General features: G+C 45.4%; 1 protein-coding gene across 3 annotated transcripts; it reads right to left on the reverse strand.

The window, feature by feature from the left end:
- Positions 1–26,097: 26,097 nt before the first annotated feature.
- Prag1 (PEAK1 related, kinase-activating pseudokinase 1) lies at positions 26,098–81,746 on the reverse strand. 3 transcript variants are annotated; one of them, XM_057752921.1, is made up of 6 exons: positions 81,492–81,746; positions 76,530–76,947; positions 72,051–73,855; positions 44,367–44,524; positions 33,674–34,431; positions 26,098–27,608 (listed from the first exon to the last, which is right to left on the reverse strand). In XM_057752921.1, the coding sequence occupies exons 2-6, from the start codon at positions 76,818–76,820 to the stop codon at positions 26,472–26,474; spliced, it is 4,149 nt and encodes a 1,382-aa protein (XP_057608904.1). In that variant the 5' UTR covers positions 76,821–76,947; positions 81,492–81,746; the 3' UTR covers positions 26,098–26,471. The 3 variants fall into 3 exon arrangements, with proteins under 3 accessions (XP_057608904.1, XP_057608905.1, XP_057608906.1); XM_057752922.1 differs by lacking the exon at positions 81,492–81,746 and adding an exon at positions 80,971–81,425; XM_057752923.1 differs by lacking the exon at positions 81,492–81,746 and adding an exon at positions 80,761–80,851.
- Between the last annotated feature and the right edge of the window lie 62,433 nt (positions 81,747–144,179).

The following is a 144,179-nucleotide window of genomic DNA, read 5'->3' on the forward strand; positions in this document are numbered from 1 at the left end:
GGCGGAAGCAGCCCTGGACAGGGAACTCTGAAGTTCCTCATCCCCTCCCTATACTCCCCGGGCTCCCTGCAGGGGCTCTACCCCCCCATACTGCCTCTCTCTTCTTGTCCCACCCAGCGTGCATCCAGAACCCTTCTTCCTTCTGTCCCCTTTCCTCTTTGGGCACATAACACCATCCAGCTCAGTCTGTCTGGCGCTGGGGGCAAACCCTCAGGGCAAGTAGGCAGGCGAGACCTCCTTTGTCTCACTGGCCCGCCTGCACCAACCAAGGTAGGCGCTTTGTTTAGGAACTACCCAACCTGCACGGAGATCTGATCTCGGCACCAGGAGAGACAGCAGGGCGGTGAGTTTGTGACCAGTGGCAGCGGAAGCAGCCCTGGACAGGGAACTCTGAAGTTCCTCATCCCCCTCCCTATACTCCCCGGGCTCCCTGCAGAGGCTCTACCCCCCCATACTGCCTCTCTCTTCTTGTCCCACCCAGCTTGCATCCAGAACCCTTCTTCCTTCTGTCCCCTTTCCTCTTTGGGCACATAACACCATCCAGCTCAGTCTGTCTGGCGCTGGGGGCAAATCCTCAGGGCAAGTAGGCAGGCGAGACCTCCTTTGTCTCACTGGCCCGCCTGCACCAACCAAGGTAGGCGCTTTGTTTACGAACTACCCAACCTGCACGGAGATCTGATCTCGGCACCAGGAGAGACAGCAGGGCGGTGAGTTTGTGACCAGTGGCGGCGGAAGCAGCCCTGGACAGGGAACTCTGAAGTCCCTCATCCCCCTCCCTATACTCCCCGGGCTCCCTGCAGGGGCTCTACCCCCCCATACTGCCTCTCTCTTCTTGTCCCACCCAGCTTGCATCCAGAACCCTTCTTCCTTCTGTCCCCTTTCCTCTTGGGGCACATAACACCATCCAGCTCAGTCTGTCTGGCGCTGGGGGCAAATCCTCAGGGCAAGTAGGCAGGCGAGACCTCCTTTGTCTCACTGGCCTGCCTGCAACAAGCAAGGAGAGACATCACTATAACACCAGGAGACTAGCACTGCAGAGAGCCATCACTGGGAAGGTACATCAGTAGGCAAGGAGACCTGATCCGGTAAAAGAAGATCCAGAGGGGAGCATTCAGAGAAAGAGATGGGCAGGCGCCAATGCAAGAATTCACCTAACAATCTGAAAAACTATATGAAACCACCAGAACCCAGCGACCTCCCAACAGGTGGACATGAACACCTTAATCATGAAGAAGTAGATAAAATTGACTTTATGAAAGTGATTGACGCCCTTAAACAACATGTAAAAAATGCCCTTATAGAAATGGATGAGAAGTATAACAGAAAGTTTGAAGAATTGAGTAAATCAGTGAATGATACCCTAGGAAACCAAGGAAAAACAATCAAACAGATAATGGAAACAGTTCAAGACTTAAAAACTGAAATGGAGGCAAAGAAGAAAACACAAACAGAAGGTCAGCTGGACAGGGAAAATCTAGGTAAACGAATAGAGACTACAGAAGCAAGCATAACCAACAGAATACAAGAGATAGAAGAAAGAATCTCAGATTCTGAAGATACCATAGAGAAAATAAACACGCTGATCAAAGAAAACAGCAAGGCCAACAAATTCTCATCACAAAACATTCAGGAAATATGGGACACAATAAAAAGACCAAACATAAGAATAATAGGAATAGAAGAAGGAGAAGAAGCGCAGCTCAACGGTCCAGAAAATATATTTAATAAAATTATAGAAGAAAACTTTCCCAACCTAAAGAAAGATATACCTATGAAGATTCAAGAAGCATACAGAACACCGAATAGGCTGGATCAAAAAAAAACATCCTCTCGCCATATAATAATCAAAACACAAAGCATACAGAATAAAGAAAGAATACTAAGAGCAGCAAAGGAAAAAGGCCAAGTTACTTATAAAGGTAAACCTATCAGACTTACACCTGACTTCTCTATGGAAACCATGAAAGCCAGAAGGTCCTGGATAGATGTACTGCAGAAACTAAGAGACCATGGATGCAAGCCCAGACTACTATACCCAGCCAAGCTTTCGTTCACTATAAATGGAGAAAACAAAATTTTCCAGGATAAAAACAAATTTAAACAATACGTAGCCACAAATCCAGCCTTACAGAAAGTAATAGAAGGAAAATCACTAACCAAGGAGTCCAACAATGACCACAATATCTCAGACAACTAGAGACCCTTCACCAGCGCAACACAAAGAAGGGGAACACACAAAATTTCCAACTTAAAAAATGACCGGAGTTAACAACCACTGGTCATTAATATCACTTAATGTCAATGGACTCAACTCTCCTATAAAAAGGCACAGACTAAGAGATTGGATACGAAAACAGGATCCAACATTCTGCTGTTTACAAGAAACACACCTCAACCACAAAGACAGGCACCTACTCAGAATAAAGGGTTGGGATAAGGCTTATCAAGTAAATGGACCTAAGAAACAAGCAGGGGTGGCCATACTAATTTCTAACAAAGTTGACTTCAAACTTAAATCAATCAGGAGAGATGGAGAGGGACATTTTCTACTCATAACAGGAACAATTCATCAGGATGAAGTCTCAATCCTGAATATCTATGCCCCTAATATAAAAGCACCCACGTACGTAAAAGAAACATTGTTAAAACTCAAGGCAGCCATCAAACCGCACACATTAATAGTAGGAGACTTTAATACTCCTCTCTCACCAATGGACAGGTCAAGTAGACAGAAACCTAACAGAGAAATAAGAGAATTAATGGAGGTAATGAATCAAATGGACTTAACAGACATCTATAGAATATTCCACCCAAATAGGAAAGAATATACCTTCTTCTCTGCAGCTCATGGAACCTTCTCAAAAATCGACCACATACTCGGTAACAAAGCAAACATCCACAGTTACAAAAAAATATTAATAACCACCTGTATCTTATCAGATCACCATGGATTAAAGCTAGAATTCTGCAACAATGCTACCCCCAGAAAGCCTACAAACTCATGGAAACTGAATAGTCAACTACTGAACCATTCCTGGATTAAGGAAGAAATAAAGAAAGAAATTAAACTCTTCCTTGAAGACAATGAAAATAAAGAAACAACATACTCAAACCTATGGGACACTATGAAAGCAGTTCTGAGAGGAAAGTTCATAGCACTAACTGCCCACTTAAAGAAAACAGAGAAAGCACACATTGGAGACTTAACAGCCCACCTGAAAGCTCTAGAAAAAAAAGAAGCAGACTCACCTAGAAGGGGTAGAAGACTGGAAATAATCAAACTGAGGGCTGAAATCAACAAAATAGAGACACAGAAAACAATTGAAAGAATCAATGAATCAAAAAGCTGGTTCCTGGAGAAAATCAACAAGATTGATAAACCCCTATCCAAACTAATCAAACGGCAGAGAGAGAATTTGCAAATTAATAAGATCAGAAATGAAAAGGGAGACATAACCACAGACACAGAGGAAATTCAGAGAATCATTAGATCTTACTACAAAGGCCTGTATGCCACAAAACTGGAAAATGTAAAAGAAATGGACGCTTTTTTAGATAAATACCATTTACCAAAGTTAAACCAGGACCAGGTGAACAACCTAAATAGACCGGTTAGTCGTGAAGAATTAGAAGCTGTTATCAAAAACCTCCCTTCCAAAAAAAGTCCAGGACCAGATGGTTTCAATGCAGAATTCTACCAGAACTTCCAAGAAGACCTAATACCTATTCTCCTTAATGTATTTCACAATATAGAAACAGAAGAGTCATTGCCAAATTCCTTTTATGAAGCTACAGTAACTCTGATACCAAAACCACACAAAGACACAACCAAGAAAGAGAATTACAGGCCAATCTCACTCATGAACATCGACGCAAAAATCCTCAACAAAATTCTGGCAAACCGAATCCAAGAACACATTAGAAAAATTATCCATTATGATCAAGTAGGCTTCATACCAGAGATGCAGGGCTGGTTTAACATACGCAAATCTATCAATGTAATCCATCATATAAATAAACTGAAAGAAAAAAACCATATGATCGTTTCATTAGATGCTGAAAAAGCATTTGACAAAATTCAACATCCCTTTATGATAAAAGTCTTGGAGAGATTAGGGATACAAGGGTCATACCTAAATATAATTAAAGCTATATACAGCAAGCCGACAGCTAATATCAAATTAAATGGAGAGAAACTTAAAGCCATCCCACTAAAATCAGGAACACGCCAAGGCTGTCCACTCTCTCCATACCTCTTCAATATAGTTCTCGAAATTTTAGCAATAGCAATAAGACAACATAAGGGGATAAAGGGGATTCAAATTGGAAAGGAAGAAGTTAAACTTGCATTATTTGCAGATGATATGATAGTGTACATGAGCGACCCCAAAAACTCCTCCAAAGAACTCCTACAGCTGATAAACGCCTTTAGTAATGTGGCAGGATACAAGATCAACTCCAAAAAATCAGTCGCCCTCTTATACACAAAGGATCTGGAAGCAGAGAGAGAAATAAGAGAATCATCACCTTTCACGATAGCCACAAACAGCATAAAATATCTTGGGGTAACTCTAACCAAGGAAGTGAAAGATCTATTTGACAAAAACTTTAAGGCATTGAAGAAAGAAATTGAAGAGGATACCAGAAAATGGAAGGATCTCCCTTGCTCTTGGATTGGGAGAATCAACATAGTAAAAATGGCAATTCTACCAAGGGCAATTTATAGATTCAATGCAATCCCCATTAAAATCCCATCAAAATTCTTCACAGATCTTGAAAGGACAATAATCAACTTTATATGGAGAAACAAAAAACCCAGGATAGCCAAAACAATCTTATACAATAAAGGAACTTCTGGAGGCATTACCATCCCTGACTTCAAACTCTATTACAGAGCTACAGTAATGAAAACAGCGTGGTACTGGCATAAAAACAGAGAAGTCGACCAATGGAATCGTATAGAAGACCCGGATTTTAACCCACAAACCTATGAACAACTGATTTTCGATAAAGGAGCTAAAAGTATACAATGGAAGAAAGAAAGCATCTTCAACAAATGGTGCTGGCACAATTGGATGTCAACCTGTAGAAGAATGAAAATAGACCCATATCTATCACCATGCACAAAACTCAAGTCCAAATGGATCAAAGACCTCAATATCAATCTGAACACACTGAACCTGATAGAAGAGAAAATGGGAAGTACCCTACAACATATGGGCACTGGAGATCGCTTCCTATGTATAACCCCAGCAGCACAGACATTAAGGACAACATTGAATAAATGGGACCTCCTGAAACTGAGAAGCTTCTGTAAAGCAAAGGACACTGTCATTAAGACAAAAAGGCAGCCTACTGACTGGGAGAAGATCTTCACCAACCCCGCAACAGACAAAGGTCTGATCTCCAAAATATATAAAGAACTCAAGAAACTAGACTTTAAAAGGATAATTAACCCAATTAAAAAATGGGGCACTGAACTGAACAGAGAATTCTCAACAGAAGAAGTTAAAATGGCCAAAAGATACTTAAGGTCATGCTCAACCTCCTTAGCGATCAGAGAAATGCAAATCAAAACAACTTTGAGATATCATCTTACACCTGTCAGAATGGCTAAAATCAAAAACACCAAGGATAGCCTTTGCTGGAGAGGTTGTGGAGAAAGGGGTACCCTCATCCATTGCTGGTGGGACTGCAAACTTGTGCAACCACTTTGGAAATCAGTGTGGCGGTTTCTCAGAAAAATTGGGATCAACCTACCCCTGGACCCAGCAATACCACTCTTGGGAATATACCCAAGAGATGCCCTATCATATGACAAAAGCATTTGTCCAACTATGTTCATAGCAGCATTATTTGTAATAGCCAGAACCTGGAAGCAACCTAGATGCCCTTCAATGGAAGAATGGATGAAGAAAGTGTGGAATATATACACATTAGAGTACTACTCTGCGGTAAAAAACAATGACTTCTCGAATTTTGCATGCAAATGGATGGAAATAGAAAATACGATCCTTAGTGAGGTAACCCAGACCCAAAAAGAAGAACATGGGATGTACTCACTCATAATTGGTTTCTAGCCATGGATAGGGGCCACTGAGTCTATAATTTGTGATCCTAAAGAAGCTAAACAAGAGGGTAAACCCAAGGGAAAACATATAGATATCCTCCCAGCTATGGGAAATAGTCATGACTGATGGGCAAAAAATTGGAATCTTGGGGGTGGGGTGGGATGGGGATGAGGGGTGATGGGGAGAGAAAAGTGTGAAGGAGAGGATGAGGGGAACTGGGGGAATCGGGGTGAATGGGGATAAAGAAAGGTTGGATAGGGGAGCAGGGAAACTCATACCTTAGGTAAGGGAGCCACCTAAGGGGTGACAAGAGACTTGAACTTGGAATGGCTACCAGATGCCCAGGGCAATGTCCCCAGTTAGTTCATTGGGGCACCTGAGGATAGGGAACCTGAAATGAACCTATCCTATAATCTTACTGATGAATATCTTGCATATCGCCATAGAACCTTCATCTAGCGATGGATGGAGATAGAGCCAGAGACCCACACTGGAGCACCGGACTGAGCTCCCAAGGTTATAATGAGGAGCAGAAGGAGAGAGAACATGAACAAGGAAGTCAGGACCATGAGGGGTGCACCCAACCACTGAGACAGTGGGGCCGATCTATTGGGAGCTCACCAAGGTCAGCTGGACTGCTACTGAAAAAAACATGGCATAAAACCGGACTCTCGGAATGTGGCGGACAATGAGAGCTGACGAGAGGCCAAGGAGAATGGCACAGGAACTTTCATCTGGCGATGGATCGAGAGAGAGACAGAGACCCAATTTGGATCAACCGTCTGAGCTCTTAAGGTCCAAATGAAGAGCAGAAGGAGGGAGAACATGAGCAAAGAAATCAGGACCACGAGGCGTGCACCCACCCACAGTGACAGTGGAACTGATCTATTGGGAGCTCTCCAAGGCCAGCTGGACTGGGACTGAATAAGCATGGGTTGAAACTGGACTCTCTGAACATGGCGGACAATGAAGGCTGATGAGAAGCCAAGGACAATGGCACTAGGTTTCGATCCTAATACATGAACTGGCTTTGTGGGAGCTTAGCCTGTTTTGATGCTCACCTTCCTGGGCCTGGATGGAAGTGGGAGGACCTTGGTCTTCCTGTAGGGCAGGGAATTTGGACTGCTCTTCAGTAGCGAGAGGGAGGGGGAATGGACTGGGGGGAGGAGAAGAGGAGTGGGGATAGGGGAGGGGAGAGGGGGGAGGGGGCAATGTGTGGGAGGAGGGGAGGGAAATGGGAAACGGGGAGCAGTTGGAAATTTTAATTAAAAAAGAATAAAAAAAAAAAAAAAAAAAAAAAGTCAGGCATATTCACGTAATTACAAATAAATGGTTTGTGTGACAAAAATACTCTGTTAACATCCACTCTGGAAGCCTCTTACTCTTACGTTTTTACCGGAATAAAAGAAAGCGTACGTCTAAAGTGTGTGTATGCGAGTACTCCCTATGAGTGCTCCTGGCCATTTTACCTGTTATAACACCACACTAGAAGCAATACAGTCTCATCAAAAGATGATGATGACTGTACCTGTTACTATCAATAACAGTCACATACCATATATTATTAAAAAATAAAACTACAAGAAATATTTTGAATGTTTTTCCATAGGGAAATATCAAGTGCTTAACAAGGTAAGCATTTCTTTAACCTTACTTGAACACTGCCCAATGTGCACATGTACCAGATAATCCATGGTATCCTAGTAATGGACACAATTTTGATGCCTTTTGTCTACGAGCTTAAAAAAGAAAAAGTTAAGGAACACTGCAAACTGTTTTGTATTCATAAAACAGAGATGCCACTCAACAACAGAAAGGAATAAGTTAGGAACACACACGTAATGTGGCTCCATCTCAGAATGTTTAATACTAGACGGAGGACCAGAAGATCCACATTCTATGATTCTATTGCATGGAACTCTCAAAAAAAAAAAAAAAAAAAAAAACCACAGATTACCTGTAGTCAGTGGGAGCAACTGCAAAGGGGTGGGTTATAGGGACCCATAGGAAACATTTCTAAGGGAATACATTTATTATTTCAATCATGGCATTAATCTCATGGGTATATGTATGTTTATATACAGATATATGTGGAAAGGTCTTTTGCATTATATATATATATACATATAAGTATATGTAATACCCCAAAATATATTAAAAATAAAACTTCCATCCCATCCTAGCCCAAATGATAGATTTCTAAGTATCCTCAGCATGTGCTTCCAGTATCACTTTATCTGTGATGCTTTTCATGCTTCTCTTCGCCCACCACATAAGGCAAATCTTTTTGCTCTTATACATTGTCCCTGCACACAGAAGCATCTCCATGTAGCGCATGTGTATGTTCATGTTTATAGTTCTTCTGCATGTCACTGTTTCTATTGTTATTTCCATCACCAGTAAGGTTCTAAAAAGGTTTGTGATATAAAGAGCACCCTGAAGATTGCCTGGCCAGCACCTTAAGGTGACTATGAAGTCAGCACACAAATGCTTCTAAAACATAGCAGATAACTTGGCAAACTCAGTCTTATAGAGAGAGAGATGAAAAGGGTCATATGGAAACTTATTACTATAGAAGCTTCTTAAAACACATACATAGATGAAAGAAATATAAATGAAATCACCAAATAATGGGGGAGACAATGCCCTAACTGGACATCTTTTGGCAACATCTTCTGGTGCCAGGAAGTTTAAACTCTAATTGAGTTGTTGGGCTAAGGAGCCCCATGGAAACCATCCCCCCCCCACTTTCAAACAACTCACGCTATTGCCAAGGCTCATTGTCCCCCAAGAACTGATGGTAAGGTCGTGATGCTGAAGACAATACTAACATACCTCACTGAACACAGAGAAGTCATGCTAGTGCTTGACTGGAGCCTTCACCCCTGCTGACTAACATTCATGCTCTTGAAAGGCACTCTTCATGCTACCAGAAGGGAAAGGTTAACACCAAGCCAACTACAAACATTTTGATCCACAGTGGTGTCCTGTCTGTATAATACGCTGGTGCCATAGTGGTACAAACCCTGCCGGAGTAATCAACCACTATCGGATTAGATTTAAGGACCACTCCTAATGACATGCTGCTATTTCCATGATTAGTGTATTGTTCAGGCACCATCAGAGAAGCTTCTGCTTGCAGTAACAAATACAAAGGCCCACACTGGACAATGCACAGAGAGTAAGAGATCTTGGAACACCTAATCCTAAAGAGAATGTCCTCACCAAAATGCTCCCCTCGGAGATTAGAGAGCTATGGGAAAGAAGAGGCAGAAAGACTGAGATAAGAGACAGAGGGGAGGGCAGGAAGCAGTGTCTTCCAGGCATGAGCTCACAGAGACTGTGGCAGCTTGCATAGGGCCTGCACAGGATCAAGCCAGACGAGGAGGGAGGAGCCCAATGCTAAGAGGGAAAAATGAACATGATCTCCCACCCTTAACCAAGAAGCTATCTCCAATTGACAAAAGCTTGGAAAGGAAAAATTATTTTTCTTTAATGACATCTCATTGGGTATATAAATCACTTAGGGACAGGTTCTCCCATGCCCAGCAGTACTTGGCCAACACACACATACACAATCACAATGGTGTTTTTTAAATTTTTGTTTCATATTGCTTTGTAAGAGCATCTTTTATCTTAGTGATCTTTTGCCTAAATATTACTTTTTTTGATTTTGTATTTTCATGGGTTCTGTTTTTATGTGTTTCCTGTGCTCTTTCATTGTCTTTTCCTTCCTTCCTTCCATCTGTCTTTTTTATTTTTTTGGTTCATTTGTTTGTTTTTTTGTTCATTTGTTTGTTTTCTAAAAAGAGAGAGAGAAGATGTGGAGTAAATGGTTGGAGAGATGGGGAGGATTTAGAAGGAGATGGAAAAGGGAAAACCATGATAAGACATACTGTATGGATTTTCGATAAAAGTAACAATAAAATATGACACGTAAATGTGCTCAGCAATTGTAATCATTTTGCCAAATCCAAATATTCACCAGCTGGTGGGTAGCCAATGCATTTTCTACTAAAAATGTTGAAGTCATACTGTACACAACTGAAAGTATCTTATAGGGGTCAAAGGGATTTGAGATAACTTACCAAGATTTTTATAAAGTAACATAGCTTCAATTTCTATCCACCAAAAAAGCGGTGGCTGCTAAGACCTCAGAGAATATAAAACAATGATTTCATCACAGTGCTTGGATTGACAAAGGAAAGACATGACATACTCCTGGATTTCAATTTATGACATGTTCCACAAATGTTTGAGTGGAGATAAATTTCCTTGGGAGACTTCTGATGCAAGAACTAGTTAAATTGTTAAGATTTGCATTTTTTATCTCTTGAGTGTCTTTTTTTCTTTTGAAATAATTTCAGGGTTGGGGAGATGGCCTATATACCAGAGTTCAGTCCTTACAACCTACCTAAAAGGTTGGCTGTAATGGCAGGTGTCTGTTATCCCATTCCTCCTACATCCATAAGGGAGGTGCAAACAAGAGACTTACCCAGAGGCTTTTGAACCAGCCAGGAGAACCCTGCTGCATGGCAGACACAAGACCTTGCCTTGGAAAAGTAGGCAAGCATGGGCTCCTCACAAATTAGCCTCTGACCTCCAGATGTGTGCCCTGGAACAAATGCGCCTGTGTGCACACACATTGATATGTCTATTCTAATTAAAAGATAATGTAGATCTCTATCAAGACCTCAGAGTTTGCCAAGCTTTGGGTGTTGCTAATTACATTCCAGAGATAAATTCTGAGGCCTTCTCACTCAGTGGGTTCTGATTGCTGGTCTCCAGTTCCTGGTGGTGTATGCGTGTATGCCTCTCTCTCTCTCTCTCTCTCTCTCTCTCTCTCTCTCTCTCTCTCTCTCTCTCTCTCTCTTTCTCTCGTGTGTGTGTGTGTGTGTGTGTGTGTGTGTGTGTGTATAAGCTGGGGAAGCCTGCCTTTTATTGTCTTCACTTCCTCTGGCCTTTCTGGATGGTGGCAGCTGGGAGGAGCCAGTAGCTGCAAGCTTACTCTGCCATAGCCAGCAAGCATCATTGCAGCCAGCCCCCACCCCCAGCCCCCACTCCGGATGCAGAGAAAATTGTCATTCTCAGCCAAAACAAACACTTTCCCATCTGGGAAGCCCACTGAGTGACAAGTTGCTTTTGATGTAGACATCACTGCCCCAGAGAGCTATTTATTTGGAAGCAGGAAAAGGAGGAAGGAGCTTGTGTGCAGGGACCTGAGCTATCATATCCACGCTTCCGATCTTCAGGGCCCCGGACTGGAGGAGATTAATTCCCCTGGCACCTCCAAAAGTAGTTTCTGAAGCCACGTTCTTCCTGCCATAGCTCTGACATGGCTTCAGGAGGACCCGTGACATTATTTGCTTGGGGTTTAGCTTATTTTGACAGACCTTCAGACCAGAAATGGGAGCAGAATCAGGCAAAGTCTGAATCTACCAAGCGCAGTGCAAGGGTACTGGGGCAGCTTCATCAGATTCCTGAGTCCCAGAAGGCCAGGGATTTACTTAGGAAAACCAAATTCCTGTTGTAAAAACAGAACAGTGGGAGGCAGCTCCGAATGAAAGCACCACGAGCCACTGCCAAGAAACAGAAGTGTATCTTTTAATGCAAATCCACATTTGGGGAAATTCATCAATGGATTTTTTTTTTCCTTTCTGGAATTGGGACAGTATTCCTTTATAATGACAATATTTAAAGGTTTTATCTCTGTGACTCTAAGCATAGAGTTGTGTATTCTGAGCCCACTTAAGGCTTAGTGGCACCGGAATAGTTTTATTTAGGAGTGGCTGGGACAGTCTTAGTTAACATAAAATGATCACCAAACATGTTGGCCTTGTAATAACACAAAGATTTCTAAACAGATCATAACAACACAAAGATTTCTAGAGCACAAAGGAGGCAGCTAAGGAAACCCAAAGACTCTTGCTCCCTCTCTGTCCAGGTAGCCCATTTGGTAGGCAAGAAAACTAGGGATTTCATACATGCCTGGCAAAGACACCACATGGTCTCTCATCAAGTTGGAGTTGAACACTTGAGAAATCTGATGGGCAGAAATACCTCGGGAACTTGACCATAACATCCCAGTAGTTCTAATGCAGGTTTGCTGCCAGGGGTGTGAGAAATATAGAAGCCAGGTGCAGCAGGTTGGTATGGGCTGAACTAGGTAGGTGCCTCACCCATCTCACAAGGACATACAAGGTCTCAGGACAAGAAGCTGGCATTTGGAGCAGAGCATGGGCTTAGATGGAAGAGTTGATCCAAGAGAGAATTGCCTTCCTTCAAGATACGAGAGGGAACGTCACCAACGCAATTAGGATCATTCAACGGAAAATGGTTCTAATAACAGTAGCGTGTGGACTGGGCATGGTAGAGCATTTCTGTGTTCTCATTGCGTAGGAGCCGAGGCAGGAGATGATAGGTCCCAGGCTAGCCTGGGCTGTATAGCAAGACTTTGTCCTTCAAAATGAAGCTTTCCCTGATATGTTATCTCTCTCTTCCTCTTGTTGCTACCCACTCCAGAAAGGCAGACAATATTGCATGACATGTCTAACAAAGCACAAAATGCTTGCTTGAGCTTAATAGTTTGTTGTCGCTTTGAGATAGGATATGGTCTAGACTGGCTTTGAACTCATGGTAACCCTCCTGCCTCAACTCTCCAAATGCTAGATTACAGGTGTGTGCCATCATACCTGGCTGACTTTAATGCTAATGGTGTACTAGGCTGTCACCTTAGGCTAATGGCTGCCTAAGACAAGAAAAAAGAATTAACAGCTTTAGCATGAAGGGCAGAGAGGTCTGTGGGTTTTTGGGCAGTGGCCTGTCTGCCTTTTCCAGAAACAAGGATGACACTATACCGTGAGGAAAAGAACACTGGCTCTGAAGATAGAAAACCTCCACTCTGGCCGTGCCCTGCCTCTTCTGAGGCATGGGCCCCTCCGGCAATTCAGTCTCTCTGAGGCTCATTGTCCCACTGCCCTATAGGGATGCTGTGTGACCCTAGAGAGCTGTAGGGAGAAAGAGCAGGTGAAAGCATTCTCTCCACTATGAACCTGGTGCAGCTCGCGGGGAATCATTGGTTTGCCAATCATCACCTGTAGCCAAGCAACCATCAGAGATGTCATAACGTATTTGTTACGGTTTGAATCTGAATGTCCTTCTCAGGCTCAAGTTTTGAGTTCTTGGTCCTCAACTGTTGTTACACATTTGAGGACTGTGGGGTTTTGGAAGGTACAACCGAGCTGGCGGAAGTGAGTCACTAGCGGGCCTTTGAAGGTTGTACCTGACGTTGTTTCTGGGGCTGGAGGATTCTGCAGCTATGGCAGGAGCGGCGGCAGTCCCCATGCCTCTCTCTTTCATGACATGCTGAGACTTCTAGGAAACAGTGAACCAAAAGAAATCTTTTCCCCCTCTAAATCATTTCTGTCACAGTAGTGAAAAAAGTGGCATTGACTTAATACTTACTGTATACAATACAAGAGACTAGGGAGATGGGAAGGTGTCTGGGACATTGTCAGTGTTGTCAAATGGCTTACGAGGTCTACTTAATGAAAAAGAATGTGCTTATGATGGAACAAAAGGATAGATCTCCCAGATCAAGAATGATCTGGAAGTGAAATGGGTTCAGAGAGAAAAAGAAACATTACTGTGTTGAGCCAGGATGACTTGAACTGAATGTTGAAGGAACGCCAAAATGCTGAAGACTCTCTCTCTCTCTCTCTCTCTCTCTCTCTCTCTCTCTCTCTCTCTCTCTCTGTAGTAAACATTTAATAACCCATACGGTACATAGGTGCTTAGCTTAGCAGAGAGAGCAAGGCACCTTGGTCAGACTCTAGCTATCGATTCGCCCTTCTTTCATGTATATAAACATTAAGCTTCTGTTAAACTCTGGCGTATCTGTCCAGATCTCCCCTATAAAGCAGAGAAATGTTGTAAGAAGGTAGACTAATATTTCAAATATCAAGACTCGCGTAAGTTTTCTGGAATAGAGAAGGCAGGTATACAAAGAGACCATTATTACACCATTCATAATTTTCCAGTATTTACAGCAGACACTACACTAAACCCTCTTCTCATGCAACCATAATAGATTACCGGTATTAACGAATAACTGTCTTGCCCCACAGACCACAGGGGTATTGAGTGAAAGCTAGACAGAAGACCTGAATGTCCGGCCAGTTTCTCGTTCACCAAAGGGACGCAGAGACACCACACAGAGCCCAGTCGTGGCATTCTTTCCCAGGGCTCCCTGCATGCTCTCAGCAACATCACTCTCTCGGAATATTAAGTGGTTTTTTTTTTTGTTTTTTTTTTTTTGCCCCTTCAGAGAATTGTCCACAAAAGAGAAATTCCAGACCTCACAGGGCCTGTCCCCTGGAATGTGATAATACCCCCCCCAGCGGAGCAACACCCACCCCTAGGTCTGAGCCCCAGTATAAAGCTCCTTTGTAGGGACACTTACGAGCTGGGTGTTGCTTAGAAATGGTTATCCTACCAAAAGGACACAAATGGCCTCCGTCTCCGCGGAACAATGCCCTTGGTTTTTGTCATTCCAATGCTGTCCCCAGTGGGCTATTATTGCCTTTTCAGAATTGAAACAAAAGGGACTGTGGGGTGATAAGCCAGAACCCAGCAGCTGGCCCGGGTCTTGGCTGCTATCAAATGTGTGATTCATAGCTGGGAGGAGCCTGCCAAGCCCAGCTGCAGGGGCTCAGAGAATGCCACTGCCGCTCTGTGCCCTTTGCTGTGGGTGCCCTCACGTCCCTCTCTGAAGCTTGTCCCCACAGGGAACAGTTCCCATTGGTTCACACCCAGCCAGCTTCCTTCTGTCCATGTTCCATCAGGTGCTCGAAACACTCTGTGACTCACAGATGGGGTCAACCAAAACTAATGACACCAGGCTTTTTTTTTTTTGGTCCAAGTTCCATAAATGATTTTGATGAGTGGAGCCCTTGTTGCTGTGTACATTGAAGCACTATAAAGTCATGGAAAGAGATGACCACAGTGGAGTCACCAAAAAGCCAGGGCACAGGGCCACACAGCCTCATTCTTCCTTAGACACCCGTCTGGAAGTTTATGCTCAAGTGCTTTCCCCTGAGAACTGGCCTCACTCATCAGGCTGGGTTTGCTGTGAAAGATCAAAGCCATGTTTTTGAAGTCGAGGTTCAAATGCAAACACTAGCAGTGTTGCTCAGGGCACTAACATGGACGACTGGTTGAATTTTATTATTGAATTTAGGAGTTTGCTGCCAATGCCAACTGTGGGTTAGGGTACACCGGAAGATTTCCATATGGGAAGAAATCAATCTTTAATTTCCTGAGGTAACTGAACCCAAGAGGCAAGACCAGATACTTAAATTTGCTGAGTTGGAACTGTCCAAGCCTGCAAAAATGGGAGAGATGGCAGACAGGACTTATTCTGACAGAATGGCGAGATGGCAAGGCTTGATTTTTCAGGACTATGCCTATTGAGGTACTGTGATGGGAGGAAAGTCAAATGCATTCACCTGTCTACTGTGTTAATTCAGCCTAAGAAAGAAGCATACGATTATCCCTCCACGGTCCTGAGGACCCCCCACCCCACCCCGGCCTATGAACACCCAGCACCTTGGATACTCAAGCCCTTTATATAATAAAGCAGAATCGTATTTGCATATAGCTTATGCAATCCTCCTTTATACTTTAAATAGTATTAGACTGCTTATGATGCCTAATACAATGTTGTTACACAGTACTGCTTAGGGAATAATGAGAAGAAAAAATGTCTGTGTGTTCAGTACAGGTGCAAGTTTTTTCATGAATATTCATAATCTCTGGTTGGGTGATTCTACATGCACAGAAGCCATTGGTGTCTGGCTTGGCTGTGCAAATGAAACACAGGGAGGCTAATGCAGGGACTGGGGCAGTTTGGCTACTCTAGAAAGTGGCTAAGGAGCAGAAGGGAGAAGGGAGGAATAAGAACAGGCTGGCAACATGGGGGAAAGTTATTTCTCTGGGTTTACTGCTTGGAAAATCTTTAACTTTTCATTGCCATCTATTATTTAGTTAACAAACAAACAAAAACCCAATGAGGTGAGGAGGAAAGAGGAGAGAATCCCATTGCTCATTTAGGAGAGCGGTCTTGTTTACATCATCACGGTGACAGGAAGTGTCTGTCAGTTGTGGACACAACACAAGTGACACCACCTCTAGGCTGAGGGGTAGCGCGGGGCTAGCGGAGCGTGCCCAATCCTGAATTCCACTTTCTGTGCCACAGAGGGGCAGACTCTTAGTCTTTTAATCTTTAAGGAATCTAGGACTGCCAGTTTGGAAACTGAACTCCCCACAATCTAGAAAAGGGAAAACAGGCACAGCTTCCTCCTTCCTGCAGATGTGTAAGAAGAACACAGACAAACAAGTGTCTTTATGATCCCAGTAAATGGCAGGCAGACACAAATGGACTTCTAGGGTTGCTGGGACAGTCACAGTGTTGGATGTAAGCATGTGGGAATGCGGGCGGCCTGTCTTGTCATCTTGTGCTCTCATTTTATTCTTTCTCCTCCATGTTCAACTTTTCCACCTATCTCTATCCCTGGTTATCATTGAGAAGGCAGAACAGTGTCTAGGAAGGGCCTTTTAAGAAATGACTATAGGCTGAGCCAGCCCCACCAGTCACTGGCCTGGAATGGCTGGTCCTGTTCCTCACTGGATATTGCAGCAGGGAGTTGGCCCAACCCCTCAGGAGAGAGTTTGCCCCCTCTCCATAGGCATGCATGTTACCAGGCAGGCACAGTAGAGCTGATCCTGTGGTCCAGGACACAGGTGAATGGACCCTGAGGGCATGAGAGCCGGAGAGTTGACCCTGCCCCCTTGTCTGCCATGTGGTAGCATTGGTAAAGGAAAAATGTCCCCCATCTATTACCACCTTCTATGGGTGAGGGAGCTGACCCTGGGGTCACAAGAGTAGGAGATCTGGGCCCTGACCTTCACTGGCTGCGGTGCATGAGAAAGCAACCTTTGCTTCCTGCCTGGGCAGCACACTAGAACTGCCCCTGTTGTCTGTGATGCCAGCGAGACAGTCCTGAGGGTGTGAGAACAACAGAGTTTAACTGTCCTCTTAATCTGCTATTCGGTGGCATGGGCAAGGGAAAGACGACCTCCCCCTCTATCACTTGCTACCTGTGGCAAGCAAGAGAGCTGGCCCAGAGGTCAAAAGGGTGAGAACTAGCCCTGCAGGAGAGAGCGTGTTGGGAGCAGTGAGACCCCAGATCCTGAATTTCTTGTAATCCCCTGATCTGAGTGCCTACAGCTGCTCTGAGCACGAGACCTTCAGGAGTTCCTGATGGCAGGAGAGTGGTTTCTGGTGGGTTTGGCTGGGGCATGGCTATCTCTATATAATCTGCCCTGAACACAATAAAGGGGGCATTCTTGGGGAAAAAAAAAAGAAAAAAAAGAAATGACTATAGGGTTGGCAGTGGTGGTGCACACCTTTAATCCCAGCACTTGGGAGGCAGAGGCAGGCAGATCTCTGTGAGTTCAAGGCCAGCCTGGTCTACAGAGCTAGTTCCAAGACAGTCAGGGCTTCACAGAGTAACCCTGGTGATATGGATATCCTTCTGTATATGTGTTACTCTTATTGGTTAATGAATAAAGCTTCTTTGGCCTATGGCAGGGCAGAATATAACCAAGCTAGAAGAGATATGGTGAGAGAGTAGGCAGAGTCAGGGAGATGTCATGTCGTTACAGAAGGAAACACACCCAGAACCTTACGGGGTAAACCATAGCCTCATGACAATACACAAATTAACAGAAATGGGTTAAGATACAAGAGCGAATTAGAAATATGCTTGAGCCATTGACCAAACAGTGTTTGTAACATTAGGGCCTGCTTTGTTGGGGGTTTCTGTCCTCCTACCACGTCCCACAGCCGACAAACCCCAAAGAAATTACACAGAGATTCTGTATTAGATATAAACTGATTGGTTTTTTTTTTTTGTTTGTTTGTTTTTTTTTTTTTTGGTTTTTCGAGACAGGGTTTCTCTGTGGCTTTGGAGCCTGTCCTGGAACTAGCTCTTGTAGACCAGGCTGGTCTCGAACTCACAGAGATCCGCCTGCCTCTGCCTCCCGAGTGCTGGGATTAAAGGCGTGCGCCACCACCGCCCGGCACTGATTGGTTTCTTATTAGCTCTTGTAGCTTATATTAACCCATTAGTCTTATCTATGTTAGCCACATGGCTCAGTACCTCTTTCAGCGAGACAGGCCACGTCTTGCTTCTTCGGTGATCTGGGCAGGAGTTGAGGGAATGGGCTTCCTCCTTCCTAGAATTCTCCTGTTCTCATCGCTTTGCCTCTACTTCCTGTCTGGTTGACCCGCCTATACTTCCTGCCTGGCCAATCAGTGTTTATTTAAAACATGATTGACAGAATACAGACAATTCTCCCACACCGAGTGTTGTAATTGATATAGTTTCTGTGTGATTTTTTTGGGGTCAAGGTGACTGGGAAATGAACGAGCAGCCTCCACTTACATAATAGCACTCAACATGGGGAAACTATATCCACATAAAACCTGAGAGAGCTTGGGAAGGAATTTTAGACATAAAAGAACAAAGTTAAGTACAGCTTCTTGATAGCAGCATTTCCTTGGGTAGGCTCTGTTTGTTAGAGGCAAGCAGAGGCACAATTCCTTTAAGAGAAGGCTTCCTGACTCAGCATTAGCAGCAAAAACTGTGTGGCTTCTTTAAGATCCAGCTTCCTGGTTCGTACTGATCCTGTTCCTGAGCCCTTAAATGAGGTCTGTGAGCAGTATTTTACAAATTGTTTAATGGCAACATAGACCCTGCTGCATTCCTGGAGCCAGGACGGCGAGCATGTCTTTCAGAGTCAGTGAATATGTCTCCACCACGTTGGACAAAGCGGAGCCAACAGACAGGACTGCAGAGTTGGCCCTAGTCATGCCTGCTTAACATTTTAAAAGAAAAAAAAAGGTGCTTTTAGTCAGAAATGATTATAGATATTCAATAAAGACAGATTCAGACAAAAATAAACCTCTGAATGTGTTTAAAAACACAGTGTGTTTTAAAAGTGTACATAGGCTTAGGTGGGAGAAGAAAAAGAGTTTAGACAGTTATAAAAAGAGATAGTTTTAAAAAATAAAACAAAGTCTTTATAAAAGACAGAGTAATATAATAGAGCACAGAGAGTCACAGATGAAAGGAGTAAAGAAAAATAAGCCATATAAAGATGAAATATACACAGAGAGTCTGGATTATGTATATTATTGCGTTTTTTTTTTTTTTTTGAATTTTTTGGCTGCAAAGAGACATTTGATTCTGGGGGGTGCTAAGTTAAAGCAACATAAAGATATCTTGACTTCAAAATTTGGGTCTAAGTTACACCCTGGTTCCAAAAGCAAAACTAATAAACAAACCAGAAAAGAAATGACCATAATTATTTTCCAGGGTAAAGAGCTGGTATCTTCATGTCTTCACACCAGCATTAAGATATGTAACCAGTATATATTCTCAAGTTCTCATTGTCATAGAATGGAAAGAACCAAAGTTGATTTGACTTTGGTCCCCTGAATCCTTCAAGTTGGGATAAATACGGTTCTGGGAGTTGGGGACAGAGAAGGCTGAATCCCCAGTTCTGGTAAGGATTCATTGAGTAATGGCCCAATCTCATTTTTACCTGAATTGATGAGATCATTCATAATTTAATGTGGACATGTTTTCCTGGAACCATGAAACCCAGCAAGCTACCTCCCCTTTTCTGGGATGTAAGTTCTGTTTCTAGGACAATCATTTGTTGCACACTGGTTGCCCCTTTCCTGTATTAATTTGTACTGGAACAAAGGAGAGAAGCTTGGCTTGGCATTCATCCTCAGAACCTAAAAAAAATATTTTATTTTTTTAAAGCAATAACATAAACTAGGTTGCAATTTAAGTTTTTATGAGTGTGTGCATGTGAGCATGTGTGAGTATGTGTACCTGTTAGAGTAAGTAGAAGCCAGAGGTCAACTTAAGTTGTTATTCCTCTATTCTACCTACCTTGTAAACTTGAGACACAGCTTCTTGTTAGCCTGGAATTTATCAAGTTGTGCAGAAAGCTTCAAGGATCTGTATGTCTCTATAGCCCTTGCACTGCGATTACAAAGCATACCATCATGTCTGGCTTTTAGTTTTTTGCAATAATATTTTTATTAATTGAGAATCTTCTGTAATGCATTTTATCATATTTATTCTTCTCCCCCAATTCTTTCCAGATTCATTACCACCTCTTGAGTCACTGGATGAGCTCTCTCTCTCTCTCTCTCTGTCACTCTCTCCCCATTAGTGAGTTTAATTTGTGTTGCTCTGATATTCTCGGATGTGGGGACTACCCTGGAATGTTGATGACTTACCAGGGGTCATTACCTTAAAGAAAGCTGTCTCTCTGTAAACAGAGGCTGTGCATTGGTTTCCCAGCTGCCCAGACCCGAATGCCACAGAAACTATATTAATTACAACACTGTTTGGCCATTAGCTTAGGCATATTTCTAGCTAGCTCTTACATCTTAAATTAACCCATTTCTATTAATCTGTGTATTCTCACAATGCTGTGGCCTTCCGGTAAGGTTCTAGCGTCCTTCTCCTTTGGCAGCTACATGGCATCTCACTGACTCTGCCTTCTTCCTATATCTTTGTTTGGACTTTCCACCTAGCTATATTCTGCCCCACCATAGTCCAAAGCAGCTTCTTTATTCATGGCATACAGAGGGGATTCCCAACCACCTCTCCTTCTTCCAGCAGGTATCAAATGGCAGTACCTCCTCGGCTTAGAGTGGGACTTCCATTCTTTATGCTGGGATTTTGCCAGGTTTGAGCTTCCATAGGTCACAACTGCTGTGAGTTCATATATACAACTCTCTGGGGAGTCTAGAAAGCATCATTCTTTGTAGCTCTGACTCTTCTCACTTACCACTTCATCTTCTATGATGATTCCTGGAGCTTGGGAGGAGGAGGTATGATGAAGATGTCTCACTTAGGGCTAAGCACTTTGCAGTCTCTTATTCTCTGCATGCTGACCAATTGTGGGTCTCTGAATTAATTACTATCTACTGCAAGTAGAAGTTTCTCTGGTTATATCCAGAGATGTACTAATCGATGGGTGAAGCAATAAGTCATTAGGAGTTGTTTCAATATTAAGCCCATTTAGCAGAATAAATTCTAGGGTTCGCCCCTAGGTCTCATGGTCCATCTAGTCTCAGGTTCTTGGCCTTGAAAACGGTGCCAGCTATTGGTTCCATATTGTGGAGCAGGCCTTAAGCCCAATCAGACACTGGTTGGTTACCACCAACTAATTCCATGATTGCGCCGGTGGGTGACTACAAAGAACGATTTTTTTTTTTTTTGATTTTCGAGACAGGGTTTCTCCGTAGCTTTTGGTTCCTGTCCTGGAACTAGCTGGAACTAGACCAGGCTGGCCTCGAACTCACAGAGATCCACCTGCCTCTGCCACCCGAGTGCTGGGATTAAAGGCGTGCGCCACCACCGCCCAGCTAAGAATGATGTTTTCTAGACTCTCCAGGCAGTTGTATATATGAACTCATCGCGGTTGTGACCTATATGAGTTCAAACCTGACTAAATACTTGCCAGGACAGTCATCATTGTAGCTCATAGGGCTTCTAGCTGGCTAAGACTGGTGAGTACTTTTCTTCTCTCATTCCATAACAGCATCTTCTGGCATCATGAAAGCTAGTCACTAGGGATGAAACTCCCAGATCAGTATTCACCTAATTTCTATATGGTTTGTAATTCAAGGTGTGGTTTCTTCAGCAATAAAGTCTTACTGCTAGTTCTGGATGATAACCAAGATCAATGACAACCACCTATATTGGTTGTTGTTGTTGGTGGTGTTTTTGTCTTTGGGACCATTACTGTCCAACAGCTGAAAAAGGGATAATTCCTGGTACTTGGGTTTTTATGTGCTAGTATGTAGTGTCAATATGGGGAGGAAGAGCTAACACTAAAGACTTTTGTGAAAACCACATGGAAATTTACTACTGTAGAAGCTCCCTAAGAAATACATATACATGATACACATATATAAAAAGATTTAAAATGACGGTACCCTTTCAAGGGGAAAGGTTCCTCAGTGTGCCGGCTTTTTCTTTTGGTCTTTTATAAGATGGATTCTGGGGAATCAAACTCAAATTCTCATGCTTGCACTTGTCAGGTGGCAAGCACTTTACCAATTGACTGATTCTCCACGGCCCCACATTTGGGGCTCTGCTGAATCAATTTTATTCCCATCACCCTTTACTAAAAACAGCAAGAAAGCCAGGTGTTGGTGATGCACACCTTTAATCCCAGCACTCGGGAGGCAGAGACAGGCGGATCTCTGTGAGTTTGAGGCCAGATTGGTCTACAAGAGCTAGTTCCAGGACAGCCAGAAAGAAAATCAGAAACCTACTGCTTTTAGTGAGTTGTACCAGGTTTATCTTTAGATCTTGAAAGATTCTTAGATGGCAGCAGAGGAGCCGGGCGGTGGTGGCGCACGCCTTTAATCCCAGCACTCGGGAGGCAGAGGCAGGCGGATCTCTGTGAGTTCGAGGCCAGCCTGGTCTACAAGAGCTAGTTCCAGGACCGGAACCAGAAGCTACAGAGAAACCCTGTCTCGAAAACTCCAAAAAAAAAAAAAAAAAAAAAAAGATGGCAGCAGAGGGAAGAGGGTTTGGCTAGCTTACTGTCTTGTAAGTGTATGTTTTGGTATGTGTATTGGGGGGGGTGCTCATCTGTGGACATATGTGAGGAGGATAGATCTAGGTTGACATTTGCTGTCTTCTCCTAAGGATTATTGCTTCAAGGAATCTGTAGCTTACCATTTTATCTAGACCGGTTGGCAAGCGAGTCCTTGGGATTGGCTTATTTCGCCCCACCAAACACTGGGGTTAGCAATGTGTGCTGGCCTGGCTGGCTTTTACTCTGTTGGTAGAGACCCAAATTCAGGTTTTAATGTTCTTCTAGTGAGTACTGCACCCACTGAGCCACCTCCCCCGCTCCATTGGCAAAGCTGTTAAAGCACAGATTTCAGAGAAGTCATTGAAGTAACATGTATGTGCGCTCTTCCAAATGTTCACAATATTTTGTGTGCATGTGTACATCACACGAGTTGTCTCCAACCCTTGGCTCTTGGAAACCAATAAGTGTTATATAAAGTGGTAACTGGAGCTCTCTACAGAGCTGGGCTTTTTAGAGCTGAGCCATGTGTTATGATAAACAAACAACCCCCCAAGTGTCTGTCTTGCTTTTGGCAGGGGTGTTCGGGATTCAGCTGTGAGGCAGCGGAACTCCTACAGAAAGAATTTGGGTAAAGAGAAAACGATTCCACGCCTTAGCACAAAACTAGGAAAGGCCCACAAACAACAAAAATTACATATGTGCAAAGGATATGGGGGTGACCTGACTCAGAACTCGAGAAGAAAAATACCAGTAGTTTTCAGGCCAAGAGGAAAGAGGGAGGTGAGCTCACAGAAGAAGTGTTTTTAAAATCTGTGGTTCGTTGTATTTTAAAAAATAATTTATGATGAACCAAGGACCTCATAATACTTAAGCTCGTCCTCTTGCATTAAGCACCAAACTGCACCCTTAGCCCTAGAGGAAGTGTTAACCAGCCAGGTGCTGTACCAAGTCCTCATACCCTGAGTATTTCTGTTCTATAGCCCTACGACAAAAAACTGTTGCTTCTGGTTGGGTTTAGAGCAGGAGCTTCAGGCAAGACGAAGCAGCACATCCAGGTGAATTCAGAATAAACAAGACCATTTTTATTTTTATTTATCGACCCTCTGAATGTAGCATGCCTGAAGCTATTCACCAAACTGCTCTTTGTAGCTGGATGTCACAACGACTCCAGGGACTTGCCTTGATGGGAAGAGGCTTGAACCCCACACACTTAGGCTTTGTCCATGGTGGTTATAAGAAATTGCCCTGTTTTAGAAAAATGCCTTTTCTTTCTTTCCCTTTCAAAACAGCTACTAGGATATTAATTATTCCATGTCTTCAAATGAAGGATCCTAGACAAATTCCCTCTAGAACTAAGGGCTGGGCAAAGGTTCACTCCCCCTGGTGAATAGTTCCTTAAAATTACACGAGACAGAATTCTGCCAGAGGGGGCTTTCTTCTTCTAGGCGAGGCTGGTGAGCAGTCCAAAAGTAAGTTTAATTGGTCTCATTCCTCTCAAGTAGAATTTGTTGCCACTGTTTCTTTCACATCCTCCCCTTCCCTCTTTATTTGGTTACTAAAATCATTTTCACAAATTCAACTCTTTTCTTTGCCTAAGGTGGGTGGCACATTAAAAAGGTCCAATTAACTCATAGATTAGAAACATGCCTCCAGAAACATTTGTGCTTCCAGCTGACCCTATAGCTCCCGGGCAGAATGCTCCTTTCTTCCTTCTCCATTGATTACTTATTTCAAGAGAGAAAGGACCAGAAAACAAAAGACAGCATCAAGGACCAAGGTTTTGCCTGAAAAATTCCCAGCAACAAATCATAGCAGGCAAACATGGCTCCATCCGTTTAGACAGATCCTGCAGAGAATCAGTCCTAAGTTCCAAGACCTTCCATGGACATAGTGAGAGCTGGTTTGAGCCAGTTCTTTCCTCAATGAAAAATATAAAGATGCCCCGTGCTTCTTCCATCGCTGATGGGAGGGGAAAATGGATGTGTTTACATGGTGTCAGAGGATGGAGCTGCCAAGGCAGCGAAGTAAAAGTGTAAAAAGGGACAGGCTGCTGGGCTGCTAAGCACACCCCCAGATCTCCCAGACATCTGTACTATTACGGTCTTTATGTGTACTTAAAAACTGTCAGAGTCATTAACAAGAAACGAAAAACCAGTGGGTTTGGTAGCTGGGAGATGATCCTCAGGCAGAAACACAAGGGCCTGGGAGATACTTCTCTTGAAGTCATCAGTGTGTGCATCTGGTTTTAGGAAAGACCTAACTCTCCTAATTAGATTCTAATTCTCTTAATTAGATCCACTGCCTCTTAACTCTGTGCATTAAAAGAAAAGATATACCAATAATATTAGCTTCAGTACATAACAAGCACTGATGTAAATTAAATGAGTTTGCTGAGTTTTGTAGACAGGCCTTCACTAGGTAGCCCAGGCTTACCTGGAATTTGCTATGTAGATCAGACTGGCCTCCAGCTCAGGGAGATCCAATTATCTCTGCCTCTCAAGTTCTGGGATTACTGTGGTCAGCTGTTCAATGAATTTTTTTTCTTCTAAAGCAAAATATTCACAAGTGGGTTTAGAATGGAGATCTCCCACTGGCAGCTAGACCCCAGATTACATCCTTGCACTGGTCTTGTCTGGCAGAGAAGTGTGCTGCTTGCTCCTTGGCACCCCTTCCTTCTTCCTGCCTGGGGAGACAGGCGCTGTTAGTGGCATCATCCAAGCTCCCTGGCGGTCAGATGAGCCTGGGGATGGCAGGTAGGAAACAGATGCACCAGGAAATTCTACCCTTCCATCTCTGCTTGCAGAAGCCCCACAGCAAACACCTCCAGTGCACATCCTGTGTCCTGTGCTTGCTTTTGTTTCTTTTAATGACCCACACACTTTCTAAGAAGACTATAAGAGTCTTTCCTTTGAACTCGGCTGGTGGATTTTGTTTGCAGCCAGGTCTCTCAGAGATACAATGGTGACAGATTTGGCAAACGGGCGATGTGTTTGGAGCAGCAGTAGGGTTAAATTTCAAACACCTGGGATCCCACCCAAGTTTTCTTCCTTGCAGCCTGCTGGGTGGGAAGAGAAACAAGAAACATTGACCCACACTAACACACCCAGATTTCTGTGGATTGCGCTATACCTGGTGAGAGATGCAAGACAGGGGCGGTGCCAGCCAGTTCACTCCTCTGCTGCCTCTGCAGTGAATAAGAGATTCTACTCATCAATGAGTATAGTGCACGGAGGTAAAAGGGCTTTGCTTGTGACTCAATCTAAAATACTAATAATACCAATACTAAGAATAATAATTCTGTAAGACTTTTTCTTTCTTTCTTTTTTATTGTGGAGGTTGTTTTTTAAATAACAATTTGCAAAAGGGAGAGGAGACTCCATAATGGGATATTGAGGCAGGAATCTAAGCTTCATTCTGTCAGGGAAACTGTCCTCAAGACCTTGGGCAAAGCTAGGACTGTACATAATTACAGAGGTGGTGACGGTGGAGGGATGGGGGCTCTGTGAGGAGAGGGGGCTGGCGTATGTGAAATGACATCCTCGATCTTTCATATTTATATTATATATGTATATGTATATAAAAATATTACATCCAAGGGCGACAGTCATTTGTACCATTTCCCAGGGTTACCCGGATGCAGGCAAGGAAAGGGCATGGGGCGGGTGTGGAAAGTGGCGGTGGAAGCACCTGACTGGAGGCTCAGAGAAGCTGCAGGAGCTTCAGGGACTGTAGGAGGGCCCCCGGCTCTGCCGAGGCCAGGTACTGGCAGCAGAGCCAGTCCTCCAGCTCCACACCCCGCCTCCGGTCCACTGCCTTCTCTGCAAACTTCATCATCATCAGGGCTCGCTTCATGTCGATCCAGTTGTGCAGAGTGCTACACAACACCTCCTCCGAGGTGCACGGCTGTTCCACCAGCTCCCGCCGGGGCCCCCACAGCAGACACTGCAGCACCCGTTTAGCCTCACCTATGCGGATGCGCTTGATGGGGTCGGCCTCGAGCAGCAGGTGAGCCAGCTGCTGTAGGCCTGGAGAGTAGAGAGACAGTGTGGGTAGCGGGGGTAGGTCCTCCCGCCGGTAATCGCGCTCCCGCAGCTGGGCCCGCACCTCGAATGGGTTGGGCTGGTGGAGCAGCTCATAGATGAGGATGCCCGTCTGGAACTCATCAAACTTGCGGTACTGGGAGGCAGACACGATCTCGGGGGCCAGCCGGGCCTGGCTCTTCTTCTGTTGCAGGTTGGTGGTGCCTCCTGGCTTCTGCTTGGCCTTCAGGAAGTTGCTGATGATGAGTCGGGGCAGGTGCTTCTCACCAGGTCCTCCCTGGCATGCAGTGGTGGCTGTTGGCGTGGCTGAGGGGTACCGGGATGTGGTGGTTGTGGTGGTGGTGGTGGTGGTGGGCGCGGTGGGAGTGGCAGAGGGTCCCGGGGAACCCTGCGGGCTGCAGTGCGCCAGCAGCAGGTTCTCCAAACACAGGTCCCGGTGGATGATCCCGTGCTCCTTCAGATGCTCCAGCCCATTGCAGAGCTGCAGAAGCAGGAAGCACACCCGTCGCTCGTAAACCTCAGGCTCTGCCCGATGGCTGGCCGTAGAGTCCCGCACGAAGTCGGAGGCCGTCTGGTGCGGCACCTCCCGGGTGATGACAACCACGCAGTCCTGTTCCTGGGCAGGGGAATGCGAGGGTGCAGCAACAGCAGGGTCCTTGCTGGATGTGTCGGGGGAAGCGAGCATGCTGGAGGGCACAGAGGCCACAAAGTGGCCGCAGTCTTGTTGGATGTTGAAGTGCACGGGCACAGACGGGCTACAGTATGATGCTGATTTGGGTTCCGGGGTTTTGCAGATCTGTGGAGAGATGGAAAAATGAGGTGAGGAATGGGATCCGTGGTTCTCTGAAACAAATGCCAGGCTATTCAGTATCATACCAAGAGGTGGACAACTCGTTACGTCACATCATACATTTAAAAAAAAATCACTCAAAGGGCTCACCAAGACTTAAGAGTTAGTTCAAAAGCATTCAAATTTTAGAAAAATATGGAAGAAATATATGACAGTATTTCTGAGACTTCAATTTAAGCAGCATTTTCTCTTATCTCTCTCTTCCCCCTCCTTTTCTCCCTCCCCCCCTCCCTTCCTCTTTCCTCTATTTCTTTCTGCCACACTGGAAGTGTGGTCCACAGAAGAAAATAATCCAACCCCGTGTTGCTTCAGCAGCACTGTGGAACAAGAGAAAGATGGCTCTCGTCCACCGAGTGGCCAGGATGGAGCCTCAACAAAGCAGAGCAGTTTCCACATACTCAGGCTGACTCCCCATCCTTTCGTGTGAAAGCAGGGTGGGGCTGTAGGGGATTTCAGCAACCAGGGTATTCCCGCACCTTTAGGACTTGGCCACGTTCTCCAAATCGCCTTGCTTCCTAGATCTAGGTAGATATGTAAAGCCTGCTCTCTGAAAGGACTTAAGGGCTGACTGGGTAGCTGCTGTGCAGGAAGCTGTACTCTGCCCCAAGCCAGAGCCAGAAGACGAGGGCTGATCACAATGGTGTTTATGAACTGACACAGGACTTCCTGAAGTTCCGTTGCATAGACCTCTCATGCCATTTATTTCTATTGCAGCCATATAAACCATACAGCATGGAATTCTGAATCAAAGAGTTCATTCAGTCTCTGAATAAAGTTTTTTTTTTTCTTTAACAAAGCTAACCAGGGAGTGGGTAACACATTAATGCACTAATCTCTTCATTGTGGAGGAAGACTTGCAATAAAAGGGAAGTATGTCTACCCAGACATTGTTCCCTATTATACTAATAAAATCGATTTGGAATTCACGTAAAGGAGCTTGCCTCGGGATCTTATTGCAACATACCCAGCCATACCGCTTTTAAATGACATTCCCCTGGAATCCTTTTATTTATTAAGTGCAACACTATTTATCATTTTTATTATGAAGATGATATGTGTGTGTAAGGAGAGGGGGACGCTGTGCGTGAACATGAGCCGTGGAGTGTGGGAGAGGTGGAGGGTATCAAGGGACAACTTCTCCTGATTGGTTCCTACCACAGTGAGTTCTGGGACTCAGACTCACGTTGAGGCTTGCACAGCAAATGGTTCCACTGGCTGAGTCAGCTCTTTGGCCTTGGAACGCTTTTAAAAGAACAGAAATTTGTGGGGACAGGTCCCTGAGAAAGCCTTGCCTATAACACTCAGTGACTGCCCAGCCACTGTCTGTCAAGCTCTCGGAGGACAGGTAGAGGATGTCACTCTGCGTCCACAGCACATACACATTGGACCCTTGCATGTGTTGGGCACCGCGTCACCCATGCGGCTCTCACGAGATGGCTCCTTAAATCCCACAAGTAGGTGCTCGAACAGAGGGGAAACTGTGGCTTTGGGAGTTGAAACTACCTGACCAGGCCCCTGGGAAGCGTTCTCTAAGCCAAATGCCCAAGCTTTGGGAAGAAGGAGAGGTGGGTTTAAATGTCAACTCAGCAACCTTCGACAAGTCACAGGCGATTCTTTTCTAAAGCGGTTGTGGATCTCTTGAGAAGCTTCAAATACGGAATCGAAAAATATGGAACAATGCAGGCTCCAATAAATACAGGGCAAGGTTTCAATGGTTCTTGTCACCGTATTTTTCAATAACTGATGGCTGTTATAACACAATAACTGATGTGTGACTCTTGTGCACATATCTGCTTAGAGTGGCCTTATTTAATCTATATTGTCAACAGTGAACGCACAGCTAACACACTACGTAACCCCTATATTCTCAGTAAGTCCCATCACGGGCTCCCTGTGTAGGAACACTTAACAATCCCCTAGCACTACACTCGAGGAGGAGGGGGTTAAATATCAAACTCATGAACAAACCCAACAATGCAAAGTATAAAAATAGTGAAAAAGGGAGGTGCGGAGTATCCTCAAAAAAGAACACATGTTTTCGGTTGGAGCAGTGAGCAGATGCTGAGTGTGTTCTAAAGCCCCATCTGCTGGAAACACGCACACTGGGCCATCCCCCATTGTCTTCTGCCCTGCATATGTCCGCAAAGGATGGGAAAATGGTTGGAGTATTGATCTGTGGGTTACAAAATGAATTTCAACGGGCAGATTATGCTACATGTATGGAAGCGACGATGCTGAGAATCGGCGACATTTATCTCTCATTCTGTTTTCTTTGTGCTTTTAACTGGGACAGTGGAGGCTCCTGAGGATTAGCTTAAATGATACAGGTATGGCTTTGGGCACTAAGCCTGGCCCATGGTGAGCCTGCAATGAAAGGGTTGCTATGGTGACCGCTCCTGCCATTATATCTGTAGCCATGTGGTAGGGCAGAGCTATCCAGAGCTGGTTTGCAAGTTCTCTACAACCCTTAATGGAGCAGCTGCCAAGGCCTGGGATGGGCTTCCAAAGCTTTCTTTCCTTCAGGGTATAAAAGGCTCCAGTCCAGCACACACGGGGGCCTGGAGCCCCAGCTGAGCCACTGACATTTTGCACAGAGATGTAAATGAAGGAGCATGGTAAATAGTAACTGGCTGGATGCCTTACAAAATCAGTGAGCAGGGCCTCAAGAAAGGCCCACACCACAACCACCCCCTCCACTGGAGTGAGTTGCTCTAGGAAGAGATAACCAGTGCAACCTCCCAGCATCCTACAGCGTGAGATGAAGGCTGAAAAATGGAGAAGTGACAGCAATCTTCATCCCTTCCTCTGCCACCCAACTCATCCAGGGGACCCTGTCCTTAGCTCTGGAACTTTCCAAAGACCTTGGGATCGGCTCAGATTGCAAACTTTGTTGTGCCTTAAGCTTTGAGCCTCATTGATGGGTGAAAATCCAGACTAGGTCATGTCTGTTAAGCAATATATAAATAAATAAAGAGAAATAAAAGATAAAAGATCCACAGCCTCATTGGTCCCTAATGATGAACTGTATCTCTACATGGCTGAGAAACAGTTTCAACCCCCAACTCTGAAGAACTTGTGATTTTTCTTCTTCTCTCCGCCACATATTCAGGGAGTCAAGCTCAAAGAGCCGGTTTATGTCTTGATGTTGCAGGTCAATGAGCCTGTGATTGGAGGTTCCAGAGTCAGGTGCAAGCAGGTGCCTGTCTGCCATTGTTCACGGGGATTCAGGAGCAATGCTGCATTTGATTTCAATGTCAGCTCCCTGCTTAACATGCATAGATGAACTGAGCTCAGGGACGCGCGCGCGCATGTGCGCGCGCGCGCGCACACACACACACACACAGGCGGCTGGGAAGGAGCCCAGCTCCCCCTCCCCTGGGCTCTCAGATGACTGTATTCCGTCTAGACTGCAGAGCTAATGAAGTGGAACAGCTGCACGTGCCAAATGATGCTTGCAGCTCCCTGCCCCCCACCGCCACACCAGGCACACTTACAAAGTCATAATGCCTTTCCCAATTACAGGATCGTCTCATGCGTATGTGATACTGTTCTCCAAACTTTGTTTTACAGGTAGTTCAATGAACAACCACTTCTCCAGGAGAGTCAAAATAGGAACCCTCTGGGATCCTATCCCCATTGGAGATCAAGGATAATCTTTAAGATTCCTTCAGGTTTAAACTCCTAATGCAATAAGGGGTAACACTTGCTTCTGCCATCCTCTGGGGAGGCTGAACTTTTTGCTATGTATTGGGGAACATTGGCTGTAGATTTCAAGCTACTTGGCACAATCACTTATAGGTAGGGAAAGAGTCTCTGCCCAAGGTTTGAACTTGGTGCTAGCCTCTCCCTTGGTTCTTGCCGTGTAATCCCATCACTTTCTTTGAATTAAAGACTTTCTTCAAGACTGCATGAGACTGATGTGGGATTCCCTTCTGTATGCTATGAATATGTTTTATTACCATCGGTTAATAAAGAATCTGCTTTGGCCTGTGACAGGGCAGAATACAGCTAGGCAGAAAACTAAACTGAATGCAGGGAGAAAGAAGGTAGAGTCAGCAGATGCCATGTAGCTGCCGAAGGAGAAGGACATCAGAACCTTACTGGTAAGCCACAGCCTCGTGGCGATTCACAGATGAATAGAAATGCATTAATTTAAGAAGCAAGAGCTAGCTAGGAATAGGCCTGAGCCACTGGCCAAACAGTGTTGTAATTAATGTAGTTTCTATGTGATTATTGAGGTCTAGGCGGCCAGGAAACCAATGCACAGTCTCCGTTTACATGACACTTCCAGGTTCAGCATGAGGAAGCGAGGTGACAGTAACGGAAGCTCATGAGCACAAGACAGGATCACGGTCTGGAGGACATGTCACATACCAAGTTCTCACATTCATGGACCTTTAAACGTCTGTCCAACCTCTCCACTCAGGGAGCCCGCATGGCAACATAGGGGCATTCAGTTCATCTTGCTCAGATCTCTTCCCAGTCACCCTTTTCCCTTCAGATGCTCCCCAATTGCAAATAGTTACAAATATGACTGTCTGCTCTACTTTGCGATGGTGCCCAGGCAGAAAGACAAATTCAGTAGCAATTGTGCTTCACGGTTGTGAATTGTGCTTTCCCTCGGTTGGCAAGATGCAGGGAGACTCTTCCTTGGGTTGGGGCAGTGGCAGGAAGAAACATTTCTCGTCACAGTAGGAAACAATGGTGACACCATGCTGGCTGAGCTGCTGAGCCAGACATTAGATTGCATTTTCAACTTCCCACATCTTGCAACTTATAAGCTCTTGGGGACAGAGCTTCAGCGTAAGTCAAGAAGTAAATTTACTGGATACAGCTATCCTAACAGAAAAAGAAACTATGGGCCCTTTTCTTTTAACTTCAGTTGGGGCGTGGGGGTGGGACATGAAATTAAGTTTACCAAGAAGGCAGCTTCTAGGTTCAGACATGAAGTGCCAATGAAGTCCAAGAACTAATACCATAGAAGCTCCCTTGGGACAGTTACCTTCTTCCTCCCCTTCCCTCCCTCCTCTCTCTTCATTTCCTGTGGGCTCGGTGATTAAGCAGTGCCCCTACATACACTAAGCAAGCACTTTACTACTGAATTATACCCTCAAACTCCTTTTTTATCGTAAGACAGTCTGGTTGACTTATGCAGATTGGCCTTGAGCCCAGGCCGTGGGCTCTGTGTAGCCCAGGCAGGCTGTGAACTTTAAATCCTCCTACTTCAGCCTCCTGAGTAGATAGGATCACCAGGCCTGGCAGTATTTTCTCGCTATCAGTGCTTACTCTCTTAGCCACGATCTGATTCATGTCTTCTGTGACCCTGTTAACTGTATAACTACCAGGAGCTTTCTAGTAGCTGTCCCTGTACCCTCTTTATAGAGGGGTGGCTTCTAAGTGTGCAGAACCCCCCAGAACTTACTCGCCAGGGCTCTCGATCTGTCTTTTCTGGTGGTATCACAAGTTTCTCCAAAGAAAAATCTTAAGATTCACTCCAGTGGCATTGGTAACTAATCCACCAGTCAAGAGTCTAACTGTAACAGTAAATACTGAGCAAATGTTACCATCACTTACACGGTTCAGGACAATGTCTAAGTCTAATGCTCCTGTCTCCAACGCTCGAGAGCAGGCACCTTAACGATTCATTTCTTTTACCGGATTATAAACTCCACAAGGAATCTCATGTCCACACCTCTATCTTCAGATCTTTGGGAAATACCTAGCAGAGAGTAAAAACCCGCAGAATATTTGACTTTGCTGCACTAAAAGCTCTTTTCTTATTGCAACTGGATCACAACCCTAAGAGCACTGTCCACATCTTATACTCATGCTAAGAATCTCACGGCGCTGCTTCCCAGGGCCAGGAGGGCCAGGCTGGCAGCGAAAGCACCAAGTACCAAGTACAAAAGGCAGCTTGCTTATCTACACTTCCAAGACCTTGGAGAGGTGGAATGACGGGCCTGGATCGGCTAGTCAGAGCACAGAATGGGAGGGGCGGGGGTGGTACCTACTTTCACAGCATAGGTGCTGCCAGGGTCCTCAGAGCAGGTGGCGCAGTAGTAAATCGCATCCCCCGAGTCACAACAAGGCTTGTTGCACGTCAGCTTGAAGAGCGACCAGTTATTCTCATTGAAGCGCAGTTCTTTCTTCTGGCCACCCATGAAGAGGTCTTCACACTTGGTCACTAAGCGGGCCAGCGACTGTGTGTAGAGACCCCCCAGCTTGGCGTAGGTGCCCTCCTTGCTGCTGATGCTACTCAGGAGGCTGTGCAGCTGGAGCTGGGTGCTGCCGGAGGAGGCCTGGCTGGACACGCTGAGCTGGGAAGAGGAAGTGGAGGTGGCCGCTCGGCATGGGAGACTGGGGCTCCCACAGTTCCCTTTGCTGCCTGCCAGCCCCAGAGCTGGACCCCAGGGGGCACTGCCTTTGAAAGCTTTCTCCAGAGGCTCAGAAGAGGAGAAGACAGGGTGGGGATGGTCTCCAGAGTTTAAGGAATAGCTAAAAGGAGGTTCATCGTGGACACAAACATTGGTATCCGAGTGGCTTAGGTTCAGCTTGGGGCTTGCCATTCGTGGCTTAGGGGAGCCCTGGGTCCAGAAGAAGCCATCAGGGGATGAGGCTGCACGGCTTACTATCCTTTTCTGGGGCAGAGGAGGAGGCTGTGCGGGACCACTGGGGGACACATCCTCGGTGGAGCCGGACGGAAAAGGGACAGGAGCAAAGAGTTTTTTCCCACTGATGGTGGGTGAGTGGGCGGGCTCATATGATGGACCTAAAAAAAGAACAAGAAGAAAAATCATCAGGTTAGAGACCAATGCCACTGACCCAGGTGCTGTAGGATTTTTTTCTTAATTGGTCAAAGCAATCATTTTATTGTACTCCTTTTCTATTTCTTCGAACGGTGGATGCACAGTGGGCAAAATGCAAACACCACGAATGGTACAGACTGACAGTTAAGTCTCCCTCGTGCTTTTTCCCTTAGCACCAAGTACCTTTGATCAGAGGCCTTCTCTGTCAGCAATTTCTCACGCATTGTTCTAAAAACCCAAATAAATCTGCATGCGTGGGTGCAAACAGCATCCGTTTGTTGGAACACTGCTTTTCTTTCCTTGGGTAGAGTTCACCTACTTCATTCTTCTGAATAGTGGTGTCATAATGTATTATTGGCAGTAAGTATCATGATCTAACTAGCAGTTTCTTGATAGACACTCAGGTGATTGTAAAGCTTTGCCCACCACGCTGCTACAGCAACAGTAAACCTGAATGCACGTGACTTTCGTGACTTGAGTCCACTTCCTGAAAAGTCAGGTTTAAGGACATATTATCTACGGGAGTAAACGTGGCTCTTCCCCATCTTTGATGTATGTGTTTCTGTGATGTGCGCATGTGTGTTTATACATGTATGCACAAATACACGTGTGTGTATGAATGTGGAATCCAGAGGTCAACCTTGGATGTCATTTCTCAGGTGCCATCCAACCTGTTCTTTGAGAAAGGGTCTCTGGTTGGCAGGAGGCTTACCCATGAGGCCAGCAAGCTGGGCAACAAGCCCTAGGGATGACACTATATCTGTTTCCCCGGTACCGGAATCATAGGTGGTGTGTTGTCACACCTGATACACACACACACATACACACACACACATTTTAACATGGGCTCTGGAAGCCAGGTCTCCAGGCTTACACAGCATAGCAAACACTTAAAGATCTCTTTGGGATTTCACAAATACCTTCCTGGTGTCAAAGAATGGCAAGTCTGCAGAAAGTTTAGACATCAGAAAGATCAGAAATTCAAAATCATTTTTAATTGCATATTGAGTTCAATCAAGGCTAGCCAGGGCTACACAAGGCCCTATCTCAAGACAAAAAAAGAAAACCAAACAGCAAGACACGGGGGGTGGCACACGGCCCTCCTTGTCCTCTTCCAGCCTGAAGTGGCTTTTGCTCTTGGTTCCTGGTTGGTCATACACACACACAGCTTATCAGGGTCACAGCAGCTGTCCTTCCCACCTGGCCCTGCTCAGCTAACGACAGGCAGGTTCAGTTAGGGAGGGAGCGTTGGGTGTTCCTGCCAGCAAGGCCAAGTGAATGATTTATGTTTCTTCCAGGAGTCTCAGGTTAATAACAAGTGAGAGAGGCACAGTGAGGACCAGCAGGCCTTCCGTGTCTGGGAATTCTCCCCTTGTAGTCTCAGCAGACAGTGATCCAGAACCAGCCAGCTCTGCAAACCTGATGTCCTTGGGTCTCCTGTCCCAGGCTCCCCAGGAAAGTGCCTCTGCTCCCATGGACTGGGTCAGGAATGGGGACAAAGTTTACAGATGATTCATTTCCTCTCAGCGCTAGCAGGAGAAGTGGAGGGCGGAGGAGGGTTGTTTCCTCATATCCTGGATTAAAAAAGCCAGGGACATGATACCTGCCTATGAGGCTCCCTGAGCCCAGAAAGCCTCTGCTAGTGAGTGGATCCTTGGGCTCAGGAGCAAGAAGGCAAGTGCTTTTAGATACATCTATGTCCTCATCTCTTTGCCTCTTGGGTACCAGAAAACAGCCAGTGTATTACCACCGGGACAAGGGCTGGAAGTGGAGGGAAATCTGAACACTCGGTTAGGGCCCAAATCAGTGCCTCCAGGGTCAGAGGCCCAGAGACAGGGTTCCTTTTCCATCCCAAGTTCAAGATGCCAGCGGGACTGCCCCCAAGGCATTGTCTATGGCCATCTGCTCCTTAAGCTCTGTTCTAATTTCCCAAGCTTGACTGCTTTTGTCCTCATCTTTAATGTCAACTGTCTGGATGTTACCAACATGTCCCTTTACTTGCTTCTACTTGGGATTGAGGGCAAATGGCAGGAATAAACTAGTCATATCCAGCTGAGTCACCCCCATTTAAAAAGAAGAAGGAGGAGGAGGAAGAGAAGGAGAAGAAGGTGAAGAAGAAGGAAGATAGATAGATAGATAGATAGATAGATAGATAGATAGATAGATAGATAGAATTGTGCCATTTGGAATTCTACCAGTAATGATCTGTAATTTCAACCTTCCTGAACATGCATTTTGTCTGAAAGTCACCCCAGAAACCCCAAAACAATCTCTAGGCAGATGGCTCTCTTGCTTCCGTCATTCCTCTCTCCATTTCTAGTCCCTACACTGGAGGCTGGTCACCTTTCCAATGAGGAACAATGGGGGCACCCTAGTCCATCCCACACACCTTCCTAGATGGCCAAGGAGAATCAAAATGTCAGTTACAGGTCCCATGCACCATTTTCAGGCCGCTGAGAGGAAGAATGACCAACCCTGTTCTGTGTTCCCATGGCAATCCTGTAGGAACTGCGTTGGTGGGAAGTTTTGATCTGATCCAAAGTCTATAGTTGCTTGGGGAACCCTGGTAAGGAGTCTGGGTATTCAGAAGCAGCTCCAAGGATTAGCATATAGACTGGTCAAATGCATTTAATTTCTTAGATGCTGTGAATGTTTACCATGATGTTCCAGCTAATAGAGGGAGGCAATGCAGAAATGCTCCTGCATCGGACACCTGCCCAGCAGAGGGAAAAGCATGAAGTCACACAAAGCTTATCAGTGATGATTGACTCACTTGAAGTGTAGACTTCATGTATCCAACTGAGCATTATATACACAGGTAAAGATTTTCATTTTTTTAAAAACATATGCATCTGGAGAGACAGCGTAGGTGGTAAAGAGACCTGCCTTTGAGCTCCTGAACCCGTGTAAAAAGAAAGGCACAGTGGTACAAGTTTGAAATTCCTCTTGAGGAGGGGAGACAGGCAGACTCTCCAGGGCTTGTCCATCTAGACTATTTGGTCAATTTCAGGTCAATGAGACTATGCCTTAAACCTTCAAACAACAACAACGAAATGTGGATGACACTTGAGTCTGTCCTCTGATCTTTACACATATGCACACACATATGCACATGCCTGTACCTCTGCAGCCAGGAATATGAACCCACAGGGCAGTGAGAAGGCAGCTGTAGACACCCCAAGCTCCTATCGTATCTCCAGTGTGGATAGACTCGAGCTACCTGGAAACGGATGCCAAACTGTGACCTTCTACGCAGAACCGACTTTTCTAGCATTTGATGGCGCTGTCACTCCGGGGTGACTCTGACATTTTCCTGATTCTTTCTTAGAGAACCATTCTTCAGCACTGCCCTGGAGCGAACAGCCTTCGATGCTGTGTTGGACTAAGTTTCTATTTACAGCAGCCGCTACAGGCTGCACTTAGCAAAGCCCGAAGAAGACATGCCTCTCCTGACACCCAAAATGCTTTCGTAATTCACAGGTAAGCCATTGGTCCAGGCCTAAAAAGACAACCTGAATGACTTTGGCCAATGGCCAGAAAGAATTCTACTATAGCCTACTACTATATATGTGGCATTAGGCAGCTGTCTCCAAATTTTGACTACAGTGAACAGCAGGAAAGGCTAAGAAAGATTTCTCGGAACTAGGCAAATGCTCTAATGTTGAGCTAAATTCCCAGCTGAGTAACTTTGCATGTGAACTAAGACTAAGGGTTCTGAATACCATTTCTCAAGTTTTCCTTCCAGTCTCCAGTGCCACACACAGCATACCCAGTTAGAGAGGAACACCTAGCACCCTTTCAGTGTGCATGCTTCTGACGAGAGAAGGCTCCAGCACCACCTGTGGCATGCTGGGTGGGTCTCCCGAAGGCAGACGGAGGATGTATACGGGTTTGATATCTTTATATTTAGAAGCAAAGAGGAGTCAGGATTTCAACGGTTGGGAAAAACAGGTTAGTCCCCACTCAGAAGGCAGGGCAAAAGTTCAAATGTGGCAGCGTGAGGTCTACCTTATGATAGTCCTCTCTTCTTGCTGGGTTTAATAGGTACTTCCACTGTCTCTACAGCCAAAACAGAGCTGGGCTTACGGAGGAAGTGGTCAGCCCTGTTTGAAGCCACAAGTGAGCATCATTCAGCTCTTCTCTGCACCATTCTCTGCCTGTAGCCAGGCTGGAGCAAGCATTGAGGCAGAGGCACAGTCCCTCCCAAGATCTCCAAGCTCTGCACATGTATGTTAGTCTCTATCCTAAACATGGTTGAGAAAAAGCCAACTGAATGAGTGTGTGGGTGCGTGTGTGCGTGTGAGCGCATGCGCATGCTTGCGTGCAAAACTTGAAATATTCTACAGATTGACCCTTGACAACCAAGTATAGCCAGGCAAACAGCCATAGAAATTTCTCGCTCATCAGTTAATGTGTTGGGAGCAGTGAGACCCCAGATCCTGAATTTCTTGTAATCCCCTGATCTGAGTGCCTATAGCCACTCTGAGCACGAGACCTTCAGGAGTTCCTGATGGCAGGAGAGTGGTTTCTGGTGGGTTTGGCTGGGGCGTGGCTATCTCTATATAATCTGCCCCTGAACACAATAAAGGGGGCATTCTTGGGGAATTCAAGGATGACCCATGTCGCTGTCTCTCTGTCTGTGTTTGTGTATTTTAACCTCCAGCCCCCTTGCCCGAAGCTCGCGAACTGGGTGCCAGCGCACAGAGCACAGACACAGGGGCGCGGTGCGGGGCAACTGTTTCTTAAGCATCTACTAAATGTGAGACATTAAAAACGAATTCAAGTGGGAAAAACTCTGCCCAGACCCTGGGGCAGTTTGATCCCTCATTAGAGATGAGGAAGGTACAGCCAAACCACCTGTGTTGGCACCTTGGCAGGCACGAAGAAGCAGTCAGGGAGGTTTCTGCCAAACAATGGGTAAGGTAGGGGCTCAGGGGTTCTCTAGCCTCGCAGTTTTCCAAAGGGAAGTTGTAAAACTTCTCATTTGGTTCCAGAATCTGAAGAGGCTCCTCATTACATGTCAAAGTAAAGGGACAAAGCAGAGCCGTCCTTTCAGAGGAACGCCTGGCTTTTCCAGGAAGATAAACGTGGCTCGAGTTGGAAGCATGTTATTAGCGTTCTGCAGCTGGATGGAAAATGTGGCATTTGGGAGGAATCTCTCCGGACTGTCCGATCATCCCTGCAAGCGACAATATGATCTGCAGGGAGTGAAAGGTCTCAGTTTGGAAGACAGTTCCCAAGTCTCCTATGCCAGCCAGTGCCCCGCTGGGGCTCTGGAGTCGGGGGGCCTTTTGCCTCTTGCCGTGACACAGCCAATGAGGCTTTCTCCTTGGGTAGTTAAACTGAAATTTCATTCAAATCACTTTTCATTGTTCGGAGAAAGGTAAGCTGACATTTTCAGAGGACAAGCTGAGGATGACTACTCGAAGTACATCCACATGTTAACGCATCAACTCCATTTCTTCTAAGAATTAATCTCAGATATTCTAACCAAATCTCCCCAAGATCCCAATTTAGTTTTCTAACAGAACAGCTTGAACAAGTATTTGTAAGTGAGGGGTTTAAATGAAGGTCACAATGAAATATATATATATATATATATATATATATATATATCGACTTTAAAAACTGAGTTACACTAAAGGTTCTGACTGAAAGACTTCAAATACAAGGATGTATACATGTGAATTTTAGGACACCCGAGAGATTCATAATGAAGTAGAAAACGGGATGGGGTGTCGGGAGAGAGAACTTTCACCGCTTATTTCCCTGCCTTGGTTGATATTTAATCATAGACACTTACATACGAGCTTATTAAAGTAATAGTTTAAGACTCAATTTAAAGAAAACCATTTAAGATAAAGCCTCTTTCCTGACAGGGTAGCTCAGGATACTGAAAGAGAGTATTTAAACAGAATATATTTTCCTCGGGGACAAACCCCTGCCCTTCAGTAACATCTTCAAGGACAGAGTGCCCGACTCAGTTCCTGATGGGTTGGGGGTATATACGGTGTTAGGACAGTTACTTATATAATATATTGCACTGAATCTATGGATTTAAGATCAAGTGATCTAATAAGCCTATCTACTCTAATAGAGCATACCATACATTCAGTTTAGGTAGACAGTTGCCAGAGGATCTTTTTGAAAAACGTGACCTCTTCTGCAGAGCTGGAGGAGACTGTCGGGAGGGGGTCAAGGGCCTGCTGAAGGTCACGCTGTCACTCTTTCTGACTACAGTCTAATCTTTGTGGACTTCCTGTCTCTTGCCTTGACAGGCATTCCTACCCCTCCCCACCCCCTTCCTGGCTTGTTCTTTTGCCACAGCGCTTACTGCATGTGTGGAACTAGCCACGTGCCCTCTGAAGAAAGGGACTGGCAGTCATTTCTGGGTCTTCAGCATCTGGAGTCATACCCAGCCCATAGCTGGTGAGAAACAGCTGCCAAACGAATGACAGGGCATGTACACAAACACCCCCACCCCACACATATGCACGCATTATTTTAAAACCTATCGGCATTGCTGAGGAGGAAAACAAACTGATTGATGCTACGGTGTTTAGTTACGTTGCTCTAGCTCTGGCTTGCTAGCTATAAAATAAGAATCAGCAGTGCATCTGGCTCTTGTATCGGGTGAGGTTCTACCGTCCCCTGCATGGGTAGAGCTCTCTGCCCTGTTCTGTTGCCGATGCTGGCTGCCTCTTTTCAACAGCAAATTCTAACCTTCGTCTGTTGAATCACTCAGTTAAAAGAGGGAAGTGATCATAATATGACAGTAAGTCTGTGTTTATTTGGGGTTTTGTCGTTGTTTTGAGTCAGCCTCTCTTTACAGGAGGCTGGCCTGGATTCCAATCACATTGCAAAGGATGACTTGGCGCGCCCAGCCACTTCGAGCATAAGCTGGCCATTTTAGCTGATGATGTCCCCCTCACGGCCACCCACCGGCTCTCCACAACAGACCCCACTACAACCGCATTTGTCCTTCCAGCTGCTGAGACCACTCTGTCCTACTCAGGTGTCTGCTTAGCACACTGCCCACACAGACAAAATGTCCTAACAGATGTACTAGGAGGGATACAAGATCTGATAAAGGTAGAAAGTGGAAAATTTTACAATGATATAAAAATACCATTTTGTTACTTTAGAATTTAGACAATCTCCTACTTAAAAAAATTTAACGGGTTTGAAATATATATATGGGGAGGGGTTGGTTTTTTTCTAGAAAGGGTCTCTCTGTGTGTCCCTGACTGCTTGGAACTCACTCTGTAGACCAGGCTGGCCTTCAACTCAAAGATCCACCAGCCTCTGCCTTCAAACGCTGAGATTAGAGGTGTGTGCCACCACCAGGCACATTTATATTCTTATAAAATTTAAATTAAAATATTTCTTTTGCTATGGAACCTGGACAGAAGATCTCTAATTTTGGCCACCAACTGTGACAAATTCCTAACAACTTTCCATAAGCTACTGCTGTGATGGAATAGTCTCGAATGACTTTTTCCTTAACACAGGCCACATCATGGATGCAAAAGCCCAGCGAGATGCATTGCTTCGCCAGCGAGTTCTTGCTGCAGAGAAACGCAGAACCCAATGATTTCTTTTGACTGTCCTTAAGACTCCAGAGAGGCTGACACTAATTCTCATTTCACACAACTTCAGCTTGAACAGATGCCTCGTCCCTTCTGATTGGCTGCCTCGCTGTCTGTTCTAAATGTCAAGAAGTTACGACACACAAGTGTTCCCGTTGTGAGATAAACGCAGATAAGAACCTGAGGGCAAGCTGGCAGTGTTGGCCCAATCCTTCAATCCCAGCACTCGGGAGGTAGAGGCAGGTGGATCTCTGGGTCTGAGGCCAATCTGATCTACCAGTGAGTCCCAGGACAGCCAGGGCTACACAAAGAAATCTTATATCAAAAACAAAACAAACAAACAAAACAAAAGGATTTGAAAGCGAGTGGACCTGAGCTGTGGTGAGAGGCAGAATGAAGGGTTTCTCTTGTCAGTTTCAAAACTCAGCCCTGATGCAGACCCATATGAAAGAGCAGAACCCACTACAGGAAGGGCCAGCACACCTGGCTGGGGAGGAACCTACGTTTGAAGGGTCTTGCGCACTGAATATCTCACTTGTGCTAAAGCAATGACCATGGGAATAAATGCATTTTGACTCCTGCTATTCAGAAATTAACTTGAGAAAAATGCCTTTACTGGGTGCCACCCCTGTCCTCACAAGTTGCAGGTGGCTCTCTGTGCCCTACTCTACAGCTTCTGAATGCGCTGCACTCAGCTCCCGCAGCACAGTTCCCCTTACCTGCACCCAGAATAGCACATCAAGCTGTTCTGCTTTCCCAGCATGCTCAGAATAGCACATCAAGTTGCTCTCCTTTTCCCAGGATGCAATGCTCCCCTGAGCCATTAGCTCCTCTTGACTGGTTTAGCACCCTGGAAAATCCTTGTTCCTCCTCTCCTACGTCCTCTTATCTAACCATACCCGTCTTTTCAAAAAAGGCTTTTCTGAAACCCTCCCTCCATACTCATTCTAGAAGCTCTAGTGTTCAGGTGCAACCTGACTTCCTGTATTAGCCCATCCACCCATGTGTCATGCATATTTTAATCTTATCTTTCCCAGCTCTGGGAACAGACATCAGGATTTAGGATGAAGCACCTCAGTCCAGTTCTCATGGACCAGTCATGTGGTGGCTGAGGGCAGGGTGCATTGTGGATAACCCTCTTAGAACTCATTTCAAGAGAGTGAAGGGGAACTGGCTGGCATGGGAGCAGGGCTCAGACACCCAGGCCTTTAGGGAATAATCTGCCTCATTGAAATTTTGCACAGTGGGATGGGAAAAGGAAGGAGATATGAGTCCAGAACAGCTACAGAAAAAATAAAAGACAATCTTGCTTCTGCTAAATTTCCCCCAAATCCAGATGAATACATTTCCTGTTTGTGAGTGAGAGCTAGCAGAACTTTTTCACTAGAAAAGTTATAATACACATTTGCTGACAGAAATGTGCCATAGGGTTCTCTACCCCAAGAAGTACTTTCATAGAATGAGGACATCACACCAGCTGAGGTATAACCTTAACATGCTAAGGCAGCCTAGGAGAAGAGCAGGAGAGGATGCACACAGAGCATGCCCAAGGGGTGAAAGGTCGTAAACACTACCATGACATCCTCAAGGGCAAAAAACCTCAATCTCCTTTTTGGGAACATGCTTAACAGGACACATCCACATATTATACTTCAACGGTTAATATGGAATAGGGGCGGGCAATGACCGCCTTCCTTCATGTTTTAATTAGTAAACATTTGTGTAAACATCTACTGTGTACGTGTATGCATACATGTATATGCATGTTAATGAGACACCAAGATATCTGATGTTCCAGAGTCCTCAGTGGAGAGGAAGAATATAAATATCTGACTTGTGACTCATTACTCAAAGCCTTCCAACATGCTTTGTGTGTGTGTGTGTGTGTGTGTGTGTCTGTGTTCACACACGTGTTAGCTGAATCATCTGTACTGGCTAGCTAGTAAGCCTCAGAGATCTGATCTTTGCCTCCTTAGTGACCAGGATTGAAACCCAAGCCTTTATGCTTGTTCAGCAAGTACTTCATGAGTAGAGCCATCTGGTCAACCCTCAACATATGTTTGAATGTAGCCTCTTTCTACCCTGTCACCAAGCCAGTGCACTTCTAACTGCGGAGGGTGCTACAAGGAGGTAGCTTTTCTTGTTCATAAGGGACGAACTTCCCCAGCTCCTGGGAAGGATCTACTTCTTGCACAAAGCCCACCAGGACTAAGGGCTTGCTTGAGCCTTTCAGATCCTGGCAACTGACTCGGGTCTGGTTTGCAGACTCTGTAGATCGCAAGCCCGTCTGTCGAGGACTGCTTTGTTACCTCCATCGCTGCAGGTCCTGGAGTCAGAGGCGAGGCTGTCCGTGGAGCCCGTGGTGAAGCTGACGTGGGCCCCCCTGAAGGATGGGCTGAAGCTTTCTGAAGAACTCTGGCTCACTTTTTCCAAGTCAGAGCTGCTCTTGTTCATTTTTAACAGGTGCCTGGAGAGGGAACAAACAATGGACGTGAGGAGGACGTGAGGACGCGAGGACGTGATTCACCTGGTTTCCAATGAGAGAGCCTGCTGATGGGTCACAGGTTTCCCATGCTCTCAAAAACTGCCCAGCACCAGGAAGTTATACACAAAATAATCTGGGGGGAGCAAGAACAGGGGTTCTTATGAAATATTATGCACAGGAATACTGTTTGCTGAGACCGTCTGGGAGAAGAGTAAATGAATTCAGACAAGCCCCATCTTGGCAGGGACTTTCCATCTGATTTCGTCTGCCATCGATGCCATCTAATATATTCTGGGAAATGTGGATTTAAAAAGAAAAACTGGGGGCAGCGGCACCCAGTCCACTTCAGAGTGACGCATGGAGATTGTATAGAGAGTTGCAGAAACTGGATGCCTTTGCAAGCCCTGGACTGAACTGCAAACTAGGCCTAAAACCGTGGGCAACCTTTGTGCTCTTCTGCGGCAGCTTCGGGGGTCTGCTCCTTGGACCCAAGGAAAAGCTTCTTTAAATTGTAACCAGACTTCCCGTGAAACACTTAAACGGAATCAAACTACCCCTTAAGCCCAAACTGCCCTTTGGCTTCCTATGAGATGGTTTGTTCTATGACTTAGATAGCATTACCGACATATAAGAAATGGGAATTCCAACTGTAAGAACAAAGCCCTTGCCTCAAAACAAGCAGCACCAGGTCGAGTGTTCAGGTCACTGAACCCTCCTTCCTTCCTTAAGAGCCACATGACAAGTCACTTGTCACCTGACAGTTGCACTGTGAAGTGAGACAGACCCACCATCAGTCCAGTTCTTCCCCACTTGCCTAAAGGAGGATACGCCTTGACGGCCTCTCTGTCTTACTATGGTAGACCCACACTGCAGTATCTGCTGTAGGAAACATTCAGTGCGGTATTGATTAGGCAGCAGAACTAACTGCCCTACTTAATATCCACAACCTTATAGTCAGGCATTGAGAGATGCTTTTTTTTTTTTTTTTTTGTGGCGGGATTGTCTTGCTTTTTATTCGGAAGGTTTAGAGAAAGCTTGTACATGATCATAGCAAATGCTCACTGGAAATCATGTAGCTCCCAACCTCGAGACCTGTATTAACATTTGTTTTAAAGCCTTCAAATATTGTTACCATGACAGTAATGGAAAGAGTAGATCTTAACATTTTAGAACCATATCAAGATCTGGAAAACAAGACAAGACCAACCAAGAAATAAAAGAAAACAAAAACAGCAAAATAACAATGACGTCTTCATGCTATGGGAGTAATGGTCTTTATTTAAGCTTCAGCAAGATTAATAATATGTTTTCCTCATCAGATACTTCAGCAGCAACATCATAGTTTATTGAGCATAAGCAGCCTCCAAAGCTTGTCTGTTGAAGGCTTTGGCCCTTTGTGTAGCAGAGTGTGAAAGTGGAGACTTTGGGAGGTGACTGGTGGCTTTGGGTCTCTGACATCATGGATGGATTTAATACATTTATAAATTCAGATCCTAATGGGGTTTGGCGAGACACTTAGGAGATGAAGCCTAGCTGAAGGAAGAAGGCCATAAGGGACATGTCCTTGAAAGGTATGCGTTATAGCCAGCCCTTTCTCCTTCTAGCCTTCTGCCCCCATGCCGCCATGAAGCGAAGTGTCACTCTGCCTCCCCTCCTGGTACCAACCAAAACGTACTGCCTTGCCCTGGACCCAGAAACAATGGATCCAAGTCATCAGGGACTAAAACCTTTCCTCCTTCAAGTTGGTTTTCTCAAGTATTTAGTCACTGTGATGGGATGCGAACAGAAATGGTTTTCTCAGAAGTCACAAGATGAAGCTTTGACAAGGACAGCTTGGTGAAGGATTTGCCCAGTCCCCAGACCTAGACAATCAGGGACGAGGGAGATGGCTCAGTGGATAAGAGTAATTGATCTGTAAGGATGAGGACTTAAGTTTGAATTCTTATCACCTCCATAAAAGGCAGGTATCACTGCGGAAGGCAGAGAGAGGGATCCTGTAAGCTTGCTGGTTATATAGCCCAGTGAAAGTGGGAGCTTCTGTTTTAGTGAGAGACTCTGTTGATGTAGGAGGTCCTTCTGTTTGTGTGTTGCTTTCATTGGTTAATGAATAAAGAAACTGCTTCAGCCTAGTTGATAGGGCAGAACTTAGGTAGGTGGAGAAAACAGAACTGAATGCTGGGAGGAAGAAGGGCAGAGTCAGAGAAGCCATGGATCCTCCGCTAGAGATGGATACTGGTTAGGTTAACATCTCCAGTAAGCCACTGCCACGTGGTGATACACAGATTAATGGAGATGGGGTAAACTAACAATTAGCCAATAAGAAGTTAGAGCTAATGGCCAAGCAGTGTTTTAATTAATACAATTTCTGTGTGGTTATTTTGGGTGTAAGCTAGCCGGGCAGACAGGACCAACAAGGGGCCCCTCCTCTTACAACACTCTGTCTTGGGGAGTAAGGCAGAAAGCAACAGAAGAAGAAACCTGGCTTCCTCGGGCCTGTGCATGACTAAGTGGGCACTTGTACATACACACACACACACACATACACACACAGAGAGAGAGAGAGAGAGAGAGAGAGAGAGAGAGAGAGAGAGAGAGAGAGATCAACAAACAGCGAGAGAGCAGGGCCGTGGTGGTGCACATCTTTAATCCTAGCACTCGGGAGACAGAGGCAGGTGGATCTCTGTGACCTTGAGGCTAGCCTGGTCCATAAAGCAAGTTCCAGGACAGTCGGGGCTACACAGAGAGATCCTGTCTCGAAAAAGCAAAAAAGAGAGGTGGGGGAGAGAGAGAAGGAGAAAGGGAGAGAGAATCACTAAGGCAGAAACTAGAGCACCCTGATTCCTGAGCTGGCACTGTGCCTACTCCACACACTGAGGAAACACTTGTGTATAAATAAACAAATTTAAGAGACTCACAAGTTTACCTATATGTGAACACACACACATGCAGGTGTGCCAAATTTGAAAGAAAAGGGAGCACTTAGGTACTGGATGCCAATCTTCTTACGAAAGCAGGACCAAGAATGATGCTTCTACACAAAGCAGGACAAAGGATGCTTCTATACAAAGCAGAACAAAGGATGCTTCTATACAAAGCAGGACTAATGATGCTTATTAGAAATCAGGACCAAGAATGCTTCAACACGAAACATGAGCTTGTTGTGGGCTCTGGCAGATACTTTTTATTTACAATTTATCACCCATTGCTGAATTTTATTGACATGAAATTTAGGGGTTTCATATTTATATTCATTTAGAGGCCAGCCCACAATTTTCTCTCTCTCTCTCTCTCTTTTTTTTTTTTTGTCTTTTTTGTAAAGGTTAAATCAAAAGTACAGAATGAACTGAGTCATTTTTTTTTCTTTTTCAATTATCTGGTGTCATTTTTATAAGGCTTAAGCGATTCTTGAAAGGTCACTGGAACTTCCCATACAGTCATTGAGGCCTTACAGTGTAAATGACATCTGTAAAGAGTGCGCTCTGGTGATCACAGGACCAACATATGACGTGAGCCTCACAGGTGTCAGAACTCGCTGTGTGTGACACACTGTGATTTTTTTGGGGTGGTTAAAAATAAAACGGGGTATCTTTAAATCTATAAGCGGAAGCTATCAAGAAAAACGTTTCTGACCTTAGGTAAGAAAGTATGACTTAAATAGGAAAGGAAAGAGAAAGAAATGTAGACAAATGGTTAGATAATTTTCCGGGCTTTGAAATTCCAAACTTCTGGGTGATGGAAGTGAAAAGCCGAGCCTTGGGGTGAACAAGCTACAAATCTGCCCCCCCCACACGTTGTAACTTGGTTCCGGAATATCCAAAGAAGGCCTAAAGAAGATGGCCAATGACTCCCTTGTAGTAGAGGGCAGCAGGATGGCTCAGAGGGTAGGGGTGAGTGCAACCAAGCCTTCCTGGAACTCACAAGGCAGAAGGAGAAAACTGGCTTCCCAAAGCTGTCCTGTGACCTCCACATGCACGCCATGGCAGGCACAGGCCCATACACATGTACTCAGTAAGTTTCAATTTTATTTTGAGACAATAGAAATGAACAAACAGTTCATCAAACAAGACTCAAGAAGTCAGCCAATGCACAGAAAGATGGTCAGCCTCACTGGGTAAAAAGTCTGTAAGCCAAAGAAGCTCTCACTTCATCCAGTAGGATTAGCAATCACAGGTATTGTTTGAAGATGTAGGAGAAGGTGGGACCATAGATATACAGACATACACACACACACATACACACACACACACATATATGTGTGTGTGTGTGTATGTACATATATACAGACATACACCACCACCGTCACCGCCACTGCCACCACCAGTTTAATGAATCCTGAAAATTAATCCAATGTAACCCTATGTCCACCTTGAGGCCCACATAAGAATAACCTTGAGCGAAGTTATTAAAATCGCTAGCAGAAAATGGGTGGCTAAATCATTCTAGTGGTCACAAAAGTTTATTACCCAACAGTTCATTTCAACTAAGTAGAAATAACCAGAAAATATTTACAGGGAGCTTTTGTGAAAAATCTGTTTTGTAAAACTTTTGTTTCAGGTGCATGTTTATGTGTGTTGGATAAAATACTAAATGGTCCCTATGTGGTCCTCATCTTTTACAAAAGCTACTCTAGAATTCAGATCAACGAACAGTTTTCCTTGGACAGCCACGCAGTGAGTGCCAGAGGCTCGAGGACCATAGGGACGAGAACTGCTCAACTCTGCTGGCATGGCAGGACAACTGCCTCAGCCACTGAAGACGAGTGGGGATGCTTTCTAATAAAACTTTCTTCCCAGGAGGCTGTAGATATGCAACAGTCACCAACTCCTGTTCTAGAGGAGCCTTCTCCAGAAGAAATATAATGCGAATTATACACGTGACTTAAAATTTCCAAGTAGTTACATTTAAAAATATAGAAGATCAGTGCTACTGATTCCAGTCTTGTATTTTAGTATAACAAACCAAAGGACTGTCATTTCAACAGGTAATCAATTTCTTTTTCTTTTTCTTTTGACAAGGTTTTTATATAATAGCTTGGCTGCCCTGGCACTTGCTATATGGCCCACACAAGCATCAGACTCTTGGCAATCCTCCTACCTCATCCTCCGAGGGCTGAAATTACAAGCATGCAACCACCATACCCAGCGAATACAAAAAGAGAAAATTAATGAGTCGCTTTAAGTTCTTTTTTCATTCTAAGTCTTCAAAATCCTCCATATTTCATATTTATAGCCCAGTGAAAGTGCTAACCACACTTTAAGCCAGGAGCCACCATGTTACTGAGTGAACACTCAGAGACACTCTCATTCATGTCCAAGGATGTTGAGGACAGACGGAACTCTCCATCAGGAAAGGAACACAAAACTGTGGTCCAGTCTTCTAGTGGAGTAAAATACGGCTGTCAAAAACAAGCGAACAGGCTTATGTGCAAACATATAAAATTCTCACAATGCTAAAGGATGGAGAGCAGTTTGGACAAAGGCACAAGTGCAGTGTGATACCATCCGCAGACTTTCAAAACATTTAACGATGGGCTTATTCTTTAAACCATCTAATAAAATGTAAATGATGTTTGTCGGCTTTAAGGCAGTAACTGTGCTCGGTGGGAACAGGGTTGAAGTGGGAACTGAACGGGGAGGACTCTTCCATGGTAACAATCAAGTTTTACTAAAATAAACCTAGGACGAAGGGAGCAGGTCAGTGGTATAGAGTGTGCTTCATGCACTTCCGAAACCACACAAGTATACAAAACAAATGAAAAGCAGTCAATACTTGAAAAATCCTAGGGGAAGACACCTGAGTATCAGTTAAATTGCTACTTGAATTTCACTGTATGCTTCCTTTCGGTGTGTATGGGGGACAGGACCCACTGGAGCCTGAATGGAAGGCAAGGACCTGGTATGACCTGGAGAAGCATCCATCCAACTCCCTAAGGAAACCACAGACTCAGAGATTGTTGGTTCCCCCTCAAGAGAGTCTGTGGATGGAAAGTGGTGTTTCTCAGATCTTATTCCTTGTGGATCTGTGCCATCTCTGTAGAGTCTCACCCAGTGGACACAGAGCACACCTTTTCTTGTCTGTGCTTTTGGGATAAACTCTAAGTGTATGTGTGTAGGCACACTTGGGGAAGGACAGAGGTACCCAACTGGAGACTGGGCAAGTATTCACATCTGAGGCACAAGCAGAATTCGTGACTTCTGAAGATCAGAATATTGTTTCCTACTGGTAAATCTCATCTCATGCAGTTGGATTCCCATAAATAATTCAAGAGGCCTTGGGAGTGCTTGGATATACATAAGGACATACTTTCTGATATACACTGGGGCGGGGTGGGGATTCATTAAAAAAAAACAAAACAGTAAAATGTTAGGAAGGGTCAGGAACGCACAGGTAAAGCACTTGCCTATGTGCACGAGGCCCTGAGTTTCATCCTCACTGCTGCCAATCATAAAACCAGCAGCTGAATCCCAGAAGCGAAGATTCTCTCGGAACAAAATCCACAACCTTCCACCCTGGAAACCTGGGCCATCTGCCCTCTTTGAGGATTGCCACTTCAATCAGGGAACAAGCCAAAACCACATCAAATTTTAAAATGAAAGGCAAGCTTGCCATCAAAGCCCAGACTTACAATCAAGATGGTTTTGATTCTCCAGTCTGTGTGTGCAACAGATTTCTTAAGACTCCCTGAGAAGGGCTTAAAATCTCAAAGGCGGCCTCTAAACCTCAGTGGAGTGCTCTGTCAGATGTAAGGCCAAGCGACAACGGGAGAAATCTAACGATGTATCACAAGGCTATACTTATAACGACAAGTCAATTTGTTTTGTTTCTCACGGAGCCCGTGCAAACCCTCTATAAAATGAAATCTGACATCCTATGCCTTAAGGAAGTTACTTCAATGGACAAAACCCCCATACATTTAGCCTCTTCTCTTCGGTGGGTAAACAGATCCCATGATGTCTGCTCCATCCTGTGACACACGACCTATTCTTGCTTAGACTTCCTTTCCTGCCGCCCACTGCTGATTGTGTGCAGGGTCACAGGAGATCTGTGTGAAACACACAACTCGGTGACACAGCGTCTTTCCACACCTCGCTCTGCAGCTGCTACCAGGTGCTTTTAGAATGGCTTTTCCCTCCATTGTCCTGAGAGAGTGAAGTTTCGCAAGAGTGGTCTCTATGCTACACTGGAAGCAGGCTGGGGGGTGGGGTGGGGGGGGAGGATCAACCGGAAGTGCCATCTGCCAGACTTCCTCATTCATAGGAAGAAGCCTCATCTAAAAATACCCCCCAGAACCTCCAGAATGAGAGCTTTCCAACGGCGGCAATCCTTCATGGAGGCCATGTGCCCGTGTGCGGCTTGAGGCCACATCTCCCGTTGCACAGGGCTGCGGGAACCGGCTGCTGACAGCTGCAGTTAACAGTGTGATGGAAGCACACTGTCATTCTCTCGGCTGGATTTAGTTCAGCCCCGAGACACTTACAGAAGAGCTTCCTGCCTCTGCAGCTAAAGATCCGAAAAAACAAACACCTGCATCGGAGTTTGAAGCGAACTCTTTCAATTTTGATAAACACACCACCGAGTGTCGGAACCCATCACATCTAATAATAAGTTTAGTGATGATGCGAAGACGACCGAGAGTGAAAACTTCAGAACTAACATTCACGCTCCAGAAGTGGCAACCCACTGAACACTTCTCCACACCTTTTGAGATCACTAAGCCGAGGTCAAGCACTGCTTTCAGATTCGAACAGTCAGCCCCTAGGAACAACAATCAGCTCTTACCATCCTAGCCTCCTGCTCAAGGTGTTGTCCTCGTCACGGTGGCCTCTTGAGCTCCTTGACTGGCCAGCCAGTGATTTCGGGGTTGCATGGAGCAAACCGAGGTGAAGGGCCAGCTCCAGAGGCGGTCCAGCGTGCTTCCTTACACCCCAGCTCCGGGCTCTGTGCCTCCCTCAGTTCCTCTCTGACTTTTCTATAAAATGCACTTCCTGCAGGAGCACAGGAAAGCAGGGACAGCACTGCCTCTGACTCGCGCCTTTAATCACCAATTGTCTCATTTGGGCCGGCTCTAAAAATACATCACATTTTTCTCCTTACTTTCTAGTACCGAGCCTCTCTCTGAAAGTTCATTAAGAGATTCATATTGGCTGGATGACTAGGGCAAACACTCTTTGAACTTTCTCCCCATGTCCGTATGTCCGTATTCTTTGCAACCTGTCCTCCTTGCTGTCTAGCTGCAGTAGCTGTCCTAGGATCCCTGACGCTACACACACATTGTCTGCTCTGTGCTGAACATCGTGTTAGGGGCTGGAGGATGTAATGGTGAGAGGAACTGACACAATCCCTGGGCTTCAAACCTGCAAATGGGTAGGGAAATATTAAAGCACTTTTAGGGAGAATGCAAGCCACGTCTTCAGAAAGTCTTGCAATCCTGGCTCAAACTCCTTTTATGGATCGATGCTATCTTCGCGACAGCTGAATGCAGGATCCGACACACAGTGCCCACAGGGCTCCTTTATCTTGTTTGCCATATTTTTGTCGCTTGTTTGTGACAGAAAAACAAATCACACACTTTCTTTGATAATCTCATTTTGAAATATTCTCCACTAGTATCTGCATACACACTGAAAAAAAAACCCACTAGAAGGGAGAACGGGGCAGGCTGGCACATATCTGCAACCACGGTGCTGGGCAGTGGGGTAAAGTGGATCCCAGAGCTGAAGGCATCTAGACCAGTCCTCAACCTTCCTAACACTGTGACCCTTTAATATATAGCTCCTCACGTTGTGGTCACCCTCAACCATAAAATTGTTTCACTGTTACTTCATAACTGTAATTTTGCTACTGTTATGAATTGTAATGTAAATACCTGACTTGCAGAATATCTTATATGGGACCCCGTTGAGAACTGGTGATCTAGCTGAAGGGATAAAGTGATTTGAAGTCAAAATGTTCCCTGACCTGCTCATCCTTCTTTTAAATCCTTTTAAATCCTTGATCCTCGGGTGGCAAAGATGTCGGGGAAGGTTTAGAAGGTGTGGGCTGGTTTGAAGAAGTACATCACCAGAAGCAGGCTTTGAGAGTTTAAAGACTCAAACCCTTTCCAGTTAGCTTTCTCTGGCTACATGTTTGTGGTTCACGATGAGAGCCCTTGACTGCCTGCTCCTGCCACCAAGCCTGCTGCTTCTGCTTCCACACCTGCCATGATAGACTCTAACCCTCTGGAACCATAAGCTAAAATAAACTTTTCTTTTTCTTTTTTTTAACTCTTTTTTTTGTTTTCCTATAAGTTGCCTTGATCATGGTGTTTTAACATGGCAGCAGAAAAGTACCAAATATAGTAAGTTCTAGGTTCAGGGATAAACTGTCTCAAAATAATAATAACAATAATAATAATAATAATAATAAAGTGGAGAGTGGAAGAAGACTCCTAGTATTAACCCCTGGCCTCCTGCAGATATACACATATACACACTGTCCCTATATACATACACACACACACACACTTTCTCCCCCTCCCCAACACACATACAAATGTTTTGGGATATTTGTAACTCCTGACCAGCTATTGGTCATTCACCTTTTTATTACACTAAGGCGGGAGGGATAGGCAGGATTTCCAGGGAGAAAAAGGAAGAGGAGGAAGAATCTAGGCGTGTCAGAGAAGCCAGGAGACCTGGAGAGGACACAGGAGATGCAAGATGGAAGCGACATAAAGTGATAGAACATAGATGAATAGAAATGGGTTAATTTAAGTTATTAAAAACTGCTTAAGAACAAGCCTAAGCAATAGGCTGAACTTTCATAATTAACAAGTCTCCATGTTGTTATTGGTGAGCTGGTGGCCCAAAGAAATATCCGACTACATTTGGCACGCCAACCTGTGGCCCAGCCACAAGGACAGAGACGAGGTACCAGCAGGCTCCACACACAGCAGTTGCACTCACAAGAATTGGCTGCTGCTCGTGGGGACTCTGCAAAGTAGACTCAGCAACTTCCCAGAGCTGGGGCGGTAAAACGTGGCTCTCACACATACCCACCAGAATAAAATAATAAAGTCTTTAAAGAAAGAGTAAAGCAGTTTTTTTAAAAAAAGCCACATAAACATGGGAAATGCACAGGGAGTCTGGATCATGTAGGCTGCTTTGTTGACTTTGAACTTTTTGAGTGCTGGTAAGTGACCAACAGCTGTTGAAAGACACTGGATTAGAGAAGGGACTGCTGAATTCAACCAGCCTAGATACTTTAGAGATATCTTGGCTTCAAAATGGAAGTCGAAACATGTGTTGCACTGGAGGAGAGGTTATGCCTTTACTTCCACAGGAAACAAAAAGCTTTGGATTCCTTCAAAGTTCATAGAGATCAGATTTGACCAGCAGAGACCGTCTGAGAATCTTGGCTGCAGACACGAGAGAGGAAGTTAGAAAAAACTACCAGACGGGTGATGTGTATGCTGACCCTTCTGCATGGGAACAGCTCTGAGACTGGATGAGACAGGATAAATCTTGTCGACAGGGTCCTCATGACTTATTATTACCTGCCATCTTTTCATGACATGGATGGAAATTTATGGTTTGGTTATACAATCCAAAATGATTTATAAAATTAACAGATGCCCTTTATCTGCTGAAACATACAACAGCAACAACAAAAATCTTTAGCCGACTTATATACACTGTATATTCCATACTTACGTTAATGCAGATAAATGCTACCTTTAAAAGTTTATGTATTTTTCAGAACAAAAGAACAAGACATCAATGCAGACAAGTAGCCTCTCAGAATGCCTCTGTTGCAGTTTCCTCAAAATTCTGCATCTAGAACAACTTCAAATATGCTAGCTGAGATGGTCCAGCCCCACAGACTATCCAGCCCATGCTTGAGATAAGCCCTATACTTTCCTATTACACAGAGACTAAACAACCGTTGTGGAGGGAGCGGTCCCTTTGGTCGTCCCGGCTAGCTTAATCCCTGAAATAACCACACAGAAATTGTATTGCTTGGCCCATAACCTCTAGCCTCTTATTGGCTAACTCTCACATCTTCATTCAACCCATTTCTAATAATCTGTATGTCACCACAAGGTTGTGGCTTATCGGAAAAGATTCAGCATCTCTGACCTGGCAGCTTCATGGCGGCTTGGCTCGATCTGCTGCTTTCTTCCTCCCAGAATACAGTTCTGTCTTTTCCGCCTATCTAAGTTCTGCCCTAACAGGCCAAGCAGTTTCTTTATTGATTAACCAATAAAAGCAACACAAATACTGAAAGACCTCCTACACCAAACAACAACAACAACAACAAAATAATACAACCAGCTCTTCTAGTATTTGACCATTATCCCAATTTTCTCAGGGTTACCTAAAGATGCCATCACCCCCAGGAAACAGGAAGCAGTCTAGAGAACACAATGTCCACATTGGATGTTTTGGGGTGGATGTTTTTTAGGCGTTCAATGTATTATGGATGTCAAAAAGTCTCAAATATTTAATACAGGCATGATTGCAGAGCTGTGCTGTCGGCAGGGCATGCTGGGACAGAGTGATTAGGAAGCACTTCTTGACTCAGTTTTTCTGCCTCTGTTTCAATATCTCCCCAACATCCGGGAGAAGAATGTTTTCCTTAAGAAAGAATTACCCTCGCTTAACAAAACATGCACGGGGCAGGAATGCTGAGCAACTTTTGTTTGAATGAAACTGTTATCTACAAAATACAATGGTCTTAAAATAACTTATATTTCAATATATTGTATAATCTTTTTGGAGAATATGGAATTAGGATGGAAACAAACCTAACAAGAATTTATTATTATTATTATTACTGTCTTTGGTGATTGTTTAAATTTTTTTCTTGTTTGTTTGCTTTGTTTGCTTTTCTGAGACAGGGTTTCTCTGTGTAGCCTTGGCTGTCTTAAAACAGGTCTCTGTAGACCAGGCTGGCCTAGAACTCAGAGATCCACCTGCTTCTCCATTTGCTTCTGGGATGAAAGGCATGAGGCATTAATCCCAGGCTTCTTTATTTATTTATTGTTTAAAGACAGGGTCTGGTGTGTTCCTAGCTGACTTTCAGGTTGTAATGACCCTGAACTTGCCCTATTGGCATTGTTTGGTGAAGATGTTCTAAGAGCTATTTTGCAAGGTCACCAGTGCCAGCTGAACAGACTAAAAGGAACAGACTGCTCTGTGGTACTTTCCCCACTCGTTTGTTTGCGCGAATAAGTATAGAAAAACCAGTTTCCTCTGCGGTCAGATGACCTCTCTGGTCCCCACCATGCAGGCTTATTTGTTTGCATGTACCACCAATGCCTCTCCATTCTGATCAGATTTTACAGCCTTAAAAGGCCCTTTGGGCTCAATTTTGCATTTAGTGCAAACCATTTAAAAGTAAGAATACATCTTTTAAATAAAATAAAAATGGAAACAAAGCCATAATTAATTCAAGAGAAACTGTGGTAATGTTAAATGTCTATTTAATCATTGCCCTAGTTTCTTTGACACACAACTCCGGAAGTTCTTAGGCTCTCTAAAACTCTAAGGATCTTTTTATATACCAATAAGTTTTTAAATAGCTGATAGCATCTAGAGGAGTCCTAGGGTGGAAGATGGTCACAGGAAGGAAGACCATGGCAGGATCAGAGGGTTGGGACTTTTAACCCCATTTCCTAAGCTCCCAGGAATGGAGAGGGCTGAAGGTTAAATTGATCACTAATAGGAAATGCTTTAATCAATCATGGCTGCGTCATAAATCCAAAGGCTGGGGCTTAAGGAGCTTCCGGGGAACTGAACACATCTGTTTCCTGGGAGTGGCGACCAGAAAGGACACGGAAGCTCCACACCCCGGCCATGCACCTTGACCTATTATCACTGCAGCTGGTATTCATCAGAAGCCTTCGGGAGATCTTTATAATAAACCTGCAAATAGACCTATTTCCTGAGTTGTTCTAGCAAATCCATCAAGTCTAGGGAAGGAATTATGGGAGCCCGATGCACAGCTCAGTCAGAAGCACAGGTAAAAAACAACCCGGGACTTGTCATCAGGATCTGAAAGAGGGCAGATTAACCAGGGACTAAAACCTTAAACCACGGAAGCCGATACTGTCTCCAGGCAAGAAAGTGACACAACAGGGCTGAATTAGAAGATGCCTTGCTCCAGTTCTCTGCATAACTAACTGCTTGGTGTGTGCAAAAAGGCCCATGTAATTGATTATAGAAGCCTTCTGTGTTTATCGCTGAGTGAGCGTATTAGACCAAGCGAGACTGGTTTTTCCTGTTGCTATTCTTTGCATCTGGAATCTCACCCACAGACTCGATGTCCCCCATAAACTCATATGCTGAGTCCCCAGCACAACCATGCCCAGAGATGGCACCTAGAAGAAGAGACTGGCTTGTAGTGCTAATCCACTCGCGTGGGGGAGGGGCAGGGGGCTTCACCTGAGCATTACTGTGAGACAATGGAAAGATTAGCAGAGGTAGCGAAAGGGTATGCTTGTTCGCAGCCCCTTCCTCACTATATCACCTTGCTTCCTGCTTCCTGGCTATTCTGCCGGGACATTCTGAATTACCTCAGGCCCAAAGCAAAGAAGCTAGCTGACCATCTTCAAAATCTTCTGAAGCATGAGCAAAAATAAATCCTCCTACCCTCCCTCCACTGAGTTCTTTTCTGAGGTATTTTGTCATTAACAGTAAGCTGGCTAGCATACTGATAGTCTCTGAGGAACACACACACACACACAGTGTTCGGGTTACTAGTTGCGTTCAGCCAATGATCAAAATGCTGAAATTGGTCAACAGAAATTCACAGGTATCTGCCCTGACTCTACACTCCGCTGCTAAAAGACACAGCATTAGTTAAAGATGGATCATTTGGGTTTCTAAGAGGCAGTCTTGTGTTTACGCCACAAGTGTGTGCTTTCTCATAGATGTGTTGGGCTGCCAGGTACCTGGAGCCTCCGAGATAAGATTTCAGGGAAGACGAAAGATGGAGGCGTGGAGTTGAGACGCAAGCGGTGAGTGCTGAAAAATTCAACTCCACTAAGAACACGTGTTCCAGCCCACAGTCTGGAAAGTTTGTAAGAAAGAAGGAGGCTTCACCCTTCTGTTCACACAAGAGGGGTGGCTGGGGAGAGGAGATGAAGGCCATTAAAAACAAGCAACTGCCAGTCACAGAGGGTACTCCCATGAGCTGCCCTGTGCATAGGCTGGGCCTTCGGGAGCCTGTGGGAGAACAGCCATGCAAGCAATTGATTAACCTCCTGAATGAGTTTCCGGGTCACCTCAGAGGCCACCCGTGTGGTAGCTTAGCCCGAACATGGGGATTTCCCAACATTACTAGCTATGGCTTAGGGGGAAAAAAAAGAAGTACCTAGTTTCTCTGCTTTATCTTCCCATTTATAATGTAAAAAAATGAACATTTGTCTTTAAGGATGCTGGGAAGGTTCTAGGGTTAGTATTTACAAAGTTCTACGAATAATCCGTGCATACAGAAAGTGCTAGTTGGACAGATGGACAGACAGAGGAATAGAAGACAGGACGGACAAATGGAGAGATAACCGAGTGATGACATCGGCGGTCTCCAGTAAATCAAGCCGTGTCTTTGCCACTACAAAATCAGAAGGGTGACCAGCTTCACTCCACCTTCCTGCTTCTGTTCTGCCTTATGGCATTTCAGGGAGTCTAGAGGGGAAAGGATAACCAAGTCGACACATTTAATTTTAAATGAACCACAAAGAGCTGATTTGTTCAGACCTCGTTTGAATCTATGTGTTAAACATTTGGATCATTTAGAGCATAGCTCCAGATGGAGACATCAAGACAGCTCCCAGCCAATCAAGTTACTCAACTCATTGTCCCCAGCCAATCAAGTTACACAACTCACTGGCCCCAGCCAACCAAGTTACTCAACTCATTGCTCCCCCGACCCCTGCCAGTCAAGCTACTCAACTCATTGCCCTCAGCCAACCAGATAACTTAACTCATTGTCCCCAGCCAATCAGGTTACTCGGCTCATTGCCTGGCTTTCAGCATAGGAATCTGTAGGAAAAGAGCAGCCCTTATTGTATTACCCTATTGTTTGCAGACGAGAAGCTCCTTTGAATACCTCAGGCTCCCTAGGACAAAAATCATCCTCTGCACATCACGTCCTCATGAGCCAGCAAATCCTTCTAGTGGCTGACTCAACCTCCTGTCACTATGTGAGTCACTTTGGTTGGCGCATTAATCATCTACCCACCTGCGAAGATTCCCTAGGCCTGGTGGTAATATTTTCCTAAGCTATTGGTTTTGGTGAGTCTGGTTTCAGAACTCTCACACTCTTGTCTTTGGATGACAAATAGTTCAAGTCCACTCTCCTGATGATGCACCTGTACCCAACTATCGGTCTTAAGAAACCAATGTCTGTTTATAGCAGACCCCATTTCTACTGTCCTTGCTTGGAAGGCTGCTTGGAACAAAGCTGATAGGATGAACTCTTCCCCTTCTTCATGCTGCTCCAGGCTGCGATCCAAGAAGGGTCAGAACTACTCACAGGCTCTTTTGACACCCCCTAGTCAGTTCCTCAATAGCTCCATTTCCCTACCTTCAGCCTTGGCTACAACTGCCTCAGTGTGGATTACTCCAAACACCTGCCATCTCTGCTTCTGCCAAGTACTTTTCTAGAAAAATGTAGCAATCATCTAGGGCCACAATTGATTCATGATAGGTCCCCCCCAGGAACTGAGATTTCACCCCAAGGTTGATATGAATTCTTGAGTCACAACAAATAGATGAAATAATGTTGTTAAGGCTGGAAATCTCAGGTTTTTTTTTTTTAAATTTAAAAAGTTATTAGAAAATGGTGGTGATTGAGACTATGGAACTTATTTGAACACATATGTTCAGAAAATATTCACCAAGGCGGCAAGACCATTTGATGGAAAAGGATAGCCATTCCAGTAAGTGGTGTTAGATTAGAATACTGAATAGATTTGGATTATAATCAATGAAAACTAAACCAATACGGATCAATGACCCAACCACATTGCTAGAAGGAAATGGGACCAAAGCTTCATGACATTGCATTTGGCATTGACTTCTGGGAATTGAACCAAGGGATGCACAGGGGAAAACAATAAGTTGGACTGCACCAAAATGAAAAGCTTTCATACATTAGTGGGCACACTCTACATAGGGAGAGAGGATAAATACGCTTGCAAACACCACATCTAATAAGGATTCAACACACAGTGCACATGGGCTTCTACAGCTCAGTACCTGCGACAATAGTAACAACAATGGAAGTTTGACAAGGGAAAAGACCTCAAACAGACACTCCTCCAAAGTTTAGAATAGCCAGAAAACACATGGGAAGATTTTTTAAAAAACATCAGTAATCATGAATCATGAAAGAAATGGCAATCAAAATCACGATGAAGGGTTACTTCATGCTCATAAGAAGAGCTAATATGATATATATATATATATATCACAAACAATCCCCAGGAAGTAACACATTTTAGAGAGAATGTGAGGGAAATCTGAGCCCTTGTTTACCACCGGTGAAAATAATGATGGCTCAACAATTGTAAGACAACACTGGGTGGCAGCTCCTCCAAAATTTTTTTAAATCAGATATAAAATGATTCAGTTAGGATTAAAGGCGTGCGCCACCACCGCTCGGGAGGAAGAGGCAGGCGGATCTCTGTGAGTTCGAGGCCAGCCTGGTCTAGAAGAGCTAGTTCCAGGACAGGAACCAAAAGCTATGGAGAAACCCTGTCTCGAAAATCAAAAAAAAAAAAAAAAAAAGATTCAGCTATTCTAACTCCTGGCTATATACTCTCTCCCAGCCAACCCCCCAAATCAAAGGCAGGACACAGGAGGCTATGAACGAAGGAACATTATTCACAACCGCTATAAAAGTGGAAGCCACCCAAGCGTCCATTAACAGACAAATGGACAAGGTACCAGACACAGCAGAATATTAAGCCTTAAGAGGAAATTCTGTCCAAGCATGACACGGACGAAACTTGAAGATGTTGTGCCAAGGGCAACAGCCAGTCCCAAAAAGACATCTAGCACGTGACCCCACTTACATGAAATATCGAACGCAGAATCAGAAGCAGGAAATTGAATGGTTGCTGTCAGGCCAGGGGTAAGGGAAAGTGGTGGGTTATTGTTTGATGTGCAGTTTCAGCTTTGCAAGATGAAAAGAATTCTGGAGATCCACTGTACAGCTATGTGAATGTAGAGTCAATTCTCAAGCCACGGGTTCCGTTTCTGCAGGCCTAGCCAGCCATGGGGAGCCGGTATTCAAGAAACCGTGGTTTCTGTTGAGAATATTCACAACTTTGTTTCTTACCTCTACCATTGTTTTCCACACACTCCAGTATAACAACTATTGACAAACCATTTACACTGTGTGGGTTGTTCAGATAACACTACTGATGATTTAGGGTAACTGAGCGTGGGGGTGGAGGTAGGTCATAAGTAAATGCTAAGGTGTGTGACAAGAGGCCTGAGCATTCAGGGAGGTTGGGATCCTTGGGTAGAATCCATTTCCTACAGATATGGAGACGTATTGACTACTCACCTTTACATGTAAAATTGGTTTAGGACTGTAATCTCTGAGCTAGGTGTAATTCACTGCAGCTTAAAAAAAATCACCTAAAAAGGTAAGAAAATTTTGGGAAGGGAAGCTGGGCCTGGAGGTGCAGACCTGTAATCCCAGCAAGCTTTAAGAAAGGCCTGGGCGTGTGGTTCAGTGGTAGAGCACTGGTTTAGTAGGTGCCAGGCTCTGGGTTCCCTTGCTGGAAACCTTCCCACAGCCCAGAGAGATATGGCCTGTTACACTGCTACTTTGTGCCTGCATTAATGTATATTAACTGCATTCTGCAATGCATCCTTGGTCCTTCGATAGGTCCATCTAAGTGTCTGGACACATTTTTCCTTCACTATTTTGGGCTTTCATTAAACAGTTCTATTTTATACTCCATGACATTTCACTTACCTGTTTCTCGAGAGATGCCTATCTGAGATTGTTCAAACTTCCTGCTATTATAAACAATACTGCAATGGTTTTCCTTGTATACGTCCCTTTACTGACCCCTAAGTGTACTTTCTCAGGAATGAAGATTGTGTGGATATGCTATATGCTAATAGTTAATTTTATGAGATAACATCATACTATTTGCGAAAATAAAAGTCACTTCAGCCTCAACTTTTACCACCAGGACATAGACAGCTTTATTCCCCTTTACTAAAATTTGGTAATACCGGATGTATAAATCTGGTGTGTGGCAAGCTTGTTGTTTCTTAATTTCGCTTCTCTTTATTGCTATTGCCATACTTTTCCATCTTTGTGTGTACGTGTGTGTCTGTGTGCGTGCACACGTGTGCCTCTGTGGTGCAGGTATGCTGTGGTGTGCAAGTTGAGGTTTGGGTACAACCTCGGGTCTCAATCCTGGACTTCTATTTTCACTGAGACAGTCTCCTGTCCATGGCACACAGCAGCAGGCTAGCCATCCCCCAAGCTTCTAGGGATTTCCCTATGTCTGCCTCCCATCTCATCATAGGAATTACACATGCGTACTATAGCATCTGACTTTCCGTGGTTCTAAGGATCTGAACTCAAGACCTCATACCTGTGCAGCAAACACTTTACCCACTGAGCCAACTCCCCACCGTCCTTTGAAGTATCAGTAAGATGAAAGAACTCCCCCGCCCCTATGCAGTTTGTTTTCCCCCATGGTCTACCCACGTCTCTCGCCCCCTTAGCTACTGGTTTCCTCATTTGTCCCAGGTGCACTGTGACCATCTGACACCCTCTGTATCTATCTTTTGTCACCTTTCCATCTCCTACTCAGTAGCTCCCTGCATGTGGTACCCTCATTCAATAGAAACCTCCCAATTGTGCTACAGCTTGTATGTTAGGGCGAAGATTTTCCAGTCCTCCTTTTGGTTTTCTTTCTCGCACCGTCATTATCCCTGTGCAATCCATCTTTATACGTGATGATATAAAAACTTTCAGTATGGTTTTAGCTTCATTTTTTCCCTTATGATAAACTAGTTTGCTAAAATCATCTAAGAAACGATCCCATGCTTTCCCCCACTAGTGAATAGTCCAGGTTCTACTCAGACCTGATCCTCACTATATAGGGATGAAATAAACATCATCATAAAAGAAGTCACCAACCCTGAACTACAAGGGCCTGGTCTACTCCACATAGAAAGCACACAAGAACTTTCTTTACACTTTTGGAGAAAACGAGGACAAGCTTTGAGAGCAGTATCAGCAGAGGATGGAGGGTGTATGTCTAGAATTTACAGAAAATTTCTCTATTGTAAAATTTGGGGGTAATGTACATAGATAAAGGACATTTTAAAAAAGTAATAACTGGACCTGAGGGAATAGCTCAGTTAGTGCTTCCATGCAAACATAGAGGCCTGGGTTTGATCCCTAACATCCACACCAAAAGTTAGGACTAAAGGTGATTAATAACCCCAGAACTGGGGAGATGGGGGCAAGGGGCTTAGTGGTCAGCTGGCCTGGATCAATTGGCAAGCCGTAGGTACTGGTGGAAAATTCTGTCTCTGTGGCAGCAGAAGCATGAGGCAGCTGGTTACATCGATGGTCCACCAGGAGCAGAGGAGACAGGAAATTGAATGGGTCTATAAATCTCAAGGCTCAGTCCCTAGTTGCTATGAGACAATGCTCTTGTCCATTGTAAAGATTTGTCACTGGTATTGGTTAAATAAAACTCTGATTGGTCAAAGGCTAGGCAGGAAGTATAGGCGGGGCAACCAGACTAGGAGATTTCTGGGAAGAGGAAAGGCAGAGACACAGTCACAAGTCAGACACAGAGGAAGCAAGATAAGGATGTCTTACCTTACTGAGAAAAGGTATCAAGCCATGTGGCTAAACATGAATGAGAATTATGGGTTAATTTAAGTTGTAAGAGCTAGTTAATAATAAGTTTGACATGATAGGCCAAACCATTCATAATTAATATGAACCTCTGTGTATTTATTTGGAAGTGAATGGCTGTGGGATCGGGTGGGACAGAAACTTTTGTCTACACTTGGTGATCCACTTCCTTCAGTTAGACATCTCTCTCCTCCTAAATGTTGCCCCTACAGAAATGACCAGGGACAAAGTATTCACATACATGGGGACATTCTAGACCCAAGCCATGACACCAAGTAAACGTAACACATCGGCACATTGACTCTTAGAGATGGGCCCTGTCCTCAGAAAACATCTTTATATAAAAGATGATCTTTTAATCAGCATGTGTTAGGAAAATCAGCTTTGTTCTGTTTGTCTAATTCAAATTCAGAACATTTCATTTCCACATCCAGACTCACCGTACTCAGGTGACACATTTCCCATATCCACCCAAGGGACAAGCCAAAAAGGAAAGGATTGAACACACTCTGCTTAACAGGTTTAAAGACTGAAAAAATTAGTTTAAGGTTTATAAAAAATAAGTTCCCCCTTAAGGGATAGGTAGTCACTTAGTGATGATTCATGGATCATCTAAATCACTCATTGAAAGGGAACAAGACTTTTTGGCTTGCCAGTCAGAAATCAAAGGTTACATTTTTTACTTATACTCAATTTAGGAACTCTAGGCTAGACAGAATAAAGATCCCCATCCCCAAAATAAAGGCACCACTGAATTACTAAGTTACCATAGAGAATGGCTATGGAGCAGCAGCCTTTTTTTGCATCTTAGATGGGAAATTTTAGGTTTTTACGCTGATTTTACAAATAGCTACCACATGTGTCAGGACTTCCATCTCTGCACACCCTGCAGACAGCACTAATCAATTGCAGCAAACTTTCTCACTTGCTAGGTTCTCATGGAGAGTTCCAGGGAAGTATTCTAACGGATCTGAGCTGGCAGAGATGATTCAAGGACACTGGGCTACAAAGGCTTACTTGTGCTCTGACTTACACATTTGAGGAAGAATTATATTAAGTGATGATTTATTTTAAAATTCCAGACTCTTCTCTCTGACCTGTCTTCAAGTTTAAGTTACTTACTGCTATGTCCACTGATCTCAACGATTCTTGTATTTATGCAGCGTGTTTTTATTCCCGTTCATCTTGACTACTGACATGGAACTCCCAAAGCACAACAGCCGTCCTGATGAGTTTCCGACAGTTTGAGAGCATACTGTGACACCTGATGGTCTAGCTTGGTTCTAGACTTTTAGAGAGGTTTTGAAAACGCGTCGGTAAATGAGTAATGAGATGGCTGTTAGCCAAACTCCAGGTAAGTCAGGGTCATCTAATAGTGTCACAAACAACACCTGAGTAACAAGAAAGCCCATTGGACTGAGGTGATAGCTCGCTGGGTAACGTTTGTGGACCAAGAATGAAGTCCTGGGTTGGGATCCCCAGCACCCACCTAAAACACTGGACAAGGATGACGCAGGGCTGTGACTCTAATGCTGGGGGAAGGACGGTGTATGTGGGGGCAGAGGAGCTTGCTGGCCAATCTAGTAGAAATGGTGGGCTTCAGGTTCAGTGAGAGAGTTTGTCTCCAAAACTGAGGTGCACCCTCACAGAGCTACATACCTGCACGCATACATGCACATGCATTTATTATACATGTAAGATAGAGAGAAAGAAAGGGGAGAGAGGAGGGGGGGAAGGGAGAGAGGGGGAGAGAGAGAGAGAGAGAGAGAGAGAGAGAGAGAGAGAGAGAGAGAGAGAGAGAGAGAGAATAAATAATCTAGGACACTGGGCATAAGCTAGGTGAAGCAGGGAATTTGACAACTGCATGGGAAGAGTATGAACATGCTGAACACCTAACATTTCCTGGGATCTGCCCACAGTCCTTAGAACGATTTCAAACACACAGACGAAAGATGTTTAACATCAGAAACGCGCTTGCTACCTGCACGAAGGGCAGCCAGGCCGCTCTGCCGTGCATCTACTAATCACGAAAGAAGGACTTAGCGCTCATCAAATTCACTATCCCCACGTAACAAAACAAGCTTTAGGGCACCAACGAGAAAACAGTTGGTTACTTCCATGTCTCCAAAGCCGTCAGGTCACCCCAGCAATCAAGTCCCTTTGGTTACTAGATGCAGACAGAGAGGTCCCTGTCACACAGAGACCTTAATCTGTGTTTCCTAACCAACCTCACTCAGAAAGGACGACAAAGTCATGCTCAGAGAAGCAACTTCACCCTAGAATTCTTATAATTCACTGCTGGGGAAATAAGATTCTAGGTGATTACTACTTGAAAGAAACATTCTCATGGCAAGAGGGGACTGGCTCCATACACCTGTTTGACTTAAAAAAATACAACAACAACAACAACAACAAAAAACCAGCAACAACAAAAAACAAAGCCAAGTAGCAGAGGCCACTTGCAAGATTAAAACGGACAATTGCTGGAGAGTGATTAATCCATGAAAGAATGCTTTGTCCCCCACCGTCTTTGCCCACCTTGAAGCACGGACAATGATTAACCTCGGCTTATTTAACCCGAGGTGTCAACATTCTACTGAGCAGAGACAGCCACGGAATTACAATGGGCATCCGTTGAAAAGTCAGATGAGAAGTTGTTTAACCCGTAGTGTGCTATGGCCTCCTTAAAAATTCAAAGTTCTGGGCGGGTGAGATGGCTCAGCAGGTAAGGGCATCTGAGCAGGCCTGGTGCCCTGAGTTCGATCCCCAGAACCCTCACAAAGGTGCAACAGGCTCCACAACGTTGTTCTCTGACCTTTACACACATCGCATGGCACATATGCCCACACACACCACACACAGCAATAACTGTTTAATGTCTACTTATGTAATTTTATGCGTATCTATGCGGGCCTGCATATATTATGTACAGTATGTGTGTGGAGGTCAGAGGAAGTGCTGAATCAAAGCAGGGTGGGCCTTCGGTGGTCAGACTGCAGGCCTGCTCATTTAATTTGCACTGATGAATCCTCAGACCCTAAGAGAAGAAAATCCCTATAGCTCTTCACACTGATGAAATCCTGAGAACCTAAGAGGAAAACCCCTTATGACTGGACTCTACGGATCTTGCACACAGTCCAATAAAAAAGCAGGTCATTAGTAGATGTCCAATGATTCAAAGATTATCTAACTTCTAGGCAGTCAAGGACATGCTCAAAATTGCATAGAAGTTCCTTAAAGATTATATATATATATATACACATATATATATATCTCCAATGATGGATGGATATATATGTGTGTGTGTGTGTATCTCCACCAAGTCAAAAATTGTTTAAAAAATTATAGAACAAGAGAACAAGAAGACAGAAATTAACTTTAATACTTCCTACTTTGAGGATGTATGAGATGCCCTGTTTCCAGATTCTGCCTACAAGCTCATGGGAAGGGGCCAACTGCTGGCTTGCCTATGACATAGCGGAGTATAACCTTCATTGTTGACACATGTACCTTGCTCCATTTGCTAAACTGTGTGTGGAGGACATGGAGTTTCTCCCACGGACTGTGCCCAGTATGCATTCTCCCTCACCCCATTCCACCTCTTACTTAAACATGATCAGAAAGGATACACACAGTCAGAAAAGGTTCTCTATAACAATGCTCCCTAACAAAAACTGGTTTTTCAAATCGCCACCCAGGTGAGCCCATGAAGTCTTGAGACTACCTAGGCACTGGTGTCACCCCTATAATTCACTACAGTATGAAATGGGGCTGAAATCAAGCGTTAAAACCTTTAATCAGATTGGGTATGGAGGCTGAGCACAAATGGCCATTTTACTCACGTTCTTCCTGTCCTTGGGGCCATACTGTGTGACCATGTTTCGGGGGAGACCACACAATGAAGATGTGTCACTTCCTCCTGCTAGCAAAGTGGCTGCCTTTGCGGACAGAAAAGAACTCTACTGGGGACGTTGTCCCTCTGACACAGGAGGGACCTGAACAAGGAAGAGCATTGCCTCCCAGCATCCTCCAAACAGAAAGAATAACACAGCATAGAGTGGATTAAATAGAAAACTGGTAACACTGAAACAAAAAACAAAAAACAAAAAAAAAAAAATCCTTGCCTTCCATGGGAAACTTTTCTCTGAATTAGCCTGACCTGGACCCACCCAGACTGTACAGAAACACGAACCCACCTGTGTTCTCGTTCCACTATCAAGGCCACCTCTGAGCCCAGACCTACCCTTCTAACTTGGGTCCCTCTGTGAACTGCTCGCCTGCTGGTCCTAATCAGAAGAATCGCCTCCCGCTGACCTTGTCTCCCAAAAGCCTTAAGTCAAGTCACACTAGATTTGCGTCCACCCAGAAACAAAAGGCAGAAAGAAATGGGATTCTTGTGCATCTTAATAGTTTTCCCAGGTGCTGCTGCGCTCATTGAACTGCCTCGAGACTTGAAGGGGAAGCAGGCATGCATGCGCCCATGCACAGCCCACACTTCTTGCCTGCAGTTTTCTGTTTCCTAGCCAACAACCAACAGTACTTGTCAATCCTTATCTTATACTCCTGCCCTGAACTGGGACAAGGTGACCCAGAAACCTGGTAAGGTCCGTCATCCTAAGCCGTAGCCCTGTGAGTTTGTAGGCAGTTGTGAGGATGTAGGCAGTTGTCTTGGCAGCAGTCAGTAAGAAAGAGTCCAGACTCAGCCAAGAAAGGCATATTAAATAGGCTTGCAGAGTTGTCTTGCAAAACATTACAGCAAGAGGTTAAGTACCTCAAAGACAGATAAGCAACTCCACATTCACCATAGGGCCAGAGAAAGCCAAGCCACTCCCTTCAAGATATGGGTCAGGAAGCAGGTGAATCTGTTTCTGTTTCTCCACACTATGTAAGTAGAACATAACTCAGCCCTTGCAAGAAGCAACCTTTGTCCGGGTCCATATACATAACACACCTAACAAAGCTGATGGTTAGAAACAAAGCCTAGCCCTCTGCATGGAAATCAGATTAACCGTCCACATTGCCTTGAAGACGCTCCACAATTTCCATCTTGGAAAACTGATATCATCTTCCCTAATTACCGACGTGCCCCGTGATTAGTATTGACTCAGCTGGGGCTGTGTGGCTCCTAATGGTCTCATTTGCCTACACCTTGATTTCTGAGATCAGAATACTTTGCGGTCCCTTTGCTGGCTTCCCTTAAAAGAATTCAATGCATACTGAGTTCCAGATTTCAAAGACAGCTTATAGTCTCAAACCTGCCGTCTACCTACTCACAGGAGAGATGCAAAGACTCCAAAGACGATGCCGGCAGCACAGGAAAATGAGAATGCTTTGCAAACGATCTAGTTTGACTTACTCCAAACTGAATGCCATTTGAGGTTTTTGTTTGTTTGTTTGTTCTTGAAAAAAAATGGAACCCAGAACCTCTGAGGTTCCTACCTTATTTGAGCTACATATAATCCAAAGATTTCGTCAAAGCATATTGGACCTAGAGTGTCTCAACTCACCCTAGATGCTAATTAAAACTCTTCCTGAGTCATGTTGCTATGGTGACCAGGACTCCTCCAAGTCCTATGACTCTTAAGCGAGAAGTCTGAGTTACTTTTCTAAGACTTGGTTGGTATTTCCGGGACTGGGTCAGGCTGATTCCTCCAAGATAGGGACGCCACTGCCACACCTGAAACCCTGTGGCACCTTTTACCTGAGTAATAACTACCATCCTCAGTGAAGTCTGTCCATTTCATTTCAAAAACGGGGTAAGAGTCCGAGCTGGTTCAGCTGGTAACGGAGTTCAGTGCAGAGCCCGACCCCACAGAAACGGATATGGTAGAAGGAGAGAACTGACATATGCAAATTGTCCTCTGGCCACAGCACATGTCACGTGGGCATGGGCACATACACAGAAATAAGTGTAGAAAATGATTGAGAGAAAGTGTGTCAGACAAGTACAGCATCCCATTTTGGAGACTCTGGGAGACAGCGTGTGGCTTGCTCAACCGATAAACGTGACGTGAGACAACAGAGGTTGGCATTGAGATGTTGAATCTGGTCTTTCTCCGCACCCAGGACTGTTCTGCTCCCACATCCTGCTCTGGTTCTATATGCTTGGATGTGTACTGTAAGGTTAGGAGCTGAGCTACAAGTTACAGTGAGGCTGCCAGGGACTGATTTCTTCAGCTCTCAATCCATTTTGTGATCTGTAGACTGACTGGTAATTCATGTCTCGGGGGTCTAATCCAAGAATTAAATGAGTTATTATGTTTCATGTCTGAAAAACAAAATCCATGCCACCCCCACTGTAAGTGTCCTATAATGCGAACTCAGTTACTGAACCATTCATCCCTTCAGGGAGTTAAAAGCGTAGCTGAGGTCTACAATCACCTAAGACTCTAGAAGGTGTCAATACCATGTGGTGGGTAGCCAATGGAATACCAGCACAGAGCAGCAGCCATGAGGGCAAGCCCATGTTAGATCACATCACAGGCTAAAACGCCTTGATGTTCAAAGCCAAATGTCACAGCGGCTTCTGTTGGTGCTCAAACCTAGAGGTCGCTGCTCAAACGGAACCCCGGCAGCCACAGATCTTGAGGGACCGTTTGGAAAGCCTGGCTTTTGTAACAGCAGGTTGTTCCTTCCGCCATCAAAATCAGTCTTGCTTGCTTTCACTAGAAGGGGAGGAAAATTCCCCAGAATTTAAATTCCATTCACAGTTCAATAGTTTAGAGAAGACATTTATCTCCCTGGAGCTTTTGAAAAGCATGTTAAACTAGCAGATGAAGAGAAAGGCGATGGAGAGAGCTGTGGGTTGCAGCATGCCGACCCCAAACTGTACTCTTTTTTTTCCCCTTTGAAAAACCCACATCAGGGGTGTTTAACCATGTGCAAAGCTTCCTTTAAAAAAAAAAAAAAGTTCCCCGAGGCACAATATAGCTATAATAGTTTATTGACCACATTCTTGACTTCACCTACCTAATAATTCCTGTAGTGTGAGCCCCATTAGCCCGCTTTTCTATGTTGCAACAGATGAAGTTTCCCAGCTTTTCAAGAAAATACTATGGAAGATACTTAGAGATTGGAAGAGGAGGGTCGGCTTTTTAAAAAGTAGCAAAAGGAGCAACAACTTAGTAGCATTATTTTGTTTGGTTTTGTGATGTTGGTGAGCCAACCCCAGGCCTCACTGGGCTAAGCAAGGGCTCTGTCATTGAGCTTGCCCACACTGCAGCCCCAAGCATTTTTTTTTTACAGTGCTAAAGATCAAATGCGCACAGTCTCGCATCTGCTACAAGCGCTCTGCCACCAAACTATATCCCCAGCCCCCTGGTGCTTCTTTGCTCTGTAAGATTCATTATAAATAGCCAGTCCACACACGGCTTCTTGGCTTGTTTGCCGAGCACACACACACCAAGCAAGAGTTCCTGCTTTCTCGAGGCTGAGCTGGGGCTCTGAGAAATTTACATAATGCACAATGGCCTTTGGGCAGACACTAGCGCTGGCAGGCAGCACTCCAAAATGGACCCTAGGCTTTCCAGAGAGGCGGCAAAAGCAAAGACTTCTGGGAAAGGCCCTACAGACCTGTGCCTTTTCTTAGGACTGTTACCACACAGGCAGTGGTACTCACCTTGACTTTGGAGGCGGGGGAGGTGGCGAGAAGGCCTCCATCCTGCTTCTGTCCTTGGGGAACTCAAAGGCGAAGGAAGCTGATTTGCTCATCCCGGTGCTAGATTTGCTGTAATGGCCAGAGGAGCCGTCCGTGGGATGGAGCCGGTGCCAGGTAGAAGAGTTTGAATGGTCTGTGGTACCATTTCCCACTTCTTTCCCCCAACTTTGACTCAACAATTCCTGCCCGACCTCCTTCTCTTCCTCTATCCGACACTGGCGGCTCCAAGCACCAGCCTGGTATCTTGGCCGTCTCTGGTCCAAGGCTGATGAGGAGGAGGTTGGTGGGGGACACTTGGCCGGGTCTCCAGTGGCAACACCATTGGTCTGGCAGGAAGAAGTTCGGTTAGTAGGAACTCTAGACAAAAGCTGGGGTCCAACGCTGCCGCAACCAGTGTTCCCCTCACTGTGGTCAGTCAGAGGGGAGGCTGCCGGTGATGCTGGGGACCCTCCCGGGCTGCTTTTGGACAGCTTGGGAGGAATGGCGGGTTTCTCTTTGGGCATGTTCTCAGTCACATCATGTAGATGGCTCTCCCTTGAGCTTAGCCCCTGCACAACCGAGGGTTCCTCTTCGCCAGCCTGTATGTCCTGGGTCAAAGATACCCCCCACTGTACCCCCACGGCAGAATCAGGACTGCTCAGGTAGATCGTTCTATGGTCCTCTTCTGAGTGAGCAGCAATGACAGTGATGGTGGTTGCCACCTGAGGAGCCATACTTGCCCCTTCCTTGTCCTGGCTCCAGCCAGAGGATGTCTTCTGAGCCCAGGTGTCGCCTGTCCATACTTGGCCCTGGCTGTGGTCAGCGGCGACCTGCTCCACCTTGGTCTCGGACCTCGAGGGCACCGGCACTGCCTTCTTCCTCTTCGTACTTTCCGCGTAGATGGGTTCAGGTTGCACAGCCTCCCGAGGCTGGGCTGGCGGCTGGAGCTCCCCAGCTTGCCCCACACATTTACCAGAGGTGCCAGAGGTGATGACATGGCAGCCAGAGTCCGGCTGCTTCCCCGGGCCTGGTTCCTTCACAAGGGAGCAGTAGTCATTCTCAGAGTGGGGAGCAAAGGGGCTACTGGCCCCGCTGCTGCGGCTGCCACAGGACAGGCCGTCTGAAGAGCTAGCAGCCTCCGAGTTAAGGGATGGCTTCTTGGGGCCCAGACGGGGTGGGTTCGCCGTGGATCCCTGGCCACAATACTCTCTGGGCAAGTTCAGAACCCGCTTTTCCTCTTCTGTCGGTCTTGTACATGTCCTCTGCTCCCAGCACACGGGTGAGCAGTCCCCTCCCCGTCTGCCAGGGCTCTCAGTGCTGTGCACAGCATCCTTGGCTTCTGGACAACAGTCCAGGATGGAGCAGTACTCGCCACCTTCGCTGTCTCCAGAGGGTGAGCACCTCTGGTCGCTGTCATCCTCTGAGGGCAGGGACTCCCGCAGGGGCTGTGGAGAAGGGCAAGGCCTGGGGCCCTTGGGACAGCTGGATGTCAGCCCTGCAAAGGCAGCTAGCTTCTGGCGGAAGCTCTCCTGAGCCGAGGGCAGCTCTTCCCTCCCAGCCTTCTCTTCCTGGAAGTTTACTGGTTGGAAAGCCGTGTTCTTCTCCACTCGGGCCTCTAGGCTGTGCAAGCCGACCATGGCGTAGGCCGGGGGACAACAGGAATTACCATCTGTGCAGGCCACGGTGCCCGCAGGCTTTTGCATTCCTCGGAAGCTGCCTAGGTAAACTATGGGACCATCTTCCTGTTTCTGGAGTGGGAGCTTGCCTGGGGCTCTTCTCCAGTTGACCTGCACAACCCCCGGGTGAAAAAAAAAAGAAAAAGAAAGAAAGAAACATATTACCCTTTATCAGAGAAGAGAGAAGAGAAAAAGTTAAAAGCAAGTAATTTCGTTGTCACCTGCCCGTGTTTGACCTTTGACCTCCCCAGTGGAATGATCATTAGGGCACCCAGTGAGCCATCTGTCTTTCTAGATACTGAGTTATGCATCCCACCCAGGAATTATAATGTTTTTGCCTCATGTCTGCTAGGTAAGAAAGATCAAAACCCGAAACTGAAAAAGAGTGAAAATTCACAATGACTAGGGGAAAGAATTCCACGGGATTGGAAATGTTTGAAATTTCACTTAGTGTTTCCTTCTGCTGACTGGTCACTGGATAAGTCCAGCTATGGAACATTCCTGAAGAAATAAGCCATAATGATTGCTTTCCTTTCTCTTCTTTAAAAAAAAAAAATTCTATTATTCTGGGTGTATGGGTGTTTTGGCTGCATGTATGTCTGAGCACCACATGTAAGTGCCCGGTGCCCAAGGAGGACAGAAGAGGGCACCGGATTTCCTGGAATTGGAGTCAAAGACTATTGTAAGTACACATGTGGGCGCTGGGAATTAAGCCTGGGTTCCCCCGGAAGAGCAGTCATCTCTCCAGGTTCCCTATGATTTTTGTTTGTTTGTTTTGTTTTAAGACAAGGGATTCTCTGTGTAATAGCTCTGGCTACCTGGAACTCACTTTGTAGACCAGGCCTTGAACTCAGAGATCTGCCTGTGTCTGCTTCCCAAGTACTGGGATTAAGTGCACAGCACCACTGCCCGGCTCCTGAATTGGGTCCAGGCTTCCCTTTGGGCCATACCACACGGCTGCCCTTTCTGCCAGCTTATAGCCATGTAAGCTCCACTTCCACCGGCTTAAGCGGCCGGACGAGTTGGACAACAAGACAGAGATGTGTGTGACCTGATCATGCCCATCAATGAAGTTACTGTCCCTTTTCCTTCCCTTCTTCACCACCCCCATCTGTACAGATAGCCTCAAAGCAGGGCTTGTCTGGGCCCCTCACCGACGGTATTCGGACTCCAGAGTCACTGGCTTATGTAGGTGAAAGTTGAAGGTGTCAAGACTGGCTGGGTGAATGGGTAGAGCCAGCTCACGGAAAACGGAACAGCTCTAAAAGGGACACGGGGCTGGCTGCCACCACAGGAAATGCCTCTCTTCACAGAAACCACTCTAGAACTAAAACTGACCTTTGCTTTCACAGACACTCACACACCCTTCCTGATCTGTGTACCACACGGGCTGAAGGAACCCGGACAGTAGAAGTGGTCATTGTGGAACAGGACTTCTTAGACTGTCTTAGGCATATCATCTCAGAGACACGTCCACAGACAGCAGCCTCCAGAGCCCTGGCCCACACCCTCTCCATAATTACACCTTTCGAAAGGTTCCTTTCAGGAGACGAAGAAAGGTCTAACCTCTAGCGATATAAATGTTTAGTGGTCCTAAATAGAGCTGACTAAACCTATACTTCCAAACTGGAAGTATGAAGGTCAGGGAGAAGGCTCGATGGGTAAAGAAAGCACTTGCTATGCAAAGATGCATCTCTGATACAGATGCCCAGAACTCTCCTAAGAGGCTGGGTGTGGTGTTACAAACCGCTAACACCAGGGCTGGGGGAGTGGGCAGAGACAGGCAGATGCTGCGGGGGGGGGGGGGGGGCGCTCAGTGGCCAGTCAATTCAGCCTAGAAATGTTGAGGGGGCAAAAGGGACAGCTCAGAGGTTAAGAGTACTCGCTGCTCTTCCAGAGGACCTAGGTTTTGATGGTTCCCCGCACCCACAGAGCAGCCAACAACCATCTGCAATTCCATTTTCAGAAGATCTGAAAGCTTTTTCTGGCCTCTGCAGGCACCGGGCATGTACATGGTATAACACATATGCAAGCAAAATATTCATACACATAAAACAAACAAATAAATAAGTGAAAGCTTTGAAACTAAACAAACAAATGAATAAGAAGGGAAAGAGAGACCAAGGAAGAAACCTTAGTGGACTTCTGGCACACACACAGGTACTTACATATACACACCCCACATACATGTGCCTACACATACACATACAGTTTCAAAAGAAAAACTATAAGCATGAACAACGGCTGAATAGCAAATAATTCTAAGGAATTAATTTGCTATTTTAGAGGTGATTGTGCATTGTGGTTGTATCTTTTAAGGCTTTATCTTTTAAATATATGTAGTGATGATTCCTCTGCAATGCACAGGGAAGGGAAGTGGGAGGAGACAGTGGTGACAATGACAGTGGGCAGAAGCTCACTGGGGAAGGGTACTGGGTGCATGGCAGGCACTGAGGAACGGCTGCAGCTTCTGTAATACCTAAAGTTACACCCAGTATGCCAAGCTTCTGTTTTTCTTTGTTTTGCTTTTTGTTTATAAGTTTCCAAATCGACAGAAAATCCTACAGTACTGGACTAATGGATATTAGCCTAAAGGAAGAACTAGAAAGACAGATGGGAATAGCCAAAGAGCAGCTGTAGGGAGGCGGTAACCTCAGGGCAAGCTAATAGGCAACTATCCTGCAGAATTCTTGCTCCAACAGCCCTCCCTGGCTAGCAGCCAGCCACCATGTGTTAGATGAGGAACAGCCCCTGTAAAAATACCAGCGGGGTTAGTCAGCCTCACCTTAGGGACTTCAGCGCTCAGGCTGGCCTCAGTCCACAAGTCAGAGGTCTCAGAACTCATCATGGTGGGCTTGACAGCAATGGTGGGCTTTGAGTAGGCCAAGCCATTCACACCTTCATCTTCCAGGCGGCAGTTCTCAGGCCTGGCAGGCAGGCGACTTACAGCGGGGAGGCTACTTGCTCTAGCCTTGGGAAGGCCAGTTGCTAGCTGGTGGTCGCTCCGCAGGCAGAAGCAGTTCTTGCAAGATCCAGGTTTCCAGATGTGCTCCACAAAATCACTGCACGCAGACATCTTTGGGCTCTCGGGGGTTCAATCGAATGGTTTGGAGCACTGTGAGCCGAGAGGATGCGGGTTCATCTTGGGCCCGGCTCTCTGATGTAGCCTTGTTGTAGGCAGAGATGGGCTCCAGATCAGCTCCCTGGAAGGCAGATCATTGCCTGATTAGGAGTGTACCCCACCAGAAGATGCGTGGAGCAATAAAGAGACTACTATGGACTGGAAATGAGGAAGGAGAAAGTGAAGGAGTAATGACAACCAAAGGGAATCAACCTGGTTTTCTGGGGCCTGGGCTCAGCTTTCACAAGCTCTTTAATATTCCTTAGTCCGGCAGATATATCTGAAACTATACAAATTATCATTGCCCCTTTTCTGAAATAGACAACACAGAAGACATTCTGGGCCCTGTGAAGACGACTCAGTAGGTAAAATGCTTGCTGTGCAAGCACGAGGATCTGGGTTCAGATACCCGGCACCCACTAAAAAGCTGGGCATGATGGCACATTACATATGTGTAATTCCAGAACTGGGCAGTAGAAACAGGAAGACCCCAGGCTCTTGATGGCCAAGCAGTATAGGCAATCAGCGAGCTCCAGGTTTAATGAGTAATCCTGTCTCAAAATAAAAAGTGTACAACCATAGATGAAGACACCAAATGTCAATGTCTGGCCTCCACATACATATGTATAGGCGCACGTGCGTGTATACACGTATGTACACACAAATGCATGCATGCATGAATGCAGGCACACATACGCGCAATAATTCAGTTCCTCAAACACTGGGTGTTTTAGGGTTTGATTATAAGAAGCCTGTACCTAGTCCCTACATTCTTCCAGAAATTGAGGTGTTCAAAGTCTGAGGCACAGCCCAAGAACAAAACCACAAAGTAGTACCAGATATAAAATCTAGGGTTTATAGGTAATAATAAAGGTTTTGAACAAGAACTAAACGGGAACAGAACAGAAGCAGGCAGGGACTCTGAAATGGAAGCGGTTATCCACACTTCTGACAAGTTGTGAAAAGGGAGAGCGGTGTGGTGCTATCCTGTCCCTAGGGGCACCTCGTCAGGATGTTTGGCATCACATGAGTTCTGCCCCCCTCCCCCCCCCCCGCCTTGCTTACTCTACATCACTGTATTCTGTGCTGAGGAAAACAAAACAGGGTGCTACGTGCCAAGTTGGAAACAGAAGACAGAAATGCCTAACTCCGCAGTCCTGGCCTAAGAGAGACTGGACAGAATATGAGAGAAGGGGTTATTATACAATAGGTTTTCTCTATCGTATCCGTGGGAAGAGGTGGTCACCTTGTCGAAACAGTTTGTTGGTTCTGAAAATAAATATAACAGCTCAATTTCTCCCATAGTCCTCAGGAAATTCACTCCTCAAGAAGAGCTCAAAGGGCTGTGGCCTTTTGGATGATGATCTGAAACCATCACCCAGATGATCCAAATAGCATCCTATAAGGTAGCTGTGAATCCTATTCTACAGGTGCAGATCTTACAGCAACGACAAAGCCTGGAACCTGGCCATCGGCGCTAAGTGTGCAGGTCTAGGAAGATAAAGCAACTGCCTGGACCGCCCCACCTCACCTTCACCTGGTTCAGGATGCCAGGTAGCTTGCCATTATCTGCTTGTTGCTCATGGCTCATTTTTTTTTTACTAAGGATAAACCAGCATCCTTGAGGGAACCGCTCCCGATGGAAAATCTTGTGGCCATTCCTGTGATGAACAGATTCTCCTTAAACAGGGAAAGCACTGCCCTTGGGGGTTAGACTCCACTTCAGCTGGTGAGAATTTGCCTGAGGTTAATTCTCTCTAAACAATCAACAGCCAGACTAGCCAGATAAAATCACCCGGGAGCTCCAAAGATCGTTCCAGATTCCTTGTGGGAAGAACTCCTTCTCTCCTCTCCCACACTCATGGACAAGGTGCTTATCCAAGGAGTATAGGAGCCAGATGTACCCCTATTCCAGCCAATTAATGAGGAAGCAGCTTCATCATTGAGCTAAATGAACACTCTGAAATCTAAATGTTTCTGCTGTCACTGTAAGGGCTTTAGGGAAGCAAGCTAGGCTCTTCTCCTCCCAATACACCCCAAACAGCAGGTTCTTTCCTTATCAAATCTCCCCAGAAGAGGTCACAGGCTTTCAGCAAAGCAGAGCAATCATGACCACATTGTGTCTCTCCCCTACAGTCACCAGCCCCAGAGAGCTGCAGGCTTGCTGCTAAATTTTCTAAGGGGTTCAGGGGCAGGGGTGGCAGAGCGTGGGAAGAGGAAAATTTTTGGTCCTTCAGAGAAGTTCAGTTTGATATTCTAGGAACTCTGATGCCGACTAGACCTGCCAAGTCACAGGAAAGCCATGTCCAGGCCCGTGTCCACTGTAGACAAGATTCTAGTGCCCCTCAGAGGACTTTGGGAAGAGAGCATGAACATTAACTCCACGGGGCTCCTCTGCTTCTCGATCAGGCTGGGGGAGCTGAGGAGGTTGGCATTCAACCACTTCCTCAGAGGCTGCCACACATTCAGACAGAAGCAGTATGGGTGACCACGGCTCATTTCCTCTTCAACAGTCAATCCAGGACACCGAGACCCCACTTTCTAATGTCTCCCCTCCTTTTCTTGGTAGCCATTAGCCTCTGATAGCCCAGAGAGTTCAGGGGGCTCCTGATTACCATAATCTTGCCAGAAGCTACCTTGAGACCCTTCACTAAATTCTGAGCACTCCTTTGCTCTCTTCCACAAATCTGAATTTTTCTGCAGGCTGATCACAGCATGGACCATACAACAGCCCAGAAACACAGAGGATTTTAAGGGGACATCACGGAATAAAATAAACAAAGGAAATTCTGGGCTCCCCACCATCACTGACTCACTATGAGGGGCGGTTTCTTAGTCTCTGCACGCAGAAATTCCCACCTTGTCTATGGAGCTAGCTAGAAGAGCCTCTTCCAGCTGCACTTCTACGCCTGGAACTGCCTCCTGTTTGCTTTCAGTAAAATGATGGTGAAACATGCAAGTGACACTTACAAAGCAGGGGCAGAGCGCCCCCGGGTAGTGCCCGTTCTCCAAAGCCTGGGAATGGTACCTTTCTGGCTCACATTCCTACCTCAGAGGGTAGGCGGGCCCCCAGAATTATGCAAATTCTCCCATTTCTCAGTGGGAGGCTGCTGGTGTAAGATTAGAAAAAGGTCTCAGCATTCTTTGTGATCCAAGTCATGATAAAATTGCTTTGCCTCTGCAAACTTCTGCACTAGCTTTGCGGCTACAGTTTACAAGGCTGAGCTGTCAGATACACTCCCACCCCATCTCTAAAAGAATCTGAAGAATCAGGGTGGCCAAACCCATTAAACTAAGTATTTTGGTTCCAAATACTCCTCATATTTGCATCCAAATTTGCTTATGCCTTACCCCGATAGAATTCCAGAAAATTCTCATCTTAATAATTCTATTATATTTTCGCAAAGAAATGAACATTAATTAATGTAAATTTTAAGAATTAAATTAATGCAACACCCAAAAAGGTATGCATGAAAAGTATCTAGATTGCATTATGTTCCATTGGCCAGAGTGGTTCAGGCAGAAAGCAGAAGGTGACCACCCTATAACACTCCACCCCCAGGCACTGAGGGTAAATTATGATATTTACATAACTTTATTTTTTTGCTTTCTCCACTGCTAAGCAATCTAATTCAGCAGGAGGAACATAGACTTGCAGCCTCTACAGTCTGAACCAATAAGGGAAGCAAAATTCTGAAGGACCCCACGAAAGCCAATTTGCTTTCCTCGGGTCTTCCTGTCAAATGTTTTCAGAAAGAGCTATAAGAGATAGTTGAGAGCTGCAGATCGGTTAAACCTTCGCAGCCTGAAGCTGGACTGAAGCCATTGCAAAACTCCTCACCCTTAGACCTTTGGGCTTTGCAATTGGCTTTTCAAAACCATTGTAGAGCTTTACCTGGGAGAACTGGCACAGTGAAAGAGCGCTGTGGACTGGGAATGCTCAGCCTCCCCCATTCCCGTTCCCAGGACTCACAAGTGGAGATTCTATTTTCCAAGTGCAAGCGTGCATGCGTGTGCATGTGGGTTCATGTGGGTGTGTGCGCCCGGCTGGAGGGGGGCAGTACAAGCAAAGGTTGCGAGTCAGTTCCAGGTATGGAATGCTCACCAAGGTTCGGCAAAAGGGCATCATCACCTTCCTTTGGAGATCCGCTGCTGCCTAGAAGTGAGAGGGGGTTTCTCTGAACCCCTAAATCGTCACCTGGGTCTGGTCGGAGCAGCCCGGATGGCCTCAGTCCTTCTGCTCCTTTGACAATACTCACGGCGAAAAGCAGTCCCAAAGAAACAAAATAGCGTGGCCAGACCAGCAAGACCAGTAAAACCATCACAGCAGTCAATTCCCCCCCTGCCCGGAACTCCGAGGAAAAGTTTCCAGGCTTCAAAGCGAGCGTTTCTCGAATGAATTGAAAACACCCCCTCCGACTCCCCAGCCTTCCCGGCTCGGCGCCTGCACCACCCAGCGCACGCGGTCCGGACTCTCCACGCGCTCGGATCCGTCGCTTGTCACCCCGGGGGACGCCAGCAGGGGCTGGCCCGCCTAGCCACCGCAGCGACCCCGCGAAAGCCCCTGGGCCGCCACGTTCGCCAGACAAAAAGCAAGGGGATCTGGAGAGAGCGTGGTGGGCTCACCTCGGGGCTGCACTCCCAAAGTCTTGCCGTCGGTGGCCCAGTCGTCCGCTGCCTCTCCGGGCGCCTCTGAGCTTTGTCTGTAGCGTGTCTGGGCGCAGAGCTTGCCCGGCCGCGGGCGGCTGTCTTCTCCCTGGGCCCGGCGGCCGGGTGGCAGCTGCGTTCGCGGCTCCGCCCCCTCCGCCTCGGGTGACGCCGCCCGCCCGGCTCCCGCCGCACCCCCGCAGTCCTCGGCCGTGCCCGGCTTTCCCACCCGGCCTGCGCGTCCCGCCACTCCACTCGTTCCCAGACCAGCCAGGAGGCGGCCGTCCCTGCCCGGGTCCCTTGGAACTCCGCACCGCGCCCCGCCCTCTCGCTCGCCACCCTGAGGCTCCGCCCCCAGCCCAAGCCCTGGCGCCCCTCGACCCGGTATTGAGCCCCCGAGAGCGTCCCCAGCTCAATTCCTGCTCGGCGCAGTTCGGCTTGAATGAGCTCTCGTGCTCCCAGCCGTCCTTAACCCAAGTGCACACCGTAGGTGTGTCGGGGTAGATGCATTCCACGTCTTTCTATCCAGCCGACCCTGGGAGACCCTGGCGGGGAGCGAGCAAACGCGGAAACGAGGGGTCGGAGTGCAAAATGAGATCAAGGGCGGTGGGTTGTGAAAGGGGCGTGGGCATGGTCACCGCCACTTACTGTTATCCGGGAGAATCTTAAGTTGACTGGTGCAGGGCTAGCAATACTGATCTTCCAGGTCCCGCTCAGCCCCTCGTGTTCAGGCCTTCAGCAAATGGCTCAGCACACCTCTTTGAACTTTAGCGTTTAGCAGTGGAGTGCAAGAGCTGGCCTAGGGGACTGGCCTTCAGTCATGCTGGGGCACCCCGTCCTCCACCTGTGTTTACCCCGTTTTCAGTTGCGTGAGTCACTCGCCGAGATACAACGAGTTCGAGATATTGTTCCTCAGGCGAAAAATCTCTTAACTCCCAGGAGGAGGACAGCCTATGAACCAGCCAGTCCCCTCCCTTCCTCCAGCTGCCTGAGTAGGACAGACTTGCACCTTGACCTGGGTGTTCCCTAAGCACCCAGACACAGAAGTTGCGTCAAGTGCCGGGCCGAGTGTAAGCGGAAAGGCCCCCACAAACACACCTGGGTGCCTTCCTCTGCCCCTTGGCTTCACCGAGAGGCAGCTTGGTGTAACTCCTACTTGGGTCCTTAATCAGGGTGACTCGGCTGAGAGAAGGAAGGTACCACCCCAGAACCCCATGTCCTCGTCCTCTTTATCTGGTATTAACACAGCAGGACTATATAAAAGATGAAAGAGGGAGATATGGGTAGCGTCTGTCTGGAAAGGGACTATAAGGAATATTTTTTACTCATCACTCAATGCCCCCTGTTAGCTCTAAGAATACGGGTAGAATGGAAAGAAGGTAAAGACGGATGACAGTAGTCCTAGCATTCAGAAAGAAGCTACTTCGTGCTAGGCAACCTCACAGGACCTGATTAGTCCATTTTCCACAGCATGGAACAGGCCTGGAAGGTCATATAATTTGCCGGGTTCCTTGGGCAAAAAGTGGCAGGATTGAGATTGGAACCAAGAGCCTCTTGACTCGGCTGATCGTCAGCCATGTTAGCCTACCAGACACAGGCAGTTCTGCCCTATTACTCTTCTTAACAGGAGGGAAAATCATTTCCACAAACGCATAAGAAAACCAGAGGCATTCGGTTCTAATGGAGGATCCTGCCCACTTACAAAGACGCCAGAGAGAAAGATGCCAACCGCAGGCTGGTATACAGTGGTTTGTACTGGAGAGGCACAATCCTGACAGCAGGTGCTGGCAATCTAGTGAGGCTGGGTCCTCGTGGGGTGGGTGGGTGAGACATTCGTGGTTCTTGGGATTCAGGCTCCACAAATCATTCAATTCTTTCTCTGTAAAGCCCTCTCCAAGGGGCACACCCACCTAGAGGGATAAATAAAGGTCACGTCAAATGCATAGGGGACACTTTCACACTTCTTACTGCCTCTACCTAATTTATCCCTAATGCACAGATAACCTAAGGGACACAATTAAAAAAAAAAAAACCACGAAGTTTGCAACACAGCAAGACTGCTGGCTCCATAGCATGCCACAGTAAGTGAAGGGTTAATTTGGAGTTTCTGCTCAATAAACTGTTCTCAGATGGTTGGCTGTACCCACAGGAGATGAATGCACAATGCTGTTCCTGCTGATCCATAACATGGCTTCTTCTTTTTATGCCAGCAACATGGCCACAAAGAGGGCTATAGCCTGACTAATGAAAAGACTAAAAGAAACAAACAAAAAACAACAACAACAACAACAAAAATGAAACTTCAAAAGAGTGCCTGAGACGTGCATGAAATACCACCCTTCTGCACAGTGTTCCTCCTGCAGCTGGTCAGTGTGTCGTAGCTGCTATGACGCTGGTGAGCCCATGCATGTGGTGGACATTCCGCTTGGACTTGTACCCTGCCCTCTGCAATGCAGTACAATTTGTGCATGTGCGGCATTTTGTATCTGGCGACTTACTGGTTGATTTTCATGATGCTTCCTACCCAGGGCTTGAGGGCTCTGATACAGATGAGCTCTTTCATAAGAGCAATTCTCTGCGGTGTTTTAGTCCTTAGGTGCCATTCTGGACAAGAGAACAGCTAAATTTTAGGAGCTTGAGAGACAAGATTGGCGTGGGGGAGGGTGCTTTGGGGTAAGGTAAAATAGTTTATATCTAGAAAGTCAATGGGGCCCAATCAGGAAGTGTGTCCCATTAAATTATCCTGGGAAAAATGCAAGCTGGGATGGTTGAGAGGATTCAGACAGCATGAAGACTGCACCAAAGAAATCTCATACACGGTGTTTCTCCATCCGGATGAAACAGAAATGTCTCTCACCTTAACATCATAACATCAGAAAGGTATTCAATTCCAGTCAGTGGATATTTATTGAGTAGCTTCTACTTAGGAAGCACTGGATGAGATTTTATAGGAAAAGCAGTAAAAGACAAATAGAAACTCTCAGCAAGGGATAGAGGTAAGTTGGGGCAGTTCAGAAAAAGGGACACAGGCAGTCCTTTCATGGAGGAAGGGGCCTTTGCACAACAAGGAAGGCTGCTATTTGAGGACAATGGGGACTTTCCAGGCAGAAGGAATGGTATCTACAAAGGAATGGATGTGGGAGTGGCCCAAGACTTCTCTGGCAGTCCGTCCTGAGTGTGATGGCAGGGGACATACTAGAACTGCAAGGCAGCACTGGATAGAAAGGCTTGGTTTCCAGGGTAAGGACTCTACTGAGTAGCAGGGTCTTCTGGGTTAGTTTCTCATCAGTGCTCCTTGGATCTTGTATTCCAGATGGAGTAGGAAGAAGGTAAAGAGGGTAAAGAGATGAAACAAGAGGCATGACAGAGAGTTTCCGTCCCTGGGCCGGAGGAGAGACAGTGGGCTTTGATAAGGACAAGACAAGGAAGAGAACAAAGATGGGTATCGGTGACTTTTGAGAGGGGCAGACTTGGAGACCACTACAGACTGACCGGATGCCATGTTTACATAATGAAAGGTTACATAAGGAAGCATCGACTGTGTCAAGCTGAATGTGCCCAGTGACCTACTTGGTTTCCTCATTCAAACCTCACAGAAACGACCTTGTGAAGGGCATTAAGAAGGAAGACAAAAGAATTAAAGATGCCCAACAGAACTCTAATCTCTAAGGGCTCACAGGATAATAGATAGTACCCTCAACACAGATAAGGAAGTCAGTGGGAATGTAACTCTGTGGTAGAAAGCTTACTTGGCAGGCAGGAGACCCTATGTGCAATCCCTGGTAGCCATCTGGCAGAGGAGAGGATGGAACTACAATCCCGAGAGTCAATATTGTCAACAGGAAGCACAAATGACATGAAGAAGTGGAGAGCTGGAGGACACGGTAGTCTATAAGAGACCACAGAAACGAATGCCAGCCCATTTTCTCCTGACTTTGAAAATCCTGACTGAAGAGAATCCTGGCTGAAGAGAAGTCTTTGAAGTCTAGAGAACCATGGAAGAGGAGTTGTCTGTTACAGGAGTTCCAGGCTTAGTCTCTAGCGTGAGGTAGGGGAAAGGTTGAGATAAGTTTCAACTCTTAATTACTTTGTGGCTAACAGGAGAAGACTGCAAACGACACCTCAGAAGAAAGAACCCATGTGGACAGGTGGACTGGACAGGGTCCCACGGGGAGAACAAGAGCATCTCACTGGGCAGGTGGCAGTGGCTTGTGACCAGGAAATTTACCATCAGCACACCATCAGCAAGGTACACCCTGAGAACTGGGTTTGATATCAGACCCGGGCTGGTGACATTCAGGGTCCCAAAACTGCCACAGAAGAGACTGAGAGTGAGTAAGGCAGGAAGGGAAAGTTATTCCTCAAAGTTATTGTGAAGAACTCTCCTGGGTGGGGTGGGGCTGGCATCAAGATCTCAGCACGTACGTTTGCTGAACAACCCTGAATGACCTGAGTTTGACCCCTGGAACTAACTGACTCCTCAAAGTGGTCCTCTGATCTTCATAATCTACCATGACACTACACACACACACACACACACACACACACCACAAACATACTACTACTATTACTACTACTAATACTGTCTGAGCTCCTCTGTCCCACTAGTGAGTGACGTTCCTTACAAACTGGAGAAAGGGTGGCTTGCGAACCGTTCACGGCCTGGCTCTTCCACATCTTTCCTCCCTCAGTCTTAGCCACCAACCCAGAATTATTTCTAACTCATCTGAGGAAGTCTTGCCAGTTTATCCTTGTCCTATAATAATTATATTGTCACATCCTTGTGGATCAAAATATTTTTTTAGTTCAATCAGTGTGTACAAGGGTGTATATTGACCCCTTATTGACCCAATTCTATTCAGGAAGCTGAGGCAGGAGAGTTACTTGGGTCCAGGGTTTTGACACCAGACTTTGTGATGCAGTATGCAGGACACCCATCTCGAACCACAAAACAAACAAAACTAAGCTAAATTAAACTTCTAGGTTGTGCTGGGGTAAAGTCAGTGGTAGGGGGTTTGTCTGGCATGTAAAAGGTGCAAGAGTTGATGATATCCAGTATCCACCCCCACCTCAAAATAAAGAACCCAAATTACTTTGTTTTGTTTTATGTTGTTGTTGTTGTTGTTGTTTTGTCTTGGTTTTTGTTTTTCGAGACAGGGTTTTTCTATGTAGCCTTGGCTATCCTGGAACTCACTCTGTAGCCCAGGCTGGCCTCACACTCAGAGATCCACTTGCCTCTGCATCTGCCTTCTGATGCTGGAATTAAAGGTATGCACCACCACACCTGGCCCAAATTAAATTTATAATCAAAACTTGCCCAACACCTTGCCCAAAACTTGCCTAACTTTGGTCCTAGGCTTCTCTATTCAGTATCAAACATTTGGAATAATTTGTTATATATCAAACACTGAATAGTTGTTTTTATCTTTTTCTGCCCAAACTGGAAGGCATTTAAATATCAGTACAAGATGCCTGAAACACAAGCCGCATGGAACTGAGAGCTGGATGTTTATTTCCAAGTCTCTATGGATTTTCTTCCTGCCCACACACTGTATGGCCCAGATGTCAGTACTGGGGGGAAGCCATCCCATTTTCTCTTTCATATATAATAATTTGCATTAGATGTACATTAAATGACAGATCAAAAAATATTAATGTTTTTACAAGAAACAATTTTTAAAATGTTGCTGCCATTATTTGAGTTGTGCCCCCCCCCCACCACAACCCTAACCCCTAGACCTCAGAACATGATCTTATTCGGCAGGGAGTTCTCTATGGTATAACTAAGGTAAAAGGAGGTCATTAGGGTGGGTCCTCATCTAATGTAGCTGATGCCCTTCTGAAGAGGAAAACTTGGACAGAAGCAGGCACACAAAGAACGGCAGAGTGACGACACACAGGAAGAAGACATTATGGGTAGTGCCATGGGGCCACAGAATGCCAAGGATAGTCTGCGAGCCTCAGTCACCATTTGAGAAAGAGGGCATCATGCATCCGTGAAAAAAAAATGCCAAGGACCACCTGGACATATCGGATACCAGGGGAGACAACAGAGAACTCTCCTGGACCAAAAGACAGAGCCTGGTCCTGTTAACACTCAGATTTTAGATTTCAGAACTGTGAGGATAAAATCTGTATGATTTTGTTACCCAGCTTTGGATGCTTTTTAGAGTAGCCAGTAAGAAACTAACGTATTTTTTAAAATAAAAAAAAAAAAATTCCACTGAGTGGCAGGCCCTCCCAAGTGAGAAAATAAATGGTTTTCTAAGACCAACTTTGTAAGAGTCTGTAATTCCGGAGCCAAGTTCCTAAAAGCCACCTTGTAATAGGAAGTTCACAATCCTTTCATTCTGTCTACACCCCTTTCCCTGACTGGAAAAGAGGATGCCCGTTTTTGATTGACAGTTCCTCCCCTCTCCAGTTTTAGGGTATCTGCTTGGGAGCATGGCCTGGTTCCATGATTGAGCTTTCATGTGTCTGGGTGAAAAAGTGCATGGCTTCCCTCAGACAACGTGAAGTGACAGGTACAAGGGGACAACCTGGGAATGAACTCACAACTCCCAGTGCTTGACTTACTGTCTACACTGTAGTCCAAGCCGGGTGAAGCAGAGCCCGTCACATGAGAAGGGATTGCCGAAGAAAGCATCCCCCTACCCACTTTGAATGGCCTATTAGGTTGCTCGAAGGAAGCCTCCTTCATGGACAGGCTCTCTGGGGAACCGTTTCACAGTTTCTTTACAGGTTATACATAAGCCTGTCACATGAGCCAGGGTCCCACTCTAACCATCTGCCCAGGAGACAGGAAAATATGTCCACCCAAAGGCTGCCGCACACAGTCGTACAGCATAACTGGTAACAGCCGGAGTGGAAAGAGCTTACATGTCCGTCGGTCCAGGAATGAGTAAATAATATGGGATATACTTGGTACAATGGGATTACTATTCAGGAATTGAAAAAAAAAAAAAAAGGAAGAAGAAACTATTGGTTCACATTAAAACACTCGACGTTTCTCTAGAAGTTCCCCGGCCCTATGCTAAATGAAACACAACGAACATGGACAACTGCTCGTGGAATCCTCCATTTGTAGAAAACAGCCAGAAAAGGCAAGTCTGTGGAGACAGGAAGGAGACTGGGGGTGGAATAGAGTGGAGTGGAGAGAGCGAGAGGGACGGAGGACCTGCCATCAACAGACACCAGGGATCTTGGCGAGATGCTACACATGTTCTCAAATGAGATTTCTGATCGTGGTTGAACAACATGACCAATTTGCTATAATTTATCACTGATCTTAATTTGATGGGAATTGTGCGCCAGCCAAATTGCTCACTGGAGGAAAGGCAGTGGACTGATGTTCAGGCTGGAAGGAGAACAAAATTCTGATGCCTGCTCCAACTCTCATGAATGCAGAAGGAATGGTGTTGAAGTGGGAGCGGCGGGGCTGCGTCCCCGGCACCCAGCCGCCCACATGGCTAGCTTATGCCCTGAAATAATTACATGGAAACAGTATTTTTTTGAACACTGCCTGGCCCATTAGTTCCAGCCTCTTATTGGCTAGCTCTTACATATTGATCTAACTCATTTTTAATATTTTATGTAGCACCACGAGCTGGCTTACCAGGAAAGATCTTAACCTGCGTCTGTCTCGAGTGGGAGAATCATGGCGACTGTCTGACTCGGCTTCTTTCTCCCAGCATTCTGTTCTGTTTACTCCACCCACCTAAGGGTTGGCCTATCAAATGGGCCTAGGCAGTTTCTTTATTAATTAGCCAATGAAAGCAACAGATTAATACAAGACCCACCTCTCCATCAGAATGGTGCCTAGTAAAAACCAGTTATAAGATGACACTCACAGTTTCGTTTATTTGAGAAACACAGAGCAGTCAATTTCAAACAGGCAGGACAGATAACAGGGGTGGCCAGAGCTGGGGGAGGGGGAGTGGAGACTTCCAGTTCAATGGGCACAAGCTGCAGATTTAGGAGATGCGAAATTCTAAAGATGGACGGTCCTGATGGGTGCAGAACAGCGAGAAAACATACTCAGTGCCATTGAACTTGTGTATTTAAAATAAATAAAATAGTAAACCTTATGTTTATCAATCCATACAGATACACACACACACATACACACCACACACACACACACACACACACACACACACCTCATGGTTTAATCCAGAGACAAAAAAATCTGTTTCCATAACTGTTTTTAAAAGTTGAAACAGGTCAGAGAAAGCTCATTGCCTTAGTCACTGAAAAGGCTATCATTTATAACGCTTATAAAGGAAATAGATCAACCTGTGATCCTATGAAATTAGGAAAGCCCTAGATAGTTTGCTGCTCAGTAACTCTTCATGAGAAAACAGTACATACTTTGCTGAGGTTCAGTGGTCCCATCCCTAGGGTCTCTTCTCTGTCTTCCCACAGTGTGGGCCTCAGCCATCTCTGGCATTTTGCTCATAACCAGGGCTGGAGAAATCCCATTTGGGAAAATTTCGTATTTCTCTGCTTGGCACATCACAAGGTTAAACCAGTTCAAATAAAAACGAACGTTAACAACTCTCTTTTCAGGTTTCTGATGGCATAAAATCCGGCTCAGAGACGTATGTTATCTGGTTCCTGTGAGGGACAGAGGAGGTGGCAACAGAGAGGAAGTGAAACCTTTAGCCTAGGATCTATGGGTGTGTGAAGAGTTTGTTTTTGTTTCGGGCCCACAGTTGCCAAGGTCCTCTCTAAGCCCCTTAGACCAGTTGCAGAGACATCCGCAAACACAACCGCATTTTCTGAAGTCATAACCCGTGTGATTAATAGTCTTCCCATTTGAATCTCAGTGAAGTGAGGTGTGGGATTCTCTCACAGCCAGACCAGTCAATAATCCACCATTGAAAGTTGTAGAAAATAGATTTTTCTTTCCAGGCTCCTATCTCAGGGTTTCTATTGCTGTGAAGAGACACCGTGACCACGGCAGCTCTTAGAAAGGAAAGCATTTCACTGTAGCTGGCTGTAGTTCAGAGGTTCAGCCATTATCAGCACAGCAGGAAGCATGAGATCATGCACGCAAACATGGTGCCAGAGAAGTACTGTAAAGTTCAACGTTCAGATCCTCAGACAGCAGGAAGAGAGAGTGACACTGGACCTGACTTGAGCATCTGAAACCTCAAAGCCCACCCAGCAATGACACACTTCCTCCAGCAAGGCCATACCTACTCCAACAAGACCACACCTCCTAATACAGCCTGTGAACTCCCTATGAGCCTTTGCGGGGGACATTTTCATTCAAGCTACCACATCACCAATTTAAATAAACCAATGGCTGTGCATAGTATCACCGCTGTTGCCTTTCATAGAGAGTCAGAGGGTGGCGAACATGTGGTCCGACGTTCCCAGCTATTACTGGACGGGAGGCCACAGCAATGGCGGCTTTGAGAGGCTCCCTAGAATGTCCAGAACATAGACAGCAAATTTTGCTGTGACCCGGGAACGGGAGAAGGTTTGGTGGGCAGGGGTAGCTGGTCTAGAAGGGGGAGGGGAAGAGCAGCATGGACTCATTTACTGGAAAGCTCTAGGACCTTGCTAAGGACTCTTTAGGATAATAGCTCTTTTGACTGGCTGTTCGGCTTCTCGTCCTTTTGAAGGGGTAGCAGTGGTTGGCTGGAAGAGACGTGGAGAAAGCAGAGTAGGAAGGGGGTCAAAAGTCACGTGATGGACTCTTTAACAAGTAAGCTTTGTGAGCAGAGGCCGAGGGGACACCCGCAGAGCTGCCAGACAGGCTTGCCTGGGTGTGTGTGTGTGTGTGTGTGTATGGGTGGGGTGTTCGGGGTTGGGAGGGCTGGAGAAGGATGAAGGGTGGGGGCGTGGGGGGATTGGATGAGAAAGCAGGTTCCAGAAAGACACGGCCCAGAGGCATAAAAGCAGAGGAAAATGTACATGTACATCTGACACGAGGGAACTGAAGGGTGTTATCTCTAATTCCCCTTTAAATACATCTTCCATTATCTAACATTCTCAACCCCGGGTCACGAGAGAGGACTGAGAGAGGACTCGTAGCCATGGCACAGAGCTAGGGGTTTTGGTAACAAAGGAATCTGTCTTCAAACAGAAATAGATCCTCACAAAAATAATAAAACAAACACAAAAATCTCTCATAGCTCAGCTGACTGAGCCCGGGATGATGGCAGCATTCACTCGCAGGGCCCTACGGAGCTCATGTCCAGAGGAAAAGAAAAGTGACTTTCAGATCAGGGCACAGACGAGCTTTGTTTATTGACCAGTAGCACACACCATAATGCTATTGTATTGCAGAGAGCGGCCTGAGAGTCACATCTCTCAACAGCGCAACCTGTGCCCAGCAAACTGGTTTCATGGGGGGATAGAAGGATCCCCAAGAAGCTACATTTGGGTGGCATGAAGGAAGGAGAATAGAAAAACAAAAATTCTATGCCTTCTATAACCAATCATTTCAGCAAAGATTTATTCCAGATGGCCTTGTCTTGGTAGGTAACAATTTGTGTATATTGTGTCTCTACAGAAATGGTTAGGATGCCAGATAAGTCAACTTTTTTGTTGTTTTGTTTTGATTTTTGTTTTTCAAGACAGGGCTTCTCTGTGTAGGTCTGGCTGTCCTGGAACTTGCTCTGTAGACCAGGCTGACCTCAAACTCACAGAGATCCACCTGCCTCTTCCTCCCAAGTGCTGGGATTAAAGGAGTGCACCACCACCATCTGGGGACATGGGGACCTGGATAAGTCAACTCTTAAATTCAGTTCCTGCAAGACTGTGGAGGATTTAACAAGGATGCCATCACTGTTATCCCTTTGACTCTGGGATGGCCCTTCTTGGTGCTTCTATTGACTTCCATTTCCTACCAACTGAGATGTATGTACATCTTCAGGGAGATTACTTTAATTTTAATTATTTTTATTTTATTGTATGTGTATGGGCGCTTTGCCTGCAGGGTCTGTTTGCCACATGCATGCCTGGTACCTGTAGAGGCTAGGTAAGGGCATCAGATCTTTTGGGTCTAGAATTACAGACTGTTATGAACTGCCACAAAGGCACTTGGAGATGAACCCATGTCCTCTGGAAGAATAATAGGTGTTTCTAATCATTGAGTCATTTCTCTTGCCCTCAAAGCAATTTACTTTGTAAATTAAGGACACTATGTTTCCTACTTTATCTAGTTTGGAGTTTGGTATATATTACATTTTTAATAAATGCGGATATTCTTAAAGCATCTATCAAATGGTGAAGGTCATTTTTGTTGTTGTTGCTTTGTTTTTTTGTTTTTCTCTTTTGAGACAGGGTTTCTGTGTGATTCCCTGGATGTTCTGGAACTTACTCTGTAGACCAGGCAGTCTCAAACTCAGAGATCTGCTGCCTCTGCCTCCCAAGTGTTGAGTTCAAAGGCGTGTGCCACCACTACCCTACAATAAAGGCCATTTTTACATAGCAGTGTCCCACAACTGAGGGCCCTTGCCAGGCCAGGCTCTCCTCAAAGTTCTAATGGTGTGATGATGAAGCAGCAGGTGCCTCTGAACCCTCTTAATGGGACAGAATCAGTGGGATCCCAATTTTATTCTTTGGAGGGATGCCACACTCCAAGACCACAGACTGGGAACTCTGATGTTCAGGGAGCCAAACAGGACTTCCCTTCCTACCCAGGGATATGGAAATCCGAGAGCTCAAGAATCCAAGAGCCAGGATGTGAGAAAGGCTTTCTGGTCTGTTATTTAATTTCATGTTCTTGCAGAATCAGAGTATCTACTCCTGTGGACTAGAAAGAACTAGATCTCATATTCTTTGGGGGAGGTGGGTTCTACCCTTTGCAGCATAGAGCCCAGCTGAGGCCAGGGAGAACGGCTGTGGGGAACCGTGTGGATACCACAGAGGTGAAGGTGGCTGTAGGGTAATATAACACTGTACCAGGAACCTGGACCAGGAGGTTGGAGGCTCCAATTCCATCTCTGGTCATGAGAAAGCTGGAGTCCCAAAGGATGCTAAGATTCAGGCTAAAATTCAGGTCTTTGAATTTCAGGTCTCTGGATTAGGCCACTTTTCTGAATTGGGACACAGAAGTTGAAAACATGGCTGCTAAGCCCCCTTCTGGGTCCAAATAACAATATTAATGCAGGATGCACACGAAGAGTTTTCTTAACATCAAAAGGGGAAGAAGACAGGAATGATGAAACACAGTAAGAGAGGAAGAAAAAAATAGGAAGGACAAAACAAAAGAAAAAAAAAAGTATCTTAAATTTTCAACTTTGGGCCACCCAAATCTGATGACTGCCTGAGCAGATGTAAATCCATCCCAGCAGCCATTACCAAATAAAACTTCTGCGTCCATCCTACCAAACAAGGAAGCCTAGAGACTCCAGGTGTTTCCATGTTACTCTAATGGAGCAGTTCTCAACCTGTGGATGGCAACCTTGTGGAGAAGGAGGGCGGTCGAATGACCCTCTCACAGAGGTCACCTGAGACCATCGGAGATATCAGATATTTACATTATGATTCATAACAGAAGTAAAGCTACAGTCATGAAGTAGCAACAAAACTAATTTTATGGGTGGGGTCACCACAGAATGAGGAACTGTATCAAAGGGTCGCAGCGTTAGGAAGGTTGAGAGCCACTGTTCTAAGGCTATCAGCTGTAGCACGGTTCCATGTGCCAAGCTCAAGGCAAGCCACAGGGACACAAACCCCTCTGAGAATTCAGCCAGTTCATCATTATCTCCAGCATCCTCAGAGATGCAAAAGTTGGCATGCTGGAGGCTTCTGCTGGGCTCATTCCCTTAATCATCTCCCTGGTCTTCCTACAGGTCACAACAGGAAGTTATCCCAACCTGGTGAAACAACTTGGTCTTTGTTGTTGTCTGGATTTTTTTTCCAATTTTTAATTATTTATTTTTATTTTATGCTCATTGGTATTTTGCCTGCATGTATGTCTGTGTGAGGGTGTCAGAACCTCCGGAACTGCCACGTGGATGCTGGGAACTGAACCCAGGTCCTCTGGAAAAGCAGCCAGTACTCTTAACCTCTGAGCCTACCTTTGTTTCTTTGCTTTTTGTCTTCCTGCCATAGACAGCATGACTTCAGGATATTCATTGGACTTAGGTCCTCTGCATGCATGCGCACACATACACACTCACTCACACACACATGCACACACGTGCACACATGCACACACCATGCACACACACATGCCAGGGTCTTATGGCTGTTGTTCTGACGGAGGGGCCTCATCTTTACCTACACAATCCTTATTATCATAGGTTAGTGTTAAAGCCAACACCAATCTGATAAGTTGCCAAAAACAAGTCAGTGTTCTACCAAGCAAAGCTGAAAGTCCAGCTCAACCCAGAGTCTCCAGGTTATTGGGAAATAGTAAAATGTGAGACGCTCCATCACCCAGAAAAGAGGACTTTTGCCTTGAAGGATGGAAACAAAGCATAGGGAGTTGCTAAGGTAAAGCTATCACATTTCATGGCAGCGATGTGCCACCTACAGAGCCAGCCAGCCTTTCATTTGAACTCAGGGTGCACTTTCTGTGCAGGGAGTGCAGCACATGAGCGGTGTAGAAGAATGCAATCACCAAGACGGCTGGGCTCCACTGTGCATAGCCAATACTTGGCTGAGCCGGTTAGTTAGCATGGTGCTAATGATGCCTTCTTCTGCAGCTCTCACGAGAAGGGAGGGACAGCAGTGCCCATGCATGTCAGCAACATGCCAGGCGGCAGTGCGGCAGTGTGTGCATTAATGCTCCTGGGTAGCCAAGAAGCAAACAAGTTTAGACCCAGCTGAATCCGCTGGAGACAAGAAGACATGCAAATTGCGCTCTGGGGAATGGTTCATGGTTCAAGTCACTGTTGGGTGCCATTTGAAAATCCTCACTTCAGATTTGGCTTATCTTTCATCTGTCTCTTCTCATCCCTGTGAAACCTCCTCTTTCTCTACCCCTCCTCCTCTTCAGTCAATTAGGATTCAATTATACTGTTTCTCGGGCTGACAGCCCATGGCCCAGAGTTCAAATGAAATGCTGGCTGGCACTGTAGGTGGCTCGTCACTGCCCTGAAATGTGATCGCTTTACCTTAGCAACTGCGTATACTTTGTTTCCATCCTTCAAGGCAAATAAAAATCCTGTCTTTTAGTCATCTTGTTATAACATCTAAAGGTACTATGTTAGTCTGTTTCTGTTGCTAGAACATGATGCTAAAGACTGAGGAAGTTGTAAAGTCTATGATTGGCTCAGAGTTTAGGTTCAAGACTAGGGGCCCACCCATGTCGGCAATGGCTTGCTTGCTAGTGAAGTCAGGAAGTGATGCTTGTGTGTCTAGTTTCTCTCTTTTACAAACAGGAGGACTCAGTAAAAGACTTTGCTCCAAGGCCCTTATCTAACAGTCATCACCTCCCAGAGGCCCTGTCTCTAAGCATCAGGATTAGGTTACATTTTCATCCCTGACTCTCTCACCACGTGGGTTAAATTCCAACAGGAGTCTGGGAGCCACAGGCCACAGGCCACACTCAAACAGTAAGTAGCATGAGGAGGAACAGTTTACTTGGTGGGAGCCCAACGAAAGCGTCCATACAGATCGTAAACCAGCCAGGCCTGCAGCAGGTTCCTCTGGGGAGCCACCCCTACTCACAGGCAAGTACTCAGAAGGTTTACGTTGACTTGTATGTTTCCAGTCTTCCAAGACATAAGGAAAGAACGGGAGAAACAGCCCAGGTTCTGGCAAAGCTCACCTGGCGGAACTGCACAGGAAGTGCGGTTTGTGCCCTGCCCTTTCTAGTCTCCCAGAAAGGCAGTGGCTTGGGTGCTTAGGGATGTCTGGAGCTCTGGGAGAGTAAGCAGGGAAGAAAGGCCAGCAGGATTCTCCCAGTTGCCTGCCTTCCTCTTTCCTCAGTGACTGGTTTCCAGGAATGACCATTCCTTGAGATTCTGGAGCTGTCAAGCAGGCTATTTCAAGGTCATGTGTGCTGAGATACATCATGGACACCAAATTAGCCATCTTTAGGTGCTATAGTTTTATGATCTACTTAAAGTGCAATCGCCCTTCTTAGATAGTATTTTCTGAAAATTTACATAAAACAAGAGTCATGGGCCCACCAAAGTCAAGATACCCCCAGATTTCTCTCCTTCATTGTCTTCCCCCTCCTGTCTCCCCACACCTGTGAGCACTCTCTTCTGTTTCTGTCCCGATAGTTTTGCCTTTTCCTAGACGTCTTACAAATAGGAGCATACGGCATATAGCAAATTCAAACTAGGCTTCTTACATTAAACATGACACCTCTGACGCTAACTCACAGTGTTCCACATAGCACTGGTTTCTCTTTCTTCTTGCTAAGTAGTATTCTACAGAAGAACTTACTAAAATTCATTTATCCATTTGTAAATGGATGGATATTTAGGCTATCTCTCAAGTTTGGTACTATTCTATAAAGTCCATTAAAATTCTTCTCTTTCCCTTTTTTTTTCTTTTTTAACTTGGTTTAATTCATCCCCCCAGCCCCTCGGCGGCTTATAATTTATTTATACAGCAATTAGACTTTTAGCTTGGTGTGAACTAAAAGAACTGTCCCTTGCTTTTCGTTTGAAGCCTATACCTTGAAATATGATTCTAACCAGTGCAGGCTGGTCATGGCGATTTGTCACAGACATTCCAACAGGCATCATTGTCTCTGCTCTTGTCCGTCTGGATCTGAGTTTCTCCATGTGGGGAAGAGCACACCACTTCCTGTCCACATCTGTACCAGCGGTAGGTCCACTCCTGTGCTGCCTTTTGCAATAGAGCTTACATAAATTATTGCATGCGAAAGATTTTAAAACTTTTCCCATAGGAAATTGGGAGCCAGGGCTTTAAACTTGTTTCATTTTGAAAATTACCTACCGGAATAAGAAGAAAAATACATATAGAGACATCAAAGGGCAAAGTGCAGTAAGTGCCGAGTTATGTGTGGTGTGCACCTAAAAGAGGAATGTGTCTCACGCACATTTGCCTCGGGCGTAAGAGTGTTGCAACACGCCGTGGTATCGCCCTGTAAAAGCACTGCAGTTAGGCTGGTGTTTTATTATTTTTTTCTCCAGCATCTTTCTTTTCTAAGAAAAACAAGGGAGGGGGAGCCCAGAAGAACTGGAGAACCACAGAAAATGAGAAGTGGGAGGAGGGGATGGAGAAAAAAGAAGTGGAAAACACGGTCAGTGCTACAGGACCTCATATCATAGAACATCAAAAGGTGTTTGCAAAATCAGACCCATTTGATATTACATGATTGTCAGGACGTGGGAAATGCAGCAGAAACTGGAATGAGTTATTATGAACCATGGTGTGGTGGTTAATTGCATGTGCCAACTTGGCTGAGTCCTGGAGTGTCTAGGTATGTGGACAGTCATTGTTTTGGGTGTTTCTGTGAAGGTGTTTCTTGGAGAAGATGGAATAAAGATTAACCTTCTAATGTGGGTGGGTCCTGTCCAGGCACTTGAGGCCTTAGCAGATCAAAGAGTAGGCTTCACTGAGCAAGGGGGGTTTCTGCTCGCAGATGACCTCTGGACCTGAACTGAAGTTCCCTGGGTTTCCATTCTGCTGGTCTACCCTGAAGATCTTGATTTACCAATCCTCCAAATCTCCAAAACTCCATGTGCTGGTTGTCTACTTAGCCTCCTATTTCCTTTTTCCCTCCCCTCCTCTCCCCTTCCCTCCCTTCCCCTTCCTTTCCCTTCCCTTCCTTTCCCTTATCTCTTCCTTCTTCTCCTTATCTCCCCTCCCCCACGTTCCATCCTCTCTCTCTCTCTCCCTCCCTCCATTTCTGTCTTCCCTTCCCTTCCCTGTGTTCTTTGTGAATACACCGACACACAGACACACAGACACACACACTCCTTCCCAAAACATCCCAATCCAGATGATATTAAAGATCATTATCTAGCCCTTCCTCAACCATCTCTTCTGTAGTATCTAAGCGAGCATCAGACCCACACCTGAGCATTTCCTGTCCAGGAACGTGCTGGTCCCGAAGCAGCTACTGTCGATTTTGGACAGCCCTGATCATTTCAATTTTGTTTTCCTTGTTTGTTTTCAAATAGCAAGCTTGTTCTATTTCCCAGTGTCTTCTGTACTTTCGAGCAGCTTCTTTCCCAAGAACTTCACAGGCTATTTGTACACAGGTGCACATTCCCTTGACTCAATTCGTCTTAATTTGAATGATCTATTTGGCAGGGGGATTCTGAACCATTAACCAAGTTTTGTTTCCCCCTTTGTATGTGTCTGCTTGTGTCCATTTTATTTCCTCGTACCCTTTACCCTTCTTTCATAAATCATCTAGGACATTAATGCTTCTTGCCCCGAGGGCGTGAAGGAATCAGGATGGAGAGGACAGGGTCAACTGTGTGTGCCTGATGGATCAGGGACAGGCAGAAAAGGCACGACAATGGCAGGAACTGCCAGGATGGCAGGTATCAAGAACACACTGGCTCCCGTGTACCTGATGCCCAGGGCTAGCCAGTGTGGTGGGTCCTTGAGCTGCAGACAGGGGTTGTTCTAGGACTAGAAGAAGCCCAGATTTCATCACAGTTCAAGAATAAAAGGAGCTGCAATGAACCAGACTAACTAAGCCTCTTCCACTGAGAGAACAGAGGAACACAATTCTAGTTGAGTTTACAGAAAAATTTCCTAACAGCTCTTGTTCAACTGGGTATACAGAATGGATACTATTATCAGCTTGCTCCTCCCTGGAATGAAGCTATCGAACGAGTCTTCCCTTTGAGAATGGCTCTTTCCCTGGAAGAAGCTCCATTCAGGGTAGGAAGTCAGAGTCCCAAGAAAACAGCCTGCAAGTCACAGACTGCTACTTTGATCTTATATTGGTTCCTTGTCTCCATTCCATCCTGCAGCCGACATTCCTTCAAAAGACATCTACAGACTGCGTGCTATGCGATCACTGCTGTGCTAATTATTGGAAAAATCAAAGACAAAAGAAGCCTTGTGTCTGGAGGAGATGGACGGGAACACAAAAATGTGAGCTCATGCAATTCAATTAAATGATGCCATTAAACGGATTTAAAAAATGCATGGAAAAGAATTCGGATCCTTTCCCTAGGTGGACCTGCTTAAAGGCAATGAGTGAATATTTATTTATCCTTAATGATGGGTCACTAGGTGAGACCCTGAAGGAGCCAGCCAGGATTTGGAACTTCTAGGGAGACAAGCTTGATCATGGTCGGAACCAGTTTACAGAGCTTAGAGTTTACACATACAGTTTACAGGCAGGGGATGCAATGCTTGACCTCCTTGTTGACAAATGCAGACTTTTGAGGACACCGTGTGCGGGTGACAGTGCCGACACTTAACAGTTATCATGCTTGACAACTATTATTTTCCCCAATCTTCAACACGGTTTAAAAACGATTATTGGCAAAATTGATATGGAAATCAAGGCTTAGAAAGTCAAATGCCATGCCTGATGCTACATAGCTTGTTAGGGGCAGAGCAAGCGTTCAGATCCAGAATCCTTTTTCCATTATGTGTGATTGCACCCTAAACAATATGTAGAACAGATGCTAGAAACACAGAGAACCTGTAAAGTACTTGATTCTTCCTGGAAAACCATGCCTTTCCACAGCTGGGCTGCCGTGGCCAAGACCAGACAAAGCTTGCGATATTGAACATATTTACTACCTGCTGCTTTCTATAAAGTTTGTTGACCTCTGAAAGTAAACTCTCCTAAGCAATTTGACCAGGTGATGGTCTCGATCCTTAACCGTGATCTTCCATGCTCATTTTGAGACTGGTGCCTTGTGTTAGATTTCAGGAAATTTACAGACACCAGACAACTGTGCCGGGTTTCTGTGACCAAAGTGGTCATGTTGGAATGGAGATTAGTAGTCGTGTGTAGTGATATTTTTGTTTGTTTCTGACAAATAAGGCTTACCTGAAGATCAGACAATGGAGCTAGCCACTAGTTAACTATACAGGCTAGGGAGTGGTGAGCACAGACCTTTAATCCCAGCATATGGGAAGATAAACCAGAACAATCAGGAGTTCAAAGCCATCCTGGGCTACATGAGGAGACTGATCCGGTCTCAAAGAGAAACAGAGTCAGGTGGTGGAGGTTCAGGCCTTTAATCCCAGCACTAGGGAGGTAGAGACAGGAATATAAGACAGGTGGAAACAGGATCTCCGTTGTATTCAGTCTGAGGACTTGTAGAGAGAGGGGGGATCTTGCCCCATTCGGGTTGAGGATTCGACAGAGGTAAGACGTCTCTAGTGGCTGCTGCTCTGCTTCTCTGATTGATCTTCCAGCCTTTTCACCCCCGATATCTGACTCTGGGTTTTTATTAATGAGACTAATTATGATTTGCTACACTCATGTTGTCTTCAGTAGGATCTGAAAGTGCCAATGCCATGAGTGGCAAACTTCAACCACCTGATTTCTGGGAATTAGTGGTACGGCCTAATCACCTTTGAGAGAAGGACAGAAATAATTACTTTAAAACGAAATGTTATCTGGGTTTTGGAACGGCAAGGTGAGTGATTCTGCTGGGATTATCTCATTTGAATTAGTTCCAGTCATGGCAAGGCAAGAATTTTTTTCTCAGGGGCAAAGGAAAACACACCCCAGGTGGCTGGCATGTTCTTTTACAAAGCAGTGTATATGCTATACATATGCCTTTACTCACATGTATATACAGACACACACTTGAGGCAAAATGTTTTCCCTGTTGGGAATGATTTTTGATATAGCTCTCCTGCATTGCTGCTAAGATGCACAGTCGTCTCGATGTTCATCTGAGGGTGACAACATTAATTGTGGCCTTATTTCGTGTGCTGAAATCTGTGCTGGTGATTTCAGAGTAGGTAGTATCAACTTTGCAAGCTACTCTCCTCCCCAACACGGACCCAGCACACTTCCTTATCACTACTCTTACTTCACAGTATCTGCGCGGGCAAATGTCCAAGCCACAAACATGCCACCATCAAGGGGATTCAGGGAGGGTTCACCCACTGGAGGGTGGTCCTGCCACAAATGTGATGAAAACAAACACATGCTGTCTAAGCTACCCTGGCGCAAGAGCTGTTTCCTAGCAGAACATGATTAGACTCTTAAGGGTCAGGGTAAGTAATGGTTGGTCCCAAGAAGTGAAGAAGAAAAGCAGGGAAGAGGTGGGAAGAGTTCCAGAAAGCAGGCAGCAGGCAGGTCTTGAGCCGGCTCTCAGTAGCTGTTCAGGATAGCCTTTTTCCAAATGGGATTTCTGTCTCACCCTTTTATGGCCCACCTCCAGAGTGCAGATGGTGTAGAAGAAGATGCAGGAAGCCTGAAGCCCAACCCTGTGCTTCAGGCAAAGCTCTGTGTATCCCAGATGCCTGGAAGAGCTGGCTTATCCAGGCAGCGCCAGCTATAGCTCACTGAGTGAAACTGGAATTGAGCATCCTCTTCTGGCAGGGAGGGCATTCAGATAAGGATCCGCTGTTAGGTCTTTCCATCTTTAAAGGAACAATGGTTAAAGCACCACAGCTCTACCCAGGCTCTCGCCCACGGCACATCAAAGCCAGGTGGTGTCCTGAGCACCTCGTGACTTTTCCTTCCCTTCCAGACATCGCCACCTTTCCTGCAGGAGAGGTCAGCTGTCACGCCAGTGTCTCATTAGCGTTTCTGGTTAACATTCGGCATTAATGAACCTTTTTGCGAGTTACAGCTTTACAATATAAAGCAGAGTGAGCGTATTGAGTCTGTGTGTCCAAAACTTTGGCTCCCACTAATGTTCATACTTAAAGTCTCTTTCCTGTGTAAAATAAGAATTTTAATGAAATTCACCCTTAATAAAAAAAACCCTTAGAGTGCACACTGCCAAGTGTTCATAGACTGAGCTCAGAGGACTAATGCTGAGCCCATTATCACTGCTGATACTTGCAGGGGACTCCTGTCTACTCTAGAAAGTAGTTCTGTGTATTGATGCTGGCACTGTCTCCCACAGTAACATGGCACAAGCTCTTGGCAATCACCACATTTTGGAGCAGAAGCGTGACACTAAGACCCTCTGACAAGACCCCAATTTGACTCCTTGTAGGTGACCAAGAGGACGTTCTTCCAAGACAGTCATAGAGATCAGCGTAATTGGTCTCAGATTATGACTCGTTAGCTATTTGCCACTTGGAGTTGATGTAAAAACCAGACAACCAGACACCCTCAATCAAGTCCCCTAAGACCAAATGTTTAAGATAAAACCAGGTTAAAAACCATTAAAAATGATCCCAGTAGCTTTCTTAACCCTTAAAATATCTGACTTTCCATTGAAGTATTTGACTAAATTTTGTAAAAAGCGTTGTGCCATTGTCAGTTTTTACAAATCCTTTCTGCTCTATGGGGTTTGATCAGGAGAGAGCTCGTTCAAGGCCTCGTCACAAGTGCCTCATTTTGTATTTGTAGAAGGTGTCGCTAGAAGAAGGCCAGGTCGTTATAAGTAGTTTGGTTGATTCCATTACATCTAATGTGTTTTAAAGTTGATTGAAGGAATCAACCTTCAGATATATTCCAAAGCACAGAGGAAATCTTCTGGAAATGATAATAAAGTTTTGAGCATGGGAAGGAAGCATAAAGAGGCACCTGCACCTCAGAAGCAGTCGAGGCCCCATGTTTGCTCATGAGCGCCCTCAGGAGCAGCTGTGGTTCACTGTTTCTTCATGAGCATCCTCAGAATCAGCTGTGGTCCAGCGTTTCCTCATGAGCATTCTCAGAATCAGTGGTGGGCCGGTGTTTGCTCATGAGCATCTTCAGGAGCAGCCGTGGTCCAGCATTTCTTCATGAGCATCCTCAGAAGCAGCCAGGGTCCAGCGTTTGCTCATGAGAACACTCTGCAGTCTCTAGCCTCATACTCACATGGTGACATTGATACTCCCACCTGCTTCTCTTATGCATCCATGAGCTGCTGGTATCTGTTGTCTATCATTTATGTTGCTCTCCCTGAATCCTTGCCAAAGGACATGCTCAATAGGAAGGGAAGAAAAATGGAGAATGAAAGTATAAGCTCACTGATAAATATGAAGGCATTGGGTGAGATAGAACGTGTGCTTAGTCTGATAAGACAAAACATTAACATTTAATAGGAGAATAAAATATTTATAGCCAAGAAAGATTTCCTTAGGATTAATATGAATTTATAATTTATCAGGCACCATGGGCCTCATGCAATGAAAAATGAGTGCAATACCAAGAGCTTTTAAGTCATAAATATAAACTAAACAGGCAAGAATTTTCATCCCCAAGAATGACCTAGGATATTAGCTATGCAGAGAAGAAAACATAAAAGTAAGGTGTCACGAGTATGAGCTTCTGGAGTGACTACATAGTCACTGTAGACTTCTAAAGGATTTCAAAAGTCAACAAAGAACTATTATGAAAATAAGCTCTTTTTACTTATGTTTATACGTCATGTAAACATTTCACATATTTCAGTAAGCCTTACTGATAAGTGGTTGATTGAATTCTTTGGAAATGAAGGACTTTCCTTTTTCTTTTTTGTATCTTGAACAAGGCAAACATGTGGGTTAATCATTAGCGGACTCTCCAAGCCTTCCTTGTTGCTCCGATCCTCAAACGACAAGCTCATAAATCCTTGAGCTTCTTTGGAGTTACTGCGGCCAAGGTTCAGAGTTTAAGGTGGCATTCCATAAGCCACCAAGCCTCGCTACCAAAGATCCCCTGATTGCAGCCGAGCACCCAGCCCTCTCTTGCCCTGCCTTCAAACCCATTTCTCTGAGGATTTGGTTGTTTACACTGTGGAAGGTGTGTGTGGGGGAACTTTCCATTTTAGACCAGCTTTAAATTTTACTGCTGCTGTGATAAAATATTCTTGACAAAAGTAACTGAAAGACTTATTTGGCTCATAGTTCCAAACTCCAGTCTGTCATTGTAGAGTGGCAGAAGCTTGAGGGAGCTCATCACGTTCTACCCTCCCAGGGAACTAATGCCTGCTGGTGCTGGCTTACTTCCTCTATTCAGACACAGTCCAGGGTCCTCTGAGTAAGGAATGGCGCCCCCACAATTAAAATGGTCTTCCTGCATTCATTAATGATATCAAGACAGCTTTTCACAGGCATTTTCCTATTGAAGAACTGGAAGGTGACATTTATAAGCAAGATCTATGTACTAGGTTTGTGACCTGCCATTTATCATAGTCCTGCAAATTGGCAGAACAGAGAAGTGCATCTATAAATACTCTGTACGTAAGCAAAGTACATTCAGATGCATTTGTAGCTGTGAGGAGCAGAAGATAAAAGCATACTGAGTGATCCAGTTTAGATGCAGGAACTCACGGATGCCTATCTGTCAACTTTTATTCCAGCAGGGAATGCCTGACTCCTGCCATTTCTCATTCATTTGCCTGCTCACTTCCACTCTGGGCACAGCAGCATGTGTGGTATTAGCTGGTACACCCATGGAGAACTGCTGTGCCGTCAGCCCAGAGCACAGTGCTTGAACGCAGTTTCTTTGTGCTCTTGTAGACTATGCTCAGTCCCAAGAGGTAAGGTCAACACCTTACCCTGCTCCCTCCAAGGATGTTGCTTCATCCAATGCACTAAGACCCTCTGGCCACTTTCTACATTCTACCCCAAATTCTCCAAATACCTAACTGACTGACATATATTTAAGAATTTTGAATGGAAATACAGCAGTTGAGTATACTTATGAGGTACTGTGTGATATTTCAATACTTGTCAGTATACAATGGGCAGGGACAGATCAGAGTGATTGGCACATCAATCACTTCAGATATTTATCACTTCTCCATGTCAACAACATTTGAAATCCATTCTAGTAGCTACTTTGAAGCAGGCAATTAATTGCTGCTCACCAGGGGCTGGGGTGTAGCTCAGTTGATAGAGCACTTGCCTAGAATGGTCAAAGCTCTAGGTTCCATTTTCAGTGCTGCCTACATTCGGCCCTGTGGCCAACACACCCGTAATCCCAGAACCCAAGAGGTAGAGGGAGAAGGATCAGAGGTTCAAGGTCATCCTCAGCTTAATATAGTGTTTAAGGCCAGCCTCGGCTACACAAGGCCCTGACTCTGATCAAATTTTGTCAGCCATAGTTATCCTGCTATTCCCCCTACCCAGCTGCTCCCCTGAACTCCTCAACCACCATCTCCCTCTCCTTCCCTCTCCCGCACCCTTCCCAAGCTCTGTTGTAACCACTATTCTACTCTATATTTTTGAGGTCAGATTTTTATTTTCCACATATAAGTGAGAACATGTATGTCTTTCTGTGGATGATTCATTTCATATAACATGCACTATTCTGGTTCCATCCATGTTGCCATAGATAACTGACATATATTCTTCTTTTCATCTGAATAGCCTTCCATTGGAATATCCCCACATTTCCTCAATCCATATCCATAAGCACACATCTCAGCTATTATGAATGTTATGCCATACATATGGGAGGGCAACCGCTGGACAAAATGACTGCATTCCCTTTGCATATATTCCACAATGGGATTTCTGGACCGTAGAGTAGTTCTGTTTCTGATATCCTGAAGAACTTCTCTCCATATATGTGTGTGTGTGTATGTGTATATAAACATATATATGTGTGTGTGTATGATATATATATACAGTATATATCATATTGTGTCTAGGCCAATTAACAATTCCCCCTGGCAGTGTCTGAAAGGTCTCCCTTCCCCATGTCTAACTCTGGGCGTTTTCACTTGGGGTTTTAAAATAGTATTATTATAGACAATATTACTGAAGTCAGATGAGATTTCACTGTAGGTTTAATTTATCTGCCTCCCCGCAATGATTAGTCACATTGAATGTTTTGTTTTCATCCACTCATTGGCCATTTGTATCTTGTGAAACATCTACCGAAGTCATTGTCCAGTTTTGACAAACAGTTTATTTTTCTTTTGCTGCTGAGCCAAACACTGTTGAGTTTGTGTCAGTTTGGTGTTACTTGTCACTTTGACAAGCACCTCAGAGGAAATTTTGAGATGTACACTTTCAGAGGTTCAGGCCCATGGTCACATGACTTCATGGCTCCTTGGTCATGGTGAGGTCCCACCTCACTCATGGGAGCATGCGGCAGAAGGTATCTGCTCTCTTTGCAGTGACTAGGAAGAGCGTGGGAGAGAGAGGGAAAGAGAGAAGGAGAGGGAATTCGCTCATGCTGGAATAAGATATGGTCCCCAAAGACAAGGACACTGGAGCGGCTTGAGTTTTCCACCTCTGGAATCTCCCACAACCTCCTGCCAACTCTAACTGTGACTCCTTTACAAGCACAGGTCAGAGCCCCGCAATCCAGTCATTCTCCACGGCCAGATCCACCAGCGGAGGACCAAGCCTTTCGAGGGGACACCTCATACCTAAATATGACATCGGCTAGAGCTCCTTGCCTCTTCAGCATACGTCTGTGTTGGCTGAGTACTTCACAAACACTCCCTCCCCCATTTTGTAGGTTTTCTTTTCATCCTGTGGATTATTTTCTTTGGTGCTCAAAAGCCTTTTGTTTTGATTTCATCTCATCGTACGCAATTCTTGCTTTCGTTGCCTGTGCTTTTAGGATTGTGTCCAGAAACATCGTCTGGACCATCAAATGGTTTGAAAATATTGTCGTTTCAATTTATTCTTTGTAAGGACTTATTCTAATAGGAAAATAATGTTTTAAATCACTCAGCATCCAGTAAAACTGATAAGCCGTGGCCCTTTACTAATTCAACTATCATTTCCCAAGTGTCTACTTTATGTTGTGACATAAGACTCTGTGACAGTGTCACCGGGGGGGGGGGGGGGGGGGGACTCTCACACTTTCCAGATCCTTTATGCCTTTGGGTAATGTAGACTTAGGCATCTCCATTTTAAAAGCTCCGGAAACCGAACCGTGGCAACCACAGCCACCTTTCAGAAATTCTCTCAGTCCTTGGACATGTAAAACCCCTCCCAGTGGTTCCGGAGTCTGCAAAACTAATCTACTTGGAAGCTGGTATTTGCATAGGTCAGGATCATTTCTCTTCTACTGCTTTTTCACTTTTAGGTTTTTTTTATTAAGCAATTTAAATTTCAAGAGAGAATAATAACTATCAAAGGCTCTGTAGCTTTTGTCTAATATGTACTCCGCCAGCACAATTTAAATTAGAATCTTAGTTGTCAATCTGGGAAGGCTGAAAACAACAGCTAAGCTCCTCTATCCTTGCAGGCGACCGACAACGAGCTTGCTTTCCCCTGAATTGTATTTGTTGTACCAACCACATTATCTAAATTGCTAATAAAATTGCATGTGCAAAATTATGTCACTAAAGGAAAAGGCAGCTGTCCGCTGCTCTTTGGGAGTGGAGGTGGAGCAACGAGCTGGTCGCCTTCGGCAAATTAACAAGGACGCTTGGTACGGATGCTGATGCTTCCTTTGCAAATCTCCACCTTGCCTCACTCCGGGGATGGCCACATCTGCAGTGGTGGTATGAGGAACATCTGTTTCTACACATGCTATAACAGAAGGTGTGACTGGAGACTAGATGAGAGCAATCAATATTCTGAGAGTACGGGACTGAACTGAAAAACTCTAAGAAAGGCCTACTTAAAGTCAGCCCTTTGGAAACAGGATGCTCTGTGGACAGAGGGCTGCATCTTTGGATGTGTGAGCAGGCAGGGTTGAGGGCATAGGCAGTATTTTTTTTGGACAGAGCCTCCCCTTGGGGTAGGAGGGGCTTCTGGGCAGGACCTTTTAGTGTAATTAGTTGTAAGGCAAACAATTGTCCTCTGCCTATAGGGACTTGGAAGCCAGAGGAAGTATGTAGCAATATGATTAGTTAGAACTCTCTATCAGTTGAGCTAGAAAAAGCATTACCCCTAAAATCTGCCCAGAAATTGTTTCTGTGTGTGTGGTATGTGTGCTTTGCTGTCTAGTTGCTTTGAAAGACTAGGACTGGACAGGGGGAGCAAGGATGTACTTCTCCAAACTCCCTGCAGACTGGAGGAGGGAGTGAGAAGAGGAGTTGCCCATTGAGCTCTGCCGCTCACACTGCCTCCAGGGCCCATGGGAGTCAGCCCTCAGGATAGTCTTGTGACTTCTGTGATGGACATGAAAAGTTCTGGAGGTCTGTGCGCACACGCTGGGGAGCAGGGTACCTAGAGAAAAGGACTCTCAGTTATCCCAGAAGATGAGCGGGAAGGGCTTTGAGGAAGACAGTCTCCTTCCCTGAGCTACGGAGTGGCCTCTGCTTGTGATAAGAGTAAAACCCCGGAGAGGCTCTGCCTGGAATTACGTCTGTACTAAATTTGAAAAGCAGTTGTGAGCAGACTTAGCTGTGCCCAAGGCTGTTCTGGAAGGTTTCTGTTTCAGACATCCCATGGATGACGTTCGGCTGTGGTCCCTGGAGCAGAGTCTCTCCTGGAGGCAGAGGCCATGATCAAGCACTCTTCTAAGTGCCAATAGAAGCTAAGAAAATATAAATAAACTCAGACCTGTCCTTGAGAGCACACATTATGTCACCTTGGGAAAACACAGAATAGCTGGGGTCAGGGTTAAAGCGGCACCTGGAGGCCATATTCCAGCAACTGGATTAGGAAGGGCTCATGCATTGATATCGCAGGAGTACAAAGACCCCAGAGAGTTTTGGGTGAACGTCACCATAATTTGGGAATTCCAGAGATACAAAGGTTGCACTTGAGACTCTGCAGATCCTTGACATTTTTCTATTCCCTTTCTATAATAAAAAGCATGGTATTGATCACCAGAAACAAATTCAGCACTCAATTTAAAAAAAGAAATTACATCTAAAATATTTTAATCCAATGACAACTCACAGAAGCCAGGCTTCCCTTTATCCCTGTTATCTAGACCTTAATATATGTATAGGTGCACACATAAATGTGCTCTTATTTTATAGATATTCTCTGCAGGTGGAGGACCTATGCTATCCTCTTCTAAGAAACACCTGATTGGGATTTCACTAAAATAGCAAAGATACCCCACGTAAAGTAGAAGCTTACTAAATATTTATAGAGCAGCATGTCCTTCACAACATCCTTGAAATAGGTTTGACCTCACCCGGGTAACATTTTCTCACCAGCATGGCTGGGTGGTTTTCACTCTTCTCTATTGTGTTTTGTTTCAAGGTAAAGGCATATACAACAGCACATCACACAGGATGAGGCAGACAGCAACTCCTATTTGCTTTCTAGATGTAGCACAAGGGAAAATGTGTTCTGTTTCCTCTAGGGAGTCTTTCTCTATCCCACCAGCCAGCTCCCAAATAAACAACACGGAGACTTCTTACTTAGTTATGAAAGCTCAGCCAATAGCTTAGGCTTATTTTTAACTAGCTCTTAAAACTTAAGCTAAGCCATTTTCTGAAGAAAAACAAAACTTCCTTGAGGCCTGTGGCTGGAATGCTATGTCTGGGAGTTAACGCTCTCACAGCCCAGATTCACCATTGTAGCACAAGTTCTCATAGGTCTTAATAATAAAAGCCCAGAGTCAGATATAGGGGAAAATGCTGAGAGATCAGAGAGACGAAGGAGCCAAACTACTGCCACCTTACATCTCAAGTTCCTAGCTGAAAAGAGGCTGAGTTCCTGTTTCCTCCCACCTTATCACTCCCACTCTCTGCCCAGCCATATCACTTCCTGTCTGTCTGTACAGACCTCCAGACCTCTATGGTTAGCTAGTGGCCAGCTCTGCCCTCTGACCTTCAGGCAAGCTTTATGTATACAAAAAAGATATCATCACACACCGTGGGGAGAACATTACTTCTGAAGGGATTAGTGTTCTCTCCCTAGCTGCACTTTCAAAACCTAAGTGGTTCATCCTGTGTAGGGTCTCTTCCGGGGTCATCAGAAACCTCAGGAAGACTTGCTGTATGTTTCAATGGAGCCAGCTGGGCAGGGGGGGGGGAAAGAAATCTAAACAGCTCTTCTACTAAATGACAGTCAACCACTGCCACTGCCATTTTGCCATTGTCTTCCTCCTCATCCTCACCATCATCATCATCACCATAACCATCATCACCTTCATCATCACCACCATAACCATCATCATGACCCCAGGTGGCAGCCCAGACCCCCGGCCTCAGCATGGCGTTAGCTGCTATCATGAGTCACAGATGTCACAGACTTAGACATGGCCCTCAGCTGCAGCCAGGGTCCAGATGTCACTATGGCACCTTGTGGCAGTGCAGGCCACTTGGATTTGTATGGACCCAGCTGCTGCTTGACCCTCAAATCCCACCTGTCCTTAGGTAATGGCCCAGACCCCAGGTATTTGTATAGCCTTCAGTGGGTATCAGGAGTCACGGATAGCAACCCAGACCCTGGCTGTGGTAGAGCCATGGACCCAGACATGTCCTCTTGCTGCAGCCAGGGCATGGATGTCAACACGACCCTGGTGGCATCATGACCCTTGGGTGTCAAAACGGTAACAGGTGGTAACCGACACTCCAGGCATCCCTGTGGCCTTGGAGGCAATGTGGGTTATGGCATCAACATGTACCCCAGTTGTTACGGGCTCAGGTGTGGCCATAAGTAGCAGCCCAGGCCTAGATGTTTCCCTGGTCCTGGGTGGCAAGCACACCACCAACATCAGCCCATTCCTCATGGCCTTCGTTTCTTCAGAACTGCCTTGTACCACAGCACATGAACCATTCTGCCTCTTGTTCTCTCCGATTTCCCCACCATATACTTGCTGATCTTATTGTTACCTAGCCACTAGCACCTGCATATGGGTGCTTTAGGCAAGATGGATTGTGACGACCCAGGCTGCCCCAAGGGTGTCTTTTGCCTGCCTGAGTCGCATGACGTCAGGAGGCCTGTGGATGCTTCAGGCAACCCAGACAATGATGTGTTTTATTAATTTTTAAAACTATATTTTTAACCTCCCTCCTTCTTAAATAGCTCATTTTCTCACGGGTGTGGGGCTATTCACAAGAACATGGCCAAGCTACCCAGCAGAGGTCATATACTTAAAGAAAACTCACTCTCCCTTCCCCAGAGACCATCAACTGTCAATAGCTCCTTAACTGGTATGGTACCTCTTGAGCTCTTATACCAGCCATTCTAGTTAGAGTTTCCATTGCTGGGAAGAGACAGGATGACCTTGTCAACTCTTATAAAGAAAAACATTTAATTGGGTGGCTTACAGTTCAGAGGGTTTAGTCCATTATCATCAGCGTGTAGGCAGACAGGGTCCTGGAGAAGGAGCTGAAAGTTCTACATCTTGATCCAGAGGCAGCAGAAGGAGCCTGTGTTCACACTGGGTGTAGCTTGAGTGTAGGTGACCTCAAAACCCACCCCCACAGTGACATACTTCCTTCAACAAAGCCATATTTCCTAATAGTGTCACTCTCTATTAGCTTATTGGGGCCAATTGCATTCAGAGTATCACACCTTCCATGCTAGAATTATGACTGGCTTGACCTTGTGCAAGTCTTGTGCATGCAACCACAGTTGCTAGAAGTTCCTGAGTGCAGTGGTCCCATCATGTCCAGAAGGCACTGTTGTGGAATATTAGTTGAATATATGTTACATTCATTTATGCTTGTGAATATTTGCTTAATGATACAAAGATGTGTTGCATTCTTTTATGCTGCATCTTTTTAAACACTGTAAAGCTGTGTTAGTTTGCCTATCTAAAACACCTGATTCGACCAATAAAGAACTAAACAGCCAATGCTTAGGCAGGAGAGAGAGATAAGTGGGGCTGCCAGGCCGAAGGAATAAATAGAAGAAGAAACCGAGGCTTGAGAGACGAGCTAGGAGCAAGGAAAGGAGAAGGAAAGGAGGATGCTGGGGGTTAGTCACGCAGCCACACAGCCAGTCACGGAGTAAAAAGGGATGAAAGAGATGCAGAATAAAGAAAGGTGAAAAGCCCAGGTGCAAACTGTAGAAGAAGAGAAACAGGATAGTTTAAGTCAGAAACGTTGGCTAGAAACAAGCTAAGCTAGGGTCAGGTATTCATAAGTCTCTGGGCATTTATTTGGGAGCTGGGTGGCAGGCCCCCCAAAGAGTAAAGAAAAACAGCAACAACAAACAAAAGAAAACAAAACCCAACAACTACAAGACACTGCTTCACTTTGGAACTCCCAGGTCTCTGACTATGATCATCTCCTTGTCCTCTTTCCTTGATGGTCACTGAGCCTTGCTGGGAGTGGAACACACGCTTGTTTCATTTCTGTTGAGGAATTCAAGTTACATACATAGAAACAGTTTTTCTTCAGTATCTGTCTCTTTTTCTTTTCTTTCTTTCTTTTCCTGGCAATATTGAAGATTGAACTTAGGTCCTTAATCGTGCTGGGCAATGGTTCTACCACTAAGCTACAACCTCAGCCCCAACCCCAGCCTTAATCCCAGCACCAACACCAGCCCCAGTCCCAGCCCCAGAACTTTTTTCCTAAGTTCTATGACTACTTGTCTGGGGTCAGACATTTTACACATTGAGTCTGTTCTGCAATGACCTGTGTTATAGAACAACCCATATGATAAATAACTATAACTAATACCTGAAACCATTACATGGAGTTTTCTTGTCCAACTGTTTAAATTCTGATCACACAGATATTCTTATTTCTAAATATTAATATAAGGAGCCTTGAATAATCTGTCTGAAATTGTCCTCAAAGTCTGGGTAATCTCTTCTTTTAGGGTGGCATATTCTTCCTGCCCAACCTGGATTTGCTCACCTTCCGAGGCAGGGTCAGCCTATTTAAGAAAGTGGATAAACAGGGTGACTTTTTTTTTTTTTGTCAAAAGTAGATTAACTAATGTAATCTATGGTTTTCAGTGAATAAGTAAAATTGTCTTGATCCATTCTGTCTGTGGTATGTTTTGAAAATGTATAAAGAGTTGAAAAATGGAAAAAACAGTCTTGTGATCAGTAGATGAAGAGCAAATGTAAATTTCAACTTCTGACTTAAACTTTAGGTGAGAATTTAAGCATGAAACTTAAATGTGTTTGATTTGTATGTACGTGTGTGTCTGTATGTCTGTCTATATGTGTGCCTATCTGTGTGCTAGTACTGTGTGTATTTATGGTGTGTGGTCAGAGGACAACCCTGGTGTTAGTCTTTACCTTCCTCCTTGTTTGAGACAAGAAGGTGACTCTTTGTTGTCACCGCTGTGGTTGTATATCAGGCTAGCTGTCTCAAAAGCTTCTAGGGATTCTTCAGTTTTTGCTTCCTTTCTTAACAAACCTGAACTCAGGTCCTCAAGATGCTGGAGCAAGTGCCTTAGTCAGAGAACCATATCCCCAGCCCAAGATATTTTGACCAAGGTAAAAACCAATATGAAGGTAACTGGGTAAATGAAGCCATAACTCTTAATTCTTGACATTCAAAGGGCAGGGTGGACAATGAAGTATGACCACACCTAAGAAAATGGTCCATGCATTTTCCACTCTGTCCCTCCCCTGCTCCACTGTAGACATAGAGCGTCTTGTCCATCGGTGCCCAATTTCTTAGACAAGAGAACAGCAAGTCAAGAGCTGTGTCACCAGCCAGCAGTTTTTCCAACAAGTAAGGTTCCTGTTGCCTCACTGTGAAGCAGTTTTGCATGGCCCAAGCAGCTGTGCATTCACGGAAATCCAACGAAGCCAAATGTCAGGAAGAAATGCCCTGATGGAGCCTGGGGGGTGATGCAACTATTTTGGGGCTTCAGCTGGTGTCCCACCCCGTTCTACACCATCAAGAAGCCCCTGTGCTTCCTTTCATTCAGATAATTTGGGAAGAGTGGAATTTAGGCTCGACACCATTGCCAGCACTGCTTTACAGTCAACAAGTTCTTAGAATTCTTTCCACCAACCTGATAAGATCTGGGGCTCCCTCCTCCTGTGTGGAGTGTAGAGGAAATTGCAGTGGAGTCAAGTGAGCTAAGAGTCTCGGGCTCTATCACGTTATTAGCGCGAGGTGGGGCCCCCTTCCATAGTAATTGGCCTTCCCGCCTCTGTAGACTTGCACCATATACCTAGGGGTGCCTGATACATTTATATTCATAAACTCTCCAAGGCCTTCCAAGTTCCCGAATTTGCATTTTCCAAGGGCTTCCAGGCGGTTCTCTTACGCATGAAAGTTTGAGAACATTACCGACTAAGAGACACTAAACAGGGTCAGCTTTAGTGTCCTCCATTGCCCCAGCCATTTTCCACTCACACCTTCCACAAAGGGTCCCTCACTGCTCTTCCGTTCAAAGAAATGCTTCTGCGGCAAGCAAATAAAACGCTAGCGTGTTACTTTTTTTCACTGCTGTCAACATACATGACAAATGTTTTAAGGGAAGAGGTCTTATTTTGGCTCCTGTTTTGAGACGGTCTAGTACAATAATAGCAGGAGAGGCGTGGCGGAGTTCATGTCAGCTGGTGCCCGATGACGCAACACCTCACGTGTTGACAATTTGGGGACCCAATAGCAGGGCAATGGTGGCGCTTAGTTGGATTTCTCTTCTTTTCCTTTTTCATTCGGTCTAGGACCCCATGGAAAGACACCATCCACACTCAGTGTGAGTCTTCTTCCCTGAGTTAGACCACTCTGGAAAAAATCTCACAGACTTGTCCCAGTGTGCCTTGTCAATGCCCATTGTAGTTCCACTTTGTTGCTTTAATGAAATATATTGGCAACAACAAAGTCTTAGGAAGAATGTGTTTTGTTTTGTTTAGCTTACAATTCCAGGTAACAATTTACTATTGTCAAGGAGTCAAGGCAGAAACCTAAGCCTCACATTGAGAGTCAAGAGCAGAAAAATAGGAATGCAGAAGCCCTTGCTGCTTGCCTGCTCTCAGCTAGCTTTCCCCTCTCTTATATTGTACAAAAACCCTCCCTAGGGAATGGTACCACCCACAATTGGCTGGGTCTTCCTAGGTCAACTAATAATTAACAAACTTTATCGGCATGCTCTGATCTACATAAGTCTTCATCATTAAGATTCTTTTCCTCAGTAATTCTCGGTTGTGTTGAGTTGAGAGATAAAACTAACCAGCACAGTGCCCTAGATATCTCTTAATCCAATTGAGTCGACAATGAAGATTAACCATCACTATTAGCAGAAACCTCTCCAGCACACACATTTGTAAGGGCCTTTCGCATTCCTACCTTCAATAATGGTATCTGGCTAGTGAATATGAAAATGAATGTACAAGAAAGTGATTTTGTCCATGTTGACTTCAGTCTCTAGAACAGTGTTTCTCAACCTTCCTAATGCTGCGACCATTTAACACAGTTCCTCATGTTGTGGTGACCTGCAACCATAAAATTATTTCATTGTCACTTCACAACTGCAATTTTGCTGCTGTGATGAGTTGTAATGTAAATATCTGCTATCTGACTCTAAAGGGGTCAGGACCCACAGGTTGAGAACCACTGTTCCAGGTGGTTCCCCATTTGCTTCCCCAATGCCTAGAACATAGTTTGGCTTCTCTAACTGCAACTCTTAGTTCCCTAAAGACCCTCATGAGTATTGGCCAGGGAATCTGAAATCAATGCATCCCCCTCAGCTGCATGCTCAAGCCCCTGCCTCCATCCAACACTGTATCCTGGCCTTCACCTAAGCTCTTAATTTCAAATAAAGTCTGACATATACAAACATGGTCACAGAATACATTCCGTATGCTGGCTTTTAAGCCACACAGAATAAAAACACTAAAAACACGTTGGTATGGTTGCTCGTAGGACACATTGTATTTTGCGCACATGTGTGATTTCTGCTTTCCTAAATGCCTGAAATAAGCTGTCTTTAATATATTCAGTTTAGCAAGTAGTTTAGTAGCTGGGAAGTAAACAAATTCAGACAAAAAGAAACAGCGGACTTGGGAGGCAGAGGCAGGCAGATCTCTGTGAATTCGAGACCAGCCTGGTCTACAAGAGCTAGTTCCAGGACAGGCTCCAAAACCACAGAGAAACCCTGTCTCGAAAAACCAAAAAAAAAAAAAAAAAAAAAGAAACAGCGATCCTTCAGAGTTCTAAACCCATCCCAAACTCACAGACATGACATTCAGTTTTATGCGCTAGAATATATTAATGATTCCAATGAATTAATAGGTTACAGTTCTAAAACCACAAAAATTATAGTCCATAATAGCTCATATATGTCAATGATTAATTAAGCAACAGATACATACAATGCTCAGTACTGCCCGTTTATGGGATCTAGAAAGAAAATCATAGACTTGAGTCAGGTCCTCAAGAAATGTGCAATTGGCTAAGTTGCAGAGGCTGGCAAGAGCTAATATTCACACTAGTAATTACAGCAAATAAGAGGATTAGACGGTCCTGTTATTACCCAGGAGGGGAGGGAGAGGCAGGGGACTTCTCTGTCTGCTTTCTCCCCATAGAGAGACACTGCTCCAGGAGAGCAAGCTTTGTCATGTGTGTGCATGCATGCAAATCTCTTGTTGCGTGTGCATTATTTTAATGACTGCTTTGGATATTTTTTTTATGTGACTACAAACTTAGAGCTCTGAAAGTAATCGATTTATTTACCATTGTCTAAATAATACAGACTATAGACACTTTGGCTACTCCAGTATACCTTTTAGTTTTATCTTTTTTTTTTTTTGTTTTCACAGAAAGACAATATGATTATTCTCACTCATATTATGATTTGATTACATTACCCAGAACTTCTATTAATTTCTCTACTCACATTTTTCCTTTAATCTCAGACATTGTGACTGGGGTTTACATTTTTCATTACATTTTACAATAAGGGAATGCTTATTCAGAAATTGTTATAGACATGGTCTATTTGATGCATTACTATTTGTTATTCGTTTTATAATATATGTCGTTTTATTTTTGAATAATAAATTCACAGAGATTAAATTTTAGTTAGTTTTCTTAGGTTATAAAAAAAAATCTCATTTCAATGTTTTCTGACTTCCATTGTTGGGACAAGAAGTCAGCTATGAGGCTAATTGTCACTCCCGTGTGAATTTTACACATACACACACAACATATTTTTTCTTTTTTGCTTACTTCTAAGTAAATCTCATTATTTTATGTTATATAACGTTGTTGAGTATAGTTGTAGATTCCTAGAAATTTAATCTTCTTTGAATTTGTTAGTCTTTGAAACATGAAAATTGGATTTTTCACAGTAACCCAAAATCCTTAGCGATTTGCAGTGTGACTATTACCTCATCCCAATTCTCTTTATTATATTCTTCTGTGACTTTTTGATTCTGAAACTAATGCACTAATACTACAAGGTTCTTAATGTTTTAAAAGTGATTTCTTTTATTATTTATTTGCATGTGTGTTTGTATACGTGTGTGTATGTGTGTGTTTGTATATGCGTGAGTATGTGTGTGTGTTTGTATATATGTGTGTATATGTATGTGTGTGTTTGTGTACATATGTGTGTGTACCCAAGTAGTCCCAGAAGAGATTTTTAGCTCTCTTGAAGCTGGAAAACAGATGCTGGGAACTTATGTCCAATTCTCTGAGAGAGCAATGAGCATTCTTAACCACTGAGCCATCTCTTCAGGCCCCTTAAAATCTTCAACTGTTTTTCTGTCCAATTTTTTTCTGTGCCGAATTGTCATTCCTCGAGGACTGTCTTCATTTCCTTTGTTTTCCTGGTAATCTGGATTGGCCAAGTTTACTGGTTTTTTTTTTTTTTTTTTATCTTAAATATTTTTTGGACCATTTGTAATCTTAAAATCTTCCATCAATAATACCTTGTGTTTGTATGCTTAGTGTGACTGTTTCTGTGAATGCGTGCTTGTTGGAGCATTTCCCTTTATTCGTTTTGAGGTCTTAGTTGAAGGCAAGTTTCTTCAGTGAGATGACACAAGGAAGTCACCTTCTCCTAATCGATGAATATTTTCAAATCAGTTGTACCCTGTTTGTTTGCTTTTTGAGTCACTTATACTTTCTAAAGACAAATCTGGGATGGACATTGTTTTGAAAGTGGATACTGGATACTATTTGGAATCTTTATTGGAAGTACTTCCCCTTTGACCTATCTCCAAGTCTGAGAAAGGCACTCTTTGTTGTTTGTTTGTTTGTCGTTGTTGTTGAAACAGGATATTTCTACACAGTCCTTGCTGTCCTAGAACTCACTATGCAGACTAGGCTGTCCTCTGACCCACAGAGATCCATCTGTCCTTGCCTCTCAAAAACTGGGATTAAAGAAAGGTGTCCACCACCGTGTCCAGCTAGACCTGCTTTGAAAACACGCCCTTCTGTAGGTTCTTTCCCTTCTTCATCTGTATTCCTTGATTTCCCTCGAGTTTTCCTCCTTGAATGCAAAAATTTGTCTCAGGCCGCTCACATTTTACACAGTTGTTTCAAACAAAAGATCAACGTAATCTTGGCTTTGGCTATTCCCAGTATAGGACATAAATTCAGGACTTTGCTGCCAGTATGCTTTTTCTCCTTTGATCAGCTTTCACTGTCCAGTGATTTATTATTATTTTTTTCTTATGAGTTAATTTGGAAGAAGCTTTATTTCTGAAAAGTTAAATAAACAAATAGAACATCTCCCTCTGCCAATCCCAGTGGGAGAACAGATTAGGTAATGTTATCAGCATCATGTCAAAAAAAAAAATAGCAGCTCATGGAAAGTTTAAGTGCTGAGCTTCACTTTTTAATTGCTTCCCCGAACCCCATCAGTTCCTGACTCTGAAGAATGGGTTGAAATATAATCTATAAGGCTTGGCCTGCACTCACAGTTTTACAGGGATGTAATTTGTATAGTCATAGATATGCTCATAATGGAGGTTATAGCACAGGGTCTGGGGATGCAGCTCAGTAGTAGAGTACTTGGCTAAGACACGAGAAGCTCCAGATTGGATCCCCAACATTGCAAAAGAAAAAAGAACCCAAAAGTTACTGAAAGATGGGGTGCCGCTCTAAGACTCAAGAACGCAGTAAGGAAGGAACCAGGATGTCCTTTCCCATGGTACGTGTAGAAGCCCATGAACAGTTAAGATCCCAAAACGTGATAATAGCACTAGATCATGGGAGCAAAACCATCAGCCGTAGAGCATGTTGACAGAAACGGAGAAGAAGGTTCAGCTTGTTATCATACCACGAGAAGAAAATAAAGGGGAAGCAAAAATGAAGATGGTCCTCTTGCTCTTTCCCAACATCATCAGGGCGTCTCTGCTTGGCTTGCCCTACTTATTTTTAATAATCGCCCTGGTGGCACGAACCCAACTAACCACAATGATAATCTAGGCAGTGTTCGCACTTGCTGGTACAATGATTTCTTGTAGAGGCCTCTGCATTGCTTACAGAGTTTATCCTGAGCCATCTCTGTGTTTCCTTCAAAGAGCAAGTAATGGCTGGCCTTGACCCAAGCCTTCCCTCCGCTCCCTGTTTAGAGAAGTGGGAAGCTAAGGTAATTGCTGTCCCGTGGTATTCTGCTGCAGGGGTTCTCACCTTTCCTACTGCAGCAAACCTTTAATACAACTCCGCATGCTGTGCTGACCCCAACCATAGAATTATTTCATTGCCACATCACACTGTAATTTTGCTACTGTTGTGCACTGTAATATAAATATCTGGTATGAAGGATGTCTGATATGAGACCACCAAAGGGTCATGACCCACATGGACCTCCAAAGGGGTCATGGTCTACATGTTAAGAGCTTCTGCTCTAGAGGTGCAGGGAACCCCGTTGTTTTCTTTGAGCTCTTTTAAAACCTGAGAAGTGAAATTCCCTTCTCAAAGGGGAAAAGTCCTCTAGAGGGCCGCCCGTGCTGCAGGCATAGGGTGAAGTGTTCTGAAAGTTACACGAAGGATAAGAGCTTTGAGCTTTCCTGCCTGAATCCCACGAGACACGTAGAGGCATCCTTTTAAACCCCAAGTTGTCCCCAGAACCAGAGGAGTCCACCTCTAAACAGCTCTTAGGGACTTTGTGCTTGGCTCTCAGAGGCAAATGCATATTGTGTAATAAATACACAAGCAACAGAGTCCTTTGTTAGGGCCAAACATTTTCAGCTAATTTTATCTCTTACTTTGTTATAGAGAGACATCACTGAGGGGCCCTGGCTGAGTCAGGGTGAAATAAACTGAACTCAGTTAGTTTCTTCTTTGTTGGGTATTGAAGGCAAAGAAATTAGAAGAGCAACTTCCCTTCTCGATTCTCCCAGTCCAGCCCAGAGAAATGTGTTTAACGCAACTGTATGTATGGTATGTACACTTGGATCTATACAGTATGTTTCCCATAGACGGCAAAAAGTTCTGAGAACAAAACAACAACAAAAACCAACAGTAAGAACACGACAAAACCAATGGTGGTTGCTCTGGAGACAAATAGTCTTGAACACCTTTTTGCTCAAAAGTAATTCTCAGACCGGGTAGAGCAACTGAAGGTCTGCAGAGTCAGACATGTGGAACTGACAGACCTCTTCAGAGGTCTAGCACTGTTACTCACCTCTGCAAGGTCAAAGGAAAAAACCCAGGTCAACGAAGGCAGTGGCAGCCGTGCTGGTGATGGCAGCCACTGCTTTGAAATATTTCTAGGATTTTCTTCTCTTTCTAGATTTCTTTCAACATGCCAAGAGATGACTGACAGGTGTCTCCTAGACATCAAAACTAAATCGCAACATAAGCACTTTAGCAGAAATGAGAAGGCTCCATCATAATATTTTAAACACGCCTTCTTCTGCATATCCTGAAGGATGGGTGAGAACACTGGTTCATGAAAAGCAGCCCTTAGAGGGTGCACAGTCTAGAGCAGAGGTTCTCAACCTTCCTAGCGCTGTGACCCTTTAATACACTTCCTCATGTGGTGGCCCCCAACCATAAAATTTTCATTGCCACTTCACAATTGTAATTTTCCTATTGCTACGAATCGTAATGTAAATATCTGTGCTTTCCAACAGTCTTAGGGATTTCAGCTCACAGGTTGAGAACCAGGCTTCCTGTATCTGGAAGTCTCTGCTTAGCCTCTGATTCCTTGCTCTAGAATGAGACGATCACGGTTCCTGCTGAAAAGCTGCCTCTCCACCAACACGATAATCCACATTAGACCAAATCAATCGAATTAGAAAAAGTCCAGGTTTAATGGATACAACACTCTTGGTTGGCTTTCCAGCCCCCCAGAGAGAAGACTGGAAAACCACATGTCTGTTTTCTAGTGGGCAGTTTAAACAATCTGTGGGAGTGGTCTTGAGCATCTCTGGGGAAGGGATTATCATTTGATGGGCATGCAGCAGGGTTTGGAGAGAGATGGGGAGGGGTCTTGGAGTGCAGCTTCCACCCAAACATTCCAGACTCTTTGGATATATGGATGCCAGGAATGGGGGTGAGGCTTCTACCCAAACACCTGCCTCATTGGATGGCTGGGGCTTAGCAGTTTAGGTTTGCAAATCTTCAGGACAGTGCTAACTCCCCTGCTCACACTTATGTTCTTCACTGTGTTTCCCTTATCAAGTTCCCTTTTCCTAGCCCTGTCCCCTCTCTCTGGTCAATGACTAGACTGTGATCATTGGTCAGAGAAGAGACATGAGCGCAAAGATCAAAAGAAGGGAAGAAAAGTCTTCTGAAGCTTTTGATTTTCTAAAGATAAGTTTTTAGGAAATGGAAACAGGACTGAAGTAATGGATTGATACACTTCAGATGGGTAGAGGAAGTCATTCTGTCCTTTATCCCAACGACACACTAGCTAGAACAGGATGCTGTCAACTAGAGGAGACCGAATGGGATGGAGATGTTGCGAAATCACAGATGTCGGTAGGTTTCTGAGAAACAGACCTCCTACTCTTGGTTCCTGTGCCCAGTGTTGGGGATGCTGGAGCCAGAACCAAAGCAAATCCAAACCCTGCATATCTGAGCTCAGACAATCAAAAGACAGAGTGGTCCCATGTCTCATCGCTGCAGAGGCACCAAGGGCTGGTGAGGCTAGGCTGGTGTGGCTTCTTTGGGCCCTCAGAGTTCTTTGACCTGGCACTTGCATGGCCTTCTGGCCCCCACTAGCAATAAGTGGTGGATGGGAGTGAGGCCTTCTCAGCAGTCACCTGGGTGGACAGTGTTGTTGGACAAGATGGTACACCTAGTAAGAGCTATAATAGCAAATGACAGGGAGAAAAAAAAGATGAGAATAGATTTTCCTCCAACCTGTAAGGCTCTCCTGCGGCTCAGCTGTCTGGAGAAGGGAAAGGAATCAAAAAAGGGTGGCTCCCAAAATAAACACAAGACTAAAATAGACATTAAAATGAGTAGAGAAAAAGATCCAGATACAGATCCATCTTCACTATCCCCCTTACCCCCAGCACCTTTGAATTTGCATATGGAAAGTCACACCTGTTCTACCTGCTTCCTCCTGACTCACACGTGGCCCTCTTTCAGGGACAATGACCTAAGCTTTGGCTTGAAGGATTCAGTTCACCAACATGGGAGTCATCAGGGTGTGTCTCCACAGCCTGTTGTGACCTAACCAGGACCAGAAGAGCCTGGGGACTTGGGAGCAACTGATTCCCTGTGATCACAAATAAGGATGGGGAAGGGTGGGTGCTGGGAGCTCTCCATGGGGAGGAGCAGAGAAGGGGAGCACTGGTCACTTGCTAGACTCTGAAGTGCATTGGCTGTGGTTGTCTGCATGGTGGTAAGATTGGGATGCTATTATCCTGGAGCCCCCCTTCCTTCCCAGGCAGGGTTCACCCAACAAACAAATCAATGTCTCCCGTATTTCGGGCATTTTTTTTCTGCCTTCATTAAGTGTCTGTTTCAGGCTAAACAAACCTGGTGACAAGTAGGTAGCATGGGGTCACAAAAGGAAGTCCAATCCAAAGGCTCCAAAAGAATTCCTAAGCTAAGTCTTGGGGGTTAAATGGGAACTCATTATACCAGACACGGCGGTAGGAAAGACATCTCTGGCTAAAGAGACACCCTGAGCAAAGGTATGCAGATGAGGGATAGCAAGTGTGAGAAGCTCAAGGCATTCAGCATCGCTGGATGGTCCGTAGAGGTGAGCCTGAAGACAGAAGGTTGAGCCAAAGAAGTCACAGAAGGTCTTCCATGCCGTGACGAAGACTTTGACCTTGGTTCTGTGGTTGACAGAAAAGCTAGTGGCCGGTTTGTGACAGCTGAGTAGTAGGTGGCTTTATGTTTTCTAAGGCTTGGCAACGTGTCCAGGGATGAAAGCAAGGGGGTGAGGGACAGAAAGAAGGGAAGGGAAAAAAGAAAAGAAAGGGTTTGTTTTTAGTGTTCTCCCTCTCAAATCAGCTCTAGCAGGTCTCCAGGTTAGCCTAAGGGTATCCTAGACACGCTGCTTGCTTGTGGAAGAAGGTCCAGAGGACTTTTTAGACTAGATACAAACAATCTAGGATCAGGTGTATCTGAGCTGAGGTCTGGTACCTAGGCTGGTTCCAGCTGACCGAGAAGAGCCACGAGACTGTACTCCTTGAAGTCTAAGCCCCTGGCTTAGTTCCCTCCTGGCAGTGGAGGCTCTGGATTCCTCTCTCCTGCCTCCTGACCTGGCTGCTATGTGGAATTTCCAGTTCCAGCCCCTCTGACAATCCCCTTCCAGCTGCTCCCTGTCCCCACCCGAAACCGGGCAGTGATATTCCTGGAATGAAAGAGCCAGCGGGTCATCCAGCCCATCAACTGGTCAGCAGGAGGAGAGCAGGTGGCTGGCTCTGGGCTTCAGCTTGCTTGAAGCCGGGACGAATTCGGCCCTTGGCCCAAATCTGAAGACTGGATTCCTACTTAGAGTGGGGGTTTTCATAATTAGTAGTGTGTCTGGGGCTTCCGGGATTGCAGTAACACGATACCGCCTCGTTCAAGGACTTGGCTGCATTTCTGAAAGCACGGTTTTTCAGTTCTGCAGGCTTCAGTCTGCCTTCCCCAACTTATTATTCATGCCTGTTTCTCAGATTTTCATATCTCACACCCATCCGTGGCCCAGAAATATTGTCTTGGAAATGGCAGGACAGGAGAACGGGGACAAGACTAAAAGATGGAGAGAGAGGCAGGTTGTAAAAGAGGCACCTGTGGAGGATATTGGGATCGGAGCAAAGGGGCAGATTTAGGGACAATTTGACGACCACGTAGGACTGGGTAGGCTGAGAAATAAGAACATCAGGAGCTCTGGGAGGAGGATGGGGCAGAGCGAAGTGTGTCTGTGACTGCCCTAGAAAAGGAAATTGTGTGACATGCTTACAAAATGACAGTGCTGCTTTTGCTATCGATTCAATTAGTTTATCTGAGCAGCCCAGCTCGGGGGCGGCAAAGGCGAAGCATCTCAGTGTGTAAGCGCCAAAGAGCTTGCTGCTTGGAGATCCTAGAGAGAAAAGAGCTGGCTCCGTTGCCCTCCTGCTGTTCTCTTAGGGGCCCTGGTGATTCCTTTGAACAACAGAGCTTCCACTCCCTGCTGCCAGCCTTCAGCCATCCTTTAGGTTGGGTAGTCCAGCTGCCTGCAGGTAGTACACCGTGCTGGAGCTGTGGGCCTAAAGACTGAGGTTCAGGGGCTTTTCCGCTAGAGAACAGCTGGGCAGTGTAGTCAGCCAAGTAGATGGAGCAGTTGAGAGGGCACCTAATGGAGGCAGGAACCAATTCTACAGTGTCAATGTAGTGAGCCCTCAGAGGTGCTCGACCCTGGCTGCACAGCATCTCATGTGGGGACTTTGAAGAGCAGACCATCTAGAAGCTCTGTCCCCGTGGGCTGAATTTGGTCTTTAGTAAGACTCTTATAGGCCTGATTTTCCCCCTTGAAATCAAGTGAGTCTAATAAGTATCAGTGTAGAGATATCCTGATTTAAAACATTTCATTTTTCCGGATAGAAGAAATGCAGCCCCTAGAGTCATGTGATGTTTCCCCATGTCCACAGCTAAGAAAGGCAAAAGCGCTCCAAGCCACAGCACAGTGAAGTCAGATGTCTCTTAGCACATAAGCCTTCATGAGCTGCCTTCTGGCCTTTCCTTATAGGAATTGCCTGGGCACGCCTCCTCCTCCAAACAGTCATTTGGAGGGTAGCCCCTCCAGAAGGATCTCTCCAGCCTGCAGTATGCAGCATCTTGGAGGACAGACACAGAAGCAGTCCCTACACAGAGACACACAGGATGATGTCTTCCAGCCCCAGTGCAGACTCGCAGGCATGTGCATGCATGCACAAATACCACAAAGACAGCCCTGCCACTCCTGTGCGATAGCAGGTGGCTTTGTTTATGAAATGCAATCACTGTATTGTAGAAGGGACACAATGAGCTAAGGGACCTGCCCAACAGAAGCCAGCAGAGCAAGGTACTTCTTAGAGAGCTCTCTAGTTTTCTCATCTAGCAGGTTAGGCTTGGTAAATAGGAACAGTGAAGTGGACAAATCCAGAGAGAGAATGCCCTGTCTCAAAGGAAGGAGCTTGGAGGATTTCAAATGCATAAAACACTGTGTGTTTTTCCTCTTTTCTAATCTTCCATTTGAATGCCTTTTCCTCCTCCCCTTTTCAAATAGATAGAATATCCCCACAGCCTTTTCTGCTTTCTCTTAAATAACCAGAATAGCTTTTCAGCCTTCCAACACTCAGGATACACCCTCTCTGTTGCAATACAAATAAGAGATTAATTTAATTTCATACCAGGCTGCACTCCATTTTGGAAGATCTCTGGATCACATGTAATGAGAGGGAAAGCGTGAGAGGGAACGAAAACAGACGAAATGGCTTCAATAAGGAGACAGCACTCCTGAACCCTGGTTCGTACTCCGGAGTCCAGCGGAGCGCAATGCGGAATAATGATTCTAACAACAGTGAGTCCTGGAGCCAGCCCTCCTCTCCCAGTGCGCCCACCCTAAACCTCGGCAGAAAAAAGACAGCATCTCATGCCACACCTGACAGGACAGCTGTACTAGGAGGGCGCTCTCCCCTCGCGACACGGCTGGATGCTTGCTTCTTAAATGCTGCGGGGTTCCCAGTCATGCATGTTCTACTTAGTCTTCGAGGTGTTTATAGGTTTTTCTGCTCAGGAGGGAGATCGTCCATGAGAAGGACTATAGCTGGAGGACTGGAAGGAAGCCAAAGTGCACTGGCCGGTGGGTACAGTGCTGTGGAGCCAAACATAGAGCTACAAACTAAATTTGCCCGTGAGGTCATATAAAGGTACAGTTCTTTGCAACTGTTCCTTTGAAAACACTGACATGGGTGCCTGGGGAGACGGCTCAGCGGGTCAAGTGCTTGGTTAAGGTACAAGAACGAGGGCCAACGTTTTCATCGCCAGGATCCAGGCACTGTAGAACACCTGTAGTTCCAGCGCTTCAGCTTCCAGGTGGAAGACAGGGGAATTTTAGGAAGCTTGCGGGTGCACAGAGAGGCATGAGACCCCTTCTCAAACAAGGGGGAACGAGAAGACTGAGACCTGAGGCTGTCCTCTGACCGAGTGTGTGCCATAGCACATGTTCACCTGCACTCACACACATGAATATGCCTGTGTACACCATACACATACACACACACACAAAGTAGTGGGGTCCTGGCAAGTTAAACTGAGTAAAACTGGGTATCCTAAAGGTATGTGTTTGAGATGATTGAGATTTTTGTGACTTCTGGGAGTAATTTTGGGACTGTCTGTTTTCCTCGTGGAAATCCTCCTAATTTCTATGAGGAAACAGAACTGAATTTCCATGGCTGCAGCCATCCTTGGGACCTCAGAGTTGACATAAATGACTTACAATACAGTAAAGATGACTGTCAGGCCAAATACACACCTTTATACAACCATGTGCTTCCCTTTCTTAGCATTGCACAGATACAACTAGTTAGTCATTTAGAAGTTTGAAACAGATTATTATTATTATTAATTTGTCTGAAAGCTGAGCTTGCTGGTACATGTTTATAATCTCAAACTTTGAGAGACTGAGGCAGGAAGATCACCATGAATTCATGGCCAGCCTGGGCTACATAATGAGTTTAAGTCCAGCCTGGGCTACCTAGTGAGACAAGAAGTGTTGATAAAGGACATAGCCTCAGAGAGAAGAGAAGATAGTCCCTAATTTCAGACGAGAGGGCAGGCAAAGAATGGGCACAACAATTGCGGTAGGCAAGGGAGAAGAGCGGCGGCTGGCTGGAACTTCCCCAGCTGATTTCAGTATCTGAAGAGGAGGCGGTAAGTCACTGGTGCATCATGGGTGACTAATGCTTTCTATGTGGGGACGATCTGGAGGCGCTACGAAAATGAAGGGAGGGACTGTGATCATCTTAGAGCTGTGTTCTGGTTAAAAAGCACAAACCAGCCGAGTTCATGGCTCCTAACATCGCAAGGGGAGGCATGGCTAAACTAAACCCTAGTTCCCAGATCTCCGGGTGGAGAGCTAAGAGACAAAGGAACCCAGGGTGTTTGCCAGCCTCCCCAGCCCGGGGGTGGGAGCATGTTAGTCACATTCATTAACTTGATGCCTGGAGCTCCATGCACAGTGGTTGGCACAGAAGGCACAGGTGATAAAGATTTATCTCATGGCCTAAAAAGACATTTTTTTGTTGTTTCATCTCTGAAACACAGAAGTCCCCCTCATCCCCACCATACATTTTTTTTATGGCAAACTGGTTGAAAAGAACAAGATGTTTTGGACTCATAGGGTGGTGCTGGTCACAAGAATGAACACACACACACACACACACACACACACACACACTCCTATGCATTTGTGTTAATATCATGAGAGAGAGGTTAATGGTGTTGGTGCACGTGTGTGTTCACACACTCCCCTAGACGTAAGCACTGATGTGAGAAGAGGCATTTCGTGACTCACAGACAAGAGGATTTTAAGGAAAGAGAGATGTTATAAAAGTCGGGAAGATGGCTCAGTGGGCGAAACTGTTGACTGTGTAAGCCCGAGGACCTGAATTTAGATCACCATAGCCCACATAGAACCCAGATGAGAGCAGCAAGTGTCTGTAATCCTAGGACTTTTATGGGAAGGTGGGAGGTGGAGACAAGCTCTCAGGCTAATCAAAAATATGCAGCAGAAAAACAATGGACATTGCCTCAAACAAGGTAGAAGCCAAGACGACACAGGAATGTGTGCACTCACAGGGGTTATGGGCAGCGTGTGTGTGTGTGTGGTGTGTGTGTGTGATAATTAGGTCTAGAGAGAATGTAGAAGTAACCAAGCGTTCCCGAGTTCCCAGTCGCAATGGCTTCTTGGCATGTGCAACATTCAGAACTAAAGCAGGAAAGTTCTAAGGAGATCAGGTAGCTTCAACACCACACCATGAACAGAAATGTTGTATGGGAATATTCAGTATCCACTGCATCCATTTCCGCCTGTAGTGTGGCTTCAGAACTCTTGGAGACTCCGAGGGGAAAGTCTCCCGGGGACGGACATTAGATAGACATCAGCAGGCTGAACTTGTTAAGAGCACAAATGGCACAGATTTCTAAATTGGACTTTTGGGAAGCTTTCTAAAACTAAGTAATAGATCAGAAAGCAAAGCATTCCATCTAGCCTCTGGTGATGTCTCCGCTGCACTGATGCACCAGTTCAGAGCATGGCATTTTAATCAGGAGCCTTGGTCCTAAGTCTACCGACTAGCCTGCTTATAGTGTAATGTTCTACAATATGGGGAAAGATCTTCTCTCGTTTTTCCCCCACGCCCATAACTTACCCCTCCCTGGGGATGACATCCTGACATCCTATGGTGTGGATCCCACCCTCCCCTGCCTCCAACTTTCTGATGTTAATTAAGTACCAGGTGAAACACAAAGGTCAAACAAACAATAAGGCAGATGGGTACTTATTAGCTTGCTCTGGTTAAATAAATGTTAGCGTGTAACGAGAACGCCGTAGACAAAAGCAGCAATATATACACAACAGTATATACACAGCAGAATTCTAATTGTCTTTAATTAATCAATGTATGGTCCATCAACAAAGCCACCTCCTTCGGCGTCTTCCTTAGACCAGGCCCATGGCCCATCAACCAACTGCATCATTCAGCAGTGATCGCAGTGGGAGGAGGGGTAGGGAAAAGGTGTACTCAGAACTGGTCATGAGGGCATAGAACCGCACAGAACAGTCCAGAAAGTACAGTGGGAAGAACAAACACACACCAAGATCCCCAGGTGAAGGGAAGGCTGCTGGTCCAGCATTCCGTCCATTGACAGTGTCGTGTTGAGCACACACACAGAAGCTGTGGATGACTGCTGCCCTCTGGGTCGGTGGGTACTCAGCCTGGCTGCATGTTGAAATCACCTAGGTGAAGAAGCTTTTAAAATGCTGGTACTGAGTGCAGTCTTTGAGGTTGTCCTTCAAGGGATCTGGCTTGCAGCTTTCGCTCTGGGTTTTCTAGGTGCAGCCAAGATGAGATGCTGGCTGGGGAAAATGCACAGGTCAGTGATTTCCAAGCTCACAGAATCTCAGAATCGCCTGGAGGGCTTGGTAACCAGTTTCCTGGAGATCAGTCTCAGAGTTCCGGATTCAGTAGGGCAGGGTGGGGCAGGGTGGGGCAGGACAGGGTGAAGCAAGGCAGACTGGCATAGGACGGCTACTTTTCTGTAGTTTTAACACACTCGTGGGTAACACTGGGCTTCCGGGCAAAGGGTCATAGTTTGAAGGCTGGTGTGCTGGCTGATTTGGATTATCAGCCTGGTTGGATTAAGAAATGCCCAGGGCAGCAGCTGAGGAACACCTTCAGACACCTCTGAACGGCCCTAAATGTGGGTGGTGTCATCACACGGGCTGAATTAAAATGAGGAAGGAGAAAGCTGGTGAATGCTACTGTATCCCAATTCCTTGCTTCTTGAAGTCTTACCAGCAGTGAGAAAGCTACTGTGTGCAATTCCTGCCTGTCATGCCTTCCCCGTCCATGGACTATTGTATTCTCAACTCTTTAACCAAAACAAGCACTTATTCCTAAAGTTGCTTCTTGGCAGGTATTTGGTTACAGCAAAAAAAAAAAAAAAAAAAAAAAAAAAAAAGAGATTAGTGATGACCTAGATGGTGGATTACCTGTTATTGTGTCCTGAGATGGCTCAATCTGCCGAGGATCTCAGTTACAAATACCTGAGGGTCAAGTCCTTCTGCCTCTCGGCCATCCAGTTCCTTCACAGCAGGCCTAGTAGGTAGACTTTCTTTTCCCAGCCTCCAAAAGGAGGGGCTTTATTCTTTGCTGCCCCTCACCCAGTAGCCTTCTGAACACCACTGTGGAGAAGTGGCAGTCCCAGAGAATATAGTGTCTTGGCATAGCCAGCCAGCCTTGCAAAGTCCTTCATGCCTCTTGGCCCTCCGCTAGCCTAGAAACTTCTCAGTTCTACTCCATTCCATTCTGGAGCCCCATCCTCTACACTCCGGGCGACCCTCACCCTATCAGGTAGACCCACAGTGCCCTAGCTTCCTTCCCTGGATACGGATCAGTACATACAGGTGACTTAGTGGCCAAAATCATATCAGTAATCAAAGCTGCCATTCATGGAGACTTGTGTTGGAACTCCCACACACATCGCTCAGTGTTATCATGATGCCAGTCTGAAGAGACAAGAATGAAGCCCAAGCAGGAAATGAGAAAATTAAGGCCCAGAGAGTGACACATCCTGGAGCTAGTTAGGGATGGTGAGAGAATGTGAAACTGGGTTTGCAACTACCACAGCTTTCTGCCTGCCTGGCCGCAGGCAGACCGCGCTTGGGAAAGAGTTCTGGACTCTGTTGTCTGGTACACGGCGTGCTTTCCATTTCAGATACAGCTGAATGGGCTGCAACCTTGGACAGACCATTTGCCAGACCCCAGCCTCAGACCCTCATCTCTAACATGAGAGGTTAAGCTAACCAGATTGCAAATGCCTGCTCAGGCACTAACATCCCACCGCTCTCCGTGATTGAGGAAACCATAACTCTTTTTCCTGGGACGCGGCCCCGCCCTGCACCAACAAGACACAACCAGAAACCCGTTTTCCGCGGAGTGTGCTCTCCAGAAAAGGCCAGCTACAGCTCCGGTGGCGCCACTCAGCCAAGTGGCAGGAGGTTATGTCAACCTTCTAGAGAACACCCTTATTATAGTTTATGACCCAGTTGTCAAATATCCCCCTGGAGACCATTGGCATTCAGTTCTCTGGGATAATAGAGGATTGGGAAATGGTCACTTTGAAAGCAGAAGGGGAAGAAGACGGAAAACAGGTTCACTTGCCTATCTGTCCTGGAGCAGCCGCCCTGGGCGTGTGTTCTAAGGAGGAGCCCTTGAAGGTCAGTGCTGAAGCCAAGTTGGGCTCCGCTCTCTGCAGCTCTTCCAGGCCAGCAGGGAGTGGGTGCTGTCTGCGGCTGTTCTTGCAGAACTTTGTTACGACGGTTACTGATATTACTGGTAAAGAGGATTTCCTGCTGTTTTCTTCCAAGGTTGATTGCATTTGACCTTGAATTAAGAACTTTACATTGAAATTGCTTCTTTGATTTAAAATGCTCCCCTCTCCCATTCCTTCCCCCCCTCTCCTTATCACCTCACTTCCGGGACATCATGAGAGTGTCCCCTGCCATACATTTACACTGCCATGATGTTCTGTCTCAGACAAAGCAAAAGAGACAGCCAACAACAGACACGTCTGAAAACCTGTCCTCCAAACTTTGATTCCCTCAGGTTTTTGTTATAGTGATGCAAAGCAGACTGGTACAAAATCATGCTGTACACCAAGAGCCGCAACCACATACAGAACTTTTAACTGTGTTATCATTGTTATCATAGTGCTAGAGACAGCATCTTTTCTTTTCTTTTTTGTTTTTGTTTTTGTTTTGTTTTGTTTTGAGACAGGGTTTCTCTGTAGCTTTGGGGCCTGACTGGAAACTTGTAGGTCAGGCTGGCCTTTAACTCATAGAGTTCCCCTACCTCTGCCTCGGAGAGCTGGGATTAAAAGCCTGCGCTGCCCCCCCCGCACCCCCACTCCGTGATGAGATAGCATCTTAAATTCAGGAGTGGTTTGAACTCATATGCTTCCTTTGTAGGGATCCAAGGCATTTTATAGACATTATCTTGTCTGTGTTCACAGTGACCTTCTGTAGAAACAGGGAGAATGGGAAAAAGAGACCAAGAAAAAGGAGAAAATGCATGCGGTGGTTTGAAAGAAAATGTAATGTACCATTATATGTTGGAAAGAAGTGATCTATATAGTTTTTTTTTATTTTATAGGGGATTACATTTAAGAGATTGCATAAATCTCAGAAGAGACTTTGAACTTTGGACTTTTAAACATTGTTGAGACAGTGTTAGACTATGGGGACTTTGGAAGTTGGACTGAATGCATTTTTGCATTATGATGTGGCTATAAGCCTTTGGGGGCCAGGGAGTGGAATGTGGTAGTTTGGAAAAAGAATAACTCCCAAAGGGATTAGCACTATAAAGAGGTAAGGCCTTGCTAAAATAGGTATGGACTTGTTGAGGAAGTTATCACCTATCACCGTGGGGCAGGTTCTGAGGTCTCTTTTGCTCAAGCTTCATTTGGTGCAACACTCAGTCCCCTTCCTGTTGCTTGCAAGATGCAGAACTCTCAGCTCCCTCCCTAGCACCATGCCTGCCTGAACACTGCTATGTCCCACCATAATGATAATGGACTGAACCTCTGAAGCTCTAAGCTGCCATCCTAATTAAATGTCTTTCCTTTATGAGAGTCACCATGGTAATGGTGTCTCTTCACAGCAACAGGAATCCTAACTAAGACTATTCATGTTTACCCAAAGTCTAAAGGATCCTGAGAGAGTCACCTGCAGCCTCACAGGTGCTGGTGACCTTTGGATTAGCTTAATTGACTTGCAGTTCAGTTATTTGCTAGGTAAGATTGTGGTGCCTCTGGGGGTTATAGCTTCAGCCAGAGGGGAAAGAATGTGATTACTTTTTCAAGATGTGTTTTTTATTTTTAATTGCTAGAGCAAGCATGCACGTGAGCATACATACATCTCTCTGTTTGTGTGTGTGTGTCTATCTGTGTGTGTGTATGTGTGTGTGCATATGCACATGAATTTTGGTGCCCACAGAGTCCACAGACATCAGTCTCCTGAAGCTGGAGTTATAGGGGGTTGTGAGCTGCCCAACGTGGGTGCTATGAACTGAACTTTGGTCTTAGCACTGGGTGCTCTTAACTACTAGGTCACTTCTCCATTCCTCACAGAATTTGTTTTTAAACATCCAAGAGGTATGGAATGCTATGCTTGTAAGGGGATTTTTCTCTGTGACTACATGGCTGGAACAGGCGTGTGGGCCTGAGACTGAGGACGAGAGGGAAATGCACCCTGACAGGACTTTGTTCTGGGTACAATGACACTCCCCACACTTTCTGGGTGACCTTTAATAAGCTTTGGTTAATAATATATGATTTGCTTATAAGTCAGAGAGTAGTGTGTGCATGTGTGTATGTGCGTGTGTGTGTGTGCACCGTGAGTGGTGGAGGATGTGGAAAGATAACAGGGGTAAAAAGGAGAGGAGAGAGAGAGAGTATGTATTTCAGGCAAAAAAGAAAAAAAGGCTTCCCCCCCCCCCCGGTTGAGAATATGAGGTCAGGTGGAGACATTAGTAATCAAAGTCAGTAAATTATATAATTAGATAAATAATTTTTAAAAAGTGACTCCCGAAGGGCTCTATGTTAGAACGCTCTGTCTAGCACGTGCAAAGCCTTAAGATCTTTTCAGCAACCAAAAGAAACAAAAAAGTGATTGGCCTTTATGGGGAGGACCAGAGAAGAGAATTACCTTTATGTACAGTCACGTTTTAATCATTTTAATTAGTGTTGGTTGGTGAGTACTGGCAGATTTCCAGCGACTGTGTTCCTTCACAGGAACAAATCAGAGTTCCTGGAGCAAAGTCTGTCCCCAAGATGCAGAGACAATCTTGGGTGAGCTTTGATTAAGAAACAGAAATAATCTTAAGAAACAATCCCACAATTAGAACCAAGCCAGCGGGAGATGTCGTTTACCTGGACCAGACGCGATTGATTCACAGTTTGGGGAGATGGAGGCCCCTTCTTAGCTGAACAAGGTGTGTAATTAATTGGTCTGCTGGTCTCTGCTCAACCAGTTATCAGCCTTAATTGGTTTCTCACTGAAAACAGAGGGAGCCACACAATGGCCCGAGCTCTGCTGCTGTTGCCATCGTTGCTAGCGCCAAAATATCCCTCATTCCGTGGTTTGACAGAACTGTGCAAAGATGCTTGGTTTCAGGTCTCCTTCCTTCCTTCACTCAGTGGATTAAGAATGTATGTTCATACCAGTTGTGGAGAAGTGTTTTCAACCCCAGTTTATGCTACAGTAGAGGGATAGAGACATGACAATATACCAGTGCCATGTCCATGAGCTGTGAGAAACCGTATCAAACAGCTGCCGTGAATGGAGTTGGGGGTTTGTTTGGATGATGCATAAGGAATCAGGAGAGGCAAAAGTGACACCTAAACTCAAGATTGTAGTGTGTGTGTACGTGTGTGTGTGTGTGTGTGTTGGTAGTATTTCTGTGCAGGAGGAGTTTGGGAAGATTAAAATGTAGGTGCTGAAAGGAGCAGGAGCAACGCAAGAGAAGGTAGAGACGCCCATAGGTTTTCCCATAAAGATGGACAAATACATTGTGGTCACTGCAACTTGTGCTGCCCAGGGGGAGGAAGGGGCAAGCTGTCAGTATCCTCAGACGCCAGGGAGAAGTTGAAAACAAGAAGAGTGGAAAGAGAGAAAAGAGGAAGGGAGATGTTGACGGAGAAAGGATGAAGCCAGAGTGAAAGGTTAAGCAAACTCTTCTACTCAGCCCTGCAAGGATGAGGTTGTGGGCCAAGTAGCCAACACTCACCCTTCTCTAGTTTGGAGGCTGTCAATGGTTCAGGCCATTTTAGAGAAAAAGCCTAAACCGACCTAGGATAACATTATTCTATCTAAGTTGCCCAATATGGAAAGACTAGAAGCCGCAATATTCTTTTCACCGGTGTCGGCCTAGTTGTTGGAGCCCACAGCCTCCTCCGTCAAACCAAGAGCTGGTTATGATCCGGTTCATTGTAGGAGGGTAGAAAGATCCAGAGTCCCAGTCAGAGAAACAAAACAAAACAGAAAACAACCAAGTGCCTCAAAACACAAAACAAGTAAAGAAACAAACAAACAAAACGCTGTTTCCACTCCTTCTTTAGCAGGTCTATATGGGCAGCGTTTGTCCCAGAATGTAAAGCTGCAAACCCTAGGAGCTTTAGCATGAGGCGATACTGTTCATACCTTCTAAATTGATACTCTTCAAATGTTTCCTGAAGGTTGTTCCTAGCCATAAACATACTTTGAGCATGTAGCTTTAATATCAATGCATTCAATTGATATTACTGATTTATCTCTGTGTGTCTTGGTACTAGGAACTGAACCCATTGAGAGAGACCCTTTGCCAACTATTTATTCCTATCTAAATGACACCGTACTTCTGTATTGATATTGATTTTAAAATACATTCCATCATAAACTTTTAAAACTTATTTTTAAAGTTTTAAAATGAAAAAAGTTTTATTATTTTTACCTTGTACGTTCATTGACAATCCTTGTTCTCTCAGGACTAATGGACTTCTGTTTGGGGGACAGTTCATCTACTTCAGCCTGATGCGTTAATCTCCCCTAAGTAGGAATCGAACACAATCTTGAACACCAAGAGGCACACACACCCCATTTATGGCCACTTCTAGGAGCTCACTGCTTATCATCCTTCCGTCTAGGATCACAATGAGGATTCGAGTTATAATTGCACACTTCTCTGTGTCAGGGAGGCCTGCTTCTGACTCTGCCAGAATCCCAGCCTCCTCTGAGCTCCAGGGCTGTGGAGGGGCAGCACGGGCAACTAGCTGCAACCATAAACAACACTACCATTGCCTGGCACTGCAGAACAAAAGAAGCCGTGTCTGCTGTGGCCAGGTGGTGGAAGAATAGAAATGGGGGCGTGGTGTGAGACGGGAGGGGCTGCTGGAGGGTGTCTGGGAGTCCATAAAGCCTGCCCAGTTCACAGTGTTTACTATCAACAGCCCTAGGTGCTTTGGCAATGGGGAAACTGTCAACAGGGAATGGCTTTCCTTAGGGACTTGGGTGCAGGTGTTATAGATAGAAGGCTAAAGATGGCAGCCCCAGTGGTACCAGGTATGGGATCTGATGGCACAGTGTTAACCAGGAGCACCCGTCTGCCTTAGCTCCCAGGGACTCCCACTCGTTCCTAAACATATCCTGACGTCCTCCATTGCCAGAACGTGTAGATGCCTTGAGACCAGAAACTCTGCAATTTTGCAGAGAGAAACGTTTTCCAAAATACACAAATGCTAGGGGTGTGGCTAGTTTGGGGTTGAGAATCCTTAACTGGCAAGAATGTGGGAAGTCTCAGGAAAGATAAAACACTCAAAACGCCTTAAATGGGGGGATGTCTTGGTCTGTTCTATGAAGCAACCGGAGATGTCTATGTAGCAAACCCTGGAGACAGATTCTCACCAGCTGACCTCAGAAATACCCTCTCCAGCAACCCAGGGGACCTTTGCCTTCTCCCCCTCCTTCACTCTACCTATGCCTGAATGACAGGCAAACCTGGATCCTGAAGCCAGATTGAACATTGTGGTGGCTTATGGCTGGATCTTTTAATTTTTGATGCAGAGAAATAAATCTTCCTTTGGGATGAGGCTCTAGAGCAGAAACTGCTCTAGGCTTGGGGAGGGGGACAGACTCTTCATGACCTGGGAAGAGAACTGACCCCAAAGAAAAAGCAAGTTAGGTAACAATTCATGGATTAATATGACAATTGCTATTTTTTCTCCTTTCTCAACCTTTTTTGAATTCCCATCTCTAGAAACATGTTCTGCCGTCTCTGGACACAAGTCATGTGGTCCAGGTTTGAACGATCATTTTATTCCACCCTCCCAATAACAGTGATTAATCCAAATACTGAGCCTATGACCCAAGCCAGGCCTTGCCAAGGTCTGCTGTATCTGTCGGAAGCAAGCCTCCATGGGGGCTAAATAGGAGGTTGTGAGGATGGGACTCTTGGGTACCATGTTATTACCTAACATGTGGAGGGAGACTTGAAGTGAAGCCAAGAGACAGCGGCTTAGATGAAAGAGGGGTGTGTTGTGAAGGTCTCACAGGGGGAAAGACAAACCACAAGGCTGTTCTTTCTCTGTGACCACGGGAAAGCCACCAGGGAGCCCCTTTATCTTCACCTCTGAAAAACAACTGCATTCCCATGACACGATTATGTCACCAAGCTCCACTCTCAAAAACAGAGCAGGGTGTCTGTCCAGGAAGATCACCAGAGTGTCTCATCTGATTTGCCCAGCACAGCGGATTTTCTCTACAGCAAAGAGGTCATTTAGCTGCTGTTCACTTGGAAGGGTTTTGAAACTTTTGTTCTATCCCGGAACTCCATAGTTCAGATGTCTGAAGAATTCCTGTCTTACTCAGAGGCAAAACCTCTATCCCAACAGGTGGTGAGTTCCTGCAGCCTGCTGTCCATCTGAGCCACGCAGTTCCTGGTCCTCCTGGATGTTCATGAAACAGGACATGTGCATTTCCAGTGCAAGGTCTTCATACTGGTGGCTCTGTGTGTCTGGACTGTGATCCAGTTTGTCCCTTTCTTCCTACAAGGTGTCATTCAGCGTGACCTTGGGATCGCACCAACCCTCAAGCCTGGGTCCATCCCTTGATTTTCATCTCCACCAATCTTAATGTCCACACTTTGAGCAGATTATATCTGTATTCTTTCACACTTCCCACACCTCTACGATTGTGGTCATCGTTGATGCTTCCTTTGATAAGCCTGCACATAGAAGAACACAGGGATATAAATGAGCTCCACCAATTCCTATCTGGCCTCTTCAGGTGGATCCTGGGCTCTTTCAACCATGCAAATCTGCCATTTCTTTTTTCAGCCTTAGGCTACTTTGAGATGAATGGGATGATGCCGTTCTTGAAACCCAGTAATGTAAGGCAGAACTCCCTTACCCTAAAATTAAAATACACTGCTTTTCCTTATAAGATTTTTATATTGATCAAACTAGATATTCTGAAAATGTTAGTATTTGAATCCAACAACAATTTAGAGAATATTTATAGGGTTTTTTTCCCCATAATCTTATTTAGCCTTAAATTTTGCATTGTGAAATTTTTTTTTTCCCTAGTGTTCTAAAGACTGGGTTTCAATACATCTCAGCATTGGAATTGCTTATGGGACTCTACACAAGAAGTCAAATCTAATTTGCAGACCAAGTGGGTTTTGATTGAGAATACCTTTGTTTATGTTAGCTTTTCAGATGGGCAGATTAGTTTTTTGTTCTTATGGTGCTTTGAATAAGCATGGCTCCCGTAGCCCCATAAATGGATGCTTAGTCACAAGGGAGTAGAACTGTTTAAAAAGATTAGAAGGATTAAGATGTATGACTTTGTTCGAGGTGTGGCACTGGGAGGGGGGGGAAGAGGAGCTTTGAGGTTTCAAAAGCCCACACCAGGCCCAGGGGCTATTCCTGATAATCAGGATATAAAGCTTCAAACTATTCTCTGCATGCTGCCATGTTCCCAGCCATGATGATAATGAACTAAACCTCTGAAACTGTAAGCAAATTTCTGTAGAGGTCAGAGAGGGATAGTTAACCACTTATCACTTATCCAACTGTCAGAGATGGGAAGGCATTTTAGCATCTCACTGCTTTGTAAATAGGGCTTTGCCTATTTGGTTTTTAAACAAGGTCTACCTATGCACCCTCAGTTGTCTTCCTGTCTGCTGCCAGTTTCCAACTGCTGGGATTGCAGCCATGTCCATCCACACTCAGATCTCTAAACAAACCTTTATAGCTGTCTCCAGTGAAGCTTACAGTTTACCTTCTTTTTCGAGGGCACCTTGCTATGCATTCTTGAAGCTTCTTGCAGTTCTGAATGGAAATCGAGTTGTTCCTCAGCTTTCCTTCCTGTCTACTTAGAACATACCTGTCTATAGTGTGCTGCCACTTATCAAATGTCCTGGTTTTTAAAAATCACCACACAACCCATATTTTACCATATGACCCAGTGTCCTATTCTTGGCGCCACCGACTCTGTGTCCTGGGGGTAGGGAAAGAGGTGTAGCTAAAGGGGAGTGCTGCATCCAGCATCCCTGATGGAGGAGTCTGAGAACTCCATCACTGCCTGCACTGAGACCACTGCAGACCAACTCTGTGCCACCCAGGATGCCTACAAGCACTTTCACTCTTCATGATGCAGTTGCTTTTCATGATTTTGTTAGACAAGTTCTTATGCCTTCGTATGTCTGCAGGGCAGATGGTGAATGACTGGAAACCAAAGATACTTAGCCACAAGCACAGCACAGGTCCCCTGACTCCTCACCCAATGCTATTTCAATGTGTTCATACTGTGCCCTGGGCCACCTTGAGGACAACTGAAACTGAAAGGGTGACATGCCCAGGAAGATAAGACTCTGTTTATTGATTCCCACTTTGAGTTCACTACCTTGGTCTACAAAGACGAGTCATCTAACTCTTCCATACAATTCTTGCCTTTCTTTGTTTTCTCCAACTCTTAAGGTTAGACTTCAGGAGCAGATAAGTGCAGAGAGAAGACCACATTTGAAACACCTACTAAGGGTAATAAAAGGTTGGGAATTCCCAGTGCTGGGAAGATGAGGAAAAGAGTGAACCTCATACCTAGGCCAGAGAAACACCATATTGAAACTGATGTTGGGTGTATGGACAGCACTTGCAGCCAACTGAGTTGTGGTTCTTTGTGGCAAGTGAGGTCAGTGGCCCAGATGACTGTTGGGACATGGGCACTCCCTGATGATACACACTGTGAAGGTGGTTTCTGCTATTCACTTTTGAAACTAAAAGTTCCTGAGAAATTATATCTGGTACACCCACCCGAGGTTCATTTGCCATGTACTTTAAGGACAGCAAAATCCAGCTTTCAGGACAAAATAATTAACTGAGACTACATGATAAAAAGGAATACAAGTGTTACTGTTAGCAGACTAAACTTGATAAAATGTACAATATTATATATTCTCCCCTATACCTACACCTACACACACACACACACACACACACACACACACACACTTTGGTGCCTTATAATCCTCTGGGCTGGTTCGTGCACCAAGATTGGATGAAAGCCCAGGCAGGTCTAAGACTTTGTCAGTCTTAGTTATTAAAAGATCTTCCAGGCATAGATGAATACCACTGCAGGAATGCAATATTTCAAGAACATAAATGGCCCAAACTAAACATTTCAATCATTCAAACGGCCCATTCACTCACTATAGGTATCCACTTTGAAAACTTCATCTTAACATTTTTCTCTTCTGGTCTGAGCTTGCCTTCAGTTCCAGATTTGCCATAGTGATCGCCCTCTCCTTCTTCTTTCAAGGCATCGATTCTGGCTTTTTATAGATTGAATTTAAGGGAAAGGCACGATGGCAAGACAACAGAAGGTCTGTGCTGATGGGCACAAATGTAATCGGAGAGAAGGAGACAAATGAGTGACATGACCCATTTGGGGTCCCTCCCTGTGGGCCACATTCTGACTGCAGACCCTCTAATGGGAGTAGGGTTGTCTCTCTGGCAACCAGGGGACAATGATTAGACTTGGAGCCTCTGAGTGTGGTCTCTCCTCTGGATCTCGGCGTCCTATCCTTAGGAGGCCATCTGTGTTTTCTGGGTCTTCATACCTACTCAGTATCACCCCACTGCTCTCTCTTGGTCCCTATACTCAGGCCCTTATTTTTCTCCAGGAGGGAGGGAAGACAAGTGTCTGAGTTCCCGTGAAAGAGACAGCTTAAGTTAAAACATGGTGCACTCTGTTCTTGCGGCACTCTCTATGACCTAACATGGGGCCAGGTTCTGTCCTCCACAGGGGAGGAAGTAGATTCAGATGACTCCACAAATTCTCTTGTCTCTGCTTTCTTCAATTTTCTCTGCTGTACATGTGGGAAGGTGATGATAGATGATCAAGTTCCTTGTCATTGCTTTGGAGCCTTGCATTGGCCTAGCACCAAGGGCTTTAGGCTTTAGGAAGCTGTCATTGGATAAACCTCCTTCCCAATGTGTAAATAGTATCTAGTTGTCAACGTATCATTAAACTGAAAATCTTAAGATGAAATTATCTTGGCTTATGAAAATAGGCTTTTTTAGTTCAGTCATAAGTGTTCCTACCGGAGGAAGGTAGATGGAGAACTGACACACAGACAATGCATAGATGTTATAGACTGGATTTGGAATGGTCCCCAAAGACTCATTTATTTATCGGTTGTTCCTCAGTGATACTGTGTGGAGGTGATAGAGGTATAGAAGGCAGTATGAAGTTTAGAAGATGGTTGGTGTGGGAGGAAGTAATTGGAGAACGTAAGTCACTGGTGGGAGTGCCTTTGGAGGTTGCATCAGGATCTCACCTCTGTGACTTTCTTTCTGCTCGATGATCGCCATAACATACATGGCTTTCCTCCATCAGGCACTCCTTACCACCATGTTCTGCCTTTCTATAGGTCCTAGAGTCTTGGGGACAAGTGACCATTATGACCTGAAACATCTCAAACCATGGGCCCAAATAAATCATTCCTTCTTTGAAGTTGGTTACCCTAGACTTTTTTTCCACAATTATGAAACACAAGATGCTAAGTAGCTATAGAGGTAGAGATGAGAGGGACACCATAACTGAAGAATGACTCAAAAGACAGAGAATAGATTGCAGTGATAGTCTATGTGTGGTTTTAACGAATAAAGCTTGCCTGAAGATCAGAGTGCAGAACTAAACCATTAACAGCCAGGGAGTGGTGGCACACACCTTGAATCCCAGGACTGGGGAGACAGAGGCAGAGGGATCTCTGTCAGTTCAAGGATTCCCTGGGCTACATAAGATTGAATCTGTCTAAAAGAAACAGAACTCACACAAAGGTGATCCCAGCATTTGGAATAACATGCCCTTCATCCCAGCACTAGGGAAGTGGAGACAGGAGGGACAGGACTGGGCAGGGAGGAATATAAGGCAGGAGGAGAGAGGAGCTCGGTGCAGCCTCAGGAGCAGCGCAGTCTAGACAGTGAGTCTAAGGACACAGTCTGTGGATTACCCTTCCAGACTGACCATTGGTAGAGGTGGGAACTCTCTAGTGGCTGGTCGCTTTGCTTCTCTGCTTTCACCCTCATAGCTAACTACAAATTTGGTTTTTGTTTTGTTTTTGTTTGTTTTTTATTAAGATCAACTAGAATTTGTGCCACATCAGATTCTCCCTTGGTTCTCCCTAAGGACACCACTACTTTCACCCAGAGCTTTCCATCTGAGACTGCTCACGTCCAGAATCCGGAGGGCATAAATTCCTATCATTTTTAGCCACCCAATTTGTGGTATTTAATTGTAACAACCTCAGAAAAATTATACACGAGCTTCAGAAGGAGTAAGGTAGCAATCCATTTTAAATATTTTGCTTAAAAGAAGCAAATTCTAAAGCGATCTCAGTGCCACCATGAAGGGTTTGTTCTCTCTGACTAAGGTTGTTTATATGGTCAAGTTTTCAGGCGCAAAGATCAGTTCAAGGGGGATGACTCAGCTGGTGACATGGTGATGATTAATTTTGTCCACTTGATTGAACTGAGATCCCTAGACTATCAGTGAAGCACACTTGTGGGTGTGCCTGGGAGAGCATTCCCAGACCCGATTAGATCCCAAGGACTCTGACCACGCGGTGGCGAGTTCCTTCCCTGCCGAGTTCACAACCTGATGGTATCATCATGAATTATGGTGAAAAGTATGAGCTGGGGCCTGGATGGAGGAAGTGGGTCACTGGGGGCGTGTCCTCCAGAACTTTGTTCTGCACTGGCCTCTTCCTGTATTCCTGTCCACTTCGTTTCCTGTCAGCCATGATGTGAACGTCTCTGCCCCGCCACATCCTACTTACCATGAAGTGCAAAACCATGAGGAAAGTCAGCTTCTTCCCTTAAGTTGGCTCTGTCAGTGCCTGGTTATGTCAGTGATAAAACTGGCTAACAGGTGGGTGCACTGCATTTGTGATGTCCTCTGGCTAACAGTACGTCTTAGTGTAAGGGACCTTGAAACTTTGTGGCTTCTGTAATTCTTTGATATCTCTGGAGATAGAATGTTCACAACAATCTCATTTGCATATGACATCCTTGAGCTTGGGTTTCCAAATAACTGTCTCTACATGTTGGTTTCTTTCCCTGGGAAATTAAATATCATTACTTCCCCAGGGGCACTCCCAGAGAGATCAGGGAGCAGCCTGCCCCTGGTGCTCCAGCAGAAAGAGGGTTCCCCACACAGATGGGCGATGAGAGATGCGATTAGCGCCTTTAATGTTGAACTAGCTCCCGGTCCGCGCATCCTGGCTTGTGACTCCTTAGAGCTGCGGTAGAACTTGAGGTTTTGTTCCCCAGTCCCTAGGATTTCCAAAGACCTCAAGAAGCTAATGAGTTCACCGGGTGAGGGACATGGTCAGTATTGGGTCACTTCTAGGGCCAGACTACTGCTTCCAACATTCTGTCACGTCTTCCTCTTTCCTGTTCCACTCATAGCCTCATCTATGGGGGAAAAAGCACAGGAAAGAAAAGGTGGGGGTAGGAACATTATCTGCTCATCCAACAAACAGATGTTAGGCCACAGCCATATGTCAGAGCGTTTGCTCAGAGCTGGGGTTCTGAACACTAAGCAAATAGTCCCTGTATAACGGAACGCTGTCTGCCGAGGTTACATCTTCTCCTGAGATTTCCCCTTTCAAGTCAAAACTTCCACAGATGTCCTCTGTCCACTAGACACCAAGCAGTGGCCAGAGCTGTTTCAGGTGCCTAGGGAAGTGGGCAGTCACTGGGTAACTGTTCTCTCTGA

The sequence above is a fragment of the Chionomys nivalis genome, chromosome 20, assembly GCF_950005125.1.
Source record: "Chionomys nivalis chromosome 20, mChiNiv1.1, whole genome shotgun sequence".
Classification (NCBI taxonomy): Eukaryota; Metazoa; Chordata; class Mammalia; order Rodentia; family Cricetidae; genus Chionomys; species Chionomys nivalis.

What these genes read in the sequence shown, in the direction of transcription:
- Prag1 (XM_057752921.1), bottom strand. Translation starts at nt 76,820, where the DNA reads ATGTCTGCGTGCAGTGATTTTGTGGAGCACATCTGGAAACCTGGATCT. An exon ending in TGAGCGCTGAAGTCCCTAAG is followed by an intron (nt 73,856 to 76,529) that starts GTGAGGCTGACT and finishes GGGGTTGTGCAG; the next exon opens with GTCAACTGGAGAAGAGCCCC. An exon ending in CCCCCGCCTCCAAAGTCAAG is followed by an intron (nt 44,525 to 72,050) that starts GTGAGTACCACT and finishes TTCCCTCTCCAG; the next exon opens with GCACCTGTTAAAAATGAACA.